Source organism: Pezoporus flaviventris, unplaced genomic scaffold (genome assembly GCF_033815535.1).
Source record: "Pezoporus flaviventris isolate CSIRO_AGI_PZ_B2104156 unplaced genomic scaffold, CSIRO_AGI_Pfla_v1 ptg000066l, whole genome shotgun sequence".
Lineage (NCBI taxonomy): Eukaryota > Metazoa > Chordata > Aves > Psittaciformes > Psittacidae > Pezoporus > Pezoporus flaviventris.
Window position 1 is genome coordinate 14,113,390 of NW_026892614.1, and position 141,722 is coordinate 14,255,111.

Consider the following 141,722-nt stretch of genomic DNA (forward strand, 5'->3'; position numbering starts at 1 on the left):
GAATACTGCCTGCTCTTTCAGGGACAAAATTTCTCTATGCCCTTTATGTAAGGATTTTCTTTACATGTGGAGAGATTGCCACATGGTGGCAATTTACCTCCACTTTACAACTGTATATACAAGCTCCTAAACAAGTCGAGCTTCTTTTCCACAGTCCTGCTTTCTTTCAGCCCATCCTGTGCTCTTAGGAAATGCTGGCACTTCCATGTTAAGCTTACTTGTTCTTCCTTTGTTTTTGTTGCAGGTGTTTGTCCCTTTTCTCTCTTCCCTCCCATCCTGCAATGCTTAGGGTGCCATGATTTTTTCCTGAGTTCTTCCAGCCTTTGTATCAAAAGAAAATCAATTTGGATTTTTGATTTTTGGTTTGGATTTTATATAATCCTTGGTTTAAAAAGCTAGATAAATTTCTTTTCCTTACAGGCATGAATGGGATGACCATGGGGACAGCTGGAGAGGGCAAGGAACCACAGCAGTATGGGTGCAGAAGGTTGAGACAGAACACGAGTCCTTGCTCAGGTCAGCTTCCTATGACCCTCTCCTCCGGTGTGCACAGGGAACAAAGTGAGGAGCATAACCCAGTCTCTGCCATAATACCATTGAAACCAAATCAGTTCTGTGAGACATTTACACACTTACTTTAGAAAAGGGCAGCAAACTGAACAAGAGCTCTCTATTATAATCATACTGTGAAGATGCTGACCACGTGGTGTTCTGAAATGGGTCCAAAGCAGGGCACAATTTCCTGCTTTCCTTTACACGCAGCTGCTCAGGGTCCAGCACTCTCATCCTCCCAAAAAAGAAAGCACCCTTCTGAGGATGCAGCCTCAGGTTGAACTGTAGAAGCAAAGGAGAGGATCTCACTCCACTGCAAGCACAGCAAAAAGAGGGGGCTCCTTGCACAGGAGAAAAGCCAAGATATCCCTGGAGTAATTCCAGAGGCTTGCAGGCTGAGGTAGTTTTACAACATCACAGAAACATGACATCTTATTTTTCAATAGTCCTCACTGTAGGTTAGTGCCTTTTGTTCTTTCTTTTCAACACAAATTTGTTAAGGAGTGTTGAAACCAACCTCTTGTTTGTCTGTGCCAACCTACCACTTTTTTTTTTGTTTAAAGTAGTATTTTCTTCTGTATCGAATTCTGTTCATAGATGGCTAAAATAGATTTAAAAGTGGGAGTATTTGTCAAGCAATGTTTAGGAGCAAGCATCATTTTTTGCCATTTAACCATCATAACAAGCATATATTCGGCAGACAGTCTGAATAAAATTCCATTGTATAGAATTGTCCTCCTTTATGAATTATATTTTTTATGGCAGATTTATGCCTCTGACAGAGAAAATTCAATACGTAGCTGTATTTCTATTATACATACAGTCTTCTGCTAGCCAACAGATAAGCTTTTTATCAGCAGCTATGCTTCTGTGGCACTCTTCTGGGCTCCTGCCAAGCTCTGCCTTCATTCCTTTCATGAACAGATCAATGTGCAAACATCTGAAAACCTTAAATAACATAATAGCTACTTGAATGCATGCCCCAAAAAAGCCCCAGAACCAAACTGATTTCAACACTGCTACACCAACATAATGTACCTAAAGCAAATCTACAAAACCAAGGAAAGAAGGGAAAGCGATTGCACATACCTACCATTTCCAAAGCTGCCCTGCCCCACAGTTTGTATACATCAGCTTTTCCTCTAAGCCACGGTGGGACCCCACCTTCCCGTGCCTCTTTGCCACATCACCGCTCAAACAGAACATGCAACACCAGCATCAGCCAGAGCTGGTAATGTTGGGAAGAAGAGTCTGGGTAAAGAACGTGATGAGGAACAAGTAGAGGGGAGAGATCACAGTGTGGTGTGTTGTTTGTTATGCATAAGAACAAAATTTGGAGGGGGTACATGTATCAAAACACAGAGCCACCGGTTAGTGCTCCAGTCTAAAATTCAGAGATGACCAGCAGCTGCATTGTCCACAGTGGCTGTCAAGGGTAATTGAGCACTATGCATTTATCAGGAAGCAGCAAGAATCTTCACCTTCCACTGCCACACAAACAGATGACATTAGCCCATTTTGTCTTCTCTGCTCTTGTGAACTAGAGAAGTTCACTTTGGTCTCCTTTTTGCAATGGGATAAGCACCTGTGGAGAGAAGACCCTTTTATTCTGTTACCCTTCAAATGGGAGGATGTGTGCTTGGAATGATGCCTGTTAGCAGGAGCGATGCTGGAATACTAGAATCAAAAAGTTCCCCATTGGGAAACAGTGGTCATAAAAGAAGAAAACAGAAGAAAGTGAAGTGACCTTGGTGGACAGCCATTGAAGGAAAAAAATGAGAAAAGAAACAGGGAAAACTGATTGGAAAGTTGCCCATGTGAGGGCAATATGACTTATAAAAGGGTACAAAAAATGGAACATGAAAGCACGCACCTTCCCCCCAAAACCCCAAACAAACATAAGCATACGCAATGAAACAACCGACGTAAAAAGATGAATCAAATCTCTCTCCTTACTGAGGGGTTATACTGCCTTATCTTTTTTTATATGAACTTATAAATATATTTCATTAGCTTTTTTTCCTGTCAGGGGGGATATAAAAGATGCTAATAAGTTCTTACAGAAGGTAAATAGTTTAAGGGGATGATACTAGTGATCCTGAAGTATTAAAATAAAGATCAAAGCCAGGACTGCCAGAATAGGGTTTCTAGGTTATCTATATACCATTACATCTCTAAAAGATTAAAGACTCATTTGAACATAAAAAGATGAAAAATCGTAGGGATCATCTCCATTATAAAAATGGCTTGATTACAAAACACAGTAAAGGCCTGATTCTCTCAGGCTCAGACTGAGCTGGTGTTTTATGAATAGATCTATTAAAATTAGTGGGATTGACTTGGTGTGATCTGTTTCTCAGCAAGAATAAGGGTTTCCAAAGTCAGTCCTGCTCAAGCTCAGGTGCATTTTTCAACACTTCAGTCAGTTTCTGTTCTGGCTTCTGGAGCAGTAAGGATGACAGCAGCTTTTTGGCTGGTCACCTCCGTTGTCATCAGCAGTGCAGTTGTTATACAGATAAATATTTGTCATAAGGAGTGAAATCTGTGCTCTGCAACTTAAACCCATCAGATCATCAAGTATTGTTACAGTAGGTGCTAGCTCCACCTGGTGCCATGGGGATGAAGGTTTCTGCATTCAAACTGTAATTCCTTGGAAACGAGCTGTTCTGGGATGAGTGGGATAAGTAAACAAGTGCTCTAGGCCACGCAGCTCTCCCTTCTCTCAGAGCCACAGCAATCATGGGCATAAACATTTCAGACATACTGCTGAAGTAGGTGAAAAAGACCCTGAATGAAGTAAAAGTCAAACCATAGTACCGAAAAGACCAGATTGCTTTTTTTTTGGTCTCTGTTTCAAATGTCACCTGTTATGGCAATGTACTCTCAGGACAAATGAGGCTTTTGGAGAGGACAAGTAAAGCTCAGTTTGAAAGAGGGTGGTTGTCCTTCAGAGGTGGTGCTTCTCTTCTCATTTCCCTCTGTAGTCAAGCACAAACAGCTGCAGGTCTTTACATAAACTCTAGAGTAGCACTCAAAACAGAAATGTAAAATTCAGTACATTAGAAGTTGTAAGCCCCAGCTAAGAAGTAGGTATAAAGGAGAGCTGGTTTGTTTTGGTGTTCATATCTTTACATTTCCATCACCTTCTGTCTGATACTTCATTTTGCTCAGATGTCTCAGACTTGCTGCTACCGTTACAAATGTTATGATCATTGGCGGCTAACACACAGTCCAGGTAGAGAAAGCAAGCAAAAGTAGAGGAAAAAGCTACAGTGCCTTCCTAATAATTTTTAAGATTATGGCTTCCAACATAGACTTGAAATCTGTGACTTGGATTCACCTATAGGTCTGAAGGAATCCTTAGCATGCATCCATTCCTGCTGCTGACAGATGGCAGAGCAGAGAAGGACGACTATGAAGATAACAGCATTTCACCCACAGCTTTGTCTTGCACTGTAGTAGCATAAGGTTGCTGTGAAATCAATGGTGTTTCAGAACATTTCTTGCACTGCCAAGGTTTCTGTCTGGAGGTAGCCCAAACACACAGTCTAGAAACTCTCCGTCTCGGCACAGAGGTCACACAAAAGAAGATTCCTAGCCAGCAGACAGGCAGGTTTATGTGGGTCAGAGCCGTTTCTTTTTGTGCCACGAGCCCTGCCTGCCCTTCCCACCTTCAACTGGGGAACTACAAAGCTTTAAGCCCCTCAAAACCTTTTTCCCCCTCAGCTTGTCAGGAAGGTGGCTAGGCAAGATACAGGAAGGAAAACCACGGAGAGACTGAAAAAACCTGGAAGTTTTAATATATTCCTACTCTCTGTCCCAATTGCTCCTTTTCCATGCATCAACAGTTTTAATAATCTGGAAAAAGCAAAACCTGAAACTGGAAAATCCTTTCCTACCCAGTGTCACAAAAGGCTCATCATATACTGAGAAACATTATGATGAGAGGCAATGCATTTAATATGTTCTCTCTCTTTCTTTAGTTCTGCATTTGTAAAATAGCTACTCTGAAACAAACAACCTGCATTTTAAAGCAAATAAAAAATTAGGATCTGCTTACGGAACCAAAGTTAATACAGAAGGGGCTTTTAAACAAGATAGATGAAGAAAGAAATAAATAAAGCAGTGAAATCACTCTTACGTGTAATCTCTCTCCACTACAAAAATAAACCACTGCTACATCTACGCTAAGCATATGTAGAGTAAACAAAACAGATGGAGGATTTCCCACTGCTGGTTCCTTTCTTCTAAGGGTGGTTATTTTCAGTTCATAAACTCTCAGCTGTCATCCCTGATTTATCCCCACCACAAATTTCTGCCGGGGTTACCCGGCTCCAAGCTGGGGCGATGAGGCACGTTTCCCAGCTCGCCACTCTTCCCTCCCTTCCAGCCACAACGTTTGTACCCGGGGTTTGTGCTTCTCTTGTAACCCTAGTTCCGTTCTTCCCTCGAAGAGGGCCTGACATTTAGTGCACCCCGTTTGTGCTCCCGCATGGTGAGATGTGTGTGAAGGAGAGGCACGCTCTGAGTCTGTTGGCAAGCATCCTCTTTTCTCCAGGGAGGGAAAAGGCGCTACTAGGGATAAGGAAACCCCGCCTGCATTCAGCCCACTACCCAAACAATGGCTTTATTTAAACATATAAAGACATCGCTGCACAGAGATCCTTTAAAAAATGTTTTCGCCGGAGAGAGAGACCGACCACTTATTTGCTGGAAAGGGCTCTTCCCGCCCCTTCCTACTCCTGCCCTCCCTCCTCCCCCCGCCTCCCTTCCCCGTATATTATTACTCTATGCCACCAACGTTAAAACAGCCCCACCGCGCTCCCTGTCCGCGCCGCGGGTGCGAGGCAGCCCTGCCCTCGCCGCACGCACCCGCCGGGCTGCTCCTCCGGCCCTTTCCCCGACCCGGCCCCGGCCTGGCCGCACGGAGCTGTCTACCCACGGCGGGTGCTGAACTGCCCGACGCGGCAGCGGTGGCCGGAGTCCTCCCGGCCTCTGCCCGGCGACCGGAGCCGAGGTAGGAGGCGGCGGGCGCCGCGGAGGATGGGGGAAGCCGGCGGCGACCCCGCGCCGGCCGCCTGAGCCCGCCCGCGCCCCGCACACAAAGCCTGGCAGCGGCCATGGAAGAGGAACTGAAGTGCCCGGTGTGCGGCTCGCTCTTCCGGGAGCCCATCATCCTGCCCTGCTCGCACAATGTCTGCCTGCCCTGCGCCCGCACCATCGCCGTGCAGACCCCAGAGAGCGAGCAGCACCTCCCGGCCCTGCTTCACCCGCGGAGCCCCGCGCCGGCCGCCGCCGCCGCGCCGGGGCCGGGAGCGGCCGCGGGCTCCGCCGCCTGCCCGGACTCGGAGTGCGCGGCGGGCGGCGGCGGCGGCGGGGACCACGCGGACAAGCTGAGCCTGCACAGCGAGACCGACAGCGGGTACGGCTCCTACACCCCCAGCCTGAAGTCCCCCAACGGTGTGCGGGTGCTGCCACTAGTGCCGGCGCCCCCGGGAGCGGCGGCTGCAGCTCCGCGGGGAGCCGGCCCCGCCAGCTCGTCCCTCACCTGCCCGCAGTGCCACAGGAGCGCCTCCCTGGACCAGCGCGGCCTCCGCGGCTTCCAGCGCAACCGGCTGCTGGAGGCCATCGTGCAGCGCTACCAGCAGGGCCGCGCCGCCGCCGCGGCCGCCGCCAAGTGCCAGCTCTGCGACCGCAGCCCGCCCGAGCCGGCAGCGGTGCTGTGCGAGCAGTGCGAGGTGCTGTACTGCGCTGCCTGCCAGCTCCGCTGCCACCCGGCCCGCGGGCCCTTCGCCAAGCACCGCCTGGTCCCGCCGCCCTCACACCCGGGCGCCCCCGGCGGTGGCGGCGACGGCGGGAAGGGGGCGGGCGGCGGCCGCAAGCTGCCGACGTGCGCCGAGCACGACCTGGAGAACTACAGCATGTACTGCGTGAGCTGCCGCAGCCCCGTGTGCTACCAGTGCCTGGAGGAGGGCAAGCACGGCAAGCACGACGTCAAACCCTTGGGCGCAATGTGGAAGCAACACAAGGTGAGACCCAGCGGTCAGCCCGGAGGAGCCGGGTGATGCTTGGCACTGGGGTTTGTCCCAAAGCCCCGATGTCAGGTTGCGGCTTGTGGGACATAAGGTTACTTCACATCCTTCACCCTCCCTGACTTTTCTTCCCTTGGCATGGTGTTCTTAGGTCTCTGGTCCTCCTTGCCTGCCCGTTGACTCTGCAACCCCTGCTCAGTGTTAGAAAACCCAGAATCCCTCCCATGTTGGCCTCACCGTAGCCAGGAAATTTTAGGCTCATCCAGGACTCAAGCAGAGACCTGGGATTAGCAACTGTTTCACTACCTTGTTTGCCTTCCACAGGGTCCTTAGCCATCCCATCCTCTCACAGGTGGCAGCAGCTGCCTGTGAGGAGATGGAATGGACATTTCTTCTTGCACCACCTCCCTTTCACCCGGGATTCAGCGCAAGCTGCCACAAATATTTTCCACCACATGTCAAGGAAGAAGAGTGGCCCAGAACCACCCAAGGAATTTAGGCAGGAAAGCATGATAAGAAGGATAGTGGGATATTGTGTTGTCTTCTGGGCCTCAAAGAGGTCTTACTTCCCCCTCAGTTTCCAAAGGGGCCAAGACGAGTGGGTGGAGGGACCTTCATGACACAAAGATGAGTAAGGAATCGTGGGGTGGATGGGGTTTGGGAACAAGCAGAGCTTTCTCTGATTCACATAATATCATAGTCTGATTCATGCTTCCCTGAAGCAGTGCACCTTAGCCCACCTGGAGTCCCTGAGGAGACGCCAGAGCCTGCTGCTTCACTACACAGGAGCTTTACCGAGGTCTGGTAGAGCTGCTGGGTCACTTGGCCATGCTCTCCTTGTTAAAAATAAAACTTTGCAACCTGAATGAAGAGCAGAACATGATCTTAGGCGTTGAAAGAGTGGATGAAGTTAACATTCTGGTTAAAAATGGTGGTCTCTGGAAAAATGATTAGTTAATACATGTGAATGTACAGAGGGGACTGTAATACCTGAGTGCTGACAGCAGTCCTCTGGAGCATCCCGCTGCACTGGGACGAAAGGACTTCCCCCACAGCTGGGCAAAGAGCACCTGGCCAGTGCTGCTGCCCACAGGATTACCTTCTTCTCACTTCCTGCTGCAGTTAGGTGTAAAGGAAGCACCAAGAGATCATTTCAGATGCTGCAGGAGAGGATGAAATCAAGAGCAGTCTCACCATCTCTCAGCTTTGGGGTGGTCGGGCACAAGCTAGGCTAAGACATTTGGCAAGGCAGAAAACTGACTTTTGATTTTTAAGATATTAAAAATATGCCCCTTGGGTTATTTGCATAGTTTGTCCATCTGAGAAAGCAAAGTTCTTCAGGACATGTTTCAGTTTGAGTGCTCTGCCAAGGGCTCAGCCATCTCCTCCCTAACATGAGGGGTATTTGTGCAGAGGAGAAGTTCTCTGGGCCCAGAAGAAGCAGGCTGTGAATTTGTAGCTATTGCTGGTTATGCCAATGGCAGAACCCACTTTGGAGCAGAGTTATTTCAATGAACAAGGACTGAGTTCACTGTTCAAGTGTGGCTGATGTTCTGGAGAGTGTGAGAGATCAGCTTGTGTTTATTATGTTCTACCTTGAGCTAAAACTGTTTAACGCTTTTCTGAACAATGTGATAAACTCTGGTGTAATCAGAATCAGTCATTTTCTCTCTTTCCCACTATCAAATATTGTCAAAAGCATGAACAGTCCCCCAGAGGGTACTTTTTTCTGGGACTAAGGTATCATAGAATGTAATTTTCTCCTGATTTACAGACTCAAACAGTGTGAAAAATCTAGTGAAAGAAAAAAATACTCAAAATTAACTAATTTGGGAACTCTGAAATTGTGCTCTTGTGACTATTACTTTTCCCAGAACAATGCACTTGGAAGAAAATAAATATAATGGGACTGTATAACCAGACAGCCTAAATCATCAGCTCACATCCACTCAGATAAACTGGTTTAGAATTACATACTTCTGCTTAGAAATTGTTCTCAAGTACAGCAATTCCTACAAGTTTATTACCTGTAGTTACTTCATCCAAACCGTAAGTTACTTACATTGAGTGGCCTGCCAGATGTAATTCACTTTTTATGTGTTCTCTCCAGATGCTCCAGGTGTAGCTGGTAGAGACAGCTGGAATGGCTTGACCATGAGTGTTCTTAGCTCAGTAGATCTGACAGACTGACAGTTGTTCAACATCAGCTGATAAGCACCTGCTTACCTCCCTTTGAGGCCAGAGACTGGTATTCTTCACATAAGAAGGACTGCCAGAGCCATTTCCCCACTTCTCAGACCACAGTTTCATCCCACAGCCACAAACTTCAAACTTTTTTTTCTATTGACTGTGTGGAACTGCTTTTCCAGAAGCCTTGCTCACCTTCAGCTTCAGGATCCATTTCCATTCCACTTCTCGGTTAGCCTTTTCAAACTGTTTGACAGCTTCTTTGTCTGGGCATTATATAGTGATCTAGTGGCAAATCTCAGAGTGCTTTGCCTTGTCTGTACAGTGCTGCAGACCATGCATTGAAATCATGGTATCATAGAATGGTTTGAGTTGGAAGGAACCTTAAAGATTATCTGGTTCCAGTCCTCTGCCCTCTTTGTAGAGACACCTTCCACTAACAAAGGTTGCTCAAAGCCTCATCCAATCTGGCCTTGAACACTGCCAGGGATGGGGCAGCCACAGCTTTTTGGGGCAACCTGTTCCAGTGTCTCACCATGAAATGGTCATTTACCCTCAGCTTTAGTGCTGGCATGAAAGTTGAACTCGACTGGCTGTCTCCCGTTAATGGCTCGGGTTCCCCATGGCGCTGCTGTATGTAACTCCTCTTACAGAGAAATTAAAAATGATGTAAAATAACAACAGGGTTCCAGTGGCATAAAATTGTGAAAATCCACTAACTCAGCTGGATTCTGTTACATTCATCTGTATTGAAAAGTGCAGCTGGACCACCAGTTTAAGGTTATCAATTAAGACTCTGTAAGTTTTTTTTCCAAAGATAAGTCCTTTTATGTCTTCATGAGCAGGAACAGTGACACCATTGTCAGATTTAAGTTGGTAGGCCTTTTGATCTACCAGTAACAGGAATGATCGTGGACACATTTCACCTTCAGGACAGTGGACACATTTCAGACAGTGGTCACATATTGCCCATTTAGATTGGGCAAAGCTAAAATATATACGTATTTTTTGGTGACAGGGTTTAGTGTGAGGTGTCCCTGCCCATGGCAGGGGCGTTGGAACTAGGTGATCTTAAGGTCCTTTCCAACCCTAACTGTTCTATGATTCTATGATTTTATGATCTATTGAAACACTGAAAAAAGTCATAGCTGGATAGGTCTCTGAAAGGCAGGCAAGCAGGTGACTGAAGGCAAGTGTTGGAGTCCAAATACCTGTTATTATTTGCTGGCCTAAAGAGTTGTGTTCCCCCCAGAATGCGGGCTGTTTCAGAATTCAGCACCAGAGTGAGCTTATCTAATCAATAGTTAATATGCTACTAAAGAGAGACAGAAGGAAAACAAGTTAAATGAGCATGAACTGTTCGGTTGAAAAAGGACATGGGCATTATCTGGTTCATTTTCTAAAATCAAAGGAAGCGTCTGTCTTCCATGCCTACCTGAGTTTAATTACTCACCCTTGTTATCTCTCTCTGTGTTCCTGTATTTGATAGAAGTAGAAACTTGGTACCCATCTCCAGCATTCACATTATTTGTTCCTAGACCAGGTATTCAGGTAAAGATAACACCAGCTAGAATACTGTTTGTCAGGAGTTATTAATTGTCACAGTCAGTGGAGCTAGTAACTTTTCAGTTTGGCTTCCAGTAAATATTTCTGCAGTATGAAAGATTGCTCTGAGGGTACAGGGCATTTTCTGTGGTTTGGTTGGTTTACCGAGGGCTTAGTCATGGAGCTCTATTTGATTTGAATGGGGAGTGCATGATTAAATTCCACTGCTTTGTAAGGTATCCGTTACAAATGCTTGGAAAAACAAGGCTATTATCTCTAAGTGGGTTTCACAAATGGAGATCTGGTCTCCTCCTCAGCTTCACGCTGCAGTTGCATTAATGCAGCCACAGGTTTTAATGAACACGGCTATTCACTCATGAGCCCTTTGCGCAACGACATTGTTGAGTTTCTATTGCAGCAATTTGTGCTGGAAGTGCTGTGAGCGTGCCGGGATCCAGGAATGACTGCATGGATTGCCAACAGTACATATGCCAGTTACAATTTGCCTGTGGTGATCAGTTTTCTATAGCTGCTGTGGGCCTACATACTGCTTTTGGCTCTTCTTGTCTGGTGAAAAGCACTTTGAGATGATTTGAGAGCTAGGGTAGATGTGGAAAAAGTGGAAGTATTACTTTTGTCTGGACCAGCCCTTGGTTTCGATTTGAAAGAAAGGAACCCTTGCCTCCAATTTAGCTGGGCCAGTCAATGGCAGGGCATATCATGCTTTTGCTACCTATTTCTTTCCCGCTTCCTCCCCAGCCATGACTGGAACCCTTTCAAGGACCTGGAGTTTGCTTCCATGATCTCTAGTAGCATTCATACCAAAGATCATAACTTTGTATTTTTGTGCAGTGACAGGAGTTTGTTTAAGAGAATGCAAAATATTCGAATATCAAGAAACAGACACAGTAATGTATCCTCCCGTCGCATGTTACAAATGAGTTGTAGTAGAGCATATTTTGTTTTCAAATTTAGCACAAATGTAATACCTACAACTAGGCTAAAAGGCAAAAGTTTGTGTGAATATGAGGAAAAAACACTAGGATGGCTTCTTTCTAATTCAATCCGAGATCCCATTCAGGGTTTGTACCCACTTGCCAGAGAGGTGTGTGGAGTTAGGCAGTACCTCTGCCTGCGTAAGGCTGCCTGCCTCAGAGCTGGGTGTGAAATGCCCATGAGGAGTTGCCAGGGTCTGCTCTTTCCTGTCCTGCATGAGTAAGTGAGCACAAAGGAAGGATGAGTAGGAGACATTCAAGTGGAAGGTAAGCTCAAACCTTTGGCAGCCTGAAGAAGTGAGCTGTGCCCTTTTCAGGGGTGATTAACTGCCTTCCAGGAGCAAGAGGAAAACAGGGAATGAGTGGTGCCTTACTGAATTTCAATCAGGTCTCCTCTTAGAGGCTCATAACCTTTGTGCCTTCCTACTTAAAAGGCTCTGTCTCAAGGCACACCCTAGTCCTAAGGAAACAAGAGATGGCAACCTCCTGAGAGCCTGATGATAGCAAAGATGCTCCATCTTCCATTTCCAGTTGTCAATTATTGTATCTGTTTGGTGAGGATAATTAAGTAGGTAGGCATTGGCAATCTGGTAGTTGCCAAGTCTGCCTGAGAGGTAGACCCACAGAGTCTAACCAGCAGGGCACTCCCAATGGGACCTATCTGGTCACTTACATTTGCACAGAGAAGTAATGCTGGAGCTGGGCTTGCCATGTGCTGATAAGCAGAGCAGTATGGTTTCTGTAATCCCAGCCAGGCTTCCAGGGAAGTTGCACCAGGGCTGCTCTACTCAGACCATGGTGGTTCTGGGTCTGCCGGGGGACAGAACCACTGTTTACTTCCTGTCTTGGAAGTCCATTGAGAGCCTCCGGTTTGGCTTAGGGATCCCAGGTGCCAGCTGAGAAGAGGGGAGCTTAGGTCTTCAGTGTGTACATACAAAAGTCATATTTCATATGTCTCACCAGTAAAAAGTTAAGAGGAAGGGTTTTTTCCAACTTCTCCGGGAATATTCACCCTTTTATTGGATTGGAGCATAGGAAAATGGAGCCCCAAAGGGACATTACTATGAAGTCTGAAAATGCAGCTTTATGCTTGAAGTCCTATAGTGTATCTCAAATTTGGTAAGGTCTACCACATTTAGAAAGAGTTAACGCTTTGATGAAAAAAAAATTAGTGACGGTTTGGAAAGCATTTGGGGATTTTTTAGCATGACAGATGCTACTGTGTAAGTGTAAGACTATTAGCTCCTTATATACGTGGGTAGCTGTCTTATAAAAAGATATTTTGACTTACCAAGTTACTGCAATAAAATGGAATGTGCAGACACAATACTTGATTGCCCCCACACGCAAATTTCACCTTTATTAAATTTTATTACAATGAAAATCTTAGCTATGCTTTTCTAGCACAAACACGGCACGTTAAGAATACATGCGACAGGAAGTAAGCCTTTTAGCACATTATTAATCATCAAACCCAAGGATTACTAAGAAACACATTTGCATTTTATCTCTAATTTTCCCTTTTTTTTCCTTCCTTGCAGGCACAGCTCTCTCAGGCTTTAAATGGTGTTTCAGATAAAGCAAAGGAAGCAAAAGAATTTCTGGTCCAGCTGAAAAATTTATTGCAGCAGATCCAGGTAACTGCAGAATATTAGCTGTTTTGATAATACCGTAATCAATAGAACTGAGTGAATAATTCATTTGATGACTTTGTCTCCTGTGCTATTCTCATATTTCCTGGAATCATCTAAGCTTTCTTGAATAGATTTTCTAGGCAAATTATTCAACAAATAATGCCTGCAAGCCCTTCTTACCTTCTAAATTGTTTGTTGTTTATTGCAAGAAGCTGATACTCGATACTGGACATTTAAGCTGTGTTGATTAGTATTTGATTGAATCCATCGGTCATGTGTCTGGACTTCTTCCTGACTAAAATTGCTGGAACTGAGCATTTAGGATAAGTTCTCATTTTAACACATTCAAAATTTACTACTTGCTTTCCATCTTGCATTTTCTAAAAAATGTACTAGTTTCTGGACAAAATCCAGTCAACCTGTATATTAGGGTATTTGTAGGAAGTAAAAAACAGAACAAAGAAATGCTGCTAAATCAATGTGGTCATTTACTGAAGTAGAGGTGTTTTCATACCTGTAATTGTCCAGCTTTAATAGTCAGAAAAGGGCTCATGGTGAGTGCAGTAATTGAATGCACAAAACCAAAACGAAACCTGTCCTATTTTCAACCAAATTTAGACTCATCACTGCTGGAGGTCAGATGATCCTCAAGGTCTTTCTTACCCTGCAGAACATGGCTGGGAATGTGCCACCATAGTTTGAGCTATGGGCACAGTGCCCAGGAGAGGACACTTGCTATTCACAGTAGTGGTGCTCTGTGGTGGTGGGTTTTCTGTGGGATATACATCATCTGCTCTATGACATGCTCGCTCTGCTGCTCACTCATCTTCCATCAACAAACAAGTCTTGTGCCTACTAGTAACAGAAAAAATGAAGTAGAAGTTAAAAAATCTGTATTTCGTTTAGAATTTTATCAATAAAATATTCCACTTAATACCCTTGATGATGAATTTGTATCACAAATGCTGCCCAAGCTCTCAGGTTGCCACAGGGCAGCATAGTTACCCACCCTCACAGTTTTCTGTGGACAAATGGGAAAGGGAACAAACCAAGACTGAGAAATTGGTGGGAAAAAAAGCACATCTAACTGAAAGAAACCGACGTGAAGCCATCAGCTGGTACCTGTCACGTGCTATATTTTGGACACAGTGTAAGGTTTCTCTGTACTGACTTATTTAAAAGTTACATAGCTGATCTAACCTAGTCATTTAGACTTCTTTCTTTGCTGAAGGAGAAAGATGGACATCTTTAGAGAGCAGTTCTTCCTATAGGTATGCACAGCTAATTTAGGATGGAATAGCTCATTCAAAAGGGTAGTCTATCACCAATCTTGTCTTGGGTCATCTAGCGCTATTAAAAATCTATTTTTCCCTCCTGAGACCTAAAGGTGGTCTATTATGACTGTTTATGACTTTGCTGTAAAATCCTTTAAAGTGTTCCAATAAAATCATTGCCAAATTGCTCTGCATAAGGGAGCTGCTACAATTAGATCAAAAGAGCAAGCCATTTATTTAATGCTGCTGATTGCTAAAAGAGTAGTCAGAAGAGGCAATATCACCCACTGACATTTAGGCATGTCTGGGCACAAAGCTGAATCTGGCCCTCATATGTTGAACCAGACACCATTGCGAGTCTAGTAAGGACATGGAATTTCAGCAGATGGAAACAGCAGGACTAATCAACTGCATATGTATTTCTAAGTAAAACAAGGCTAGGCAGAGCTCTGAAACCATCAGCCACACACTTTAACCCCTAGTGAGCTCCCTGGCATGGTTTTCTCCCATGGCAAATTGCACTCTTCTCAGGTGATGCTCAAGCAGCATTTGGTGATAGCACATACCAGAGAATGCTGCTGGTAGGCAGGTTCGATACAAGCACACTATTTGAGGGGAAACGGTTAAGACCTGTCCATGAACTAGTTGGTGTCTTCTGGCATCTGGGCAAAAAAACCCAGTTCTTGGACAGTTACTTGTGGAGGAATAGGTTTAGCCTTCATGCATAGATTTATATCCAGAATCACGTATCTCAGAGCAGGTTATTTCTAATAAAAGTCTTATGGTGGTTGCCTAACATTTACCCCTCAGCAAAAATGTCTTTAAAATATATGCTTACACAAAGGAGTAATTTGTACATTTTATTACCCTGTCTCAACGCACAGCAGACCAGACAGCCATCTGCACTCTATTTCGTCTCTAGTTTGCCACAGCTACAAGGAGCTGTGCTTCTGTGTTGCTGGGAGCAGTTTGTAAATTCATTACTTTTCTTTTCCATGCTTTGTAGACCTGTTGTTTCCCCCTCTTTTTTCCTTCCCTTCTTCTTTCTGAGGTCACTTTTAAATGTTTTGACCTCTTCTTTTCAGAAGCTGCCTGTTCCTCGTTGCTCCTGTTGCTTCCTTGCTCCTTGTTGCTGTTATGATCTGATTTTCACATTTTCCCATCTGCTGTAACAATTCCATCTTTTCTCACTTGAAGAGGCGTATTGCCAAATGTTTGATGTGTGAATAGAAAATGAGGAGAGAAATTATGCACTACAGCCATCAACTAATTTGGGCTCTGTACGCAAACCTGCACTTCAAGGGTAGCTGGATGGAAATGGGCTTAAGGGGGAGTTGAGTGTGATATAAGCCAAGGAGGGAGAGATGCAAACAAGAAGAGTCTAAGACAAACCTGTGAACAGTAACTGAGCTGTCTGGTGCCTCTGCACCCACCCATCTTGCTGGCAGGTCTAGGACTGTGATGGTGACCTGTCAAGGAGGAGCAACCCTACATCCCTCAGCTGGAGAATGGCATGCATGGATTGCATGGGAGGTGAATGCAGTGCTGATAGGAAAATGAACATCTCCTCTGAAGAGGAGCTTGAAAGCTTTCTCCTTCTGGTCTCACAAGCAGAGGAAGCGAGGGAGAGACTCCCCGGAATGTGAACTGCAGCATCAGTTCCACGGCCAGAAAAAGGAATCCCTGGGAGGAGGGAAGGCTCAGCACCTTGTAGTACCATCTGGTCAGATTCCTACAGCTGCATGGGATTCTGTGGTAGTATGGTTTGTTCCCTATTGATAGGACAGGGGTTTATGTAGTGATAAGTGATATCCAACTACTCAAAGCTCAGTGTTGTATACCTCAGATGCTGGCCTCTGCCTAGCAGAGAGTTTGACCACAATATGAATAAAAAACTGCCGTGTATTTCCTTTTTTTTTCTTTTTAAAGCTAATGAAATACGTCTCCACTGCCAAGTGCTGGCTATCTTTAAAGAAGTACTTGAAGCAGTACACAAATCTTAGGGCTTTGATTTCCTTGTAATAAACCTGTAGACCAGATTCATAATTCTATTCTAATTGCCATGGTATAGAACCAGTGATTTCAAAGTTCCTACAGTGGGATAATTAAAACAGAATGGGGCAGAATCTTCTTACATATATGCATGCACTGTGTACGTTACATTTAGCTTTTGCATTATATTGTACTATGTCTGTTGTCCATGAAGTGCCAGTAAATCAAGTTTTTGAATAAGCCTATTTGTGGCATAGCATCCTCCTGTTTCATTTTATAGCATGCAGCTATTACTGGTACAGCTGTAATGAAATCAGCAAGGCAACAGAAACGCTGAGGTCTTGAAAGGAAATCTTTTCTGAATAGAAAAACAGGTAAGAATGAGCAAAAGCTTAAGATGTGAAATACGCTTTCTCTGATGAGCATAATAACTCTCACTTCCTTCTAGGAGAATGGGTTGGATTATGAAGCCTGCCTTGTTGCTCAGTGTGATGCCTTGGTTGATGCGTTAACACGACAGAAAGCAAAACTGCTCACAAAGGTGACCAAAGAACGTGAGCACAAGCTGAAGGTGAGCACAAGTCTCACCAGCTGAGCACAGCTGCTGATACCTCTTGTTACTCTGTGTTTTGTCAGGTTCCCAGCCCTTTATACCATGAAAATTCTTAGTGACCAAATCTTAAAGTCCTTTAGCAGGTTCCAGTTCAGCAGTTTAATGGAACATTATAATTTATACACTTAAAATGAGGTGTGTACTTCAGCAGTTCTTTGAATTAGGCCATCAGTCTTTATTTCTTTGATGGTTTGGGGTTATCTTTTGAGAGTGAAACCTGTGTGTGGTTTGCATTCAGGGACCTTCTGCCCAAGTAAAATGTTGGGATTTTGGTGTCTCGTTAAACCTTTGAAATTCAGGCAAGCCCCCTCCAGAAATCCATGTGCCACTCAAAAGATATTAAAGGAATGCATTGAAGAGTGGTGGGGAGAAGAAAGCTATAAATGGTTAAACAAAGTGGCAGCCAAGAAATGTTTAAATCAACACATTTCTTGAAATGTTGAACTGTATATGTGACTTTGAGGTATTATAGTGCCAGAAACATCAATGATGTCTAAGACAAAAGGAGAAATTGAAGTGAAATATCTAACATGTCAAACAATGAATGAAATCTACCTGAGATCAGCATTTGAAAACACCCATGCATAACAAGAACCAACACTTAGGACACACTGATAACAGCACAGCTAATCCTGCAGTTTATTCCTGCCAGGACTTGTGCTGTTGAGTGCAGTGCTATTAGGCCTAGTCTGCAGCCATGTGGCAGCACAATCAGGTCCAATATGTGGAAAAATGAGACGTAGCCTTTTTTATTTCTTAATCCCAGCAATGCGTTCTTAAGCAGAGCAGGATCAATGGTGAATTGTGAAAAGAACAGTAGAGTATAATCTACAAGAAACCACGCCTGCACTTACCCTCTATAATACTTGCCTTGTAAGTAAAGGATTTTTTAAAAGCTCAGATTTCAGTGAAAGTGTGATTGTAAATGTGAATCCTGCAGATGCAGAAACATGTTCTGTGCTCTTTTTGCCCCAAGCAAGCCTGATCTTTGAGCAATTAATCTGCTCTGAAAATCAAGATTCCCTGTGCACGTTTTGCCAAGCTAATTATCAGTATTTACAACACAGAACGAGTGAGTGTAGCTGATGGAGACATGGCAATGGCCATATGGCAGCTAAATTAAGCATAGATTTAACACACTCTTCCATTTGCTGTCTCTTCTGAAATAATCTTATACAATTCTCTGTAAGCTGAGGCAGTATCAGAGCTGTACTGATGCTTCTTTTCCAGGTTGTCTGGGACCAGATAAATCACTGTACTCTGAAGCTACGCCAGTCAACGGGGCTTATGGAGTACTGCCTAGAAGTTATCAAAGAAAATGATCCCTCTGGGTTTTTACAGGTATTTTTCTTTCTGATGTTCTGGGGAGGAAAAAGAAAAGACGCTAAAGTTAGATCTAAAAAGAGGATAGCTTTGCTAATTTGCCTCTTCCACAGCTGAGGCAGGTTCACCTTAACTCCTGTTAGTACTGTCTAATAGCTCTGATAGCCTGGTGGCTGCATGAATGTCCCAGCAAAGGGATGGTTTTGAACAGGCACGCTCTGACCGAGGCGCAGTTAATGACAGCTTTCTCCAGCATATTATCTTATTCTCATCTGAGAAACTCAACACAGGGCCTTACAGAGCTCTCTGATCAATTTGGAAAGATCTGTGACTCAGCAAATAGTATTTCTCCCCTTTTCAGTTCTCCCCTTTTCATTACTCTTTCCCATGAGAAAGAGTCCCTTCAACATCTCCCCTGTGTGGAAAGCCCTTAAGGGCTTGTGTGTAGCTTTGCTTTACTGGGTTTGTTTCACCTCACAGGGCAACAAAACCTGTCTTGTAGCTGGAAGATTCAGGTACCCCCTCTTTGCAAAATATGGCCTAGCCAATAGCTGTCTTAGTTTGCAGGATATTGTTAGGTGCAAGCAGTGAAACTGTCTATTGATGAGAAAACGTAACAGTTTTACTAATCCAATAAATTATTTTGCCTAATTAATACTTATGGTTTTATTAATTATTTTGTTTTGCCCCATTAGTTTTGTTGCCTTATTAATTGCCTAAGAAGGAAGGCACCTCAGACAAAATGATCTGTGGCTGTCAGCTGAACAGGGCACACTGCATACATGAATGCATGAGTGTTGGGGGCTATCACTGCATCCCTAAAAACCACAATGAGAATTAGCCAACTTAAACCGATTAGCACTCCAGATTGATTGTTACTGTCACGTCTGGTCTCAAGCAAGAGTGAGGAATGTGTGGTGTATATTAATCTCAAGTTTACACAGATTTTAGCAGGCTGTTGGTTGGATACTGCAGGGCAAATGAAACCTTTAGGTCTTATCTACGTACTGGCTAGATACATGCTTCTTTTGCACTTCAGCTTATTTTTCCTGTAACCTTTTTGGGTTCATTCTTTGCAGTCACCTTTTATAAAAAAATTTTACCTTCGCCTGGTTTATCTAATGATGCTTTCAAGGCAACAAGCAAACACTGAGGCACTGCATTACTTAAAGCAACCACTCCTGCAGCCAGCATGTTGAACACAGCTAAGGGATCCCTGTAAGTGACTCCAAGGATGTAAGAATGCTATGAGAAGCTCCTTCACTTTTGCAATTAGGAGCTGTTGATGCAGAGGCTCAGACAGGAGTGCCTTCCAGTAACAGTAATAAGAAAACGTATCTGAACTTCTACGATAAACTGTCTCTGACTTAGCCAGAAGAAAATTCTGCTCCCTGTGACTTACACAGAGCTCACTGAGAAGGTCTCCAGATATTCAAAAGGCAGCTTCACTGAATTCAAGGACAGTTGAGCTCCTGATTTCCACAGAGCCAGGATTTCACTTCCAGAAGAGTCCATTGCAATCATCTTAGTCTGATGTTTGGCCTAGTTGTCTGTGGGCTTAGCTAGAGTAAAGCTTTAAAAATGAAATTCAGTTTAGATGTAATCATAGAAAACCCATCATATTCTTTGACAACTTAGCACCCACCCTGTGAAAAATATACGCCTTCCTTCCCGTGTGATTTTTTTAATACCTTTCAGCTTTCATGCACTGAATCACGGGTACTGAATGCAGAGACCCTCTAACATTTAAGCCTCTCTTTGTGCAGCTGTGTTTTAAACAGGAGAGCAAAACTAGACTGTGCAGATCAGAGAACAGAGTGCAGAAGTATATGTGGCATTCAGAGGCATGAAATATAACACAATATTAACAGGCTTTATAAATGTGATTTTTACTTTCCTACCCTAAGATGAGATTTGTTTTGAAAAGATGAGATGAAAGGATGCAACACAAATGGACCTTACACCAAAATAACCAAATCCCATCTCAGCAGTTGTTCTGTGGTATTCCTGCTTTCTTTGTGCTGTATCTCCCAGACATTCTGTCACTTTTAATGTGTGCATCTGCCATTTCATTATAAATAATATAAATACCTAAGCCTGATAACTCTCTTTCAGATTTCAGATGCTTTAATCAAGCGTGTTCAGGTATCTCAGGAACAGTGGGTCAAAGGAGCCTTGGAGCCAAAAGTGTCTGCTGAGTTTGACTTGACTCTGGATAGTGAACCTTTGCTGCAGTCAATTCACCAGCTGGATTTTATTCAGATGAAATGTAGGGGTGAGCTTTTATTGTTTTCTTTTTTCTTGTTTTCATGCATATGTCGAATTGGTGCCGGGAGGGACAGGGGCGCCAAGAGAAGAGAAAGGAGTGACTTGAAATTTCTGGGTGGTTGTAAAAGGTTTTCAAGCAAATTCGGGTTACTGGGTGTTTCCTAAAAAGGTGTGCTCACCTCACTGAACAAGCTCATCAGAGATACCAGGTGCCGTTAAAGATTTGAGAATATCTATAAATTCTTCAGAGAAGGGCTGTTTATCAGCTTTGAAGATTAAAAAGACATCAGCTGCATGAAAGCTTATGCCATTCTACAGCATTCTTTCATTTAACACGGTTAATTCAAAATACCAATTACCCCAATCTTGTTAGAAACAGCTGAAGTAGTAAATAAATATTCCCCACACACACATGCTTGAATAGGGAAAAAAAACCCAACCCTTTGACTTATATCTGGACTGTGCTGTAAACAGTGCCCAGCTTAAAACAAATAATGAGGCAGAGATTCCCAAGGGGAAAGTAACTCCATGGCTAAATCTTTCCTTGATTCCAGGTATCTGAATAATTCCAAGGGACATACTAAGGGGAAAGAAGATTTTCAAAAGCATTTAAAAGCAGAAGCTGATGAACAGTAAATGCCACTGGCAAAGAAAAAAGATACTAACAGCATGCACTTGTAATAAGCTTGGTTTTATATGGAGCAGGATGAGAACTGCATCAGAATTAGATAGATCCATAGACCAGCTAGATTTGAAGACCGTTGTGGTCCCTGGGAATGATGCCATTAGCTTCCCCCAGTGCTGATTCAAGCCTTAATTATACATCGGGTGACAGGGTAGAGGCTGCCAGAAGCCAATGAATGAGTTAAGGATAATAGTGTTGTGATGTCGGATTTCCTTTTTTTTTTTGACTCCAAGCAAGCATAAAGATTTCTGTTCAGTTTATCTGTTCTCCCTGGGCCTAATTCTGAACCTACGGGACCCAAGATGAAGTAATTAGGGTGGATAATTTGAGAGATGAATATGTGGAGAAACAATGGATAAAGCGTTAAGAGCCAAAGTCTGCTCACAGAGAATGGTTTGCATCTTGGCATAAACAGGCTGTGGTAAAGTTACTCAAAAAACACCTGCAGACTTTTCCTTTGAAATGTTGACAGCCAGGAAAGCAGAGTCAAGAGAAAAAGAGTGTCACTGATGAAACTTCTCCAAACACTGTCTGCACTTGTCTTTTTTATTCAGTTTAGATTTCATGTTGACCATATTAATTGTTCAATATATTTAATACTAATCTTCCACCACTCTCCTTCCCGAAAGTATAAAAATGCAGTTAAACTATCCAGTTAGATTGCTAATTAACCAGAGGCCAGTTGAGGTGAGAGCAGCTTAGGTATTTGGCTTTTGGACATTCATCTGTCTTTAAGCTTGAAGACTTATGAGACTTTAATTGAGCCAGATTCACTGGAGCTTTATGAAAGATAGTGCTGTTTGCTACACTCTCATTTATCATATGATCACAGTGAAGCTCTGTTACTAAGCTAGACACAATCTGAAGAGCAGAAGAGAGGACAGGACTGCTTGAACACCATTGGGCTTTGCTCCCCAGAGGCACCTTAACAGCTAGCCCACATGAAGGGCTTTTCCTTGATCTATCTTGGCCTTGACCAGGGACTGCCTGTTGCATGTCCCATCCAGTTGATCAACACAACTGGTGTGACCATGTACACACCATGCAAGTATGGTGGAAATGGCATTAACCTGGCTGCAATTCCTGAAGATGCATAAGGGATGGCATTATTTCCCCTTTCATCTCTGTGTGCCCAAGCAGAACAAGCCACTAACGCGTCCCAAGCTTACATTCACAGGTATTGAGAATTGTTTAGTCTATAAAGGTGTATTTATATTTTTTCAGTTTATGTCATTGAATCTATATGCATTTGCACTACTTAGTCTGGAAATTTGGCACTTTTTTTCCTAAATTTTGCCTCTGTGGCCTCAACTAGCCCTGCATTATCTTCTCATGCGTAGTGGTCTTGCATCTAGAGATACAGGTACAACAGAGAACTCACCATTTCAGCAGTGAGCACCAGACTTACTGGGAGCACCAGTTTGCTGACCGTGAGGAGAAGCTGGTGTTTCAGGTGATGTTTTGCTATTTATTGCCATCAGAATTTGTATATTTCTTAGCCCCCGATTTTAGAAAGAAAAATCTATGTGTCCCTTCACATATGCCCCTCTTTCTCCAATCCTATCTACCCTAGCAGACCAACAGGTCATCAGTCTTTGCCAAATGTTGGGTGTCAAGGGGAGTGATATTAAGTCACTATACTGGTTCATCTGACAAGAGTAAATGCATTAAAGACATACGAGACTATCTGCAAAGGGAGTTTAAGGGAAGCCTAGGAGAATAGGACCAGCATGACCTTTCCATCTGCAAGCTGCTTTGTTCCAAAAGCTTTGCAATATAAGGTCTGTACTATTGTTATCGATGCTTAGTGCATGAGTGAATGTCTCTATTTTTTTCCAAACTTTGGCCTCATTCAACCTCAGTGAGCTTGCATGGGTCATTTAGAGTGAAAGCATGCTTGTAAGTAAACATTGATTCACTGTGGTAGACAAAGAAGAATGAAAATGAGAACAAATCACATTGCATTTGCTTTGATGACTTGTTCATGTACCTTACTGGTGGACTCTATAAGCCCTTATCTAAAGCTTATTTCAATAAATAAAGATCTTTTTTTTATAGAAAGAAAAAGCAATCTAGTAACAAATTAAGTGTGCAGAAATATGATTGATGCAGAAGTAACATTTAAGCAGTTATGTTGACCAAAGGGTCTTACTGATAGCCCTTTGGCAAGAGCCTCATGCTCACCAGGGTAGCTGACATGCTGAGACACATACACAGCTCTAGTAATTGCTGGCATTATAAGCTTTCTCAGATCCCTTTCTTCTGTCCAAGTTTTCTCCTCTATACTGCTTTTTCTGAGTGCCTTGGCACAAAATTCCTGTCCTCTTTGATGGCTGGCTGAATGCATATAGCACAGTTCCTCAGTTCAAACTAGGGGCACAGGCAAATACGTGTTCCAGTTTTGTTTTGTTCAAACAGCTGGAACTGTCATTGTCATACAACCTTCTTTTGATGCAAAACAGAGACTAGGTACAAAGCAGGAAAAAATACAGTTTCTCTCTACTTCTGTATACCACCTCTGAATACTCACTGATATGCTACTTCTCTTTGTCAGGAGTGACTCCTTCTGCAAACCAGTCTATGACACATCTCTTGTTGCAGATCTTTGCATTTCCAGCCATGAGCTGCACAGCCCTGACAATGAAAGAGTAACCGTTCCTTTGTAGGCTTTGTCCCTGGTTCTGTTTGCATTGTGTCATGGACACACATCTTTGCCTGTGGTCTTTCCTTCTCTCTCTGTAACACTATTTGTAGGGTACTTCCTACAGCAGTGACTCATGCTATGTGAGGGTTCATATGGCAGTTTTGGAGGAGGTTTTCACGTTTCTGAGGGTCCCGTCCTTTCACTGCACTTAGTCCTCTAAAAACTAACCTGGAAAAGTGGAGGGCATCCTTGCACAACTTGCTTGTCAAGAGGACAAATAGCAGACAGCATCTTGGAGCAGCCCTACTCTATCCTGAGAGATCAGCTGTGAGACACATTGAGCAATGCGTTTATGAAACTGCTGAGTTGACATGAGACATCAGTATCACATTTTTTAGCTAAGTGCATGCAGCACTTTTAAATAGCAGGATATCATTCAGACTCATTAATAGATCTTGCTGTGCCAATGCAGCATCATTTGTCCCTTTATATTTTTAATCTTTTCCTTCAAAACCTCTCTAGAGGACCTTTAGTTAAACAAGAAGTGGGACAGCACCGTAATTTAACATCTGAGTCTTCTTTTTTTCCTGACACTTAGCCTGTATTTTTCTTTTCTTAGTCCTGTCCCATTGCCCTTCACTATGAAGTATATGCCAGTGTCCAAATTATTCAACTCACTTCACACTTTCCTATGACTTTTACAAGTATTCACCTTTTCTTCTCCCAGAGGGAATCTGAGACCAAAGCAAATCTCTGCCCATCTGCATCCACATGACGAGGCAGAAGGGCAGCCACAGCAAGTGCCATCCAGCAAAGCTGCACAGCTGCCTGGTAGGAGCTTCTTACCTCTCCTTCAGCTACTGCAGGTTGTGCAGTGCCTGCCCAAGGGCAGTAGGAAGCTGATAAATTTAAATGTCCAGTGACACAGTAAAGAAGCCCAGGAACTTCCCTGTAGTAGATGTGACTCTCACATGTAGGGCCAAAATTCAAACTGCCCATGGGAGGTGGGAACAACAGTGCTTTACTGTATGAAAACATAGAATCATAGAATCGTTAGGGTTGGAAAGGACCTTAAGATCATCTAGTTCCAACCCCCCTGCTGTGGGCAGGGACACCTCACACTAAACCATATCACCCAAGGCCTCGTCCAACCTGGTCTTGAACACTGCCAGGGATGGAGCATTCACAACTGCCCTGGGGAACCCATTCCAGTGCCTCACCACCCTAACAGGAAAGAATTTCCTTCTTATATCCAACCTAAACTTCCCCTGTTTAAGTTTTAACCCGTTACCCCTTGTCCTGTCACTACAGTCTCTAATGAAGAGTCCCTTCCCAGCATCCCTATAGGCCCCCTTCAGATACTAGAAGGCTGCTACGAGGTCTCCATGCAGCTTATGTTCATTTTCTCATCGACCAGCACCCCCAAGTCCTTCTCCACAGGGCTGCTCTGAATCTCTTCTCTGCCCAACCTGTAGCTGTGCCTGGGAATGCTCCGACCCAGGTGTAGGACCTTGCACTTGGCATGGTTAAACTTCATGAGGTTGGCATCACCCCACCTCACAAGTATGTCAAGGTCCCTCTGGATGGCATTCCTTCCCTCCAGCGTATCAACTGAACCACACAGCTTGGTGTCATCGGCAAACTTGCTGAGGGCACACTCAATCCCACTGTCCATGTCCTAGATGGCATTCCTGTTTCCATAGTAAAAAGGGACTCCTAAAACATGTACCTACCCTCCCCAAAAAATTCTGATCCTTTTTTTTTGGCATTGTGCTTTGTGTAAATAGTCCCTGAATGCCTCCAGGTAGTATTTCTAGGAGACTTGCAGGGAGTTGGAGAGGTTAGTGGTTTAGTCAGAGGTGATGGGGTGTTTTGTACTTTATAAACTTTGAGAATTAGGTTCTCATCCAGTTTTGCCAGGGGGAGTCTCAAAACAGGGAGGACCCAGTGCATGCCTCCTGGGAGGGTTAACTGGTTAGGTAAAGTGGCAGGAGTGTGGATGGAAGATACAGCCCAATCTTCTCCCATGCTTATCAATCACTGGAAATACTGATGCTAACAAACACAGACAAAACCCTAAACTTACAGTGGTTCACTTAAAAAATCCTATTACCTCTGAACTCCTCCTTTTCAGGTTTTTGACTCTTGTCACATTTCTGTTAACTTCTCCAGACACACGGTCTCCTAGAGAAAAGACTGAACTTTCCATGTGGAAAAGCAAACAGGTTTTTATTTATGGCACCTTCTGAATCATCATCAAATATCAACCATAGGAACAAGGTGGTTTTCTTTTTCCCTTTCCACAGAAAAACTTTCAAGGGCTAATTTATAAAGCTATTTTGGCTTAGACCACAGTTATTCTTCTGTGCTACCAACCATCTGCATTCACTGCAGTGATGGATAATGCTAGCAGAAAGCCACGGTAGCTTCTGCACTGTTTATCACGTGTGATGTTGACTTTTGTGTCACTGCCAAAGTGGGGGTGCAGCTTTAGCCCTGTCACACAGCAGCATCCATTTTCCCACAGACTGCTTGCTACACAAAACGCAAACAGTCCTCTTTTATCCAGAGAGGTAAAATAGGACAAAAGGAACAGCTCAAGGGCTTAGCTCTCACTCAGACAGAGGGAGGAAAATAAACTAGAAGCTCAAAGCAGAGTAGATAAAAGAAGAGCAAACTGACATTGTTAAGAGCTAAGTCAATGAATGCTCAGAGCATTCACTTCCTTGTAAGACATGGTTGAGCTCTGCAGAAATGATCCTGACTGGTAAAATTCAGCCTTGGGCAGAAGATACGGCGGGGTCTATGCATCACTTACATCCCCACTTGACCTGTGCAATTTCAGCCGTGTGTAAGATACATCTCCAGAAGACTGGATTTTCACTGTGTAATGGATGTTTTATTGTGGTTTTTTTTTTGCTTTGTTTTAAAGATGCTGGTCTGGTCAATAGTCTCTTGGTCTTTCTCCTAAGAAAGTCATCCAAAAGGGATGTTGGTAGATAACTTTGCACTTGCAGTTTTCTGGGAGCCACAAGCAGTCTCATTTTTCTACCTGAATCAAGGGATTTAGTTCAGTTTTTTAGTTCAGTAAAATTTGCAAATTGAACCATCTTCTTCAACCATTTTTTTTAAGTACAGCTGCCATAAAGATACCACATCCGAGGTGGTTTTGATTGAAAACTGGGTGAGTGGTGTTAAATTAGATTTAAAACAAACAAACAAACAAACAAAACCAAACCCTATTGTGAAGAACTGTTTTCCTGCTGTCAGTGGAATTCAGGCTCTATCTTGCCACTGTGCTTGGAGGTTGGTTTATAACCCTATTTTTCATTAATGAGCTGGGCTTCCTGGCAGCGCTGCACCCCCCATGCTGCTCCATGGCCCAAGGCAACACCTGCCACCATTGCTCCCTCTTTCCTTTGGGGGACAGCAGAAGCAAAGTGCTCTAGGGTGAGAGAAAGCTTTTCCAGCCAGTGACCCCTGGGAGGGGAACCAGACAGGAGATCCCCAGACTATAGTTCTTATGAGGCACCAAAAGCATGTCCAGATATGTTTCTGTTTACATGTTTCAGCCAAATGATTTGTCTAACCAAGTAATGATGTTTTGTTGTATCATTTATACTGCCTTTTGTTTCAAGGAGGAGAACAGACCCTTTTCCTAATGAATATTGACTCCCCTGCAAGGAGAGGGAGGTGAGCTGTTGCCACACTGCTCAAGGCACAGACTGATGGGGAAGGGCAGAGTTACACTAATCTGTACCCAGTTCCTGTTACAGTGCCACCCGTCCCATTACTGCAGCTGGAGAAGTGTTGCACCAGAAACAACAGTGTGACATTGGCCTGGAGGATGCCACCCTTGACCCACAACCCGGTGGAGGGTTATATCTTGGAACTTGATGATGGAGATGGAGGCCAATTCCGAGTGAGGATTTCTTTCAGCATTTGTGTTTCTTTCTATCTGAGTTTCCCCAGGATATGGATTTGTGTCTGTCTGAGGGTTGGGAGATGGGGTAGGGAAATATGGGTTGTCAAAACATCCCCACTTCCATCACGTGGATGTAGAAAGCAGTGCAGATGCTGCTTATTAGAAGGACACCAAACTTGGGTGGGAAGTTTGGCTGAGGTTATTATCAGGGCTCTGGCAAAGACAGCCTTGAGGTCCCCCTGGGGTGTACCAGAACAGAAAATCCCATACTAGCCTACAAGACTTGGAAGTGGTTTCTTCCACAAAACAGAGATTTCTTTAAAACCCCTACTCTTGTCTGTCCATTTCAATGGCTGAGATTCTCGGTTCAGAAGTGCAACTCAGTTTTTCCTGATTTTATGAATAAAAATGGGATCCTGCATAAAAATACGGTATTTCTAAATCTTTTCTCTGGGAGTGGATGAGACCAGGCTCATAGAAGCTTTCCACAGGCACACCATGATGGTGTTGGTAAATATGGGATGGCATCCTGAGTGCTCTTCTTCCAGACTGCTTGCTCCTGGCTGCAGCTACAGGATACTTATAGGCTCCCATTGCTTTCTCAACATGGCCTAATAAACAAACTACAGAAATAATTCAGTCAGCTTTCTGCCAGCCATGTCCTTCTAGAAGCTGTGTCCCTTCCTTCTCAGGCAGGCTTCATGCTCCTGTTGCTCCAGGACCAGGTTGGCCCAGTGCATTCCCTAGGGGCTAGTGCTTTAAAAGCATCTGGAGATTATTGTGGAGTACAGCTGCTCTCTTCACAAATGGGAAATTGTGCCAAAAACATGTGATGGCATTTCTTTGGGAGCTTCTCACTGGAAACCTAAAGGTTTCTCAAGCTGAAAATGGCCTGGCATGGGTCCACTTAAGGAACTGCCTCCTTGTGCCAAACCACTACACCCATAGCCAGCAAAGGCACCTAATAAGAAGAGACAGCGATATTAGCAGGACATTTTGAAGAGGGCACTGTGTTTCTGGCAGGTCTCTTCAGTTCCCTGGTCCAAGTATCGTTTCACATGGGTTTTGAAGAGGCTGGTCTTCACTACTTTAGGTGGGAAAAGGTGCCTTTTTGAATCTAGGGTGACAGCTTCTTAGGGGAAGGCTTTGCTTGCTGTGGTAGATAGACCCTCAGTTTTACCCACTGAACAATAAACTGCAGGCTTCTTGGCAATGCCATTTCAATAAGAGTTTGCTGAACCTTTTCATGAAGGATTATATATCTAAAAGCAATTACACCAACTGCACTTTATCAGTATTTGATGGGTGGATTTAAAGAATGTTTTTTATCTTCCATTGTAGCAGAGAGCATCTGTCTGAATAAATGCAAGATGTGAACAGTGGTAAAAATATAAAATGGATTAGAAAACGTGAGAGTTCTACAATTTTTTTTTCACGGAGAGCATCAGTTATAACATCAAAAAATAAATTAAGCTATTCTAAATTAAGCTCTTCTTTTCTCGATGAAAGATTATCAGCTAATTCAGGACCCAAGAGTTTCTGTTCTTTGTAGCAGCCGTCATGATAGCAAAGTGGACAAATACATGACCCACTGTAAACTAAGCAATCCCTTTCTTATTCATCACATATTTAATTCACTTCAGGTTCATATCAAAGAGCCTCAGTCAAAAGATCTACTCATAGGCATATACTTTAGAGTCTTAACTGAACTGCAGCCTGTGCAGTCTGCATAGTCACAGCCATAAGCTCTTTAGGGCCTTTGCTACCATAAATCTATGGATTTCACAGAAACAGAGAAATAGGAGTTGGAAAGGAATTGTGGCTTTCAACCTGCTGCCAAGACAGGATTTTTTTCCTTTTCTCTTATTTTCTGTTCAGTCTTCCAACAAACTTTATGTTACTGGGCTCTTTCCCTTCCTTATAGACTGAATAATCTGACTGGTCCTCTTCAGTCATTTGCTTAGATGTTCCTCCTCCTGAAATATTTCATATTAGGCAAGTGCTTGCTGTTTAATAAATCTTTGCAGACCTTGATGATGTCTCTGTTGCCTGGTTGCTGTTTCATCATGTCATGCGTGTGATCCTAATCTTTAGGAGATCAGTTTCTTCTTGGTCTATGTCTGCAGGTTTCGAATTTGTATTTTAACACAGGCATGAGACAACCTTTCCAACAGAATAAAACTGTGCTTACTTATTCTTCCATGCCCCCCTTTTTGGGTGCTACATAAATATAAGAATGGCCACAGTAAGTCAGATGGTGGACAACTATCCAAACCAGTGTTCTGGACTAGATATTCAGGAAAGCAAGATAAAAATTAAGATATTTTCGTGTTTCATAGAATCATAGTGGTTTGGGTTGGAACGGACTTTAAAGCTCATTCAGTTCCACCCCTCCTGCCATGAGCAGGAACACATTCCGCTAAAACAAGTTGCACAAAGCCATGTCCAACCTGGCCTTAAACACTTCTAGCTTCTCTGGGCAACCTCTGTCAGTGTCTCACCACCTTCACAGTAAAGAAATTCTTCCTAATGTCTAATCTAAATCTTCCCTCTTCCAGTTTAAAGCCATTCCCCCTTCCCTATCACTACATGTCCTTGTAAAAAGTCCCTCTCCAGCTTTCTTGTAGGTCCCCTTTTAGGTACTGGAAGGCTGCTATCAGGTCTCTGCTGAGTCTTCTTTCCTCCAGGCTGAACAAGCCCAACTCTCTCAGCCTGTCCTCATAGGAGAGGTGCTTCAGCCCTCTGATCATCTTCATGGCCCTCCTCATTTCTTTTTATTGCTGTACCCTTCCAGCTTCATCTTCACCTTAGTGTCTCCACTGCTAACTATCCTTGACATCTCCGCTGCTGTGGCTGTATTATAACAGCATAACTTCTACATCCTGGGAAGCAATGAGAAGCTGTCCACTTGTGGCTTATATTTAGGAGTCTTAACATATGTTCACAAGGCACAGAGAAACAGTTAAACTATGCCCCTCTTTCTCTCTGTCCCTTTCTTCTTTTCTTTTTTTATTTTTTTTTTTGAATGTTTAGGAAGTATATGTTGGCAAGGAGACTCTCTGCACCATCGATGGCCTTCATTTCAACAGTACCTATAATGCAAGAGTCAAAGCTTTCAACTCATCGGGAGTTGGTCCTTACAGCAAGATGGTTATTTTACAGACGTCAGATGGTGAGTTGGGTTTTGCCAGTTTCTAAGTGAAAAGCTGCAGGTGTCAGTGACAGGACACTTGCATCCCTTTATACCCACTAGTATCTTTGGCACTTACTGGCATGGAGATTTTGGATCATCTGAGCAGAGAGGCCACGACCTGAGGGTGCAAAGAGACTGAGCTCTCTTCCTAGCAATTTGTTATTTTCCATCATCAGTAACACTTTACTTTTCAAATCATGCAATATTATTTGGCTGTAGGAGTCTGGGGTTTAACTAAGATTCCTATTTGTTTTAGCATGCAGAAACAGTTATGGAAGACACGGAATATTTTTATGCCACTCCATCTCCTCTTCTCTATGCATCTTTGGAATTCACCTTTTTCTTCAGTACTCCTTCAATTTCACAGCAGGGTTTGATAATACAGAGATGGGAATTCATGCTTGTTCCTCTGTAATTATACTTGACATCCATGTGGGCATTACAAGAAGTTCATCTTTATTAATGATATCGTAATGAATCGAGAAGTGCATGCTATTATCACTTCCACTTTCATGCTATGTTGCCAAAATAGGCCAGTATAAAATATTTATACTTTAAAAGCATTTTCTGTGGGTTTTTTTTGTTTGGTTTTTGTTTTCTTTTTCTCCCATTGCTAAAGTGAGTCCTAACCAGCATGGACACAGTGGAATTCCATTTCCATTAAAGGCAAGCCTGAACCAATTCATCTATGTGAGCAGTTTCCATACCATAAAGAAGCTTTTGTCTCCTCAACGACTTTCTTGTTACTGTGTCAGAACAGAAAGTCACTGCCCTTGTTCAGAGGAACAAGCACAGATAACATAAAGCAATTCTGAGCTAAAAACCAGCAGGGTAATGGCTCAAAGCAATCTTATGTAGCTGTCTACAGTAACAAGGAAAGATTGTCTTTATTACCTGAAAGTGCAGCAGGGCCTTTAGGAAGGCAGAATCTCATCCTCCTCATTGAAGTGAAGCAGACAACCCTTGAACACAGCCTGTTCTGCTATAATCCTGCCTTTTGTTTTCCCATTTCATAGTGGCATGGTTCACCTTCGACCCCTCCTCAGCTCACAGAGACATAGTGCTGTCGAACGACAACCAGACTGCCACCTGCAACAGCTATGATGACCGGGTTGTTCTTGGCACAGCAGCCTTCTCCAAGGGTGTGCATTACTGGGAACTGCATGTGGATAGGTATGACAACCATCCAGATCCAGCCTTTGGCATTGCCAGGATTAACGTTGTCAAGGACATGATGCTAGGCAAGGACGACAAGGCATGGGCTATGTATGTTGACAACAACCGCAGCTGGTTCATGCATTGCAATTCTCACACCAATAGGTAAGTGCCACTTGCATTCTTTTCTCATTCCTGATCATTTTTTTCTTCTTTGCATCAGAGGAAGGGGTCTTAGCAAGCCACGTGGTCCATCTCCATGCAAAATGTAGTCATTTTATTCCTTCTCTAAAATCACTAGTGACAGCAATTGCACTTCAGCAATCTGTGCTGGTGTTTGTTATCCTCACTGTTAGCAGTTCTTTTCCTGAGATCTAGCTTAAATCCCCCCTGCTGTGATTTAAACTCATTATTGCACATCCCACCCACGGCATCAGCAGACAGGAGTGCAGCACTCTGGGATATGGGATTTCTCTCTCATTGCTGGAGGAGTGCAGGGAGAAAGGTGTTGGATTCCAGGAAAGATGTTGGAGCAACCTAGTCCAGTGGGAGGTGTCCATGCCCATGGCAGAGGGGTTTGAACTAGATGATCTTTAAGGCCCTTTCTAACCCAAACCATCCTATGATTCAATGATTCTGTGATTCTGTTCCTTAGAAGAAATCTTGGCTTCAGGGTTGCAGAATAATTAGGCAAAACACTGGAGATCTCCTGTCCAAAATGCAGGTGTTTATTGCCAGTCCTGAAAGCTTATTAAGGGCAATGATGGGAGATTGATGTACAAATAAAGTGACTGACCAGGGATACGTAGCAGGTCTGTGGCAGAGAGGAAATCAATTTCGATTTAGTTTCCTATTGCCTGTCCCAGCAAATATTCCACACTCACTAGCTCAGGTGTTGTTTGTTATAGCAAATAATTAAAACAAAGGCTTGCAGTGATTTTCAAATGCTCAAATGCAGGTATCATCTCCTTAAAGAGGTAAGTAAGTTTATGCCCACGTGCACTATATCCTAAAGCTGGTTGTAATATCTCCTGTTGAATGGTCATTTATGCTGTAAAGCATTTATACTCTAAAGTATTTTAAATAACTCTACTGCAATTGCTGTGGATTTTTGTTTGAAGCATAGCTTGATTTTGTAGTTCATTACAGATAGGTGGAGGAACCTTGTAGCTGGATCAAAAGCTATCTGCAGTCAATTGGAATGTTTTCAATGACTCCAAAGACCTTAAGATAATACACAATAAAATAACATCAGTATAATAAATATATCAAAAGTTTCTCTGTCGCTTTAATATCTTGATTTGATTTAGGGCAGAAGTAGTGTTAAGCTGTATTAATTTTAATACTCTGTGCAACAGCTTATGTTTCCTGGAAAAAAACTGGCAACCATTCTGTGTACTACTGTCCCAGAAACCTATTTTATGGATTTGGTCCTCAGCATGCTCCTACCAGCAAGCAACACACGAGCTAAGCAAAAGCTGTTTTTTTTTTTCTGGGAAGCACAAATAATGGAAACAGTTTGGATTTCCAATCATCCTCCTAAAACAAGAAAACAAAGTGCTTTCTGTTGATGATAGTTTCCAAGTTAAACACACGATAAAACACAAGGGCTTCACATGCGCATTCAAGGCATGGATAGACCCATGAAATAGCTGTTCAAGTGAAGTACACTCTTACAGGATATGTAGTCTTATGAAATCACATGCGCTTCAATGAAATTAGGTCTAGGCATTATATTTTTAACCGTGACAGTCAACTAGGTCAGGTTTTTAACTCATTAGCTTTAATAGTCTTGTGGAAACTTATTTCTGCCTAGTTGTTTTTCCCCACTGGAGACAAGTGCATGAGAGCACAGTATCACGGTCCAAAGGAAATCTATTGTTAGATTTTAGCCTCTCAGATGTTATTGTGATAGAGGTTATGTCTTAGTCATCATTTCATGCTTCCTGATCTTCATAAGAATAAATTAGGGTGATAAATAAATGACTAGCTTCAAGGGTAAGATGAGGTGGAGCTTGAAAGACCTGTTCATGGGACCTGTCATGTTCAGAGTACTTTCCTTTTCCTTTCGCTCACAGCATGCAAAATTGGACCTGTCTATATTCTTAAAAACTAGCATGACTTCTGTAATACTGGAAGAATATGCAGGAACAGAAGACTCTAATGCTATTAAAAACCTTTGAGAACAGGTTGAGCAAAGTGTTTAAGAAAACAGTTTAGGTCTGTTTAGGTACCTTTCATCCTCATTGTTCCTGCAAATCTGTGCCTTGGAAGATCATGGAACAGATCCTCCTAGAAATTACGCTAAGTCACACAGAGGATAGGGACGTGATTTGAGACACCCATCATGGCTTCCAGAAAGGGCAAGTCTTGCCTCACCAATGTAGTTGCCTTCTATATTGGAGTGACTGTATTAGTGGACAAGAGAAGAGCTATGGATGTTGCCTGTCTATCTGGACTTCTGTAAGGTCTTTGACACAGTCCCTCACAACATCCTTCTCTCTCAGTTGGAGACATATGGATTTGATGGATAGACTGTTCGATAGATGAAGAATTGGCTGGATGCTCACATCCAGAGGGTAGCAGTCAACAACTCCATGTCCAGATGGAAATCAGTGATAAATGGTGTCCCTCAGAGGTCTGTACTGGGACCAGTACTGTTTAACATCTTCATCAATGATATAGACACTGGGATTGAGTACACTCTCAGCAAGTTTGCTGATGACACCAATCTGAGTGGTGTGGTTGATACGCCTGAGGGATGGGATGGGACACGCCAGAGGGACCTGGACAAGCTTGAGAAGTGGGCCTGTGTGAACCGCTTGAAGTTCAGCAAGGCCAAATGTAGGGTCCTGCTCTTGGGTCAGGGCAACCCCTGATACCAACACAGGCTGGGGGATGAAAGGATCAAGAGCAGCCCTGCCAAGAAGGATTTGGGAGTACTGGTGAATGAAGAGCTGGACATGAGCCGGCCTTCACAGAATCACAGAATCCCAAGGGGTTGGAAGGGACCTCAGAAGATCATCTAGTCCAACCCTCCTGCAAGAGCAGGGTAACCTAGAGTACATCACACAGGAACTTGTCCAGGCGGGCCTTGAATATCTCCAACGTAGGAGACTCCACAAACCCCCTGGACAACCTGTTCCAGTGCTCTGTCACTCTCACAGTAAAGAGATTTTTCCTAATGTTCACATGGAACCTCCTATGCTCCAGTTTACACCCATTGCCCCTTGTCCTATCACTGGACATCACTGAAAAAACCCTAGCTCCATCATCCTGACACTCACCCTTTACATATTTGTAAACATTGATGAGGTCACCCCTCAGTATCCTCTTCTCCAAGCTAAAGAGTCCCAGCTCCCTCAGCCTCTCCTCATAAGGGAGTTGTTCCACTCCTTTAATCATCTTAGTTGCCCTGCGCTGGACTCTTTCAAGCAATTCCCTGTTCTTCTTGAACTGTGGGGCCCAGAGCTGGACACAATATTCCAGATGCGGCCTCACCAAGGCAGAGTAGAGGGGGAGGAGAACCTCTCTTGACCTATTAACCACCCCCCTTCTAATGCACCCTAGGATGCCATTGGCCTTCTTGGCCACAAGGGCACATTGCTGGCTCATGGTCATCCTCCTATCCACCAGGTCCCTTTCCCCTTCGCTACTGTCCAGCAGGTCAACCCCCAACCTGTACTGGTACATGGGGTTGTTCTTCCCCAAATGCAAGACTCTACACTTGCCCTTGTTGAATTTCATCAAGTTCCTCTCTGCCCAACTCTCCAGCCTGTCCAGGTCTCGCTGAATGGCAACGCAGCCCTCTGGTGTGTCAGCCACTCCTCCCAGTTTAGTATCATCAGCGAACTTGCTGAGGGTGCATTCAGTTCCCTCATCCAAGTCGTTGATGAAAATATTAAACAGCACTGGTCCCAGCACCGACCCCTGAGGGACTCCACTAGTCACAGACCTCCAGCTAGATTCTGCCCCATTGACCACAACTCTCTGCCTTCTTCCTTCCAACCAGTTCTTGATCCACCTCACTGCCTGATCATCAAGCCCACATTTCCTTAGCTTATCTATGAGGATGCTGTGGGAGACAGTATCAAATGCCTTACTGAAATCAAGAAAAACCACATCTACCGCTCTACCATCATCCATCCATATAGTTACTTGTTCATAGAAGGCTATAAGTTTGGTCAAACATGACTTCCCCTTGGTAAAACCATGTTGGCTGCTCTTAATGACCCCCTCATCCTTGATATGTCTAGAGATGGTGTCAAGAATAAGTTGTTCCATCACCTTTCCAGGGATGGAGGTAAGGCTGACCGGTCTGTAATTACCCGGGTCCTCCTTCTTGCCCGTCTTATAGACCAGTGTGACATTTGCCATCCTCCAATCCTCAGGCACCTCACCTGTTTCCCACGACTTACCAAAGATGATGGAGAGTGGCTCAGCAATGACCCCCGCCAGCTCCCTCAGCACCCGTGGGTGTATTCCATCCGGACCCATCGATTTATAGATGTCCAGATTACTTAACTGATCCCTAACCCAATCCTCATCCACCAAAGCAAACTCCTCCTTTATCCTGACTCCTTCCGGGGCTATAGGAATCTGGGTCCGCCGGGGAGAGTCTGCAGGAGTAAGGACAGAGGCAAAGAAGGCATTCAGCACCTCTGCCTTCTTTATATCCTCTGTCTCCAGGGCACCCACCTCATTCAGCAGTGGGCCTATATTGCCTCTTGTGTTAGTTTTATCCGCTATGTATTTGAAGAAGCCCTTTCTATTGTCCTTTACCCGACTTGCAAGATTCTTAACCCGACTTGCAACCCGGCCTTGTGCACTTGCAGCCCAGAAGGCCAACTGTATCCTGGGCTGCATCAAAAGAAGCATGACTACGAGGTCAAGGGAGGTGATTCTGCTTCTCTACTCTGGTGAGAGCCCACATGGAGTACTACATTCAGCTCTGGGGCTCCCAGCATAAGAAGGACATGGAGCTGTTGGAGCAAATTCAGAGGAGGGGCATGAAAATGATCAAAGGGATAGAACACCTTTCCTGTGAAGAAAGGCTGAGAAATTTGGGGTTCTTCAGCCTGGAGAAGAGAAGGTTCTGGGGAGACGTTATTGCAGCCTTACAGTACTCAAAGGGGGCTTATAAGAAAGCTGGTGACAAACTTTCTATCAGGGCTTGTTGCAACAGGACAAGGGGTGATGTTTTTAAACTAAAACAGGGTATATTTTCACTAGATATAAGGAAGACATTTTTTACAATGAGGATGGGGAAACACTGGGGAAGAGATTGCCCAGAGAGGTGGTGGATGTGCCATCACTAGAAACTCATGGGCAGGCTGGATGAGGCTCTGAGCAACCCGATTTAGTTCAAGATGTCCCTGCTCATTGAAGGGGAGTTGGACTAGGTGACCATGAAAGATACCTTCAATCCAAATGATTCTATAAGTCTATGAAGTAATCAGTTCGCACCAGAGATGTTGTATGCCTGTTGCTAAGAGGCACTGGCATTCATTGCAGTAGATCCCTTCCTTGGCAAAGCTGCCAAGAGCAGGAGTACCTGATGCTGTAGGCGATACTCTAGCCACTACATAGTTATTTAAAGAAAGAGATGGAAATGAAATTTCCACTCGCACTGAAATGTTTTATACTGAAAGACAGTGCGAAGTAGAAGTCTGAAGAACTTGGAGTGTAGTCTTAAAGCACTCTGCTATCAGGAGACTCTCTTCACTGACTTCAGAGTTACCAAGGCCAGGTTTTAATCACACAAAAATGTTATAATTGACTAAAAAATACTGTCTTTGACAACAGACATGGTAAAGTTGTTAAGTTACTGTAAGGCTTATGATTAAAACACTGCTAACAAAGAGTTAAACTAATTGTTCGGTTTGTTAAAGTGTCCATAAACACTTGTTTATTTTTCAGTACTAGTGAAACTTACTACTATCCTTAACTCCTCAAGCTAATCCATGCCATCCTCTTCTGCATATTGTCCAAGATGTTGCTAGCACCTTAGAGTAACAGCCTCCACTGCCACAGGCAATGGTATTTTTCATGGTAGCCAACCTTCCAGGCATTGCACAGCACTTCCACGCTCAAGATGTATGGCTGCACACAGAAACAAGAGTGCAGGACTGTGAGAAAAGAGGCGTGGGAAACTTTGACTCTCCCACCTCTCTTCCTAAAGGAAGTGACTGTGACTGTAGTCCAAAAAGCACTGGAGTCCTCAAAGTACTGTTCCCAAGGAAACCATGGGATGCTCGGGAAGAGCAGCTGTTCAGCCTCAGAAAAAAACCCAGCCTCTTTGGCAGCAGCATGGCAAAGTGCCCCAGGTTGCCTTTGCCCCGACTTCATCCTGACAGAGCTGGTTGCTCACTGTGGGAGTTGGCAACCAAGTAACAGGCAATCTCCCTGCTGAAGGGCTGCAAGACTTGTGGCAGCAAGGAAGGGAGAGGGTCCCCATCCCTCTTCTCTGCCCCCAGTGCCCTGTGGCTCCTGCAGCTGGGTCCTGCCCTAGCCTTGCCTGGGCTCTGCAGGCAGCATCCATCTCCTGTGCAGTGGGCTGTCCCCAGGGGCTGCAGAGGAGTCATTCAATGTCACTGTGCAGCACACAGCTAATTAGCCCACAAGAAGCAAATTAGTTTATCATATAGGAAAGAGCATAATAATCTCAAAAAGGCAAAGTTGCTATTCCTGTTTCCCTAAGAGAATCAATGATGTCACTTAAAAGGATGTCGTAAAATCTATTTTAAAACACTGCAGGATATAACACATGGTGCCCTACAATCAAAGCTGTTCCTAAACAGAGAAAAATAAATCTCTGTGTAAATAGCTCTAGATCATAGTACTGTTGCTTCCCACAACCACATCATGAGTTTTATGATGGAGTGCTTTTAACAGAAACAGTCTAGATACTGAGATACTGAGAGCAAGTAAGCACCTTAACTACTGATGGAAAATAATTTACATTATGGTTTTGGAGAAGAGCTGGAAGAGGACCCTATTAATACATACAGGATCAGAAAACAAATAAAGGGAACCTGAGAACAGTAAAGCTTGACATCTAATGCATCTCAGAGACAGCTCATGATTCTCAGCTATACTATTATTGTTTGAAGCGCTTTAAACGGGGAAGTCAGAATAGTATAATGGTATGCTATACTATTATATCACAGACAAAACTGCCTTTATCTTCGGAGGAAATGCCATGTGCCACATTTGGTCCAAAGGAAACCAGTCTATGACACCTAGTGGACAAGATGAGAATTTCTTAGCCTGCACTCTTTCACTATATTCTTCCTAATCCTATTTTGATCTCCCCGCTCGTTTTTCCGTTTCGTTGGGTTGTTTTTGTTGGGATTTTTGTTTGATTTGTTTGGGGTTTGTGTTTGGTTTTGTTTGGGTTTTTTGTTGTTGTTTGGAGGTTTTTTATGTTTTGCCTACCTATTCGGATAAATGCTATGTTAAAATTGCATTACTCTTATGAATGTTTGTGCCTGATGGGAGGACAAAAGACAGCTGCTTCCTTTCCTACTGCAAATTGTTTGAGATCTGATTTACCCTGAACAAATTGTGTCAGGCTGTAAATCCATCACAGAGCCCCCATGATATTAGCAGAGCAGCAGTGCCTGTGGCCAATCTGCATATCTAGTAGATTTTTTTGCTGAGCACTCTCTAAAGTAATACTGGGTTTGACTGACCCCCAAATCAAAGTGCATTAATGTCAAGTCACTCAAGCATATAATGGCTGGCTGAGTCTGTCCTGGCAAGCCCTGATAGCACGGTATCTCTCAGCAGTTGCTCCTGACACAACCAATTATCACTGGTATTAATAACCATGCCTGCACACTTGAAGCAGTTCCCAGGCCTATAGCTGAGCAACTTCTCAGAGAGTTACATTTATCCTTAACCAGCTCCACATTCCCTGTCTCCCTAAAACCACTGTAAGTTTTGCCTGTGCTGGCTCACTGATCTCTGCAAAGCTGAGTCCTCTTGGGGAATGCCAAGGTGGGTACTTGAACTGCAGCTGTTATCAGGAATAATGATTAGAAATTAACACCTAGAAAACCAGCTTTGTGTGTTTTCATTCTCTGCTGTGCATCACTCACTATAGCAGGGATGCTCTGAGAAGCCGTGTCTCTAGGGCTCCTGTTCCACATGCCTAGAACTGACCTGCTCCTCTCCCCATCTGTTATCAGATGTGGGAACTTGTTAGCTCTAGACCCAATTTGCAGCTTATAGATTGCAGCTGGAGGAGAGGAGATTTCTCTTTAGGATCCCACCGTTAAGTTCCCATGAACGTGGCATATATTTTTCATATGAAGGTGTAGATAAGTCATTGCTAAATGCTGAGGGACAACCACTTAACCATACTGCTCCACTCTCCCTTTCCTTAGTAAGACTGCATCATCCTAGAGAGAGAGCAGCAGCAGTGTAACACTCTGCCTTCGCTAACAGTGTGGTCCCCTTTTACCTTAGGACTGAAGGAGGAGTTTCTAAAGGTGCCACTGTTGGTGTTCTCCTGGATCTGAACAAGCACAACCTGACCTTTTACATAAATGGGCAGCAGCAAGGGCCTCCAGCATTTGAAAACATTGAAGGTGTCTTCATGCCTGCGCTGAGCCTCAATCGAAACGTCCAGGTAAGTCTTCTGCAATTTAGTCCCACTTACCCTTCTCAGCTAAAGGAGAATGTATGCTACCAGCCATTGCTGCTGGGGCTGATCACCTCCTCTGTAGGTAGTCAATATGGGTGGGGGCTCTTCCCTTCTTAGACCGACACCCAGGCTACTCCTGCTTTTTGGAAAACTGCATTTGACCTTCTGCCTTGCCTGGCAGCTGTGAGGAGTAATGCTGTAAAAAAACAAGTCAAAGTGCCTGCACACATTAATCCCTACGCTTTGCTGCAGTGCTCCACTTGGAAAGCAGTAGTGCTAAGGCTTCCTCTGCCAGTTTGGATAAAAGCTATAAGTACCCTCATTCCTCTTAGATCTTATATTTGGAAGTCATTAACATTGTCAAGAGGCAGAAATGTGAGCAGCACAGCAGCGATGAAAGCAAAGACAAGACAGGTCAGAATATTAGTGCAACAGAGAGACATCATTCCTGCTCATTCTGAACTTTGGAGATTGGTCTCTGTTCATAAGATGATCTCCTCCTGGAAGAGTCCTCTTTAAATAAAATGCATTTTTACTTGAAGACCACTGCATATGGCTAGAAATAGGTGCTCTGGTATGTCTGTGTGGGAACTCTGATCTTGTAGAGACATCAGGTTATAGAAGGAGTACACAAACGTCCTGAGCTCTGTCCTACCAAGACAGCAAAGATAAAAGGATATCCTTATATTTAGTACATGGGCTCCACTGTGTGATCCCTGTCCTGAAGTGTTCAGGGGTCCCTCACGCAAAGACTCCATCCACCTTGTGGCATGCAAGCAGCACTGCTGGAGACCTACAGGTGGTGTCTGGATTTTGGAAGAGATACGGACACCTGGCTTCTAGCCCCCAAGGTGTTAAGAAGGGAAGGGGGAAGGAGACTTGTTTATTTCAGGAGCTCAGTATTATCCCCATGAATATTACTGATGACTTAAACCTGGACCTGAAATCCCACAGCCCTTCCCCTGTCATTTACTTGCTCGTAGCCTTCACAAATGCGTTCTGCCGAGGATGTCCCAGTTTTGAATGTACATGTTGTTTCTTCTTTGTCCAGGTGACCCTACACACAGGACTGGAAGTACCACAATGTGTGAAACAGCCCAAGCAGCCCAACAACTAATGAAATCCCTGCCTGACCTTGACCTGGATTCTGTAAGCTTTCTCAGTGTGATTTGGCACTTTTTAGTAAGTCAGTAAAAAAAAGCATTCTCTTCCCTGACTTAAAATACTGTACAGCATGTTGCTCACTGAATAACCCACTGGTTACAGCTAGCCCACTCCATTTTTAATTTAACAGCCATAGCAAGCATACCCACTGAACTGGCACTCGATTGCAGATGGGTACCTGAACATATCTACACTGCATTGCATACATATGTACACATATGTGCACACACACATGTGCATTACAAAGCAAAAGGTTAAATAGGTGTATTTCCTCTCTTATGGCTGTATTTGTGCTTAGAAGATATTAGAGATGCTGGAAAAAATGTGTAAGACTAACCTGAGGGTTGATGGCTGTTGGAGCAATTTGCCAGTAGGTGAACTGGATTCTCTTGCCACCTGAAGTCCTTAAATCAAGAAAGAATATGTTTTGACAGCTGAAGTGGAGGTTGTGTGCTCAAGAATTCCTGGTTGTTCATTACATTCAGGGGCTCAGATGACCATTAATTATTCCTTCTGCCTCTAGACTGCAGTTAGCCATGGGATAACATCCCCCTATGATTCAGTGGCAGAACTTATCGTCTTCAACAAGAATAAGCTTGGTTTCCAAACACTGCCATGTAATAGTAGTGCTCATTTTAGCTAACACCATGATACATGCAGAATTCAGACACAAAAAGTAGAGAGAAAAATATCCTTGATGCATTTTAGTGTTTGATATTTAGGTGTGATAGTGGAGACTATCACATACAGGCGCTCTCATCATGGTTATAAGCACAACTCTCAAAAAACATTGCAGGGTCTTTCAATTGAATTGATAAGAGATGTACTTTAATACAGCATGTGCAAGGTGTCCCATGTAGAGAAATGCTACTTTCTAGCCTTGATAAGCCCTGGGCAACTGTAGTTCTAATGTAGCTTTGAGATCACAAGCCTTAATTTTCTATTAGATTAGTGCGAGCTAATTAATATCTTGCTTAATGAAGCACTTGAGTGAGACAGATTCACAGCATTATTGTGAAATGTGTCCCTAAGAATCTTTTTGCACTGGGGCGTAAATCTTTTGCAAGACTTGCCTGTGTCTGGATCTCCCATGAAAACAAGCAGCCGTTTTAGGTGCTGCCCATGAAAACTGGAGGCTGACTGACAGGAACATTTCCCCCAGCCATGGCATTGTTACCCGCGTGCTGTTGTCAGATAACACACTGATTGTGTGTGTGCTTTTCCTCTAAACCCAGCTAACATATGTAAGCAAAGGAGGAGGGAAGCAGCCCAGAATGAAACAGTCCCAGCCTATTGCACAGGCAAAAAGCAGTCTGCCATCGTGCTGCATGTAGCTAACCAAGCATCCTGTAGCCCACCTCTCCTGCAGAAAGCAGTGTACCTTCAGTGATGTCAAGACTGAAAGAGGAAATATACCCATGATGGGAAAAAATAACATAAGCTTTTAAGTGGGAAAGAAACGGTACTTTCTTCAAAGACTGGAACAGATTGTATTGGTAAACTTGTAGACATTGGAATAACTGTGCTGTGCTCATCTTGGTTTCTTGAAGAATAGCAGAGATTGACTGTGTTGTGATGTTCAGTTTTGTTTAGTACCATATGAACTTGTGCAGGATTTTCTGATTAGTGGGTCTGTTTTAACCTACCTCAGCTAGAACGCTACCAGACCCTGAATTTCCTCAAGTGTGCTCATCTATGAACATAAGAGTTGTAATCATAGCATTGGCTTTGAGTATTGTAAGTCAGAGCGGTATATGGGAATACTGTACATAACTTGCACATAGATTTTTATATTGGGAAACATCCCATGATAATTTTAATGCAAAAGGCACTCCACTTTCACTGGTATTAAAACCAAAAAGACACTGTTAGGTTTGGGACAGAACCTGTGTCTTTACTCCCAACTTCTGTGAAGAAAACTCAAATGAATCTTTCCAATGTTCAACCATTGCCAGATGTTTAAAATTAATTCTGAATGGGTTTCAGAAATATTTGCAGTACTTGGTTTTGGTTTTCATAGTTGCTTTGGTGTCAGTTCCTGGTATGTTATACCTTGGGGAGAACACAGTGAGTCATACAGGTTACTAATTCCTAGTGGAAGTATGGACAGTAGGGAGAGACATGTTTCAGAGCTGTGGAGAAGCTCATTTGTTATCCTGTACATGTTTATAAAAGTAGGGTGCAGACTAGCTACCATGAGTCTTCTTTGAACCTAGGAGAAATGCACTTAAAATAAAAGGAGTGCATTTAGAAGTAGGTAACCTGCATTAGTAAGAATAATTTAGCCCACGTCAAAAACCAAACAAAGTGGTTGTATGTGTTAGTTGTGTGCACATTCAAGGACTTGGGTTTGACGTGGCTCATAGCAATAAGCTAATTATCCCAATAGAGTGTAGTCTCATGACTTCAGCTGGATACATTTTGACAGTTTGCTTAAAAGAAATAATGTTCAAGTAGTTAGAATTATGCTAGGAAACTAATGACTCCACACATGAATATGTATGCAGAGCATCCAGATGGTGTTGGCCATCTGAACATAAGCAGAGTAGGATTTTCTTTTTGTGGAACAGCATCTAGTGGAAGAACTGGTGCACTCCCACCTGTGCTCAGGTTGGAGGTAGTTTGCTTCTCTGCAGGTAACTTCCCAGAGGTGTCTCTCCTTATAAACCCAGCAGTTTGCATGCTCTTCATCTACAGCATCTCTTGCGCCAGTTTTTGTTTCCTCCAAGTCCCTTCTTTAGGAGGGACTCGGCCTTTCACACCATGGTCCTTGCAGGAACTGTGTTGCTGACTGTCGAGGGAGAACCCAGGGGCCTGAAGAGTGGCATAGATCCCCAGGGGGAGCACTTTGGATGTTCTTGCTTGCTTTTGATTCCTTGGAGTATTTGTGCAGCTCTTTGGGACTCCAAGATCTTCTGTCACCTTGTCCTGCACAGAGCTGCCTTTCATGGGACTTCTGCTCCTAAACGCCAGGCTGTTCCTGAGAAGCCGGAGAGCAGAGCCTTTTGCACTGCAGTGATTCCCAACAACTGTGGTACAAAGCCCACATAAGGTAGCTGTAAATTGACTTAATGTTTAAAAACAAAAAACCCAAACCACAAACAAAAAAGTCCTTTTCTAATAAACATAACATTTGACTTCTGCATACACCAATCTGGAATCCCTGCAGAGCTGCTAAATAAATACAGCAGGCAAACTTTCTGTCTGGCAAAGCAACAAGGGACTCTTAGTTTTTATCGACCCCCTGGTCCCCAATCTTAGCCTTCATGAACCTTCTTCCTGGCTCTTTCTGCTGCCAATTTCTCTGCTAATTTTAGTGGGAACAATCAGAAGATGTGTGCCACAGGAGCACTGTCAGATTTCCCAAGGTGTGCAATCCTACACTACTTCTGCTCCCTTCTTTTCCCTCGTCAACTCAGAAAGAGCTCACAAGATGATCTCTTACTACAAGACTTGATGTAAATATGAGCACAAGCCTAGCTGACAGTCCCTTACTACTGCTGTGGAAAGGTATGCGCTGTAAAACAGGTGTCAGTGAGGAGAGTACCACACTGTGATGTATCATGAATTTGGAAAGCAATTTGGCTTCTAAAAACACAGAAAAGGCAGGCAAACAGCATTGTGACCTCTTATACTTGCCTATTCAGTTAAGATACGTAAGGGAAAATATATAGGACTAAAAAAAAAAAAAACCCAAACCCCCAAACAAAAACGTAAGCTTGTGTAGATCAGTTTAAGAGGAAAAGTATTAAATGTAATTTATTATATGCATAATGTTCCATAATGTTCCATCATGTTGTAAATAATGCTATGATAGTGTATTGCCGTAGTTTGTTCTTGGCTGGTGATAGAGTTCTGTCATAGTGCTGTGTTTTATATATATATTTTCTTTCCCCCACCCGAAGTCTAGTTAGTAAGGATGCCAGAGAGCACCCGATACTCTGGTTTCTGAGTTGTTCTAGAGCAAGGAGAAATGTGAGATGCAGCTTTTTGTTTCCTTACATAATAATATTTCTTAAATGAGGTAAGAGAGAGATGAGATCAAGGCTAAGCTGCCACTACTACCGTATGAAAAACATTCTGATTGCAACTGCCAACAAGAGGTGATGCATTTCTGGACCAAAATTCCAATTACTCCTGTGAGAAGGGGTGCAAAGTACCAACAATCTGGTAGCTTTCTGGTGCCATCTAGTACATTCTTTGCTCACAAATGGAAAGATGAGGAAAGAGAGTCATTAGACCTAATTAGACCAGCTTTGCAGCATTCTGCTTTAATAGCAAAGTCAGGGATTCAACTTTGAACCAGGCAAGATAATATGAAAACCCCAAGCATCTTGGCTAGATCAGCTTTGGAAGGGAGATTACAGTTTCAAGTCCAACAGGTTATGGTAACAAGTCAACCACACTGCAGGTGTTAAAGGGCACTTGACACTGAGAATTACCAAGCAAAGATGGAGAGTCTTTCTTTTTTTTTTTTTTCTAATGAAAAACTGAGCTGCTTCTGGTTTTTACTGACAACATTTCTGGTGGTTCCCCTGCCCAGCACTATTGAACACTGCACACACACACACACAACTGGCTGGAGTAACAGCCTGAAGCACAAATCCATCATAACTAAGACACACTTGTTCTTCTTACATGCAGAAGCCCATATGCAAGCCACAGAGACTCGATGCCTGGGGCTTCCGCGTCTTTGCACAATAGAGGGGATAAGTGTGTGTTTTAGTGACAGAGGCACTCAGCAGCATTTTCCCCTTCTGTTAAAAGTGACCTTTTTGTTACATTTGTTATTGCAGACGGATCCAAGCAGAATTCATTACAGAATTATTCTTAATGCTAATTGGAGATTTCTGACATTTTCCTATGAAACAGTAGATAGAAGTATTCCTGGATCCTGATTGCGTTCCTTCATCCTTCAGCTCCCTTAAATGTTGTCAATAAAAACACTAACTTTTCTAGGTAGCATGGTGAGAAGAATTATGTGATGAATATTAAAAATAAATGCATGAGGTAAACCTGCTGTTATTTCTGATTGTTACATGAAGCATGAATAACACTAATTTAAATGTTGGCAACCAAAAATGCGCAAAGGAATAAGATAACGGTGTTTACTTCTGGTTAAACGAAAGATGAGAAGTTGTTCCTGTGTTTTAACCACAACATTTCTTTCTTTATCATCATTTCCCATTGCTTATATGAATTTGGAGCTGGTGAAATATACATCTCTGCTGTATGTGTCTGTCACCAGATCAAGAGGAAAATACAAACTTTTTATAATTTTGTACCTGCAGCAAACGTTTGTATTTTTTGAATTAGAAACAAACTGCTTTTTGTCTTTTGGTCCAACTAAAACTTTGTGTACTGTTATTATTATTATTACCCTTTTGGAAAACCTGACCTATGAGTTTATGCTGTTTTACAGTTTCTAAATAAATTCTTATAACATTGCCAACAAATTCAGCATCAATACCCTTTTTATTATTACAAAATTACTATAAAAGAATATTACGTCGTAATGTAGATGGAGCACTTCTGTGGGATTGTCCTGGGTTCAGCAGTAGCAGTCATTTTTCTCCTTCTTAGTAGCTGGTGCAGCGCTGTGTTTTGACTTTCGGCCTGGGAACAGTGCTGATAACGCCGATGTTTACTCTGACCAAGGACTTTGTGAGCCTCATGCTCTGCCAGGGAGGAGGGGAGGCCAGGAGGAAACAGGGACAGAGCACCTGACCCAAACTGACCAGAGAGCTATTCCATACCACAGCACGTCATGCCCAGGATGTAACTGGGAGTTACCCGAAAGGGCAGGCTCTGCTCGGTCAAGCTCAGTCGGTGGGTGGTATCGTATTCTCTCCCCTTGTTACTTCCCTTACCATCATTATCATTGGTGGTAGCAGAGGCAGCAGTGATCTGTGTTACACCTTACTTACTGGACTGCTCTTATGTCAGCCCGTGGGAGTTGCATTCTTTCGATTCTCCTCCCCATCCCTCCGGGAGCCTGGGGGGAGGGGGTGTGGGGTGGTTGGAGAGTGGGAAGGGAAGAAAGGGGGAGGGGAGTAGAAACTCCACGGCTGACTTGCTGACAGGGCTTAAACCACGACAAGGCTTCAAACATAACTCCTGTTGATACCTGCTTTGCTACCACAGTCAAAAATAACCCGGTACCTGGAGAAAGCCAAGAGTGCTCCCTCTGAGCAACCATCTGTGCCTCAGCTTCAGACACATGGAACACCTCTCTTCCTCAGGACCACTCCATTAAATCTGGCTCATGTCGGTTATAGCATACCTGGGGATGTTATTTAGCTCCAACCCATCTTAGGCACTTCAGGTGATTTCCCAGTCTCCAGAAGTTTCTGATGCTGGAGTAAGCAGAGACTGGAAATAACTGTGACTGATTGGAAAGGCCTTCAGATGAATGTAAAAGTCAGAGTGGACAGAAAGCTTGTCAGGGCAGGAAAGAGAAAACTTTGTGAGATAATTTAACAAGACATTCCATCTTGGAGCTGCATGCCTCTGTCAAGCAGATAGATGCCTCGTGAGGTACTGAGCAATGCTAGACGCAGCACACTCCCCTTTGCAAAAGGCACTCATCAGAGCTTTGCAACCTTCATAAATGTCTGTTAATAAAGCAGAATAAAACATGCCAACGCACTAACAGCAGCACCAGGTAAGAAACAGAAACCTGGCCGAAACCGTCACGAGTAAGTACAGACAAGAACGAGGAGACACCATCCATCATGGCCTTTTTTTTTCTGTCTTCCTACGAGAGACAGCAATTTGGTGTCAACTCCTTCATGGCAAAGGGTTTGACTGTGAGGAAAGATAATCAGAATGATTTTAGAACATGGGGAAACAGGAATAAAACTGTCACAGGAAAAGGCATGTGAAAGACACCAGATATTCTTCCTTTATCCCCCATTCCTCTATTCAGCTCAGATAGAGGGCAAAATAAGATGGTCCCTGCTCTCCCTCACCCGAAATCAGTTACTCTGTCAACACTGGCTTTAATCTATTAGTACATGCTCCAAAAGCAAGACAGCTTGCTGCCTGAACATGCATTTCATACCCTGTTAATTAATAACACACACCAGTCCAAAGAAAGAGGAGGTGCGCAACAGCTTCTCAGCAGTTTTTTGCCAAATGTCTACTGTCCTTGTTTTTGTTAATCCATCTAGTAACAAAACAGGTCTGCTGGTACCAAGTTTACCTGAGCACTCTGGGGACTTGATATAAAAACCCCCAGCCTATCACCCTGTAAGAGAAACCTTTCATATATGTTAAATGAGTGAGAAAATACAAAGTTTGAATAAGCTTTTATTTCCCCCTCTCCCCCAAGCCTCCATGTCCCACTGCCAGCTCTGCATTGCAGTTTTCAACCTTTTATTATAAGAACTGATGTTTTTTCAACTGTTCTTTAACACAGCTTAAAAGCTTGAGACTGCAAAAATGGGACACTTCCTTCTGACCAAGTTTCACACTTAAATAGCCTCTGGGAGCTGTCGAGGTGGAAAGTGAATCCTTTAAGTTACCAAAGCTGACTGAGGACATAAACTCCCACAGCATGTTATGTCCAAAGCCAGCTGAACAAAACTTTATCTAGAAGCGAGCAGTGAAAACACAAGCTCAAGGATTAACCAGGAATTAAAAAATACAGGTTATCCCACAACATCCAAAGCCCATCTGTTGCCTCAACAGGTCTTGATTGTACTCAATTCTACTTAGTGATTATACCTTCACACGCAATTATGATTTAGTGTTTCTCTAAGCTGGTAACCGGATAGGACTGTTAATTCTGGTTTGAATCTGCAACCAGTAATAAATCAAATTATGCAATTATGAAACGTGATAACAGTATTTAGCAACCAAACTCTGTACAGCCCTCTTCCCATATGGCTCCAGAAACACTCCCTTCCATTTTTTGCCCAGCTGTTATTCTCCCTGGGCTGTCTCCCTCCTCTTAATCCTCTCTGTACTGGCAAGGCACTTCTCAGGATCTGAAAGTAAGGTAGAAGGTGCGCAGGAAGGAGTGTACCAGAAAACATCCCTTTCTGTGGTGTGGCTCTCCCTACCCCAGAATACATCCCTATCCTGTGAAGGGGGCAGCCTCCAATACTGTTGTTGGGGGGAGAGGGCCATGCTGCTGTTCTTGCTGCAAGCTAGCACAGACCTTGCTGCTCACACAGGGTTAGAGTCTATCTTACTCGGGCTCCCAGGTGGCAGTCAGGAAGCATCCCTTGCTTCCCCAGACTGCAGGGTACACCAAAATTCACCAATGTACCTAGAAGATGTTTCTCCAGTAAGGGCTGTTTCCCTTCTCATATACACCTGCTTCAGAGTGCTGGAGCACCTCTCCTATGAGGACAGGCTGAAAGTTGGGTTTGTGCAGCCTGGAGAAGGCCCAGGGGAGACCTTACAGCAGCCTTACAGTACCTAGAGGAGGTCTACAAGAAACCTGGAGAGGGATGTTTTACAAGGGCATGGAGTGATAGAGCAAGGGATAATTGCTTTAAACTGGAAGAGGGTAGATTTACATTAGATACTAGAAAGAAATTCTTTACTATGAGGGTGGTTAAGAGGACATTTTGGAAGGCTACTAACCACTGCCATTTCTAATGGAAACATGACATTGAAAACAAAGAAACAAAAAATAGCTACTGAGGACAAAATAGTTCTTTCAGAAATACCACATCTGAAATCCAAACTTGAGTTTTGACAAAGATTTCATAGAAAAGCCTTACGAGGCATGGGAACACTGATCAAAACAAACATGAGCCAAGCATGAACAACCAGAAACTATCGAGTGTCTATGCCTCATTTGGTTCAGTCTTGCATGATCTCGTTTTCAAAACCAAACCAACCAAGCCACCACACCACCATTTGAAACAGTGCTTATTTAGAGATCTCTGCAGAGATGTACAAGTTGAGTCTGGAACTCTACCTGGGACAAAACTTCAGAAAAAAATATCTCATTTTCATTCTAAAGCAGAAAACTTGGAAACCGTAAGAGGTTTTGCTGGACAAGAAGAATGTTGAGCAGTTCCACTAGTCACTAACAGCCTGTAAAGATACAGACACAGATACATGCCTGATAAATGCTTGACAATACCCACTTGAGGTTCAGAGCAAGTAAGGTATTGATTTTTTCATACTTTTTCCAGAAGAAAGCAAAGAGCTATATATTTCAATCCATTAAATAATGGATGAATATTTTACTTATAGTCAATACAGCGATTCTAGAAAGTGAAATGCTTTCTTTAGCATGTATTGACTAATAAAAATAGTCTGTGTTACATTCTTAATAAAGTCTTATTTTTATTTATAAAATGGTTCATTCTCATATTCTTCCCAAGGCAGAATGGAATATAGAAAACCCTGCAACAACAAATAAGGTAAAAAATAGTGGGAAGGTGAGAGGCTTAATAAGTCTGTGATGGTAGCAACGTGAATTCTCTCTTATGCATATTGTCCATTTTACTCTGTATTGTAAGTTCATTTGATAACTTTAGATGACTTAATCTTCTTTATATCACGGCTTTGCAAAATCAAGGTCCCATCTCTGAATTTTCCGACTTGTCCTGCAGGCCAAATGCTAGGCACTGATTTCTTCCTTTTGGCCTTCCTGAAATAGGAGAACAACAACACAAAAGTAGTAAGAGAAACAACAGAAACTCATGAAAACTCTTAGTATGGTGAAAAATATTCACGCAATCAGTGTCTGGTATTATGGAATATCACATCAAAGCAAGTAATGACCCAGAACGTTTACTGCCTGCATAGACATTCAAAATTTGCAGCGCATTACCAAGTGATTTATATTTTAAAGGGTTTAGAAACACAAAGACTTTTGGAAAGAGCAAGAAAAGTGCATTTCAGTGAACCTGCTACACTACGATTAAGAATGTCACTTCACCTTTCAAGCCTCTGTATACTGTAGCTTGTGTTTTGCACAAATTAATTCTCAGAGTGAATGCTCGGTGTAAGTGGTATACCCTGGGTCTGCACTCAAGGATTTCCATCCATCTCACCTCTGACTGCAGTCTTAGACATGTTGGCACAGAAGTGATGTATTTTCAGTTAAGCTGCATAACTAAAGCCTCTGAAACTGTGAAGACACAGAGCAACATCACCATTTTGTGACTGAGTCCTTCTGCAGTTGGAGAAGTTCCTTCCACTGTGATCTGCATGACTTCTGGTATAAGACTGTGCATACTTACATTAGGAAAATACACTGGGGAGGCTATACAAAAGCAAGTTATTTTTAACCATGTTAAAAATGGCTCACCTCTCCTTCTGTTCTTTCTTCTTCTTAAGAGTATCACCTTTACGTTCCTGCTTTTAAAGATACATATTTTAATGGAAAACGAACAGAGCATATTGGCTAAATAACCACCTGCACAGACAACGTATAGTTGGTAGCCTTTGCATCATGGAGCAGCAGACATTTAAAGCAGGTTGGGAGACCTTCTGATAGGCCAAGTGATGCAACACGTTACAAAGACACTGCTAGGAGTGCCCAGAGGCCTTCCTGTCACCTTATGGAAAGTACAGCCCTCTCATGACTAACATGCTGCCCCTGCTATGTGAGGAAAGAGGCTTGCTTCTTGGGCATGTGACAGATCGTTGGGTCAAAAGATGGACTTGCTCCCTGGCAGGTGTGTCTTGTCACCTGACTGAGCATACCTGTCAAATAATAGGGTTCAACCATGTCTGGTCATGAACTGGATGCACTTTGAGCCACATGAGAGAGGAGAAGCAGGTCCCCTAGGTGGCATGGAACAGGCTGGTTGAGCAATTACCCACCCCACATTCTGCTCCCACCTACATGAGAAGGCTCCACGGAGAGGCAGGGAGTAGGCTCAGAGCCAGATGGGCTATATTAGAGGACAGATGCAATAGAAACCTCACCCTTGCTTTAAACAATGAGCAAGATCCTAGATGGAATTGTGCTGACATAAAAGCAGCTGAAGATCTGTCTCTCTGTGATCAGACAACATGCAACAAACTTTCATTGAAGGGCACTTTTTCCCCCTTAAGAGGCAAGAGAAAAAAACAACAACAAATCAACAACTGGTGATTTTGTGTCATCAGTCTATCAGCCTCAAAGGATTAAGCAGTGAAACCCACCACAACACAAGCCTAACTCCATGGCCTTCACACTGCATAGAGGCAGCTTTTACTAATGAGATTAGTCTTGCTGGAGCCAAGAACCCACTCCATGGGGAGCAGGCAGTGTCAAGCTGGGGCACTCCTCCTGCGCCTGAGGCGTTATCTGTCAGGGTCTTGGACTAGCTCTTACATGCTGCCTTTTTACATAGAAAACGTAACACGAACCTTTCCCTTATCATCATCCTTTGCTGCTTTTTCCTCTTTCATTTTCTTTTGGTAAGTCTTGTAGTTCCAATGTTCCTTTTTTGGGGGCTGCAATAAAGAGCGGGAGGGATACCACTGATGAAATTTTCAAAAAGTATTCACACACTTGCACGGACAATATTCTTCACATGGTGGTGGCAGAACATTCGAAATGGTTTATTTCCTTTTGAGTGAGAAGAAGGGACTAAGGGATGCAAGGTAGACACATAGAGACAGTAAAGAGGGATGTTTATGCTTTGTATCAGTCCTACAAGGCTTCCACATAACACACTGAACTAGAAAGAAAACCCACACCCGCCAACCCCCCAAAACTCTACAATTTTATTTTCTTTTACACCACTGATGATAAATAAAATTGTAAAGTTCTCCCATCTTTAACTCAACAGAAGAGTGAAGCTTTAAAGCGCAATCCCCTCTCTCCAACAATTTAATTCTGAATGATCTGATTAAAAAAAATAAAAAAAAATAGTAAGTGTTGGTTTCTGCCCCATCAGTCATATTTCATCTATACAACATCTCTGATAACACAGCCACACTCATTTTCTGAGCAGCTACATAAAACGGACAAGACAGAATAGAAAATACAAAAGTAAGGATGGAGTGGAAGAAGGGTCAGGGCAGGGGATCTTCTGTTTCAAACAAATAGTGGCAAAGCTCTCCAGTGCTTTTACTGCTTTCCTGCACTCTAACAGCTGGGTGACAGCACAAACCAAGTGACAATTACCTTAGCTCCCAGCATGATAGCACGCTCCTGTTCCCATATGCGTTGGTCCTGCTTCTTGTAGCCAGTTATTCCAAACTTGTGCACTTCCAGACGAGCCTAAAACATTACAGAAAATTGCAAGCACTTCACAATCCGTCCAACTTGTTGTAAAATAACTCTTGACAGACCACAACAAGGTCATACTCCCAAAGAAACTCTGGCTAATACCTGAAATCAATGTGCTATAAAATACAACTGAATTTAAATTTAAAGCTGTCCTGCAGAACAGTTAACCACTGTCTATCTAATCTCTGGGTGGTGAGGACTGTCAGGACAATTTTCCATTCTCATTTCACATAAAATAACATGGAATGGATCTCCTTCATATAAAAATAAATTATATTGTGCTGCACAAAGAACAATGAAATGCTCTACCCACAGCACCCACCATTTAAACAATGTCCTCATTCCTTGGCTGCAGAGCACTTAACCAGTGAGAAACATAGATGGGCAGAGGGTGAAGTGGTTTAACTATGCACATACATATACCTGACATTGCACAAGAATACCCTTGCAAAACCAGTGTTGAATTCATCATCTTTTTAAAGTCAGTGGTTAAATCCCTGCTGTTCTTAGCAGTACAGAGCTCCATACAGAATCTCCAGTGAGAGATTTCACTGGATCACAGCACATCCCTGCAGAGATCAGGTATATAAAACAACTTGCACAGATCTGCAAACAAATCACTAAGAAGGACAATGCTAGTTGAACAGATGAGACTAAAAAGACAAATGGAAAAAAAGTCATCTGCTGTTTCACAAAGAGATGCAAATACACTTTTGCCCCCTCTCACATGAGAATAGAAATCCAGGATTAACACCATGGCCTGAAAGAGCTCTGCTAAACATGTGGGTACTTGCACAGCTTTTCACATCTAACATACAATGATCCTCCGCAAATTCTCATAGAAAGATGAGAAAGAAAGGACACAAAGTTGTAACATGCCTCTTTTCAAACAGAGCAGTTGACAATAGCCAGCATGCACCCTTTGGCATGGCATGCATCCAAAATTACCTATAAGGAAATCCTCACCTACAAGACATAACCTTTTCTGGAAGCGTTTCCCATCAGTACCACCATAGCTTCTCCAAGGATACAAATACATATACCTGCACACTAAAATAGAGAGATTAGATAGGCCCTGCTGACTTACTTTTTCAAAGTTAAATTCTTGTTTGTCTGCATTTTTCTCTTCATCCACTGGTTTGGTCTATAAACAAAATAAATAATTTTGAATTAACACAACTATTAACACCAGTTTAAATGCTGATTGTAAATGTCTTCTGGAAAGTAGTGAAATGTTAAATGATTTGTAGGGAAAAGTATACAGCTTTCCAGCAGTACCTTCTTTTGGGTTCACTACCTGGATTTACCAAAAGACACAGTCTCAATGGCATTTTTAATATATAGATATTATAGGGTCTTACTGAAACCAACTTGCACAATTTATAGGGTGTTATTATAGCACAGTGCATATAGCTTTGTCCTGCATTTTCTCGCCTGGATCATGTGCTAACACTTACAAAGCATTTCATAATTCAGAAAGATACTAACGGCTATAATTAACTTTTATACTTTCAATTACAAATTACATTTTATGAGAGAAAAACTGACATATATGAGGTAAGCATCACACGTATTTCCATTTCCAAATCCATACCAAACTGGTAACGCAAGTCAGGGCATGAATTTTAAGTCATTCTCTTTGAGATGGAGAGCACAGGGGTAATAGCACATGTACTGATAGCTAGCAGTGACATGCAGAACAAGCTTAGTTTGTAACTGCAAGGACAGATATCCAGATATATCCATCTCAACTAATGCAAGAGAAACAGCTCCAAATGATGCACTGTCAGCAAATGGTGAACTCCACTTAATGCTGTTTAAAGGAACTACTTGCTCAAAATGAGATCAGTGAAAATTACATCTTTTCTACTCCCTGATTTAAAAAGAGACCTTCCATCAGCAGTACTTGGTTTGGAGAGGAACTCTCCAGGGAGGACAGACCTTATCCTAGAAAGAAAAAGAAGTGCAAAATCCCCAGGGATAGCTCCACACCTGCTTGGTACAAGAACATCCCACATGGGACACTTCAGAGCAGTAGCAAATCAACCAGGGTTATTTTGGATTGTGCCCAGCTCCTGATTTCAAGGAGGATGTGCTGAACCACCTCTCTGAACAGATGCTCTGCCTGCTCCCAAGCAGGCTGGGCCAGGTGGAGAAACAGTGGTCTGTTCAAAAGTAGCATGTACTTGTCTTTCCCTGCTTGCTCTCAAGGGCACTATCCTCTCTAAGGAAGCAGGAGTATTAAATATGTGTTAAAACTGAACCTAAAGGCTTTTAATGCATTCCCTTTTCACTCTCCAGGACACTGAGTCACATATTCAGATCCCAGGCTTGTATCAGCTCTTCCCTCTGCATCCACCAGAGCCAAACCCAAACTTCTCTCCACTCTGCAAAAGTTTCCACATAAAATTGTCCATTTCAATCACACACACACAAAAAAGCTATTTTGAAAACATTTTATTAACAAGCCTAACACCAGTCTTTTCAGGGAGAAAAAATTAAGTTGTAAAAATTGTTAATAAAAATAACAATCTAGGCCAATTTTGAGAGAAAAGCATGCCAGAAAAAAAAACAAAAACAAACAAAAAACCACAAAGGTGTATGGATTCAGCCAACTGCTTGGTCAGTCTCTCAAACTTCCCAATTCCAAGGGTCAAACCCCAGACATCAGGAAGTCTCCCTGAATTCAAAACAGCTGTGTTGGCCCTTCAGAGCTTATTTTAGAATTAGGCTTCTGATGTTATGGCCATAAGCTATGAAATCTGGTGGCCAATCAACCAGCAAGGTACCCTCTGCTCTGCATGAAAGGCAGCTCAGCTTCCAGCAAAGCCTCTCCAGGCCTCCTGCTGTTGAAGAAACTCAGCCACAGGTTTTGGTAGCACAATGGGAATTTAGCATCAGCAAACCAAACCAGAGGAGTGAGATCTAATGCCTTCTCACATTGACCAGCCAAATGTGATCACAGAATCATAGAATAGTTAGGGTTGGAAAGGACCTTAAGATCATCAAGTTCCAACCCCCCTGCCGTGGGCAGGGATGCCTCATGCTAAACCATGTCACTCAAGGCTCTGAATAACACGGCCTTGAACACTGCCAGGGATGGAGCATTCACAACTTCCATGGGCAACCCATTCCAGTGCCTCACCACCCTTACAGTAAAGAACTTCCTCCTTAAATCCAACCTAAACTTCCCCTGTTTCAGTTTTAAGCCGTTACCCCTTGTCCTGTCACTACAGTCCCTAATGAAGAGTCCTTCTCTGTTATCCTTGAAGGCCCCCTTCAGATACTGGAAGGCTGCTATGAGGTCTCCACGCAGTCTTCTCCAGGCTGAACAGTCCCAACTTTCTCAGCCTATCTTCATATGGGAGGTGCTCCAGCCCCTGATCATCCTCGTGGCCCTTCTCTGGCCTTGTTCCAACAGTTCCATGTCCCTTTTATGTTGAGGGCACCAGAACTGCACACAATACTCTAAGTGAGGTCTCACAAGAGCAGAGTAGAGGAGCAGGATCACCTCCTTCACCCTGCTGGTCACGCTCCTTTTCATGCAGCCCAGCATACGGTTGGCTTTCTGGGCTGCAAGCACACACTGAAGCTGGCTCATGTTCATTTTCTCATCAACCAACACCCCCAAGTCCTCCTCCACAGGGCTGCTCTGAATCTCTTCTCTGCCCAACCTGTAGCTGTGCCTGGGATTGCTCCGACCCAGGTGTAGGGCCTTGCACTTGGGCCTCCAAGATGCATGTTCCTTGTGAACAGCCAAGTGGTGGTGTGATACTAGAGAAGAAAAGAATGCTTTGGCAGATCACATCCACACCTACTGACAAGAACAGAGCAGCACACAAAGGGCTTAGGCTTGGCTACAGAAGTAGCCAAGAGCCTTTGCTTCCTGTTCACTGATTTCTCGCTGTAGACAGGACTCTTATTAAGAGTCTATCTGCAGATTGATTTATTTTGTTGGGATAAATCTATTTCAAATATAGGACACTTATTCCAAGATCTTCTAAAATTGGAAGGAAAAAAAAAAAGTGTTCAAGTCCTGCCCCTTCTTCAGATGACCCCTATCAGCAGCACTACTGCAAATCTCAGGATTGGATGCTGTCAAGCCTTGCACACACATTGCCAAAGGATCTCGGATTTCCAGCTAGCTGTACTAGCAGGAGGGAAGAAACTCGGCATGGGAGTGGGAATTATGGAAAGTATCTCACAGTTTACAGTGCCAGACCGGGGAAACAGAAAAACTAAATCACAAACATACAGAAACGCTTGTCTCCTTTCAATTGTCACGAGGAAAGGGCATCCCAGTCCAGCTCCTGCTCAGGGTCAAGGCTCCGGTGTGGCTCAAAAAGAAATACCCCGCCCGCCCTCTGCCCGGCCCTACCTGGGTACCGCCGATGGGGGGCGCCGGGGGCCCCTTCTTCTTCCTGCCCCGAAACACCACGACCTCCACAGCCGGCGGCGCGGCAGAGGGCGGCGGGACGGCGGCGGCATCACCCAGCTCCGCCCGCAGCTCCCCGAAGAAGTCGCGGGCCCGGCGCCGCCCGCCCACCGCCAGCTGCGGTTCCCGGCTCTCCTCCGCGGCCGCCGCCCCTGCGCTCACGCCGCTGTCCTCCGCGGCACGCCGAGCACCGGTCTCCTCACCTGCGGGCGGAACACATGCTCCGGGTCAGCTGTGCGCGGCCGCCGTCACCCCGCTCCAGAGTGAGAACGCGCGACCCCGCTTCACCTCCCTGCCCAGCCTCCAGGGAGGGCTCCGCGCCCGCCCGCTCACCCACCCACCCAGGTCATAGAGGGCACCGAGCACCGCCTCCAACCGGCGGCACGGCTCCCGCGACCCCATGGCAGCGGCGGGCGGAAGCGCATTTGATCCCAAGCGGCTCCCGTCGCCCCCAAGATGGCGCCGCCCATCGCGCTGTGCCCCCGCCCTCCTCCGCGCCTGCCGCAGCGCTCCGGGCAGCCGAGCCGGGGCGGTGCGAGGCGATGGGTACCGCGGGAGGTGGCCGCGGCCGGGAGGCCACTGCGACGGGGTAGGGCGGCTGAGCGGGGCGCGGGGCGGCGCGGAGGAGCGCCCAGGACCATGGCAGCGGCGACAGCGGCAGCGGCACCCGGGCGGGGGCGACGAGGGGCACCCATGTACTCGGTAGGCAGCGTCGAGGAGCGAGGTGCGGTGCCGTCGGGGAAGGGGCTGCCCGCTCGCCCCCGTGCCGGTGCCGTTCACTCTGAAGCGGAGTAACGGTGGGTGGCGCAACCCCTCTTGCCCCCGGCTTGGGGGCCGCGCTCCGGAGGAAGGCTTGCGGGTGTGTCGCGCACGACTTCCCCGGCCTTACCCCCGGTGAGGGGAGGGGGCAAGCGGCGGCGCGGCCTCGGTGAGAGGACTCCGCTTTTCGGGATTTGGGCGGTCGAAGCTTCTGCTGGGCCCCATCTGGGGCAGGTCGTGGCTAGACAGGAACCGGACATTTCCCCTCGCAAGTTCACCTTCACTAGGCGGCCTGCTTCTCCTCTCTGGCTGCTTCCCCAGTACCTATAGTGTCAGTCGCGACAGTCGAAGCCCGACGCCGAGCGCTGCTTCTCCCCATATATATGCTGTGAAACGGCAACCGGTTTAAAGAAGGTCGGGCTGGTGGTGGCTTGGGCTCTTCTTGGGAGCAGCAGTGTCCAGCAGCACTGCAGCCAGACCTGGAGGAAGAGGAAGGGCTGGTCGGGGCTGTGGGGGTTCCCTGTGGGAACCAAAGCTGCCAGAAGCCATGAGTTCAGTGCTACAAAATTGCAGTAGAGATGGAGTGGCGGAAGCATGTTTTCCCGTGTTACATGATGGAAATGACTATTGACCTTGCTGTTTCACCACAGCTCCTGTGCTAGCCTCAGAGAAGGAGGTATGGGTGCGTGCATTTGGAGGAGGGGACTGGGAAGAGAGGGAAACAGCTCCTGATTTAACCAAAGATTCCTAAACTTGTGTCTCTTGTCTGTATGCTTGTATCCCAAGTGCATCATGAACACCCTTGTTTTGTTGCTTTCAAAGCTTCTTCAGAAGCAGAGGAGTGCCAGGCTTCTGCTGTTTGTCTTTTGTACTTAACCGGTGTTGCAATAACAGTAGACATAACTGGATTTTCTGATGTTAAGGCTTCCAGCAGCCTATTTTCTCAGTGTGCTCTCTCTACCAGTCAGCACCTGAAGCTGGAACAGCAACTTGGCTGTAATGTGTGAAAAGTCTAGTTCTTCCGTTGTGGTTGATAAAGTGTGTGTTTTGGCTCCCTCAGCCCTACTTCAGGACAGAGCGTGAAAATAGCTATTGCCATGGAGAGAAATCAGTTGCACATAAAACCTGTAAACATCGAGTGAAGAGCAGTGATAGCTAGGTGACCTTTCAGTTGGTCATGGCCTTGTCAAACCTCCACTCACCAGAGCTGCGTTAGGGAACGGCTACAGCAGCACGGTGATGGCTGATTGGGTGCTGAATGCTGGGCTGAGTGCTGGGTTTTGTGTAGTTGTATATTGCAGGATTTAAACTTTGGTAATTGACCCAAATGGTGTGTAGATTTTCTGAGCAATGACTTGTCACATACTGACCTAAGTAGGTATGTTCTTAGAGCCAGCTAATGTTTTCTGGTGCTCTTCTGAGATGCTTTTTTTGCTATTACAGAGCACAAGGGATTTTTTTTGTTGTTCTGTTTTGTTTTTAATCAAGGTGGTTGATACAAGGTGTCCATGCCAACAGATGGCTAATACAAACTATTTCCAGTTTTCTTAACAGTTCTTAGCATGCCTGGCCCTTGCAAAGCCAACTAGTTGAAAGCTGTGGAAGAAGAAGGATATAAAACTGATACTAAACCATACAGGTGGAAAAAAAAAACAAACCTTAAAGTTTTGAATTAATATTGGCCTGGGCTTAATACCTTTTATAGGACTGTTTTAAAAGTCCCTGGGGAGTTTGTTCTGCTGCTACTGTGGGACGATTCTCTAAGCTACAGTAGTGCAAAGAAACGTTAGATGATCTACCAAATGCTACTGGAGAATAAGGATGGTATCCAAATTTACTATACTGTGTGTGAAAAATAATATGAGAAGGTCAAACACTATGTTAGGATGTATGCTCTCTGATAAAATGAAATTGGCTTTCAATGCAGTTGAGGCTTTGAAGGACTTTTTGTGGTTCTTGAGTGGAGATACTCCTGCTTTTGAGGCTTTGTTTTGCCAAATTATCTTGTCCTGATGAATGGCCAGGGACTGAATGTTGCTCTCTACTTTAAATGTCAGCTGCACTGACCTGCTGACAGTGAAACCTGATTCCCTCTCCCAAGGCTGAAAACACTGCTGGGCTCTTTGCTTCTCTGTTCCCGGTGTTCTCCCTGGTGTTTGCAGGCCAGGCTTTCCTCTCGGCATCAGAAAAGGTCAGAGCCCGTGGAACAGCAGGGTTTATCCTTCATTGTCAGACTGGTTCTGCACAGGTTGTATACAGCGAGGGGAGGCAAGGCAGAATGAATGAAAGGGATGCATGTAACTACCCCTTCAGGTGGTGCTGCAGAAGACATCAGCATTCTTAGTTTTAGTGTGTTCTTCTAATGAGTATGCTTGATCATAACCAATACTGACTGATACCTGCAGCAGGACAGATCTACAATTAATTCTTGATGTACCATTTGATCATTTGACCATTAATTTCCTGCTTAGTGGTGTTGGTTACTCAGAGGCCGTGCTCTGTTTTTACCTAAGTGTGCACCATGTTGCATTTTGATCTTCAAGTGGCTGATAATGCTCTTTTATTTGTTCCTGACTGGCTGTGTTTTATATACCTTGCTGAAAGCCAGCACAAATCACCGAGATCTGAGATATAACTTAAAGTAGCGGGGATTATTTTTTTGTGTTGATGATTATGTTTTTATAAGGTCATTTGTGGCACTGTATTCATGAAGTTGTGAAAGCTGGAATCAAAGGTGGTTCAGTTAATACCTATTAATCATGGAGATGCTGGAGGCAAGGCACTTTAGCTTTCCAAGCCCAGGTATTTTCTCAACTTCCTGCTCTTGGGCAGAATTAAGAAGCATGATGTGGGGTGTTGCGAATATCTGCAGTTGAAAAGGGCTAGGGGTTTTGTTTGGCGGTTTTGTTTTTTGGTGGGTTTTTTAGTTTTTGTCTGCATCATTGTTCCAAGCAGGTAATACTTGTTATGCGCTCTGAGTGTGGAATGCAGACACTTATAGAAAACTAAAAAAAAAAACAAACCCCAAACATTGCAAAAGTATTGCATGTTGGAGCACCTCTCCTGTGAAGACCGGCTGAAAGAGCTGGGTTTGTTCAGCCTGGAGAAGGCTCAGGGGAGATCTCATAGCAGCCTTCCAGTACCTAAAGGGGGCCTACAAGAAATCTGGAGAAGGACTTTTTACAGGGACACGTAGGGATAGGATAAGGGGGAATGGTTTTAAACTGAAAGAGGGGAGATTTAGATTAGATATTAGGAAAAAATTTCTTACTATGAGGATGATGAGGCACAGGAATAGGTTGCCCAGAGAAGTTGTGGATGCCCCATCACTGCAGATGTTGAAGGCCAGGTTGGATGGGGCTTTGAGCAACCTGGTCTAGTGAGAAGTGCCCCTGCCTGTGGCAGAGGGGTTGGAACTCGGTGATCTTCAAGGTTCCTTCCAACCTAAACCATTCTATTATTCTGTGATCATTTTGGTACTGCAGCCAAGCAGACCACTGAATGGATTGAGACAGTGTCTCATTATTTGTTTGTATGTCCCCAGCAGAAAGAGCTCACATCAAAGAAAAGAGATGAGTTTGAAGATATCTTGGAGGAAAGACGATTGTCCAGTGACTTGAGATACGCAATGAAATGTTATACTCCTGTGATCTACAAGGGGCTTTCACCTTGCAAGCCAAATGCTATTAAAAGTGCTGTTCTCCAGTCAGAGCAAGTTCAATATGTTATCAAGCAGGTGAGTCTGGACACTGAGCTGCAAGATGTGGTGGATTTAACATAGCCAAGTTTTGTGTGCCAGCAGGGAAAAAGATTATGGCTGACCTTGTCAAGCATGATTGCTGTACTTCGAAAGACGGTCCAATAAATCAGTAACTTGAGAGCTGTGCTCTTTTGGCAGGAAAAACAAATGTTCATTTACCATGGAGTTGCCACTAAAGCTGTTAGATAGCTGATTTATGAAATAGTGTTTTGATTTTGCAACACTTCACCATCTAATTTATCCCATGTGCTTGACTGGTATTTTTCCTTCTCCGTTGTCTTTGCACAGATCAGCATTATGAAAGACATAAGCACTCTCCGTCTTAGTAGATGCTTTTGTACTTTGAGGATGTCTTGGAGGAATTTTATAGGCTAATGATGCATTTATGAATCAGTCATGAATGCACCTTCCCCAAAAAAATGAGAGTTAGATTTCATAGAGAATTCTTTAAGTTAGAAACACTAAGGTGTAAATATAGCTTCATTTTAATATGAAAGGCAGCTACTACTTTGTAATTAATAAAATATTTTATAGTCAAACAGGCGTATATTTTACATTGTGTTGAAGTGGCTGCAAGAACTCTGTTAGTTAGCAGGGTAATTATTTCCAATATTAATGAAAAATAATTCCAGGCCACTAGAGGTATGTAACATATTGTGGGGAGTCCTGAGTGGCTACCATAACATTTTTCTTTTTCCTTTTTTTTTATTTAAATGGTCAGTGTTACTTATGCTCTATCAAAGCCTGTTACAATGTGACAAACTGGACCATGTTCTACAAAGTAGTCCTGTTGCCATCATGAATGGCTAAGTTGCATGAGATCAAAAAACCCGAATCTTTCAACTTTAGAAATACTAAAACATTTACTGAAAGAACATGTTTTACAGAGGTGTTGACAGAAAGACATCTGTGTGACTTTTTTTCTTCTGAAGTGCTGCTTTTTTGATGAAAAATGATTTTGATGGGTACTTTCCTGGCTGGCATCAAGTGGTTGAAGGGAGTTTAGCAGACCTGCCATTGCAACCTAGTTACCAGCTTTGCACTAGGGATTACTGGAAGTACCTAACTGAGAGGATCTTGGGCAGTATGCCTAACTCTGCAATTAAGTGTGCCTCCTGCCTGGGCAAGGTTTAAAAAGGCATACTAGAATTTGTTCTTGTGACAAATTGCTGGGGTTACTAATGTTCAGTATGGGAAATAAAGTGAATTTGGTTTAGTTTGCTGTATGTGACTGGCCTGTTATTTTGGGTTTTTTTTTTGATTTCTGATTTGGGGGAGTAAATGCTTAGCTCTCTAGTGGATGTGCACTTAATTCACGCAGGATCGACTATGTGGTAAGCCTTTTACTGTGTGGTAATCCTGTTACTGGTGAATGAGAACAATGTCTCCCTACTGAACAACGAGAATAAGGTTTTTTTGCTTCCTAAGAGAGAGTGGTTATTTTAACCACTTTAAGAAGAAAAAAAAACATGTCCACTTGAGCCTTAGAAACTCAGTTATAGCTCTGCAGGATGAAGGATAACACATTTATTAAAACACAATTAAACCACTAGATATGATACTAGGGTAGCATATAAAGGTAGATTGGAGGAGATGGATTTTCTCCTGTGCTCACAAAACAGAAATAATATCTAGGCACTGCTGGCCTCTAAACAGAGCTGTGATTTTTGGAAGTTTTTTTCCTTCTGCCATTCCTTCACTTTCTTCCTCTGTGTTTGGTAAAAGGCATGTTCCTCATTCTGTAACAGTAAAAGACTAACTTTTCCGTTAAATATTTCTAGATTCAAAGCATCAAATAGGAGGGATGACCACTGTCTAAGTCTGTTTTCAGAAACTTCAAAAGGGAATGTGCATAGCAACAGAAAAAACATCATTGATATGCAAACTTTGTAGAGACAGTGCTTTGTATGCTTCAGTTAGCCATTGCCAAAGTAATACATTACAAAGAAGCTGAAGTGTGATAGGGCTGAGGTTTTTCAGCCAAGTAGTAAAATCTAATGCACTTAAACCCAAGTGCACTTCAGAGATTTACTTGTGAATACCTCTGCAAACACAGCTTTCATTTTACGAGTCAAAGAAAATGGCACACAGCCTTCTTCAGGCAGGAAATATTCCTCCAACTTAAATCTCCTCTGAAGATGCTAGAGGTTAAAACATCCAAGTGGTGTGTTTAGGGGAGGGAAATTGTTGCACACACATACCACCACCACCCCTGCCCCGCCGCTGACATCTAAGCTCATTCTCTATTTTAAATAGCTGTAAATTAGTGCTCTGTTGTTGGCTGACACTAAACGGGTTCTGTATGATATATTATCCATGCCTGTCATATAAAATAAAATCTTGCTGACTGTTGCAGTAGTTCTGTAATTGTTGTGGCACATAGAATGGTGTGCAGGGGCAATTAAGAGGGATCAACATCTCACTGCTGTTTTGTTTGGTTTGTTTCTCTTTAGTTAGCAAAAGAGACGGGAGAATCACCCGATATCATTCAAGAAGAAGCCATGGAAATCCTGGATGAGATGGGCCACAACATGCAATTAGGAGCTGTCAGATTTTTTGCATTTACTCTGAGCAAAATATTCAAACAACTTTTCCAGAGAGTTTGTGTGAATGAAGAAGGAATGCAGAGAGTGAGTACTCATGGAGGGGGGAGGAAATAACACTCTAGTTGTAATATTTTCATACCAGTCACTTGGACAAAGACTTTAACTTTTGTTCCAAGTAACAAACATGAAAAGCATCGTTTGGAAAAAAAAGACTGCACTTGTGTTTGTTACTGTATTTCTTAATAAGGGGGGGGGGGGGGGAAGACAGATGATATATAAGTATTTTAAAGGCAAACAGCAAGACTTTTTGTATGTTTTCCAAATGCTTCTTATGGTAATGAATACCATGTGTCAGGGATTCTGTTAGACACTGAGAGAGCTTTTCTCTCTGATATTATATATTTAATAATGTATTTTGCTGAATTGAGAGTGAAAACCTCATGCTATGTGGCTGAGTGGGTTGGCTGTTCTGCAAAACCTTCATACAGCTAAGAGTGGTGAAACATTGTGTGGCTCTGAGGCAGGAAGTGCCTTAAGTTTCCATCAGTTTCCTGTGGAGCTGTTGTCATTGCAGAATGCTGCTGTTCTGGAAGGTGCAATGCATTCCCTGGAAGACAGCAGTGTCAGCCTTGACAGTCCCTATTTGCTTTCCCATTCCCATCAAAATGGGTTTGAATTAGACTATCACGTAATGAGGTGGCCCTGGCATTTGAGTCCTTTGATGTTTGTGAACCACAGATTGCTAGTCTGGAAGCTACTGCTCCAAGCTTCCTATGGTTCCATTCTGAAACAGGTAGAAGGTATGTGGACAGAGAAACTACCCTCAAACATGTTAATTTCTATTTGTCTTAAGCTCTGTGAAGTTCTGTATTTGCAAATTCCAACAGTCAGTAAATATTGAAACAATATTGTTCTGTTTTTTTTTGGTTGTGGTTTTAGTTGCAACACGCCATTCAGGAGCATCCGGTTGTACTGCTGCCCAGTCATCGAAGCTACGTAGACTTTTTGATGCTGTCTTATTTGCTATATACGTATGACTTGGCTTTGCCTGTCATTGCTGCAGGAATAGGCAAGTATGTTCTTTCAATAATGTTTTCAGGATTCAGACAATTGGTAGCAAGGGGCCTGGTAGCTGCTATAGGTATTTGTGTTTAACTTCTGTTCCAAATATGTCATCTTAAGATCTCCTTGGATGAGATTTCTGCAGTGTCTGAAAGCTTCTCATTGGTGCTGAGTCCAATCAAGATGAGGTTTTTTTATAGCAAGTTTGCCCAGAAGTACCCTATCTGTAGACCCAAGGCTTGGGCAAAGACAGGTGTTATGAAGAATGTCTGCATAGCTTTTTTGGCCTGCGAGCAGGCAAAAACTTGCCCAAAAGCTATCATGTATGCAAACCTTTTGTGATCCTTTATACACTTGTAAGTGCATTCATAGTAGCCAGATATGAAGTGCCAGCACCTTGTGCTTGTTGCTGTTGCAATTGATTCCCTTGAATTATTGGCAAAACTCTGTTACATGAAGTGCTGAGCGCAGATCTGGCTGGGAAATGAAATTTCACATCAGAGGTCACAAGTTTGAACGTACTTAATTGTAAAGCAGATGAAACCAGAATATTTGCGGGAAACAACTTGTGAAGACTTAAAGAGTAAATATATTCTGAGTTAATGTGCTTTTCGCAAATCCAGACTCTGGCAGCACTTAACTGAGATAACTGAGCACTTCCTGATCTTGGAATTCCTGGGTATCAAACCAGGTCTTTTAAGCAGGCAGATAACAAGCTCAGGTCTGGTGTAGCACTGTAACGTGCACAGGCATACTAGCAAAGATCTGGGAACCCGTTACTCTACTACTGTGTCTCTTGGTTGGTTAGGATAGGTTAGGAAGAGGAATCAAGAGGTTAGGAAGACCAGTAGAAAATCAGCGGAAGCTGGGAGAATGTGCTTTCTAGGGGAGACAAGATTCTGCCAGTCTTTGACTCAGCAATGTCTTTCCTGTGTGATGAAGGTTAGATTCTGGTGAATTCAGAAGCTGATGTCATACAGCTTCCTCAGTCAATGTGTCACAGCTGCTTACCTGTCACATGTTGTTCACAATCTGCTCACATGCTGTCATAGGTATCGGTGTAATCTTTTGCTAAATTTTGGATTAGAGTCGTTTTGAGTTTTGGGCCTCAAAACAGTCTCTTAAGATACTGTTAGTTTAGCTGAGAGGGATTTTTTTAGTGATTAACATTTTTCTAAGTGTTTTGGGGTCAGAGTTCTTCAGAATTAGGGACTTGCAGCTTGATTATACTGCTGCATGTGTGTATTTTAAATTCATCTGGAGAAAACATGCTTTTCTGTTGTTGTAGTTGCATTTGCTGCATGTTGTGTTACAGGTTCATAAGATGCATTTTACAAACTAACTCTCAAAGTGGTACTTGTGCTGAGTGGAGAAATGCTCTCCTAATATCAGTGGTAGGTGCCTCTGCTTTGTTAGTTATCACTTGGCTTCAAGTAGCGTATGGATAGATCTATGAGGATTAGCTAAGGGAAGGTAAACAGTTGTCAGTTACACCAAAGTACATGCTTATATAGTACATTAGCAGGAATCTAGTTGATGCTGTGATTGTGTTTATGTCTCAGGAGCAAATCAGATTAGAGGCACAGATGTGGTGTAGGCTTGAGGTCTGTGATAGGATGTGTTTCAGTTCCTGTTTGTGGGGTGGTGATGGGAAGCACTGGACATGCAGCCACCATCCTGGCTGGGAGGTTGAGTATGCAGCAGGAGGGTGTAAGTAAGGGAGGGGCTAGAGTCTATGTTGTGGTGAGTGAGGGAGCTTAGGAGAGTAAGGAAAAAAAGGTTTATTCTGGTAACTGAATCAGTGTGTTAGAGAAAGTGGTTGATTCTGCTGGTTGATATTAATCAGTAAGTTTTGTGTGTGTGATTTTGGTTTTTGTTTGATTGTTTTTCAGATTTCCTAGGAATGAAAATAGTTGGTGAGCTGCTACGGAGGGCAGGTGCCTTTTTTATGCGACGTTCCTTTGGTGGAAACAGACTCTACTGGGCAGTGTTTTCTGAATATGTTAAAATGATGTTAAGGGTAAATAAATTACTGAACTCTCAAAATGTGTTCTTGAGAAATACTCTGTTGGAATGATGCATGTGAAATATGCAAATGGTATAGCTGTGTGATTGAAATTCTTCACTGTGATCTGATTAAATGTATTTTACCTCAGAACTGCTGAGGATGAAGCGTATGCGTGCACTCTATTGGTATGGTTCAGCAGTAGGCAGTAAATAAATTGCTGCTCATCAGTTGCTTTGGATCATGTGCTTATATCATGACAGACACAATATTTTTTTAACTGTATGTGGCAAATACAATGACTGAATATAGGCTTTGAGATGACTGGAGTTAGACAGGCATGGCTTCCATAAAAAAAAACAACCCTTGCTTGCATTTTAAGTACTTAAAACTATTTGAGGGAAGTAAAGAAGACATGGTTGTTTTTTTTCTGACCACCTCTTTTGTTTCGTTTTATTTTTGAAGAATGGCTATGCGCCAGTTGAATTTTTCCTTGAAGGGACTAGAAGCCGCACCGCCAAGACTTTGACTCCAAAGTTTGGTACGTTTGTTGAAAACTCAGAACTTTCTATGATTATTAGTGTTTTCATCAGTGGCTATGTGCTTCATAAGTCCTTCAGACAGGAAGGGATGTTAAAGTGGTGGGAAATTGGTGAGGTCTGTCAGGGTAGTGGAAAATGCTGTGATTGGAGTTCCAAGGCCATACAGGGAAAGGCAATACACTCTACTCTCTTACACTCTACTGCTTTCTCCCCCTTTGCTCCATTGTGTAGTTAACTGCATAACTGTTCACCCTTTTCTTTATGGAAAATAGGTGTCCCCTGAGAAGCAGAGAAATGTTGTAAGCTAACTGTAAAAGCAATGGGGAATCATTAGAAGGAAGATGCTGAGAGAGCACAGAGCAGTGCTGCTGACAAGAGCATAAATGGCTGTCCAGATATATGGCTTACATTTACCTTCTGGTTTAAAGTTTGGGCAGTGTCTTGTGTTTCTGCTTGCTTGGAGAACAGGCACAGTGCACACCCATTAGCAGTTTTAGAATTTGAAGATAATCTTTTTCAAAGTTGAATTGCATTTGCTTTTCCCTCCTTGAAAAAGACGAGTGACTTCTTTCCAATTTGCAGGTCTTCTCAGCATTGTGATGGAACCATTTTTTAAACGTGAAGTCTTTGATACGTACCTTGTTCCCATCAGCATCAGCTATGAGAGGATATTAGAAGAATCCCTCTATGCATATGAACTCCTAGGAGTCCCAAAGCCCAAAGAATCTACATCTGTATGTAAATTCCTTAAGAATGGCACATAGGTGAATGTATACACACCCTGTAGCACCAAAATTTGAATTTTGCTCTTCCCATTTTCATAGGGGTTGTTAAAAGCCAGAAGAATCCTCAGTGACAATTTTGGTACCATACATATCTACATTGGCCAGCCAGTATCACTTAGAACCTTGGCATCTGGGAGAATAAATCGGTGCCCATACAATTTGGTTCCCAGGTACCACATCTTTCTGTAGTGTATACACATGAAAAGCATTTGTTTAGTCCTCACCTATGTAAAATAATTAAGGTGTTCTCTTGTACTTTGTTTTTAACTACTGTCACCTCCCCTCCATCTGACTATTTAGACCGCCAAACCTGTTTTGTCTGGGCAGAGGTTTATCGTGATTGTAATTGAGTGTTTCTGAAACAGGTTGTTACTGACATAGCTTTGTACTGTGTTGAGGAGATGCCATTTTTAAATTTAATGATGATGCATGAGCCAACCAAAACTCCATTTTCTGAGATTTCAGTGGTTTTGCTACTTAAAAGTTCCGTCTTTCTCTCCCTTATTGCTTTATTTCTGCAAACAGTTAGGTGTTCGTGTGCCAGGGAGCTGTAACTATGACTGGATTGGGTGCTTTTTGCAATTTGTTGCATAAAACATTAAGCTTTTGAATTTTATTTGACAATAGCAAGTGTACAGTTATCAATAGAGATCTATTTCAAATACTGTCTGAAAGCTACTGATGTTTTTCTCTGTGCTTCTCAGTAGTATAGATGCTGGGTGCTATGAAGTAGTTATGGGTATGGGAGCAATACAAGAGAAAGAAGGATGGGTGTGATTTATATTTAGTTTTTTTGAGCTCTTTACCTTGAACTGCATTGTTCTTTCCAGGCATCTTCCCCAAAAGCCATCTGAGGATATCCAAGAATTTGTCAGTGACGTAGCTTACAAAATGGAGCTTCTGCAAATAGAAAACATGGTTTTGAGCCCATGGGTGTTAGTTGCTGCTGTCCTGCTCCAGAATTTGCCAGCCATGGATTTTGAGCTTCTAATAGAAAAGACCGTGTGGCTTAAAGGCTTAACACAGACTTTTGGAGGATTCATTGAATGGCCTGGTATGCAAAATATGTGTTATTTCTATTGCTTTTGTTGCTCATGAAGGATAAACTGTATTTCTGTGGAGGCAGTGTATGGTGACAACTTTACAGAACATTTTCTTGGAATTGTAAATGGATTTTATGAAATGCTAAAAATGATGCTAAAACATGGAAGGTTTGACTTAGTTTGTAGAAGATCATACTTTAAAAACCAGCTTGGTGGAAGCAGAACAGATGTTTTATTGTTATATCCCAAAGAGTGGAATGAGGAAGAAATTAAAAGGTACTTGTATTAGAGTATGAGGTTTGCCTAGTGTTTGTCTTTTTGAACCTTACGTCAGCCCAGGCAATTCCATGATCTGCAGCAGTTAACTTAGTGGAACACTATAGTTATTGCTTGATATTGACTGTGGTAAAAATTGTTACTGTGGCGAAGAACTAGCAGAAACAAATGGGTGAGAGAAAATCAAAACTGTAAGTTATCTGTTTATTTTTACATTTTTACTTTATCCCCAGAAACAGTGGTGAAGTAGATCTTCTTCAAAGAAGTAGGCTTCTTTGGTGGTTTTATTTATACATTTATACACACATACACTCTTTTTAATATACACAATGTATACATGCATATTGGCTACTGAAGGGTTGAGTCTCCTTCCAAACTTTCTTAACAGTTGTTTTAAACTTCCCTGTGTGAGCCAAGGTGACACAGATAGTTAATTTTAGAGCCTCAGGACATAAGTAGTAAAGACAGCAAAGTAAAAATACTGCGTAGTGCAAGTACATTTATCTTATCAGCGCAGGTAGACTTAATCCATGGATCTTTGCTTCTGTAGTTGTGTATAATCAAGGCTCTCTCTCACTACTGCAGTAAAGAAATAGGAGCAAGCTAGAGTTACAACAAAATTCTGTTGTTTCTGGAAGAAAACCACTTCTCCTTTCAGGGATTTGCACTGCACTAAATGCAGACAAGGTCTGCTTCTGCCAGACTGGTAAAAGGAAGAATTTAATGGCCACATTTGAACATCATTTTGAATCTTATTGCACAGTAAACTGAAAAACATACTACATTTGGGTTTGCTTATATATTGTGTTTATTTTCTTAGCAACAATGAATAAGCTTTTGTTTTAGTAGAATTGTGCTATAGTCATGGAATAGCAAACAGGCATGGTAACAAAATAGAGGAATGACAACTACTGAGCAGATTTTGTTGGAGTGTGCTGGCCCCGCTCTAGGTATCAGTTGCATAGAAACAGGGTTCATTGTTTTGTTTTGTATTGACAATAACTTGAAAGAATAAATACATTTTAAAGGCTAATTTGGCGATATCACCAAGTCAGCAACTACATGTACCCTGTCCATTCTTGTCTCCAAACAGCTTGTTGTTTCTGCCTTTGTCATGCTGCTTGGTGTTTACAGGCAGAACATCTGCTTGGCTGTTAGAAATTTTATATTAAAAACAGGAACTGCAAAATCATTTGCTCAAAATTCTGCTTCTTATTGCACTGAGAAACTTGGGAGCTTTAGCAAAACTGGAACGAAGTAGGCTGAAGGAGCAAAGAAAATTCAAGGTGATTGTATGTGAAATCTGTGTTAGCAAGCGAAAGAATTTAAAGTGATTTAATTACAGAAATGTCTGAAATTTGTTCTCTCCACCTCATACTACACATAGGCTGCAAATTCCTGGTGTGGGTTATTTTAGAACATCTCTCTAACTGAACATGTTTGATGTAATAATTACTCTTCGATCATAAAATTTGATGAAATACTGGTGCATTTTAGATTCCTTCAATAGAGTTATGTCCCCTTTTGCATCTTCCCAAGTATTGTGTTTTCCTGCTAGATAACCTGTGTGCCAAAAAAGCAGTCATGTCTGGCCTCACCCTGCATTCCAACATTGCTCGCCTTGTCGATGGCCATGTGGTCCTAAATGACAAAGGAGTGGAAGATGGAGCTGTAGGGGAGATCGTCTTCAAGCATGCCCTGGCCATCCTCATGTGTGCCACCTACAGAAACCAGCTGCTGAATGTGTTTGTGCGTCCCTCTCTGGTGGCAATTGCCTTGCAGATGACACGCAGCTTCAGAAAAGGTATGTTTTGGGTAGGTAGCCCTGACAGTCTGTGGGCTGTGCTCCATGTACTGTCAGCTGTCAGAGAAGCACGAGGTTCCTGCAGCTGCTAGTGGCAGCTACCTAGGATCCTGGATAAGGTCCCATGGCACCAGGTGGATATGTTGGGAAGGGACAGAGGTATTTTGTTTGGCTTTTCTGTTTGTTTACCCTCTGGTATTTTTGAAAGTACCCTGAGAAGGTAGGGTTAAGATGAGCAGGTCCCAGTTCCCAAGTGTCTAATTTTGTTGGTGTTCAGCAGGCTAGCTTTCTGGGTTACAAATTACACTTGCATAGTGCAGCTAGTTCTCAGTCTTCTTTTCCCATTACTGCTTCTGAAGTATTTCAGTGTTTTCCAATACTTGGCTCTTAAAGAAACTTTCAGAACACATACCTTAGTTCTGTGCAACATCTGATTATGTGGTATTTAATGCATGTTTTGAGAAGGTACAACCCCCAGTTTTTTCCGCTTGGTAACAATTGAATCAAGTGCTTAGGGGACTTCCTGTTGTGTTGTAGTAGTTTCTGCTGTATATGTATGTATGCTTTTAATATCAAGTCCATTTTATTTGAAATAGGTACTAAAATAAGGACTAAGTGGCTTTTCACTTGTGTGTTTTAAATTAGATTTTTAAACAATAGTACTTTACAATATTTTTTTCAGAGGAAGTCTATAACTACTTCAGCTTCTTGAGAGATGTTTTTTCTGATGAGTTCATCTTCTTTCCTGGCATTTCATTGAAGGTAAAAGCATCCTTTATACAAAAACAGTGATAGTAACACAGCCAACTAAAATAGTATCTGATTGCAGGGCTCTGCCAAACAAGTGCTTTGTGATAAACACCTAAAGTGATATCAGCTTGATCTGTAAGTGGGAGGGAGAGCTTAAAGGGGGATCATTTGGTTAGTTGTGAAACATTGACTGAATCCACAAGGTTGCATATGCAATCTTCCCATCCCTTCCATTAAAACCCTAAAAATCCTGAAACTGCCCAATTCTGAACTATTAAAATTAACTGTAGCAGAAGTTTGGTTTTTTTTCATAAAGCTATCAGTCTTCGGGCACAAATTTTAAAATATATGAAAAGCAGTCTTTTAAATGAAGTTTAAACACTGTCCTCCTGCTCTGCAGTTATGAAAGAGACCTTAGGCTGTGAAGAAAAAAAAGCGATTTAATTGAATTCTGTCACAGTGTGGACATGTTCTGTCAATGCAGAAACAAAACAGGGAAAATGGGAATTCTCATTGAGTGTACACCAGGATTTTTCCTAAAAGCTCTTGCAGACCGTGTAGCAGAGGGGCACTGCTGCTCTTTCAGAAAGTTAAACTGTAGGTATTATACCAGTTAATGATCAACTATTGTGTGCCCTTGTTATCTTTGACAGACAGAGTATGCAATTTGAAATTTAAGTACCTATTGTCCTCTGGTTTATTATACTCCTCCTAGTGCAGCTGTGATCAGTTGTTTTGTGTAGCTCCATGTGTGTGGCCTTGATGGTAGGGATACCAGAGGACTCTGCCAACACCCAGTGCCCCATCTGTTAAAGTGTGCCTCCATACCCACTTCTTGACTACTCAGCATGGCAGTATCCACTCTGTGGCTAACATTCCTCTGATACCTTGAACTCTGAAGGTTTTGATGTTCATGGTGTTGAGCCCTTGTAGCTTTTTATTGCTGGCATTTATCTTGTGTAGATGTATATAGTACTTTGTAAGCCCTATGAGGGAAGTGCTTATAGTAAAGGCTGATTTAAATTTCTGCAGCCACAATCTTCTACAGAGTTGTGGTGGTGCACCTTGTGAAGGTTTTTGAAGTGAGAACTTTCCTAATGGCATAACTGTGTTCCTTATGAGAGTCTTATGGAAGCTTCAGTTGTATCTTATTTGCTTGAAAAGAGTTTCCCCTCTTTTCACCCCACACCCCATACAACCATTACTCAGACAAAGCCAGTATTGTTCCTGCATACTGCCTTATTATAGGGCACAGTAGAACTTGCTATGTTGGTTTGTACACATCCTGCTGGGTTGGAGCTGGCTCTAGTCCAGACAGAGGGAACTGCAGGTGAGCACAAGTTTATCAGTAAAAACCCTGTTTCAATGTCATACCCAATATCAACTGGTATGTCCATGTGTAGTTTTTATTTGGATTTAAAACTGATTAAATGTGACTTTTATCAATGCAAAGGCCAAATATCTGATGGTAAGGTTTGTGATCTTTCCTGCACTAAGAAAGAGACAAGTATAATTTTCACAGGAATATTCAAGACTTGCAACTATATTAAAATCTTGTAGATTTTTGTTTTATATTGAAGAGAATGGGGCCTTTTTCAAAAGGCTTACTGGCACCATTAGTTGCCTTTTGCACCTTTTCTTAAGTACCAAAACCAAGCAGGGAACAGGAAGGTGACTGGCTATGACTGACTTTACTGCATTCAAGTGAAAGAGTTGCTATTATATTAAGGGATCTCTTAGCAATCTCTGAGCAGTCTACTCCTCTAGTCATCCATGTGTCTGTCATGTCTGCATTCAAACTCCTTGTGTTCTCTGCCATGTCTATGTCCTATCCCCTCATGTTCTCTGCATGTGTGTCCTGTGCCTCCACCCCCTTATGCCAATGCTGGCAGTAAAATGATTCTGTCATTGATGTTTCTGTAATTTTTAACTTTTGGCCATTGCATTGCCTCTCTTGTAGAAGGCAGGTCAGTGAACTATGTTACCATCTATTGCAAACAGCGGACATGAGATAAGGGCAAACCTGACTTGAAAAATAAATAAAAAACACTCACAGAAAAAAAAACCAAAACCAACAAACCAAAAACCCTTAAGCCAGAGAACCTGACCCTATTCTGACAAAATCATGTGGGAGCTTAGTGTGGCTGTTAAAATAGCAGCCACAGGCACTTTCTCTGCTCGTAGGCTTGTTGAGCATCAAGATAGAGCTGTATTTAAGAAGACATTTCCACTGCCTTTTTGTAAGGGTATTTCTGGTATATAGGAAAACTTTGGTTCAAGTCTCTTGAGAACCGAGTTCAGAAATGGAAGTGGTGTCCTGTTGTATAGTTTTTGTGGTTTGATTTCATGCGAAAAGGCAACTGCACTTATTGTAGATATTAAAATTTCAGTTATGCTTCTCTTCCCCAGGATTTTGAGGAAGGATGTTTTCTACTTACAAAATGTGATGCCATTCAAACAAATCAGCAGGAAATCTACCCAACGAACAAAGGAAGTGTTATAGTATCTTTCTTGTCAACTATGTTCAGACCTTTTGTGGAAGGTTATCAGGTATGCTGTTCTTTGGAAATTTTCTTTTTTCTCTCCTGTGTTTTATAGGGAAAGCAGGAGAGCTGTGATACTTCTGGAGTATAAATAGTGACTGTTTGCATGGCTGGGGAGTGCAAGAGTTGAGAAATAGCAGTGATAAATATCTTAAACACAACCCTCTCCCCAGGATCCTGATTTCAGCTTTTGGCTTAAACTTTACCAGTTACAGTAACTGCTTTGTTATGTGCTGGCCCACTGTGGGTTTATAAGCTTCATGGGGAGTGTGCTGCTAATAGGTTCATTGTGCTTTCTTAGGACGAGCTCTTGCTTAATTCATTTTGTGTGGGCTGTCCTATTGGGTGTGGAAATGAGTTTGCATCTCATTATCTAATAGCTTTTTGAGGACTCATTAATTGCATCCATATCTTTTAATTGTTTTGGTTTTCCAAGGTTTTTAATAAGACTAAACACTTACATTGCATACTTGCATATTGCTTATTAATTAACAGGAGGCTAAAACCTCAGGTATGTCCATGTAAGACTGGTGAGACTGTAGACTATTTGAACCTAGTGGAAACTGTTAATGATCTGGTATAAGACTTGGGCTGAACTGTAGTGATTTGCCCATTTTTTTTTTCCCATCTGTAAAACAGGTATTGCTTTAAAAAAAAACCAGACAACAACACAGTTTTGGTTGTGAGAACAGGGATGGTAAATTAATGTCTAAGGTAACTATTACAGTAATACGGAACCTTATTTTAATGTTAGGATTCTCATGCTCTGTGCAATAATACCTTTTGAGTTCCTTTCCTACACTTTTCAAAGTGTAATTATTACTTACCAATGAAGACACATCTGTGTGTAATTCATAACAAGCTGATAATCAAAAGGAAAGAAGTGCTAATTTTTTTTTTAAATGTTAGTTAATTTTCAGATACCTCACAAAGGAAGCAAAAGAAGCCTTTACGGAGAAGCAGTTTATACCTGGAGTCCGCAACTTTGTTTTTCAACTTCTTGAAAAGGGTGTGTACAGCTGTTCTGCAATAGGGTATTACAAGTGTAGCCTGTTAATGGTCAGTGATAAGACTTTTAATTATGCTTCTGCTTTCTCTGTAGGGAATACACAGTGTTATGAAGCATTGTCTTCTGACATGCAGAAAAATGCCTTAGCAGCTCTTGTACAACTAGGTGCAGCAAAGAAGAAGAAAATGTAAGTAACATTGTTTTTTCGGTGTATAAAAGTCAGTGGGTGGTCTTACTGGCAATTCTTGATGGCTGAGCAATTAGTGTGAAGTGCCTGCCTGAGCACCAGTCAGCTGAAGGTTTATTGGATTCACATGAGTCACGATGAAGACCCAGGTCCTTACTTTCTGTAAGTGCTGTAGAAGCAGAATGGCATCCCCTCATTGTGAAAAGACTCCCATGGGACCCATCTAACTCACTAGTAGGTTTCTTCTGACTCCCTTTATCTTTTGGTTTTCAAAGGTTTTCCCAAGGCTTCGATAAGCAAAGAGAACAGTCCTGCTTATTTTAAATAGAAGAGTTACTCTGTGTTACAATAAGCCTCATCAGAAAATATAGGCAATAATCAGGAATACTAATTTGGGGGGGGGGGGGGGGGTGTGTCAGCACTGACATCTCAAAGCAATTTGACAGCTTAGTCATTAAAGTCTTTTAACACAGTTCATAGTTTATAGGCCTAAGATTAAAAACCAACTGTTACACAAAAGTACAGTGACACAATTTCCTGTTATCAAATTAATGTGTCATAGAGCTTCTTACTGTATTTAAAAGTAGGACCATGAAAGCTCCTCATACAAGTCCACAGTCTTGAGTGTTTCACAGAATGTAGTTGGCAGCTGATGACCCCAAGCTATTTGCTTGTGCCTCTATTATGGAAATGAATTGGTTAAGGTTTGTAGTGCTCTTGAAAAGTACACAAAGTGCTGTTGTTGTTATGTCCCCAGCCGCCTGACTGTGCTAAATACATGTCTGTAGCTAAATTCCCCTTTCAAGTAAAAGGAATAAATCAAGTGCAACAGAATTTGTCATCATCTGAAGATTTGGTTCAATTTCACAGATAGTCTTGAAAATTATATGATTGAAAACAAACAAAAGATTCTCTTCCTGCACTTGTCCCTAATAAAAATCAAGAGGAGAGAGAGACATGAGCACTGTGAGCAAGAGGAAGGATAAAAAAAACTGTAACTGTCCTTAAGTACAATCTACTTAGGAGTCTGCCATGTCATTAAAATTAATATGTATGCTGGTAGGATGAAAAATTATGATGGAATTATGAAAATGTGTAATTCAGATTATTTGCGTAGAAACGACAGGAATAAGAAATGCCAATTGAGGAAACTTTTTTCTCCTTTTAACTGTAGGTCCAGTGGGTTCACTTACAATGTAAATCAAGAAGCTGTTAATAAAATCCTGGATATGTTTGGTAAGTGTTCTCTGTTCAATTTGAAGAGAGCTCCTCAAGTTATAAATTAGTTTGGACAATACACACAGATTAGATGCAGTGTTTTGTCCCTACTAGTTCCTTAGATTTATCTGTATAAAAATCCTCATGATTTTTTTCTGTTATTGTTTTACAATACTTTTTCTGGTGTCATTGACTGCAGCTTTGAATCTCCCTTCTTTATTTGGAACACTGTGCAACCCAGTGATCAAGGAAAATAAGGGAAAAAGTAGTTTAATGGGGTGGTATTTACACCATTTTGCTGAGTGTTAACTCTTTTCATTAGATGCCAGGATACCTGTACAGAAGCCTGTGGCTGCACGACTCTGAGTGGTTCCTGATGCTGTGAGTAGATGGGAGCACCTGCTGGAGCAGGGACCAGGCATGGGAGCAAGGAAGTGAGGCTGCCTCCTGCCCGGCGGCCTGCGAGTGTCAGGGGTCTGGAGGTGTTCTTCAGCACCGTTGTCATTTAGAAACTGTTGCCATGAGGCTTAGATTGTATTTGTATCCTCACCGTGTTTTGGTTTTTAAAACGGATTAAACATTGCTGGTTTGTTTTTTTTCTTTTTTTGTTGGTATTTTTCTTTCATTTTGATAAATATTTATGAAGAAATGTGCACAGTAATGGGTACTTCAATACAGTTTTCTAGACTTGTAACAAAAAGTGTGATTGGTTTCAAGTATTTAATGGATATGAAAATGTAATGGGGAATTAAAAGACTTGCTATTAAAATTAATATTTAGAAAAATATGTTGCTGGCTGGCTAAATGTAATGTGAAGCCCTTATGAACAGAGCAAATCAAACCTTTGGCAATAACCAGAATGGCTAATTGGGTTTTGCTGTTTGGGATGGATCTGGTTGAGGTTCTGTTGTTTTATTTGTAGGCAATTGGGCATTGTTTTAATTACTTCATGACTGTTACATGTAAAACCTGACTAAATCCGTGCCGCCCCTCCCGCCTCGCTCCCTGACGCACCTCAGGGGCCCGCAGCGGGTAGCGCGCTCAATGCCGTTGCCCCGCCCGCCGCGGCCGGTCGGGGCGGTATGAGGAGGGCGGTACGGGGCGGCCGCTTCCGGAGCGAGGGGAAGCCGGCCGGCGGCACTTCCCGCGACAGCATGGCGGCCGGCGTGGAGCTGGGTTTCGCGGCGGCGGTGGGGCCGGCCGAGGCCTGGCGGCTGCGCAGCGCCTACTTCCCCAGTAAGGTCGGGGGGCGGCCGGCGTGGCTGGGCGAGGCAGGGCTGCCGGGCCCCGCCGCCCTGCGCTGCGGCCGCTGCCAGCAGCCTTGCGCCTTCCTCCTTCAGCTGTACGCGCCGCTGCGCGACCGCCCTGACGCCTTCCACCGCACTCTCTTCGTCTTCGCCTGCCGTGGAGCCGCTTGCTACCGTCTGGCGGGCCCGCAGGGGCCCCTCTGCGGTGAGGCGGGGGGCGGTGGGTGAGGACGGGGCGAGGCCCCTCGGCCGCCGCTGACCGCCGCCTGTCGCCCGCAGTGTTCCGGAACCAGCTGCCGCGGCGGAACAGCACCTACCCCGAGGAGCCGCCCCCCGAGGAGCCGCCGCCGGAGCTTGCTGCCGCCGGTCCTCCCCGCAGGCTCCGCGGCGGCGCCGCTCTCTGTCGCGTCTGCGGCTGCCTGGGGCCGCACGCATGCGGGCGCTGCCGCCGTGTCAGCTACTGCGGCCCAGAGCACCAGGCGCTGGACTGGCGGCGGGGGCACCGGCGCTCCTGCGAGCAGCACGCCGCCAGCGGAGGTGGGTCTCCGGCGGTAGAGCGAGCGGGGGGGCTCGCTCACAGCTTGCCTGGGCGGGCTGTGGTGGCCCGCGGTCTGGCCGCAGGGTGCCCGCCGAGAAGCGCTGCCGGTACCCTACCTTGTTACTGGGGTATGAGCCTGCAGCGGATACAGGAAAGGTGGCTGTGTCTTCTGTGGTGTTTGATGAGCTGCGAGGAAGCTCTTAGCAATTCTTTCAGATGCTTTTCTTTCTCTTAGATGTTTAGTTAGCATCTAACTTAAGAACGTGTTGTTCCTGGAAGGCTGATAAATGTAAGATGGACTTTTATTCTCTTCCAAAGATCTTTTTCCGTTTGCCTTAAAATGCTGAGAGGATGTAGACCAGTCTTTTTGCTTTGCAGGCTACTTTTAAGACTTGGAAATTGTGAAGGAATGTAGAAAGGTGCTGCCTTCACAGGATACCATTAATAGGAGAAAAGAGAGGTTTCCACGAGGATGCTCTTCTAGAGACACTTTTCGTACACTATCCCCTCTGCTGCTCTCATGTCTCATTCATACACCTGTTTGAATGCTGGTTGCTAAGAGGACAAGTACAGGATCTTTAAAGTGTTTTTTTAGTCTTCAGAAGTATCGTATGATTAGCGGGGCAGTGAAACTTGGTGTGTGCAGTGTAGCCCCTGTCCTGCATTGTTAAGGATGCTAGTCTTGAAGACTCTGTAGGAAATGGAAATAAGGAGAACATAAGAAGTTGACTCGTGCAAATCAAGTTATGGGGCAGACAGTCGAAACATTTCATTGAAACAGTGGAAACTTGAAGCACATACCAGCACATAGTTAACACTGCTGTCACAGAAGGAACACTTGATGTGTCTGTGGAAGCATTGCCTACTTGGGGTATACAGATGAAAAGCACTAAACCAGTGTGGCTTGGGGGCACCTGTTGCACACTTGACTAGTGTGCATATGCTGGTTAGAGTGAGTGATACACAGAGTTGTTGAACTGCAGGGTTTGTTTTTTAAAATGTGTCTGCTGACACTGTTTAGTCTGACTTCTCTGTCTCCTGGATTTACAGATTCAGAGCAATGTGCCACCTGTTGTGGTTTTCTACTTTTCTTAATGTAAAATCTTTCCTGTCAGGGATGTAAACCTCTCATGGTTTAAGCCCAGTCAGTAACTCAGAACCACACAGCCGCTTGCTCACTCCCCCCCCTTATGCCTCCCCCAGCTCCCGGAGGGATGGGGAGGAGAATCAAAAGAATGTAACTCCCACGGGCTAATATAAGAACAGTCCATTAACTAAGGTATAACACAAATCACTACTGCTACTGCCAATAATAATAATGATAAGGGAAATAACAAAGGAAGAGAATACAACTGCTCACCACCTGCTGACTGATAACCAGCCTGACCCGAGCAGTGGTCTAGCCCTTCTGGGTAACTGTCCCCAGTTTATATAGTGGGCATGATGTGCTGTAGTATTGAATACCTCTTTGGTCAGTTTGGGTCAGGTGTCCTGTCTCTGCTTCCTCCTGGCTTCTCCTCCCTGGCAGAGCATGAGACTCACAAAGTCCTTGGTCAGAGTAAACATTTGAGCAGTAACTAAAAACATCGGTGTTATCAGCGCTGTTCCCGGGCTGAAAGTCAAGAACACAGCACTGCAGCAGCTACTAAGAAGGAGAAAAATGACTGCTACTGCTGAACCCAGGACAAAACCACACTTGCTTGTGCAGCGTTTGCACTGTTGTTTTTGCTGCGTAGTTTGCTATGTAGTTTTGGGGGAGAAGGACGTGAAATCTGAGATAACAAATGGTATCTGTTTTCTGTTTTGTAGATGGCTCAGCAGATGCAATTCCAGAGCATAATGAATTCCTTTTTCCAGAATATGAAATTTTGATAGAACCTGAGGAACCAGAATTGATTGCTGACAGCACTGTAAATCCCAATGATGAACAAGTAGCTGTAGAGACATCAAAGGACCTGAAAGAGCAAGAGGAATTCTGTGTCACAAGCAGTGCAGGTAAGAAGATATAATTCTAATGAAGCCTGCATCACGTCTTTAAAATACAAAATACTGTAATTTTTAAGTGTACGTTGTAAATTAGTGGCTCCCCAAAAGGCTAAATCTACAGTCATCTGTAATTTACGTTTTTTGTAGACATCCCATAATATAAGTTGTTTTTAGGGGAGAGACTTACTAAGCCCCAACCCCAAGAGCTGTTGAAGTGGCTGTTGCTGCAGTGAAGCTGCAGGTAGCTGGGAGTTACACTGTGTCCCTTTGTGCTTCCTGCAGGTAAGAAACAACACAAGTGAGAAATACGGGACCCTGAGCACGGGCTGCCGGACACTCTTGGAATCAGGAGACTGAGTTACATGGCTTGACATGACAAGTTACATGGCTTGACTTAGTTCAGTTTGTCTGAATTTATGGAAAATGTGTAACAAACCTGCTTGTCTGCGCTAAAGAAAGCTGTTCTGAGGCTATTTTAATTGATCTTCAATTAAGCAGCTGAAGTGCAGGCACTTTCCCCTTTTCCCCAAAAATGCATGATGTGTTTGCAGCTCACCATGCAGTTTTGAACACACCCAGGCAGAGTGTTTGTGGTGGTACTGGGAAGGCTGCTGGGCTCCCAAACGTCCATCTCGAGACTGCTCAGTACACCATGTTGATGTGAATGTTGGACTGTAACAGACATGCTCTTCAGTTCTAGAAACTGAAGCCTGGCACACACACAGCACAGATGGCCTTTCCAGATGTCACGTTCTGAAGGTTCAGCATTCTCTGTGATACCCACTAGGAGCCACAAACTGCTGTAGATTAACTCCTTCCCTTTCAGGCATTCAAGTGTGGACATTTATGTTTAAAAATGCACCTAACACTAGTAAATGGATCTGTGTGTGACTGTCACAAAAAGCGGACTGGAGGGGAGTCTTGGAATGATTTTGGTCTTAGAATACTGGAAATGATTCTTGAGAGGAAAATGCACTCACAGGTGCAGTATTGTTTTTAGTTTCTGGCTGTCTCGCATTAGCCTGTAACCTTTGGGTTTTTTTTCTTTAGGTGAAGCATGTCAGTCTTTAGATGAAGAAACACTGGAAGCTATGGCAAAACACGAGACTGAAGATGACAAGATTTTCCAGATGTTTAAAGAACGAATAGCTGTTGAACCAGAGCAGGTCAGAAGATGGGGCAGCTGTAGAGCTTAAGAGTTTCTGGCCCAGCATCGTGCTGCACCTGGACAATGTTTCACTGCCTTCTGTACCTACCGTTAGATACGGCAACAGGGATGCCCCCTCATCCTTCCCACACCTTAACCCTCATGAAGCATTCCCTCATCTTCCTTGTGGGTAGAACTTGATTCATGCTGAAGTAAGAGTTTAGCACCTACTCACTTGTCTAAAACAGAAGTTGGTCAGGATGAGAAGGCACGGGGGGGTGAAGCCAATGTTGGCAGGATTGGGACCTGCCATCCTGTGAGGCGGTTTAACCAAAGGAGGTAGTGAGCCACTGCACCCTTCCCCAGCCTTTGGCCCTGTTGGCTTCCCTTCTCAGCTGAAGCAAAACTGCAGGGAAGAGCTCTGTCACTGTCACCAGCTGCATGGAGGGGTGGTTTGGATTTTTTTTTAAGGTTGAAGAAATTAGTGATGGCTCTAAAATGTCAACTGTTTGAACCAGAAATCTTCCCCCATGCTATTGCTTGCTAACACAAGAGGCTGAAAAAAAGCCTCATTGTCAAATAGAAACATGTCTCTCTTCCATTCAGAGGAAACAGGCCTAAATCCATGAACATGGTGGAGAAGGAAGATATTATCTCTGTGTTTTACCTGGGGTTAGCTGAGGGGTTAAGGTGTACACCCAGAAAGTAGGAGACTTTGTTCCCTCCTCTACTTGGAGTAGATGCATCACTCCTACCATCCCCATCTTGACTGATCTTTGATAATGCCTGATTTCCTGTATAAATCCTTAGATAGTAACAGAACAACAAAGGATATGAATGTCTGAAAGTACCTTCTCCTTGGACATCAGGAGAGTCCCCTTCATTTAGGTGCAGAATTGCTAACAGGAAGAGCTGGGTTGCATTCCTGACTTTTCTGCACACTTGTGTATGCTAATTATCAATCTGCTCTTCCTTTGTCCCAAGACTATAATATACATGACCTCACACTTCTGCGTCCCTTAATGGGAATCATAAGAGCAGTACAAATCATTGCAGTTTATCTCTGGTTCATTGAAAAAAAAGCTGTATGAATACTTCCATCATTCAGTTTGTTAAGAAAATTTATATAAAGGGCCTGTCTTATTTAAAGTACCACATTTACAACTGATAGACTTTGCCATGGGTATTACTTAAAGGAAATGACCATCTTACAGCTTTGTCATTAAGTACCACTTCTATATCAAGATGAAAAGACAGCCTCAAGAGCTTAACTTCTGCTCTATTTCAGATTATTAGATACTGCAGAGAAGGAGAAGGCCCAATCTGGGTAGCAGGTGAAAATATACCTAAAGAAAAAGATATCCCAAATTGCTTATGTGGTGCCAAAAGGATTTTTGAATTCCAGGTATGTAGATTCATTTACAGATAATTAGACAACATAGTTGAGACTTAACAGAATCTAATTGTATAGGTGTTGACTTGTAGTTAGAGTGGGGTGGTTGCAGTTGCTACAAGCTAATTACGTTAAATGGTACAGAGCCCTCATTTACTACTGTAACTGCTTTTTCGTTGAAAACTTCCACATACAGTAGGTAGGTTCCCATCTGATAATTTGCACCATCTATAAAATGGACCACTGGTGAATATGGAGCCATCTCTTAAGTCATAGGAGTCTGGTATTGTGTATTAAAAAAGAAAAAAGCTTTCCTGACGTGACTTAGAAATACATCTGGCTGGAAACACTCAGCTGTATAGTTCTGAATGCTGAACGTGTATATTTGGTGAATACACTTAATGTAGTGCAAAGAGAAAACAATTATGAAGGTAATTTCAAATGGAAGGAGGCTTGCAAGTCAGGCAGCACTTAGATAAAACTTCTGTATCTCAAGTAAGTAGGGCCATGCCTTTGTTTCCCTGTGTATCTACTATACTGTGTTGGGAATTCCAAATTTATTGTATTTGAGCTGCTCTGTTATCAAGTAGCTTTGATTGGGAATTTAGTGTAGGAGAACGTAAATAAAGGCAGGACTGGCTCTGAGAAGACATGCAGGGAGAGGCTAGAGACCTGTGGTCTACCTCTAAACCTTTGTTTTTCCTTTATAAAAGATTATGCCACAGCTCCTGAACCACCTTCAGGTTGACAGCCTTGGAGAGAGCATTGACTGGGGAACACTGGTGGTGTATACCTGTGCTAACAACTGCGGTGAGGAAAATAAATACATGGAGGAGTTCATATGGAAACAAGACTTCTCTGCAGCTTCTGTTTGCCTTCCCTCAGGTTACAAAGCCAAATCTTCTAAATAGAATACTTGCCTTGTTTCAGTGCATCTGTGCTTTGCAGACAGATTGAACTACAGTTGCTGATGGCTGTGGATCTTTTGACTGATAGAAACTAAAAGTAATACCTTGACAGCCTCTCTCTTGCACTCCATGGGAGCTTTTACTTCAAGCTGGTAATGAAGCCAGATGCATTTGTTCGGCGAGTTTAAGTAAGTTCAAATCTCAGTTCTGAACGTTTAAATAAAGATGAAATATTTTTGGATTGGTCAAAGTATCTTTTATTCTGACTGGATTTCAAGAACTTAGGTTGTTGTCTGCCAGGATTTTCTTTGTGCTACTCAAAAATTAACATTCATTCACAGAGAGACGCAGACTACTGTAAGATCCCTGGCATGCTTATGCTCAGGAGGAGTATGGAAGTCATTAACTAAGACAAAGATGTGTAGCCTTTCACTACATGATGTAAATGTGCTTCTCTTTCTCAGAAAGTACACAGAATGTAACTTGGCAGTTATTACATGTTGTGATTGAGTGCTTATTCAAGGTAAAATGCACAAAAATTAAGTGTTTTATCAGTCTTAAAACTATTAACTGAGCTAAACTATTTCTGTATGGGACTGTCTGATGCAGAAGCAGTTTAAACACAGCCAGCCTTATCAGAATGTGTCCGTGTTGTTACTTATTGCCTGTAGCAGCAGATTTTCAAGCGGAATGGTACCTTAAGTCTGCCATCTTTGGTGAAGATTAAAAGTAAGTGTCCTCTGCAGGGATTCTTTTGCTCCTTGACTGCAATATAGCTGAGGCAAGAAAAAATGAAATTATAATACTGAAATTACTGTGGCAGCAGCTTTATGCCTTTGGCTATAGCTATAGTTGCAGAAAAGATGGGCTGGGGCAGGGGGAGAGGGTGGAGGGTAGAGTTGGGGGGTGGGGTGGTTTTTCTATAGAATTTACTGCATTTAGGTATTCCCTCATCCTGCCCAAACCATTCCTGCAAAAGCATGGACAGCTATGTTCAAGAGCACTTAGTAACATTCACTAGCTCACAACAGTGTGGCACTAGAGGTGATACAGGGTTTGGCTATTTTGAACTTACCCTGGCAAAGCTACATTATTAAACAGCACCTTTCTGGTAAGATCTGTGAAACCAATTATTAAAACACCTGGAGAAACAGTTGTGTACACTGCTGTGGGGGGAGTAGTTCTAGAAGACTATGGATTATGGTCCACTAGGATTTGCAAGCAGCAGTAGCAAAGCCAACCAAAACTTCATTTTGTCTGGAATATAACACCAACTTAGTAAACAAAGAGACCATGGTTACATTTGGGTTAGTTTTAGGTAAAAGCTGTTGAAAGAATGTGCAAGTCATAGAAAGGAGGTTACTATTACTGGAAATTTACTGGAGAAAAAGTTTATTTTTAGTTCTCAGCCTATAAGCTTCAAGCACAGTTCAGAGAGAAGATCATGTACATACTGACTAGTCTTTGACATTGTACAGGAACACTAATATAGTGAGGCTGTCATAGTTGGTAAAATACAAAAGTATTTTAAAGAAATTCTGGAAGCTAAGCAGGCATTTTTGTTCAATTCAGTCAAGTGTAGCTATTTAAGACTTGCATAAATCCCATGTGTTGAAGATAAGGCAACACATACTGGAACACACACTTCTTCAATCAGTCATCTCTTGCTTTAGCATATTAGAAATATTCAAGCTAGACCTTGCCAAGGATGTAACTGCTGGTAAGCAAGCCAGAGCATTGTGAAGACTCTCTCAAAATGACAGGTCACTTGGAGTAGTGTATGTGCTAGTGAAAGATCCAGGTTAAATTAAATAAAAAAAATCCCCCGAAACAGTTTGCAATGTATTTCACTCTACCAGCTGGGTAATTTTAAAATTCATTAAGACAGTTCCCATAGTTGTATAAACAGGGTTTATTGTACATGTGGAGCTGAAGGAGGAAAGAGAAGGAAGGTATATATTATATAATATGTACAGTGAGCCATTTTCATTAATAAATTTATTCTGTCTTGCTTAATACTGGATAAAGGGAATGTGTCTGGCACCAAAGAAATTTAAAATTGGAAGAAATTTAAAAGCTTATGTTCTTAAAATTATAAAAACCATGTCTTATGGAAGGAAGTTAGAACATATATACATGGCAATTTAAGTGGTTTACACGCTGAGTGACACAGTCGTATTTGTCTTTAAACCAACTTATGGATTTCCTATTAATAGAACTGGCATTAAAACTATTTAAAAGCTAGAATATAAATAAACTTGGAGGGACTGCCCCAGGAACAGCCCAGTAAAGCAACTCACAGTAACTCAGTAGACATAATCAAGAATACAGTTCCCCTTGAGCATCAGGGAAAGTAGGCACTAACTGGGAAATAGTCCAAGTCCTGGTGTTGCAGCTTCAGTGGAAGTCCATCTCTTGTTACTGCCGTGCCATACACAATACCTTGTAAAATATACCCCTGATTTCTCCGAAAGATGCAGAAACTGTTACGTTGTCTTTCTGAATCCCTTTAAAATAGGATAGATGTTTTCAAATGCTTCATAGATTTCTGCTCGTACTTTAGCACCTAGAAAGAGAGGGGGAACCAAGTTAGCTTGTATCTTTCACCAAATAATTTTAGCTTTGAGAATGTTTATTTGTACACAACTCTATATAAAACTGATGCATATCCATAAGTCCCTGGTTTTACTAGATCTTTCTTTGTAACACACATTACATATAGAGCATGTAATACCATCCTTCTCACTGTTTATGCTGATAAATGGCAAAGCTTTCATTAGCATCTCTGTGCGCATCCTACATTTGCAAACAGGATTCTTCCATGCACAACTTCCACAGGAGACCCAACTACAAAGCACAGCCCACAGGACATTGCTGCAAAAAGACTCCACTGGTGGAACTTTTTTTTTTTTTTTTTAGAGTGTGAAACTTCTTCTCAGTGAGGGTGACGGAACACTGGAACAGGCTGCCCAGGGAGGTTGTGGAGTCTCCTTCCCTGGAGACATTCAAAACCCGCCTGGACGCATTCCTGTGTAACATTATCTAGGTGTTCCTGCTCCGGCAGGGGGATTGGACTAGATGATCTTTCGAGGTCCCTTCCAATCTCTAACATACTGTGATACTGTGAAACCTGGGGAAGCAAGATCTGGCTGTGAAGACCACTGCAGAGGCCTGCCACTGGCCACACTGCAGGGACATGCTCCTTTTTCCTGAGAGTCTTGTGGGTTTTCTTCCTCCATTGTGAGATTCAGAATGAGGGGAAAAGGAAGGGTGGAGGTGGAGTGCTTGAGGTTGAGGTGGCCCTACAGCATGGCTATCTTTCCTTCTTTGGCTGCCATATCAAAGGAGAATGGCAGCAGACTCCAGCCAAGCTGTCAAAGAACACTGAGTGCCATCATAAACATCCAACCTAGAGAAATGGATTTTCAGATTTGCCAGAAACACTATGTGCACTCTTAACAGTTTTTTGGGCACTTGAATGCTTAATGAGGATTCATGACTGCTGTTTATATGAATTTAGCCAAACGCATCTTTTGGTTTGTGCATTCTCATCCACAGAATGCTGTACTATCTGTTCTTTCTCAGTACTGTCACCTCAAAAGGAAATAACCTATATATCTCTCGGTATCGTGTGTTCTCTGTAATACAGTCTAACCTACTGGAGTAAGATAATGTCTTCTCTTACCAGTTAAAACCACTTTTCCAGAAACAAAAATAAGCAGAACAATTCTTGGCTTGATCATTCTGTAGATTAAGCCAGGAAACAATTCTGGCTCGTAGCTGTAAGAGAAAAGAGTGACAGTGTTCAGACATGCTTGCACACACATGTTCCAGTCTGTCATCTGCAGGAATGGGCAGAGCAGATGGGGACTTCACTGAAACCTGGGAGAACACAGCAGGGATCATGTTGATGAGTTCCTACTGGGCAACCTCAGTTAAACCTGAGGCAGAGCAGTGACAGAAACAAAGATGCAGGTTTCCCTCTGGTGTAAAGGAATAATCTGAGCAGGTGCCACTCTCAAACAGTCAATATGCAACAAGAATGAAAGATAAGCCTTTTTTTTTTACCTGCTGAACTGCTGGTGTGTGAGTACCAATCCTTCTAATCTGATGGGGAATTTCACATCACAGCTACCCACCATGTTCTGAATCTTAAAATCCAAAAATTTTGCAGGAAAACCCAGTTTCTGAACAACTCTTGCATACTTCCTTGCTGCCAGTCTGGATTGCTCCTCACTGAAGTGAGAAAAGGATAACCATATTATTTCCTCAGTTAAGTATTACTCAAAGCAAATACCATTAAACCACAAATATGTAACTGGGAAAAAAACCAATCTGTGTTGAGGGGGAGGGGAGCATCACATGCAAAATTTTTACATCCAAAATTAACAACTGGCACTGGTTTGCATGCTGATTTTCGTATTAGGGTCCAGACAGTCAATGTTCATTGAGGCAGAAAACAGCATTATAAATCCACACATTTCACACTCTTAAAATACTGATCCAGTCTTCTAATGGGATTTGAAAACTGTTACTTAAATATTCAAAGTAGAACAACTTTGAACTACTACTGCTAGAAAATATGCGTTTCCAGAAGAATCTGTGAACTGCCAAAACACTCCTCTTCATTTATCCCAGGCTTTCAAATATGCGTTTAACACAGTGTGTTATTGCAGAACTCAGTTTGCTTCAGTTTTGTAAACAGCTCAGGATATAGTTGTTTCTAACACAGAATAAGATAACTTGAAATTCAAGTATCACCAGGCAGAGAAAGTGTTTCCTGTACAGCTCTATTAATTCATCTCTGCTCATTAGCTTATTGTTTCTGCATTCCTAACGGATTTCTTCAGAGCAGTATTTCTGTTCCGCCCACTGGAGTTAAGCTTATGTTTAGTTTTCAATTCTTATGCTTCAGTGGTAATGTTAAGAGATCAGACTACATGGAGCAGAGACTTGGAGCTGTTGGTCTGTGATGAATTAAACAATTCAAATACAAAAATCACTCTTCTGCCACCAGCCCTACAGCTGACGCAGTTCCACTGCAGAATCACTGCAATTTTTAAACTAGAAAAATTTGATAACTGCAAAGCCAAAGAAGTGAATGCAACAACCTCCACAAACCAGTTCATCAGACTGTATGAAAGAGCCTCAGAAATGGAACTACCATTTCCCCCTTCATGAAGCCCTTTCAGCCATGAAAGGACATTTTGTTTGGCAATGTGTATGAGTCTATTTGAAATAGCTAGGAAGCAAGCTCAGTCACACCTGCACAACTTTGTTGTATATATACAAGTACTTATACAAATGATAGTATTTCTAAAGCACCATGGTACAAGAGAAAAGACAGCCTAAATTAGTTTACTTGTAATGCCTAAACATACCTTTTTGCTCCTGTGCAAACCATTTTTCCAGAGCTGAATATAAGTGCAGTAGTACGTGGCTCTCTTATTCTCATAATAACAGCAGCAAAACGCTGAAATGCGAGTGTTGAGACTATTAGTGATACACTGATGTGACCATTATATTAAAGCTAAATTTGCATAATCTAAGTAGCACGTTACACTGCATTGCCAAGAAATACTAAGTTCAAACATACTTATGGATCACTCAAAATTTACTTGAAATGCTTAAATCATAAGTAGCTTCAAACACACACGAGAGGTAGAGTCAGACACAAAGAATATTTACTATTGCATTCCTATTTTACTAAGCTCATCTCTCATTAAGGTATATGCAACATATAAATAATGTTAACATTTGCAACAGAGCAATAGAGACAATCTTAAAAATAAATCAAAATTTCCTCCACATCTCCTGAAATCAGATCTGTTATAAGCAGGATGGAAGACTATCTGCAAATATTTTATGATCTATTTTGTTTCTGTGTCTTAAAAAAAAGGCCAGTGTGAAATACCAGCAAACAGAACAAGCTGGAGATCAAAGTTCTGTGTAAACAGAAGCCACCTCAGCCACCACAGGAGAACACAGCAGCCTGGTTAGCTCTAGCTGTTTATTCCGAGTGCTGTAATATCTCTGCCTGCATTTCCAAACATTCTTAAACTCTTTGAAGCAAGAGATACTGGAAACTGATGTGGACACACCCCTGTTTGTCTGTTATATTTAACTTGGACCAGCTCACCATGCAGCCCCGTAAGCTGTTCTGCTGACACAACCAAGGTGGTAGCGTGGGTTACCTACCAGCACATTTGTCAAAATATGGCTGAAATAATACAGCCAAGCAACATCTTCTTTGATAGATGAATGTACTGACTGAATGTCAAGAGCATGTTACATAACCCTTCTGTCTCTCTGCTGTGGAAAACAGCATTTTGTATTGGTTATTCTAGCCTACAAGTTTTATAGCCACCTACCCCTACCTTAAATTACCATGGCATGTTCAGATTTTTTGCTGTGCTAATATCTTACATGCAATTATCCAACAGTATTGCTGATACAAACTTACAGTAACAGTTAATTTACCACATATGCCTGCCCACATGCTTTAATCTTTCAGAGTTGAGTTTAGATAAACTGCAGCAAAATCCAAAATACTAAAACAAAGCCATCCACCCACAGCTGAGGAAAACCAAAGCCTTCCCAAGAAGAGTCAATTCAATTCCATACACAGCATCTAAACTTTTATCAGAAATAGTGTCCAACTACCATGGTTGCAAAGAGGAGCCACCCAAAAGAAAAATTAAGTGACTTAATTTTCTTGAATCAACACTCCAGGTCCTCTGCTGTTGCTCAGTTTTCAAAGACAGAAAAATCCCTCTGTTTAACAAACTACTCTTTAGAATCAGCAGGCAACTTAGTAGTCAGCAAACAAAAAAACCCCAACAACTGAATTTTGCCGTTCCACCAAACCTAGCCATCAGAAGTAAGGAGGTGCCATGAGTACAGGGGGAAAACACAAAGGCACAGAGCTCAGAGGGGAAGTGAGACTGTAAAACATAAGCGAGCGTGTTGGGACCACAGAAATTCCAGGGGAGCAGCTCAGTGGAAGAAGCCACAACCATGGCCCTGACAGGAGCCCAGGAGCTGAATTCTTCCTTCCTTTCTCCTTGCTGGGAGACAGGAAACAAGACTTCATCATCAGACATTTTACAGTAATATGAAAAAGGAATCTTCTGAGCACCACAAAACAAACATGTCCAGATGAACAGTGGCAGAGGCCAGCTCAACAAGCAATCTGGCCAGTGTATGACACTGTTGGTTAGGTTCTTCCGAAATGTGTGCTGTGTTCTGTCTAAATCTACCAAATTACAACGTGGTGTAACACACAGCCACACCAGTATTAAAATGTTTTTTACCAGTTTGACAGAATATTGTAAGTCTGTGACAGATTTCTTTTTTAACTATAGTACAAAAATGCACCTACAGCAGGAAGGTTCTTCCATCTATTACAGCAAAGTACACCCACAACCTGTACCTTTGACATAGGTTTTATAAGATAAATACCTTTCTCTTACCTTGGGATTATATTCAGCATTTCGGGCACGAAGAGCAATAGTTTTTAGGTCAAGTTTGCAACCAAGATTCACTGTGGACACAATATTCCTGAAGACAGTTCAGAGAAATACATTAAAAATACAGTAAAGAATTAATGTGTCTTCTTCATTTTTAACCAAGCTTGATTCTTACAGATAGATATCTATTTTTTATTTGTTTCTCCAAGTGGGTCTGAATGACATCCTTCCTACTGACAGCAGTACTGAACAGTGTTTTGGCTCAGGAACCTTCTTTTGTAGGGCAGTAGCTCCTAAGGCATGACTGCTGATTCCTCATAATCTGCCAGCTATTATGAAGAGTGTCTCATGAGAAGAATCTCTATTTGAGTTTAGCAGGAAGAATTCTTGATGTTAAGGGCCCCCACCACAATCAGGGAAGTGACTGGAGACAGGAGAAGGTAAGGTAGCAATAGTACAGTCTGGAACTTTCCTTGGTATGGGAAGAAGGGTTGCATGACTAAGTGGTAACAACCTGGGAAGTATGCCCATTGCTAGGCAATAGGGTAGGAGGTCTCTAGAAAGTTTAACAGAAGCTCCTAGATGCAAAATTTAACTGGGAACTTGTTTTCTAGGAAAACCCTAAGATATAAAGGTCTTTAATGGGGAAAAAATAAATATGAGGAACTATTCTTTCAGTGACAAATTCACATTATCAACCACTTCTCTTTGGGCCTTGCATAAATAACTGTAGAAGTCTCTTTAAACTAAAGTCCAGTAAAAGTACTTTCACACTTAAACCCAGAATTAGTTCTAGCTTTTTCCCCTCTCATTACAAGCTCAGCTATAGCCATGAACTAGAAAAGGGGACATAGAGCATTAAGTACAACTCAGCTCTAGCTCCTAGACTAGTGACTGGTTTATTCCCCTCTACCCTTCCAATTACTTTCAGCTGTGACAGTTCCTGTCTTCTGCTTCAATATTTCACTAACAAAGTTCTATGCACAGTGAAGTGGAACTATTTGCTTTTCTGTGAACATGTTGCAAGTATCCAGTAAAGTACAAATGAGAATGTTTCCAAGTATGAATATTTTGAAATACCAGATTATCAACCCAGACTATTTCATAGCTAAAGCATAATGAACTCCTAAGGTGCACAGAGGAGTTGAAAGCTACAATTGTGCTAAATGAAGACACAGACAACATCCTCCACTGATATGCTTAAAAGATGCATGTTGACAAATCACTAAGAAACGGTTTATATTACTAAGTGGTTTAGTAATAAAGCTAAGCTAAAAAAAAAGCAAAAAATTACTCATATTGATAGAGGAGTCACATAAATTCTCAGGACTCCCTTCCCACCGAGATGCAGCACCCAGTTCCTGATGTGGCTTTGGTCCCAAGCCTTTAAAGGGCTATCTGAGAAAGAACATGCTGCACTAACACACAGGGCACTCACTGTAGTTGTGGCACTATTCCAGAGCTCTCAGATGCTGGTGTTGCAGGAGTTATTGGAGTCATTGGAGTCATTGGAGAGGGGTAGAGAGGTGTGGTTCCCGGCAAAGGGGCTGTGGTAAGAGTCTGTGAGTGGAAGAGCTGAGGAGTTTGACCAGATGTTCCCTGTGTTGCTTGCTGTGATGTAGATTGCTGCGCTGCCTGTTGCTGCTGCTGCTGCTGCTGCCGCTGCTGTTCCTCTAGAATAGACAGACTATTGGTGCTCTGGACAGGCTGTGGTGTCAGTCCTGTGCCATATGGCATCATTGGGCTAAAAATTGGAAGTCCTGGAGTCATTGCACCCTACAGAAGCACGAAACAAAAACAACAGATCCTGTTGACACCATGTTGGTTTTAAGAAAAAAAAAAGTTTTCAGGAGGAGTCTAAAAATAAACCAATGCAAGTTACTCACATCAAACCTGAGGCATGTAGTAGTAACTAGCTAAAACCAGAAAGTTCCTGAAATGCAGTTCTTTTATAGAATAACGTTATTTCTAGGGATCTGTCAGTTCTAGCATTGTTCATCTCAAGTTAGTGATGCAACATGCTTCTCACACTACCTTGCCATCATGCTTCAACTCTGACCCACAATTTAACTCACGATTATTACAACAAAGACTGTGCCCATCCTATCAAATGCATTCATAGCACAGTGTCACTCCATTATGTATGTTAATTTAAAGAACAACCACCAAAATTAAATTATTCTTTCCAACTTGTCAGTCATGTTTCAACTCAAAAGAACCCTATATACTTCACGTTACTTACACCTCTGGACATACAAACCGATGGGTTCAAAATTCTGCTTTATACTAATATTACTCAATACCTGGTACAACTTTTCAGATGTGCAAACAAAAAAAATGTGAAATTACATGCAAGAAACAGAAAACACTTTCACAAAGAAATTCAGATGATAGTTATGTATTAAATCACTCGTTTTTACCTGAGGGGAGGCTAAGCCTTGAGCGTAGGGTGGCAAGCTGTTATTCTGATCCATTATTCCAGTTATTCTTTGGTATGTCCAGAAGTATCTTCTTCAATTAGTTTAAATTAACTTCAAATCCTAGAGGGTTTTTAGCCCTTTAAAACATTCCAGCAAAGTAGCTTTTTAGGCCAAGCTGAAAATGTTAGGAAGACATGAGCTCCAGAGAAATGTGTGTTATGAGTCTAGGATACCAATTAAAGCCTGAAAAGGGAAAAAGTAGTATTTTGAGTATAATGTCTAAACACAAAACCAAAGAAACTATCAGCTGCCAAGTTACAAAAGAGACACCCACGTACAAATACGTATAAGAACATTTACACATGCACACGCACAAGCACGATCCATAAATATAACGTTTTTCGGGCACATTCTATAGCAACTTTGCAGTGTGCTTCTGCTGAAATCCCTGACACATGAGCAGGCCTCTGTCTAACTGAACCCTCCTCCGCAAACAACTCAAGCTGTTAATGCCCGTTCTTGTCCAAGATTTGCTTTAGCCAGAAAAGCACTGATGTTTTTAGAATTTAGTTCCCCCGACTATGAACCAACAAGCTTACTGACACATTGCTTGGAAGTCTCTTCCCAGCAATTTTAAGGCTCGGGCTTACAAAACAGAAATATGTTTTCTTCCATAGGAAAAGCATCACAGATCAAATCCAAACTAGGAAACCCTCTTCCATCCACTTCCATAAGATAAAGCACTAACAGCTTTCAAACAATAATGACATGCACTTTATGAAGAAAAAATATGTGAAAGCCAATTTCAGGCACACAAGTGAAATGTACACGATTTTTTTATCACTTTTTAACTATACCTCTATTGCTGTGTTACAGAAATGAACAACACAAGTGAAGAATTTAAATGCTACACCTTGAAATAAAATATTTTTCCATCAATTTACAGTTTTCTTAACTAGACCTATTGCCCAGAAATAGTCATGGTCATTATTAGGCCAGAGATAGACCACCTCAAAATTTGAAGAAAGCCTACACTTTCTCTTTTTTTGGTGAGGTGTGAGAGCTCAGAACTACATTAATATACTGCAGCTGAAAACCGTGCTTTCTACCCCATCATAACATGATATTATCATCTTTACCCTCACCAAAGGTATCAAACAGAGCATCCAGATTTTATAACCTAGAGCAGGAGTAAACAGAAGCCTGAACATCACCCTGTTAAAATAAACTCCTCGACAACCCGGCTGTTTAGTAGTAAGTCTAGATACCAGGCATGCCAGAACCCGCAGCCAGGACACTACCTACAAAGAGCTCCATCTTGTAACCATCTAACCGCGCCTCGCTCACAGATCCACTACAAGAGCTGGAGGTGGTGTTTGTCAGGGGAACAGAGTCCAGGGGCAAGAGACCCCAGAGAAGGCCCGGCCCCTACCTCCGACCCCGTTTCCAGGAGCTCTCCCGTAACACCCAGCAGCGCTCGGCAAGAGCCAATTTCGGGGTGAGGTCACCCTTCCCGCCTCTCTGCGCCGTCCAGGTCCCCGCCCGCCCTCACACCGGCCCCAGCAGCGCGCAGACCCCCGCCAGCAGAGCCGCGCCACCGCCACGACCCCCGGCCTGCCTGCACACCCTCACACGGGGCAGCGGTGACCGTTGCAGTTGCGTAGACGCCCGCGGCCACCCAGCACCCGGCACCAACGGCCGCCGTTGACCCCGAGACGCGCCGGAGTCCCGCGAGCGGGAGCAGGTCCCTCACCGCTTCCCGCGCCGCCCCTCGCGGCGCAGGCCGGCGGGGAGGGGCGCAGGCCGGCGGGGAGGGCCGCGGCGCCGGCGGGGAGATGCAGACCAAGCCCGGCCCGGCGCAGCGGCCCCCACCCTCCAGGCCCGGCCCAGTGGCCCTGGCACCCGTCGTCTTCTACCCCCGCCAGCGGGACGAGCGGCGGCCAAGGGAGAGGCAGGCGCGCCGCGGTCTAGTACCTGCCGCTCCCGGCGCCACCCTGTCGCCGCCGCCGCACAGCGCCCGCGGGACACGAGCTGCCGTCGGCGCGTGTCGAGCGCGTCACTTCCTCCGAGCGCCACCACCGCCTTACCCGCCGCCATCTTCAGTGAGGGAGAGGGGGGGGGCATGTGCTGGGGACGGGGGAGCGGGGCTGGCTGGCGCCTTTCCTTGGCCGGGCAGGGGAGGGCAGGGCTGGGCTGTCGTTCCCCCTCGCGGCTCCGGTACCAGGCCTGACCACAGGCTCCTGCGCTGGAAGGGTGTGCCCCATTTTCTAGCTGTACAGATCGCTGCCCCTTGCTCTCTGCCGCAGTCGCGCACCTTGCGGCGCCACTGCTCGCTGTGCACTGCTGCCATGGAGACTTCAGCAACAGCAGCTCTTCCTCCCGGGCAGGGGGATACGCTTCTCCTCCAGAGGAGGACCGCACGCATCTCTCTCTGCTCCCTCGGCACCATTTGGAGCTTTTAAGCCCTTCCTGCTTGTTTCCGTCGGTGTCATGGTGCCTGGCACCGCGCCCATAGGCCTCCTCACGGACCTCCTGTGCTTTCTGACCCTTGTTCTCCACAGTGTTTCTCAAGGCGCTCCCCTGCTTCCAGCACAGGAGCCACGCTGCTCCTCATCTGCCCAAACACACGAGGCTCCTTGAACACCTCACCACAACTGTTGTCACCTCCGTGACTAGGCACTCGAAAGACGAGGGCTGACAGCGCTTGGACCAGGCGATAACCCTACCCAGGAGAGGCTGTGTGGGACCCGGCCCACGCGGCCCCCTTAAGCCGCCCGGCGGCAGGGAGCCCCCCTGCTCCCTCTGTGTGTCCTCCAGAGCAGACGAGAGGTGGCCGCCGCTGCTAACCTAGAGCGGTGTGTCACCACTTCCGCTTCCGGTGCCGCCATTTTGCCGTGAGACAGCAGCGAGCGGCGGCGGGATGTTGTCTACTGTTGGTTATGAGGACTTCAGACCTGAGAGGGCTTACGAGCTCGGCGCGCCCGTGCAGCATCGCTTTTCGCCCTACACCTTTAACGGAGGGTGAGGAGCCGCAGGCGGGGGGTGAAGCGGGCTGGGGCACTTTTTTTTCCCGGGGGAAGGGGCCCTGAGGAGGGTGGCGGTAGACCTGGTCTTCCTTGTCTTGCTCTTGCTTCTCTCCTGCGTCTTTTGTCTCCCCTTACGAGCGCCTCTTGGTAGAGAAGGAGGGGTAGTGCCGGGGAGAGCTGGTCTCGCCCTTGCCCTGGGGAGACCGTCCTGCGAGTTTTTGCAGCTCTTGGGCACGTTCGAGCCCTATGGCTTCCTGAACTTCTGTGGGCTAAAATAAGCACCTTCCGTTCCCCATAGGGTTGTTTGTAAGTGGCTCAGGAAACACATGCACTGGTGGTATTACCAGCCTTTAAACCTGCAACTGGGTTGAAAACTACCTTGTTGTAGCTGTTAAAGGTAGGTGATGTTTTACAGGCACTTGCAATGAGTTGGTGACAGGATCTGGCCAGGATAGTGTTATTTAGATTTTTTTAATTTCTTTTTTTTTCTAATGCCTAATTGTCCTTTAGAGCATCTGTGTTACTTAATGGTAGCACACATGTGGCAATAGCAAAATGAGTTATTTGGAAATAAATAACATCAGATTTAAAAAGTGATGATAAATGTAATGATATTGATGTTCACTACTTGATTAGAGTGTTTTTGCTTGGAGAGGCAAACTGTTTTAGAAGGGTACATCTTTCACTAGCAAGCATCTAAAATTACTCGTCCACAGAGTCTGTTTCTTGCACTGTATAGAAAACTCTCTTTTATCAAGTTTCCATGCATTTAGTTCAAGTAGAGAATCACATACATATATTTTTTCAGTGTCTAGTATTTTCTTTCTCCAGTCTTGAGTCATGTGTGGGGATGTGCTTAGTGGGAAACAAGCAAGGAATTTAAGATGTATGACGAAATGTGAGTCTGTGTATGGAACTACTATATAGTATATTCCTCTGGTGACTAAGAAAATATTTGTGCTAAAAGTCATGATTATATGAATATCCTTCTTCAAGGACTGTGCTGGCGATTGCTGGAGAAGACTTTTCTATAGTTGCCTCTGACACACGACTGAGTGAAGGTTATGCAATTCACTGCCGGGACAGTCCAAAATGCTACAGACTGTAAGTCCACATCTTGTAAGAATTGAAACATGGAGAAAGAGCTGTAGTGTTGAGCATGTCACCTGCCGGGAATGATCTGTTGCTTTCTTTAAGCAGAATTTTCAGGAAAAAAATGGTAGGAAATTGATTTTGGAGTTATGGGTGCTCTTGCTGTAATGCAAGATGTGATGTTGTAAACACAGCCAGATTTCTTGTTTCATGCTGTTGAAGTTAGTTGATAACACAATATTTTTAGCATGATACACGGTATTTAGCACGATGCTAAGCACATAAGCTTAGTAGGTTTCTTGTTTGGTTGGTATTTATTTGTCTATTCGCTCTGGTTATACAGAAGTACTTTTGTCTTAACTGTAGCAAAACTTCATACTGTGGTAACTCATTCTGCTTCATCAGGACAGCTGGTGTTGGTACACAAATGTGCCCACTGCTGCCAGTTGTGCTGTGCCTCTAGTCAACCATCTGGCACTTTGAAGAGGTGTTTGTTTTAGGAGAGGTAAACCTGTCAGTAGTTCCATTGTTGAACTTTTTATGCTCATTCTGTGTTTATCTCAGCCCACCTAGATAGCATCCACATAGTTAAAAATAATGTTGTTTACATTCTTTTGACTGTAGCAGGTGCTTACCTAGGCTGCCATCAGCTGTGTAAATACTTTTTGGTTATGTTTGTATTTTGTTTTTTATTGATGATACAAGATCATGTGAACTTATATTTCTCCTGGCTAACTCCTTACTGTATCTTTGCCTCTGATTCTGTCCAGATGGACATTACTGCAGTACAGTCTGTATACTGCACATGATGGCTTTGTGTAATTCTAGTGACAGACTGAGAGAACATTTCAATTTAAACTGTTTTTGAATAACTGCTTTGTGTTAGTCTACAAGTGTGTGAATGTTTGTAGACTCACCAATTTACTAGAAATTAAATTACAAACATGCACTCCTGTAGTTAACATTCATGCAACATTTGGAAACTGAGCAATGAACTGACCTTCTGTAATGCAGCCGCAATCAGGTAACTTCTGTTTGGTGTCACAAAAAAAATACCTACAGCATCCATAGACATCGGTGAAGTCCTGCACTTAACAAATCCTGTCCAAGATGTAGGTTGCAGTTACCTTTCATAAACAAAGTATTTGTTACTACTACATTTTAGACAACTGCTTTTGATAGCATTAGAGAACCTGAAAGTACATTTGATGTATTCATAGCAATCTACTGTGTAAGTAAGTGGCATGGTTCATACTAAATCTAAAATCACAACAAAATTTTGCCTTTTATAGAACAGACAAAACGGTCATTGGATGCACTGGTTTCCATGGTGACTGCCTTACCCTCACTAAAATCATTGAAGCAAGATTAAAGGTAGGTAACTATCTATCTTACTGGTTTTAGAATTTACATTGTTATTATCACATTTGAGACCAATAGTATGGTATGTTTTAAAGTACAAGTTTTGTTGATTTTCTTCAAGTGTCTGTGTCACAACTGTGTTCTGGTGAAAGATCAGGCAGGGAAAGTAGATGCTGTATTCTTCCCAAGTGTAACATCACAAATCGAAAGACTGGGAGATGTGGAGAGGAAAGTGTTAATGAGGCAACATATATTCTTTGCAAAACTTTGGAGAAATGTTAATTTGGGGCTTGTAAGAAAGCCGGTGTGTTTTCAGTCATCATGCTAGTTAATAATCTTGCGTAGCATAAGACTTTTCTGTAGTGAGGTTGCAGAAATGTGATTTTGATTTAATGTTTGACTTTCTTCTTGAACATGCCATCCCACTTGCAGATGTACAAGCATTCCAATAACAAGACTATGACTACTGGAGCTATTGCAGCAATGCTGTCTACAATTCTGTATTCTCGGCGTTTCTTCCCTTACTATGTTTACAACATAATTGGTGGACTTGATGAAGAAGGTAGGACTTTAATTACAAAACAAGAAAAAGGGGCTAAATTCCTGTGGGTGAATAGCTATTCTTTTACATCTTGGGTGGTGTACTGATGGAATAACAAAGTTTATGGTCCTATTCCTAACACCTGCCTTTAGGCATTACAGTACTTGGGTCAAATCCAAGTTATGCATGTGACTTGTTACCTGATTTCTGCTGCTAACTGGATCTTCCCTTTCTGAAGGTCTGAAAGTCTAAAAATTATGTTATTATTTGATAACAGTTGAAGTTTGTTAATCTCTCATACTTTACTGTAGACTGGAACAGTATAGCAGCTTCTGGATTTCTTAATTATGTCTTCAAAGGAGATGCTAGTAGTAAAATTGTATATATCTTACTCAGGCCTCTGAGTGTGGTAGAAGCTACTAAATATGAAGATTTACTCCAGAGATGTGTTTCTACAAAGATGTCTTTAAATGTTAACTAACCTTTAATGAAATCATGACTTTTATGTGGAAGCTGTAGTTTAACATACAGATATTGTGGGGCTTACTGGGCTCTTGGCCAATGATTTGTTTGAATTGCTAAAATACTCTGGTCTCTGGATTTGAGCAGGAGCTCAGAGGTGGTCTTGTTTGCACAATTTCTGCCATTCCCCACAGTTTGTTGTTGCTACTAAGTTGCACTGCTTTCCTAGTCTTGCTAAGACATGTCTATGATATGTAGTCTGGAAAGGGATTAGTCTGTACTGTGTAATGGTAAATTTCAGATCATGAGGGTGCTGGAGCAATTGATAAGAATCAGAGTGCAGATTTGCGTGCATGGGCTTAATTTGGGTCTAGCAAAACTGTTTTGATTTAGTTACGTTCTGGATCTCTGCTAGCTTTCTCAGGGCTGTGCAGCCACCTGTGCTGTGCTGCCAAGTGCACTGGCCAGTTTATTAGATAGGGTGCAGCTCATCTGAATAGAAAAGCTGAGCTTGGCCAGGTACTGTATTTTGACTAGCATGTCCTCATCAAACCCTAATGCTTCAGAGCTGCAGTGCATCTGCATCTCTCATGTCAGCACAAGCTAATAAACTTTGTACAACTTGGCCTGACTCCAGAGGTGAGTGTATAAGAGACCAAAGCATCATCCCGGGTTCTGGGAAGGCAGTGCAGAGGTATCCGAGCGTGCTCTCTGGAGGTAATTCAAGACATGTATAGTTAAATGGCTAAATAGTATAGATGGCTAAACTGCCTCTGTGTTCGCTTTAGAACCAGCAGAGCCCTTTTTGCAGCCCTGTGCTCTAGCATATTTTCCTGCTTTGATTATTCAGCACTTTTTCTGTAGTAAGTACTGTAGAAAACGTCTGTTAGAGCATGGCTGTGATTTAAATGTTGAAAATAACCTTGCATGTAGTACCAGGCCAAAACCATAGTGAGCCTACTATAGAAAGCAGTCTGGACATACTGTAGTGTTCTTTGGTTGAAGGTCGATGAGATCTGCAGTACTCGAGAAACTGCTTATGGAGAACATGTTTGGATTGTGATTAATTTTTTTTTTTCCAGGGAAGGGAGCAGTATATAGCTTTGATCCAGTGGGCTCATATGAGAGAGATTCTTTCAAAGCAGCTGGATCAGCAAGTGCAATGCTGCAACCCTTGCTGGATAACCAGGTAAAATAGTTCTCTTGCCCCCCACCCCTTTCATTATTTCAGTAAGCAGTTGTGACACTCAAATGTAGCTTTAATTCTGGGGGATATTACTTTTGGGAAAAGCTTTAAATGTGTTGCAGGTAGGACCTGTTAATCTCCATACATTTATAAATTTTGGGGCTTCACCTTCTCAGCAGAAATCGAAGTTTTGCTTTAGAATCTGTTCAGGTTTCTAATAGGTTGCAAACAGTGGGCTGTGTGTTTAACATACAGGTAAATATTTTAATTGGGGATTTATGTTTCCCATAGAAGCTGTTCAAGCTGTTCAGTTTTTTTTCTGTTTGTTTTTGTTTGTTTGTTTGTTTGGGTTTTTGTTGTTTGGGTTTGTTTTGGGAGGTGGTGTGTGTTTGATTTGGTTGTTGTTTTGTTTTTTTCCTATCTTACAGTATAAGTATGCCTGTTACTTAGCATGAAATAATACTGATTTATGAAGATAGAATTCATAGGTGTATATAACAGATTTTATCACTTAACATACACTTATTTAGAAGTCTTAAGTTTTGTACAACTTGGACACAGTTATCTAAGTATGTTCTTACACAAAACTGATGATAGAAAGTTCTGTCTAAAATACTTGAATATTTTAACAGTTAATTGCAGCTGGTAATTGTTGAGTGAGAGAAATACCAAAGCTTGTTTTACTTATTTTACTTGCTGACATTGGTGTTGGTACTTAGTTGAGCCTGATACCAACACAAATTTAGTGTTCTTATAGTTCTTATTAGCTGAGAAAGGATGATTATTATTATTATTAATTGTTATTATTTAAAGAACTCCAGATTCTCAGCTTTGAATTAGTTTTGAATTTCATTGACTGAGAAAAATTAAGTATCTTCTGTGGAATTAAAGTTGTCATAGTAACTTTTTCTTACTTAACGAGTTTGAGGCAAAGTAAGTGACTCTTCCCTTTCTTTTCCTGTTCTGGTGCTTAAGTTGGACACTTGAGTTTGTCAGCTAGGATACGCAGTTTAATAGGACCGGTTATCCTCCAGTCTGTTATTTTTGAACTTTAGGTATGTTGATGAATATTTGCTTTTAAGAAATGTTCCCAGCTATCAATGACCAGATAAAAGGCTTGGGTGCAGTTCTGATACTGCTAACCCAGTGAGCAGTGTCTGAAGAATTAGGTGGGTTCAGTTCTGAATGTTCATTGTGATCTTGTAGATGCTGAATGGGCGGGAGGAGCAATACTGGCTGTATGCTTAATCTGCCTCTAGTTACTTTTGTAAGAGTATCAGGAGTGGCAGAGTTCTGATGCTGATCATGCAGCTGTGAACTGTGTTGAGGGATACGTTTACCAGCTTTGGGTTTCTAAAACAGACCAACCATTTCTACTTTTGAAGTTGTCTAAATCTGCTCAGTCTAGTGGAGACTGAAGCAGCTTTCATGCTAGATGGATCATACTTCCCTTAAAACGCATTTTCATCTTTTCTTAGATTGGCTTCAAGAACATGCAAAATGTGGAACACCTACCCCTGACCCTGGAAAAGGCTTTGCAGCTGGTTAAAGATGTCTTTATTTCTGCTGCTGAGAGAGATGTGTACACTGGGGATGCGCTTAAGATTTGCATTGTCACAAAAGATGGAATTAAAGAGGAAATTGTCCAGTTACGAAAAGACTAATTCAGCTTGCTTATAAACATGTAATCTGTGATGTACTATTTACCTGTATTATGGAGACATCTGTCTTATTAAAATTTTTCAAGAAGCTTGACTGCTGTAGTGGTGAATATTTTCTTTGTTAGAAGGGATAGTGGTTTTAGAAACCAGAGCAGTTCATGATAGGGAAGCGGCTAAGAGTTACAAGTCAGTTTCGTTCATCTCATCTTCATCTATTGATCAATATAATCCCAGTCTCGGTTTAATCCCCATCTCACAGTCCCTTATGCTACAATATGGCGGAGTTTAATTTACTAAAATTTAGGTTCACAGACTTTCCTGATAATGCTTTTGGCTCAGCCTTGGTTTAGTGAGGAAAGCATTGTTCTGTTTGTGCTGCCTTCTTTGCGCTTTGTAACTTGCTTTTCCTATCTTCTTCTTTCCCTCCCTGACATGCTGTCCTGACATTTGACCTCCCTGTACTTGCAGAGACTATAAATATGAGTCGCCTGAAACCAAGTTCTCCTGTGTAAGAGGGAAGAATGCTAAATGGAGTCTTCCAGAATTTAGTCCTGGCTCACCTCTACATGTTTCTGTTGGTTAATGCCAAAAACTCTGGAGCATTGCATTTTTCTGGCTACTGATGGAAAATAATTTAGTATAGGGATTTCTGAATGCCTTTAATATCTGGGGGCTTTGTTAGCCTTACGACTGCTTTTAGTTCTTGGGAAATCACATCAAGTGTAGATTTTGTCTAATGTGCTCTGGAAATTGGCTTGAGTACTGGGACCTTTAGAAAACCAGAGCTGTATCAGGACATATAAAATATCTTATTGCTTGAGGTGGCATACTTGGTTTTTAAAAGAACAATTCTGCTGATATGTTTGACTATATAGTAACTTTGGCTTTGGTTTGGGCATGGCTGGCTGCCATCTGTGCATTGTTTCAGGTGCTGTGCATTTTTCCTAGCTCTGGCTGCTCTTCACCGACAAAGATAGGTTTTCTGGACAGTTTAAATAGTGGGTAGTATTTGGAACCTTAGTAATCAAACACCTAGTGCATTTAAACTGACTCTAGCTGTGTTAAGGAAATCCAGTGAGTGGGAACTTGGAAGAGCAGCGATTTCCCAAAATGTTTATGGAAACACTTGACCACTGGGTGCCACTGTTGGGCAGAGTAAAGAGAGAACACCTCATCTCCTGGGTATTCAGACAGTCTGAGGAGTGGAGCTTAGTGGAGCTGAATTCACTTGGTCACACAAGTCAGAACTTCCAGACGTGTTCAGGTAATTGTAAAAGTCATCTTAAATAGACATGGTTAGTTGTATAAATGACTATGCAGCTATGTGCTGTTCTGTACTGAGCAAACTGCACATGTTGCAATAATCGTAAGAACGGAAAGCTATCATCTACCTAAAGTACAAATGAAATGTGTGCTTTCACTTCTATAAAATGCAATTAAAGCACTTTGACCCCAGCTATCTTTGATTCCATATTTGTGTTGAATTGCTCAAGTGTTTCACAGCAGCTTGTTACAGCTTCATGCAAAGTTGGTGAAGTCTACTGAAACTAAATACTATTTAAGTGGTAAAGAAAAGCAGCTGGAGGCAACAAATTGACATGTCTGCCTTTGGGCTCTATCTGTTTGCAGTATGCAAGATCTAAACTGCGAAGAGAACAGCAGCAAACAAAGGGAACTATCTAATTTGTACCTGAATTAATTTAATGTTCATACAGGATGCCAAACGTGTAGGAGAGTTGCAGTGATTCAGTAAAAAAAACAAACAAAACACACACGAAAAAGAATTTTGGATGCCTTTATATTTAAGGGTAACATTTACATCCAAAACAAATGTATGTTCAACAGATTTTAGGAGTTACTTGTTCCAGTTTGAGGCATCTAGGCTTTTCTCTGTAAGATGTTTTGGGAGAAATACAAGGTGATTAAAGCGTTAGGTCTCAGAAATACAAGGTGATTAAAGTGTTAGGTCTCAGAAATACAAGGTGATTAAAGCATTAGGTCTCAGAAATACAAGGTGATTAAAGTGTTAGGTCTCATTTTCAATCTCAGAAGAGATACAGCCGCTGGTATGGGGAATGCAAGTTTTCCTGCTGCCGTGTGTCAGTGCTGCTGTCTTGTTGGAGTACTTGCAGTGGATGAGATGGCCGTTTTGTACCCTTTTCAGTTTCCTATTTCCCTGCAGAGTCCATCTGGCTGAAGGACCAGCAGGGGGTGAAAGGTTTTTCACAGGCCCATTGGACTGAAAGTACCAGATTTCTTTTACAGAAGCAGGTAGCACTGCATTTGTTCACTCTGTGAATGGGTTTGGAACCAGTGATATAGGAAGCTTTGGTCATCAATTTGTTTTTTAACTTCCCAGTTACGGCCTGCCCTTGTAGCATCGTCACAGTTCATGCTCAGTTGGGAATTGCTTGAGTGGCAGAAGATGGGTGAGTACCAAAATGTTCAGGGGTTGCTCGGCTAGAAGTTAGGGCTTGTTCAATAGTATTAGAACACATTTTTAAATTACAAATGTCAAATGTGTCTTACAATAAAAGGCATAAGAAGGAGGGGTTTTTTAAATCCACCAAGTTACTTCGTGACTGTCATCGCCAAGGGCTGGAAGGTAGGAATGCCCTGACTGTAACTCAGTGCTGTACCTGTACTTCCTATGTATAAATCAGGCCAGTAGTTGTCTCACACCATGGCTACAATATAAATTAATAGTTTATGAATCACTTTGAGTGCTATCTAGTTACAGAACTGTCTAGGCAGGTGCGCTGTAGAGGTACAGCTAGGCAGGACAAATGCAACAATACCACTTAGGCAGCATCACTAGAAGCAGAGATCTGGGTTTGGCAGATCTACTTGGCAGGGATCAGATGTCTTTAATACAATTTCATGTAAGAGAGGAAGAAGGGAGAAAATGTGTATCTTGCAGTACCTTTTCTTAATATTAATGATGTGTGTTTTCAAAGGAGAACTGTGCTGCAGGACTTGAGTAACCTTGGAGCGAGCACTTCTAACCATCTTATTCAAGAACTTGCAAGTGACAGGGTGGGTAATGAGAAGCGTGTGCAGTAGCAGCATCAGCTAGCTCAGCTTCATCTGCAGCAATAGTAAGGGCCACCTTAAGATGGCAATAGTTAGTTGCTGTTACAGGCTTCAATGCAATTACACACTGTGTGGGTAAAACCAGTCATACATACTTTACCAGTTTCCCACTATAATGTGCTTTGCAGTACTGTTTATTGAGGAGATGGGAGCCTTTATTTTGATCTCAGCCAAATGGCAGCACACTGTTGCTTATATAAGGGACTGTACAAGGTCAGAATCAGCCTTAAAAACTAGGTTTGTATTGAAGTAGATCTAGGTTTGATTTTGAATGTTTTCAGCCCTATTGTTTATGCATCAAATCCATTTTGTGTACAAGAGAGAGGGCTTGTTACTATGGAAAGTGAAAGTGCTTGATAGGACATAAATATTGCATATGTGCTTCTAAAAGTTTAGTTAGCTATATCAGTTAAGGACAAGTTTAATTTTCCTTCAGTTAACCCCAAAACGTTATTAACTCTGAATCATAAAATGGTTGCTTTATAATCCAAATACTGAGGCTGCTCACTCTAAGATGACATTTTCCTTTCACAGTGAGTTATGCATGTAATACTACATATGCCTCAGTGTGATGGGAGTCAGGAGCAGTTTGCTTCTATTTAATTGCCATTTCCAAGAGAAAACCATTTAAATGGAAATCATAAAACACTATTTGAGGTACAGCAGTTTGAAGTGGCCCTGCTGCAACTTATTCTTTTACATTATTTATTTACTTAGAGGACAAAGTTGTATTTTCCCACACTGGAAAAATGTTCTTGATACCCCAGAATCATTCATCCTGCAAAGCAAGAGAAAGCTGCCCTGGCAAGTGAGCTCAGTTTAGTAATTCAGGATTTTACAAACCTGTGCTTGGGGAGAGGCAGCAGGAGCAAGTGGGGGGATGATTAAAGCAGTGTTCATGTGATTCTGAGCAAAATAAAGTAGTCCTGTTTCTCCCCAGCCTACTAGAAGATAGTTTTAGGAGCATAAAGTAATTGCTGCATTGGTCAGGGTTCTTGATCAGAGTTGAGCCAGCTTTTGAGTAGAAGGGATTTGGAAATGACAGTTTTCAAATTCCTCTTTCTTTCAGCTATTGCTTTTGTTCAGTGTGAATGTCCTTTGTTTTTAGGCCATTTGGGGCAGTCATAAACCAGACAATATGGCACATGGGCCTGAAGCTAACTACGATTTGTCTCCAGATCTGCCTTCTCAAGCCAAATTCCTTTTGAAGAAGAGGTTTTGCCTGTGTGAGTGCAACAGTGAGACCAGCCTTACATACTTTCAACTGTAATATGTAGTTAGTTTAATTGTATGGACCATTTTATGTGCACTTCCTTTTGTAAGCAATTTCAACAAAGTATTCATAATTACAAAAACATGGTTTAGCAGAAAAACAAACAAAAATCTTCAGTATCTTTCCTGTTAGGCTGTTCTTGGCCCTTTTCCTAATAGTTGCTGGCAAAGTTCAACTTCACTGTTCATTTTAGTAGGCTCAAGTGGGGGTAGGGATGGACTTCACTGTAGTTTATGATAATTAATATTCTTTGGCACAAGACACACAATAAAGGGGTACTAGTAAGAGAGTAGTACCAGAAATTCAACCAGTCCTCTGCATTTTATATCAAAGAAGCATAAAAGGAAAGTTAAAAAGCAGTGTTGCCATTTTTGCTGAGGAAGAGGAACAAGAAGTGGAAGATTGCAAGTTGTACTGCAGTGTTATAGATATTTCATGGCTGGAGTAAAATGCTTTAGGCTTACCTGAGACCTGACTTCTCTGAAATTGAGACACTAGTTCGGTGATCTCCTTGGTGGTTCTACGAGAAGACACTGATGTGCTGGTTTACCTGGGTGCCCACCCAAGTGTAGATATGTGACATCTGCAGTGCCTGGCCCACTGAAGTGGCTTAGTTGAACAGGATTACAGCCCCTCTGGACCAATGCTCTATATAACCAGGCTTAGTTGAAAACCAGCTGTAACTAGCTTGGCAATCAGGCCTGGTGGATGATCAAGCTGTTTATTGATCTTCCAATACTGTGTTCTCCTACTGGACACCCTGGGTGACTCAGCTGAATGCTGTTCCCTTCTCTACATCCAACTGGGCTACTGATGGAGCTGTACCCAGCTGAGGGGACCTAGGAGGTGAGAGGTATTGTAGAGTGCCTCAGGAGTCTGTCTTCTAACAGGAGCCCAGTGTTCCAGTAGAAAACGTACTGCTATTTGTAACTTGCTTATGCAGCCCTTGCAAAGAACCTCATGCACTGAGATGCCAAAAAGTTAAAAGGCCTGATGGAGGGAGAAAAAGGAAAAGAAGAGAAGGGGATGTCTTTTTCCCAGGTTTTATATAAGCAACCTCTTTGGAGAAAACTGCATTCCAGTGTCGCTGCCTTATGCTTGATCGGAACTTTTCTTGACATATACCCTTGAATGCAGAATGGTTAACACAATCTCCATTAAGTCCCATGGCAAACAAACATTTTGGTGAGGCTGGTATTTGTTTGCTAGTTGCAGACAAGTCTATCTCATTAGAACTGCATTTACAACTTTTGCCAAGTATTTTGAAACCGGTTGACATGCACAACAGCTGCCTGAGCCGGAATGGCATTCCGTTCTCTGCCTCCATCTTATTAGCGCAGGGGATGGGTTGATTAATGACAATTAGATGGGATTTTTAAAAACGAGAGATAATTTGTCTTTGGAAGAGCCATGCAGTGTGTTTCCATTCTCTGATGTTCAATAAACCACAAAGTCTGGGGTTTTATGGCTGCTTACAAAAGCCAAGAGAAGTGCTCACCCTGAGCAAACCCACAAAATCTGAAGTAAAAACTCTTTAAAGGGTGATGTGAAGTGTTTTCAGCTGGTACTTAGTGGGGCTTTCACATTAAGCTGCTCTTTAAAAAACCCAACCAAACAAGAACATTTCAATGGTGACACTCAAATTTGTCTCATACAATTCCAACACGAGGATAGGGGAAGGAAAACCTTGCTTTCCACATTGTAAGGCATGTTAAGTGATCCTGATGGACAGGAGTCACACAAACTTACATGAAGACCAGTGTGATGTGGCTCAGATTGGGCTACATGATCATTAGACTGGTGTATAACAGAGTTTATCTGCATTCCTTAAATCTCTGAAGATGTCACCTGGGTGCCCAGTGTCTCCTGTCACGTTTCACCCAGAGCATGTACTTGATCAGAGCTGAAAGCATTTCCACAGGTCTGCAAAGCCCCTGTTTCCCATCTTTTTTCTCCAGGCCCTCAGTGCAGAGCTGTGGAGCTCACAGCCTTGAATAGACAGGTGGCTCTTGATTCAGTGAAGGTTATTGCATACAAACCATCAAATGTATTTTGTTTGGCTCTAAAGCCTTTAAAATCAGGGACTGCAATGCCCTTCTCTCTTAAGATGCTTCTCTATCAAAGGGATGCTCTCCATCAAACTCAGTAAAGCACCAAGATGCACTTCTCTGAGCATCTGGGGAGTCACAGTGGCTAAATCAGCGTATATATACTGGCATTCACATGCCTTATTTAACCCATAAAATGCCTCAGAAACATTTGAGAGGTTTCTGGCGGTTTAGATTAAACCCTGTGTTTAGTTTAAACCTGGTGTTGACAGAAAGCTGCGCTCATTTTTACTCTGTGCACAAACCTGGAGCTCAGAGCTCCAATTCGTCCTCCCAGATAAATTTAACTACGGTGCTAGAAGTTACCATTGCAGTTACAGTGAAAAGAGGAGAGTGAATCAGACTCCTGAAATAAGTGAGGTCCTTTTGCCTAGTTTGTTCAGATTAAAACAAAATAAAAAGTAGACTTCTGATAGGAGAATGCACTTGCAGGGATTTAACATTTAACATTTTCACTTGCACAGGTAGAGGGTTTTTTCATAAACTCTTTCCATTTAAAGCATTTTGGAGCTACTCCAAGAATTTAGTTTCTATTAGAGACCTCACAAATCTGCCCTTTTCTTGCACCATTTCCTCCTCACACCCTTGGTAACAAAAAGAACATCGAGGCCAAGCTACCTATAGAGACTAGTGGATCTTGAACTGGACAACTTGAGTGTCCAGTTGGAGATCCCAGAAGTAATCTTGAGTCTGAACTGGAGACTAAAACTAAAGCTTATTTTAACTGCATTGCTCCAGTTCATCTCATTACAGAGAAGGTAAAGGCAGAGGTGGTCTCATACATTCAAGCTTCACCCTAGAAGCTGTAGAATTAGTTCACAAGAGATGCAGCTTCCCTCTGTATTCACATCCCACCCCACGTGCAGGCGCTTGGTCAGCCAGTGTGGCTCTAGCTACAGTGTTGGACTACAGGATTGCTGCCTTGTAAGCGCTGATTGTAAGCTTTAATGAGACAACCCAATTAGATGGCTTGACAGACCATCACAACAGTGACGCAACCGCGCTCAAACCCCATTACACAAGCAGCAGCATTTCAAAGAACTGCTTTAAAAGAAAAGTCACAGAATAGCTCGCACACAGCCCTGAAAACAACAACATCACCCACAGGCTGTGCAGAGCAAGGGAAGGGCTGTAAGAGTAAAGGCAGAAACAAGTCAAAGGAAGTAGTCCAAATACTGGTTTTCCCTTTCTAACACTCAGCATGGGCACAGCTTATGTTTCAGGTACCATCCCTGAAATATAACCGCTTCCATAACTCCCACAATATTGGCCTAACAGTGCCTCCAGAGAATTAGAATGTGGCCTTCGCAAAACCATGTGAGCACAAAATCACTTGTTCCAGGCGGTGCGTTACCCTGTCCTACAGGTACTGACTGATTCACAGGGCTGTATTCACTGATCCTCCCATACCCACAAGGCATTTCCTACCCGAAAGCCAGAATAAGTTTTTATCATCTCAACCCCTGACTTCAGAGAATCAATGGACCTGGAGTTTGGAATTTTCACTCCTCTTCGTCCTCCAGTCAGGAATTATTCATACATACCTGCTGTCCTTCCTCGTATGAACTAGGAGACTGGCCAACCCCACAACTTGCTACAGGCAAGCTCTGTGAGTGCTTAGCCCCAGACCACTTGTATTTAGCAGGTTGAGCCCAACACCTTAAATGCCACAGAGCCACTAAGCCAGAAGCCAGCTAATAAAGGACAAAGTTCCCGATGCAGAGTGTGCAGTTACAGTCCTCTCCTCCAAAAGAGAGGCCAAATAGAAGGTCCAGCAGGCTTGGCAAGGCCCCACTTGTCAAACCAGAGAGCCTTTTACAAAACTCCTTTCCTTTCCAAATGATCCCCTTTTCCTTATTTTTACATATGTGTCAAGGAAGATCCAAGACTAACAAAGAGAGTAAATGAAAGTTGCTGGCTACTGATACTGCTGTGGCTTGTCAGTGTTATTTTCCCCAAATTAAAGACTCATACACACCCCCTGCTTGAGCTGCATGCCATGCACATCAGAGAAGGAAAGACTTGAGCTGATGCTGAGAGGAGCATCTGTTCACCTTACCCACGAGAGTGAAGGACACCCCTATGGTGCTGCTGTAATACACTGAGATAGATACAGGCAGTGGGGGCTCAAGCAGCTGTGTGGAACATCTGCTCTACCCTACAGATGCTGTCCAAAGTTCTCTTCCTAGCCTACTGCTAGTCATTATTCAAAGTATGACACAGAGACACCTCCTTTGCCATCGACACTGACTGAGCCCTGTCCCAGTAAGTTGTCAGTGGGAAGCATCCACTGAGCACTGGGAGGCACCATACTGTGGTTTCAGCCTCAGATCCAGTAACTGTAACATAGCTGGAGGTGCAATGCAGGCCACCACAGGCTGCAAACTCCCTGCCTGCTTTCCATGTTAGCATAAATCACTTTGACACCACGTGAAGCATCGCTGCCAGCTCCGGCAGCCTCTCAGGAAGATCCAACAGACTACAACATGTCAGTGGGAATTTTGCCTTAACAAGTCCAAACCAAGCTACCCCAACCCTTGCAAACAAAGAGCAACATTTCAGGAGAAGAACAGATGAACTCTGTAGCACTGCAAACTGTGTCCTCATTTGTTTCTGCGGGGTAGAATACCTTGCCAAGCAACAGGTCATTAACACGGAGATATAGCCAGTTTTCAATAAACTGGTGCCCAACTACTGTGGTATTAAATGACAACCTAGTGCCTAAGAGCATCAGTGAAATCAAAGGATGTCCCATTCCTTGCCACAGAGCAGTCAAAGCTCTGGAGGCTCTGACATGCACAGCAATACAAGATATGCTTTAGGGAGAGAGGAGATAAGGAGGGAGACAGGAGATAAGGCAGGGCAGCACGGCACAGAGCAGAAAAGCTGGTCTGCAGACAGCGAGCTCACTGTAGGTGCAAGGTGTGTAGTGGGTTGGCAGCGTGGGACACATGCACCCTGCAGCTGCCCCTCTATAGCCCCTCTAAGGGTACACCTTGAGAGTGCATCTGCTCCATGTGTGTTAGTGACACCAGTGAAAGAGCTGCTATCACAGGGACTTTTGTGGGCAGTGCCCATGATGACTGCTTTCTAGGGGCATGCAGAGGAGACAACTGAGTGTGGCCAAACAACTGCCTCATTTTCCACACTCCATCTAAAGAACTAGTGCCGGTGGTGGGTCAGACCTCTGCAGACATATGTCAGGGGTTAAACAAAAGCCAAACTGCTGTCAACAGCAAAGTGACCCTACAACTGTATATCCCAAAATGTGGATGCAGGTCTGCAGCGTGCCCTCCTCACAGAGCACCCTGACATCTTCCTGCACCCTGACCTTGTGCCACTACTCAGGAGGCAGAAAGTCAAGCCAAAACTAAAAGCTCAAGATGGAAGAAAAGCATTGCAAGTGTCTTACAAGGCTGTTAACTGCAAGGTGAAAATCTCAGATATGGCGACTGTGTGGTTAAGCCAGTCAGTGAAACTCAGAGCAGCGGAGCCATGGAGAAGAAGCAGGGCAATAGCAAGTGCTATAGGTTACAAGGCTTTCCCTGTCAACAGCTTTGATCCCTACGTCCATCAGTCAAGCCACTGAAATATGAACTTAAAATAACACACAGGCACGGTGCATGGCTCCAAGGCCTTTCTGCCCACAGCCTCTTCCTTCCCATTGCATTGGGCACCTGTGCGATAGTGTGTCATGACATGTCAAAGCACATCTCGGTGCTTGACACGCATCTCCCCTCTGCCCCCCAAAACCCGCCTGAATTTGTCACAATGGCTCAAGAGGGAGCGGGGCCGGCTCTCGCCCCTCACAATAGAGGATTGCCCTATTTGTGTGCAAAGGAGAGGGGCTGCGGCCCGGGCTGCAGCCCTCGCATCTGTAAGGGCTGGAGACAAGCCGCACAGATAGGCAGAAATCAATAAGCTGGCGGATCAGAGGGCCCGGCGGAGGAGCCGCTCCGTGCACACGCACAGGGGCCGAACATCTGTCAGGCAAACAAAAAGCAACCCAAGCGGAACAAAAGAGAGGATTATTTTAACTCAAGTTCTTCTTCAGTCTCAGCAGGCAACGTTCAAGCCGTCCTCGTATTCAGACACTGAGGCCTTATGGAGTATGGGCTGTCCGGGAAATGCCAAACGCTGTTACCAGAAGACAAAAGAAGGGGGGAAAGAAAGGAAAGAAAAAGTAGATACGGAAAATCCTGACTGTGTTGTTAAGTGCAATGGAGCAAGGGGAAGGTGGAGGACGGGAGGGGAGGACAGCACAACGCTGCAACGAAGAAGTTGATGACAAATATCCACAGCAGTACTTGGAAACAAAGCTGGTCGTATCAGAACGGCCACAGAAGAAAGAAATAGATGGTGCACAGCTATGGATTCACAAGCACTGAGGCTGCACCCCCCAGCTCCCTTCCTTTCATGGAAGGGTAGAGTCGCTGCAGACCTTGCACTTATGAAGGCAAACACACCCTGATGCCCTCCTCACCTGGTGGGAGCCCAGCGCTGCCCACAACCCCAGCACTTCTGGGGAGTGAAGGATTTAGGATAGCCTCAGCAACAAATTGCCATGCCTCTCCCTTCTGCTTGGCGTTAGACAGTGGGCACGGTTACTTTGCTGCTTGGTTTCTCCAGCACAGCTGTTCTTCTAATCAGCATGTCATATACATGCTACAAAGAGGTGCAAAAAAGTGAATTTGTGATGAAACAGATTAAATAAAATCAGATTTCCATTTAATATATCAGAAAACTTCATCTTTCTGAAAGAAAAGACTTCCATCTTCTGAATCATTTCACATTTCCCTGCATTGCGTTCATGCGCTGGTGCTCTGTGCCCTTATGCCACTGCTGGTGCATTTTCAAACCTAAATTTTACTAGGGAAAAAAAAACTCTAGGTTTGGGTTTTATTCACATACTCACAGTATTTTACCTGCCTTCAGTGCAGGAGCTGTTCTGGGTAAAGGTGAACTGGCCTAGTTGAAGATTCACACTCTGACCTGGCAGCTCCATACCCAAGGATATCCCACCAGTCAAATGCTAGCCCACAACATCCTGGAAAATAGATATATGTCTCAGCATTGCAAGTGACTTACCATAGAAGACATGGGGCCTTAGGAGGCAGTTTATGGAACAACACACAGTTATTTTGAGACAGCTTCATTTTATTACATGATGCTTGGGTTGGGGGAGGAATGTGAATGGGAAGAGCTTTTGACTTAAGGCAGACAGGCTTTATCCAGGTGGACCATAGAATCATAGAATAGTTAGGGTTGGAAAGGACCTTAAGATCATCTAGTTCCAACTCCCCTGCCATGGGCAGGGACACCTCACATTAAACCATGTCACCCAAGGCTCTGTCCAACCTGGCCTTGAACACCACCAGGGATGGAGCATTCACAACCTCCTTGGGCAACCCATTCCAGTGCCTCACCACCCTCACAGTAAAGAACTTCCTCCTTATATCCAATCTAAACTTCCCCTGTTTAGGTTTTAACCCGTTACCCCTTATCCTATCACTACAGTCCCTAATGAAGAGTCCTTCTCTGTTATTCTTATAGGCCCCCTTCAGATACTGGAAGGCTGCTATGAGGTCTCCATGCAGCCTTCTCTTCTCCAGGCTGAACAGACCCAACTTTCTCAGCCTCTCTTCATATGGGAGGTGCTGCAGTCCCCTGATCATCCTCGTGGCCCTTCTCTGGACTTGTTCCAACAATTCCATGTCCTTTTTATGCTGAGGACACCAGAACTGCACACAATACTCCAGGTGAGGTCTCACAAGAGCAGAGTAGAGGGGCAGGATCACCTCCTTCGACCTGCTGTTCACGCTCCTTTTGATGCAGCCCAGGATACGGTTGGCTTTCTGGGCTGCGAGCACACACTGAAGCCGGCTCATGTTCATTTTCTCATCAACCAACACCCCCAAGTCCTTCTCCACAGGGCTGCTCTGAATCTCTTCTCTGCCCAACCTGTAGCTGTGCCTGGGATTGCTCCAACCCAGGTGTAGGACCTTGCACTTGGCATGGTTAAACTTCATGAGGTTGGCATCACCCCACCTCACAAGTGTGTCAAGGTCCCTCTGGATGGCATTCCTTCCCTCCAGGGTATCAACTGAACCACACAGCTTGGTGTCATCGGCAAACTTTCTGAGGGCGCACTCAATCCCACTGTCCATGTCAGCGACGAAGATGTTAAACAAGACCGGTCCCAACACCGATCCCTGAGGGACACCACTCGTTACTGGTCTCCAGCAGGACATTGAGCCATTGACCACAACTCTTTGCATGTGGCCATCCAGCCAGGTCTTTATCCATTGAGTGGTCCATGAGTATTTCATTGCTCATAGACAGGACAGGAACCTCCATCAGTCACTGCAGATGCTGCAGACCTGAGTACCTTCACTACAGCCACCCCTGGATACTCCCCAGCACTCGTGGAGAAGACAGAGGTTCAAGTAGCAACAGACACAGTCTGAACACTACACCACAGGTCTGTGCATGGAGAACATATCCAGCCCCCTGCACATGTCCTATACAGATCACACATGCATACCTGGACTACCTCTCTGAATACTGAAGAACTCATGAGGCCAGAAAGATCAAACTCTCTTCCTAAACCAAAGTAACTCACATGCCAACCTTTGACATCTCCTTATCCAAGCTTCACTGGTCCCAGATTGTTATCTCTTCTGCAGGGCTAAACAGCGTTTAGCCCAGCTTCCCCCTGGGAAGAGACCCAAACCCAGGAGCAGATTTTGCTTTCCACTGCTGCTGTTGACCTGCCAGCATTGTTGTTGACCTTCCTTAGTCAGCAGTTACTTAGCTCACCTGGAGCCCTTCCTGGGTGCCTCTGCTTGGCCTGGGCTGCAGTGTTTTGCAAAGAGTACTTCTAACTGACTGCTTGCTCATGTCTCAGGAATTTCAGGGATCCCTTATTTGCGTTTTGCAAGCAGTTCTTATATGGACCATCAATAGCAAACCAATACCTTCTTATCTCATGGTTAGGATATTACTAAAAATTGTCCATAGTCAAAGTTTTTCCTTAAAGCCAAAGCACTTGAGTTTCTTTCTTTTGCTCTTTTTGGTTATTTTTTTGCAAGTCTTGAACCACATGCAGGTACTATCCTAAGCCATACAAGCAAATAAAGCTGGAAGGAGGGATGGGTGTTTAAACAAGGGGTTTGATGTCATGTTGTAAACAAATTTTAAAAAATAATGTAAAGCTGATCATTTACAGGAGAGAAAACTGTTTCCTGTGAGGAACAGTGTCCTTATAAAAGGATTACCATAAGGAAACAGTATTGTGCAATAAAACGGGGGAGACTTCATCCTTTACTTTCTACCATAGAAATCTGCTCTTTATTCTCCTTGTACAATGGCTCCTCCAGAAAGTGGGTAAGGACCAAAAGAAAAGATATGAAAGGTAAGTAGTAAAAGTAATGGATAAATGTACATCTTTTGTGTGACATTTTGCAACTTTGCCTTTGGAAACTAAGCATGTTTGATGTGTTTAATTTTGTCCTTGTCTACCAGCAATGAAAGAAGAGCCATATCATCAATAGGAACTTTTCTGGAGGGGATTTGTTTTGAGTCAGTTTGGCTGTGAGAGGCTCTTGGATTAGGAGCCTTTGGAGGAGTCTTTTTTTTTGTCTGAGATGGCCAGTTACTTAGATAAACAGGTTTTGGGGTTGCCTTGGTGCCTGTGAGGTTACTCCACAGGCAAAGGATGGATCTGAAGGATGCAAGCCAGGGACAGACCAGCAGAAGGCACTGGTCACCTGGGAGTGGAGACCGGCAGAGATGTGTTCTGAGAGCAAACCTGACCTGTCAGTTTGATGGTCCATTTCCTCTGGAGCCACAGAGTAACCTGGTGTTTCCTGCAGACTGTTGCACCTCAAAGCACTTTGAAATATCACAGAGACAATACCAGTGTGCAATGTTAGCAGGGCTTTGCAGACTACATGACTTGGTGCATTACACTGCAGCTTGGGAACTCCTGCTCCCAGTGCCCAAAAGGGAGACAGGGCTAAACAGTGGCTCTCGGACGAGCAGCTGTGACACGTGCCATCAAAGTAAATTAATGGTGGCCAAAGTTTTGACAGCTTAAGTCAAAATAGAACTGAACAATCAGAGCAAATTTTTGTCTTGTGACTGCAATGAATTCCCTGGTGGCTGCATGTGGCCACTGTTATTGTCTCTGAGAGCCTCCACCCTAAGAGATGAGTTCTTTAACAAGTGAACAAATAACTCTATTAGAAATTAAAACAGTACATTCCTGAAAGGAGCTCGGGAGCCTCTTCTCCCATTAGCAACAGTGAGAGTTGCCATGCTCTGTGCTTTGCCCAGCAAGAGCTATTCTCCCTCCTTTCAAGCAGATGACTTTGCTGTAACCGATTGCTTCACAACGTCATTCCAGTTTGCCTCTTTTGGGTACCAGCTGCTGATATGTGGGAATGCACTGATTTTTGGTCAAGTTTCAGCCTAGGAAAAAAGAAAAAATCCAATTACACAGAACAAAATGGGATGGGCAGGGGAGAGGAGTCCAGATTTTTAGTTAATGACTGGACTTCTAGTTGAAAAGTAATTATAGAGTACTTACTTGCTGGATGAGCTTGCTCTATCAAGGAGAAAGGAAGATCAGTCACTCTAGGATCTAAAACCAGCCAGGAAATCAAACTCAGGCAATTTGAGGATGACGGATTGTCCAATCTGAATTACATGAGGAGTACAAATCTAGTAACTTTCCTCCAAGGTAGGAAAGAGAGAAAAGTATTTTTATTACATTTATTGAGTAGGCATGGGAAGCCTCCTGTGAGGAAGAAAATGTCCTTTAAGTCTATGTCATGGTAGTGTGATACTGAAAACCAGAAGGGGTGAAGGAACTGTGAACAGCTGGTGAGTGGCAGCCTTATGCCAAAAGAATGAAGTGTGGAGGAGGGGAAAAAGCAATTAAAACAAACAACAGAAAAACCCCAACAAAAAATCCCCAAAGCCAACCCAACAAGAAAGAACTGGTGTCTTAACTTCAACAGTAAAGTAACAACAGAAACAGAAAAACAAAACAGAAGTGTTGGGAGACTACTGTTGAACACCAGCTTCCCATGGACTAAGAGCAACAGAAGCCATTGTCCTCTATTGGGGATGGGAACCATAAAGAATAACAGGCTGGGCTGGGAACATAGCTGTTGTCTGCTCTTACTCGCATTTCTCAACTAAGCCCAACTCACTCTCTGTACCGAACATGAGGGATGCATCACAGAGGATGAGTCCGACTGGGGAGATGATCTGTGAACACTCACCTTCCTTAAAATAAGAAAATCCCAGCAGTTAGAACGTGGTTAGTTCATCCAGGCTCTCAGGTGAGGAGTAAATAAGGGCCCCATGGGAGGGTGATGGGCATGTGGGACAGGGACCTGCAGCCAAACACCCTGGGCAGGCTGCTGGCTGGGGCCAGTGCTGGGGGAAAAGTTTGGGCTGGGGTGATTGCAGGTGGCAGCACGCTCTGCTCCTGGGCATGCAGCTGGCACAGAGCAATCCTTCCGGGTTCCTGTCCTCTCACTGCGGTGCTCCTGCCAGGAGGGAGAGGGTGGTTTATGCTCAGCCTCAGGTGAGGCACGCTGACTTCCCTGGCAAGCTGCCCCCATGGCACACCATTCTGCAGTGCTCCTCCCCGCCTGCCTTCACCTGGCATGGCTGTTTCAGAGGTTTGAGCATTCCTGTACCAGGGGCCAGGAGGAGCTGCTGCTCCCCTGCAGATACCAGGGACCTGCCTGTGGCGAAGGTGAGCTCAGCATGTGCTGGAGGACGAGGGCACAGCACAATGCTCCATGCATCCTCCCTTGGCCACCCTGGAAGCTGGGAGAAATACTGCACAGAGAGGCTTAAAAGCAGGAGATGATTTTTGAGGAAGGAGACATTAAGCAGTCAAAGATTCTAACTGAGCAACAACAGTGACATGTATCATAGTGACAGATTTGAGAGGCAACAAGGGAAGAGTTATTCACCATTTCTCACAATACAAATATTAACTGGTGTCACCTGAAATGATGTGATGGCAAGGTCAAAACAGGAAGTACGTCTTCCTATAATGTGTCAGTTATGAAACTTTGGATGGACTAACAACAACCACAAAAGGACAGATATGTAGATAAGAATAGTCCATAAATGCAATTCAACACAAAGACATGGATACAACCTCAACTTGAAAGTCCTCGAATCACAGATTGCCACTACTGTTCATGTACATAATACTGACCACTGTTAGAGGCTGGAAAGATCTTTACTGACCCTAAAAGTATAGTCTTGTTTTCTTCTGGTTTTCATTTGTCCTTTGAAACTTGGTACACTCAGTGATTAAAATGAACCTGACTTTGAAACAAATACATCCAAATCACAGGTATCCAAAGCGCTGTGTTAACCTTCCTGCAGTGTGTTTTGACCCTCGGAATATTTAAACTTTTACAAAAGATTCTGCTCGTGGACAGGCTCATCTTTTTCAGGGCATGATTGACAGGGGTCTATTACAAAATACCTCCCATTAGGGAAAAAAAAAAGAAGAAAAGAAAACTACCTTAATGGTGAAGCAGGGGATGACAGCAGCAGACAAAAGGTTGATGCTTCTTTGTTCTTCAAATCTGAAGAAAATACACAGAACTCCATTGTATGACTTTTTCATGCACAACATTGTCTCCCTTGACCTCATGCACATCTGCAGCCTGAAGTCCTCTGTTATCTCTGGATAACAGCTGTTCCATCACTGATTATTCATCAGCTTCACTTTAGTCTGCCTTAAGGTGCTGTGAAAAGCTCCCAGGTTGCTGAGTTTGCTAACAGGAATTCAAGATAAAGACTAAAATTGCTGAACAAAAAAAAGAAAAAAAGGATAAATATCAGCATTACTGAACATTTCGTTTGGTTATCTGTAGCACGTAGACCTATAGTTTAACATATTGAAATTGCAGGGTCTTTTGAAAATCTCCCTTAGTTCTCTCATTTAATTGGCTTTATGCTTTTTATTTGGCTTTGGACAGCAAAATGTGAAGGCAAAGAACACATGCAGTCAGCAGTGGAAAAACAAGCAAGCCCTTCAGACACATGATGTGCAGGAGCAGAATTTGCAGAACAATTCATTAGTGAGGATTTCCAGTTAAAAGAAGGTGACTGAAAAGATATGTGCAAAACCCAACCCCTTTGAATGCAAATGCTCCTTGATCTTTATTTGGGGCAGAAGGAAGTAATTTCTCTTCTGTCTTCTCACTCTTGCTATGGAGACCACAATTCAGTATGCACCTCCTCCTCAGACAATTCATCTTCTGCACTCTTCCACCACCACCTCCCCCAATCATTTTCCACCTCTCCCACTCCCCAGTTACCAATGGTCATACTCCCACATGGGTGCTAAATCCCATCAGTCTCTCTGTCCGAAGGATAAGGATGGAAGAGGATTACTTTGATCTCCAAGTCTCTTCCATGGGTCATTTGAGAGGTGAGGATGGAAGAAGGTGAAGATTTCCAGTTTATCGGCAAGGTGTTGATGGCCACCAGATTGCTGGGAACATAATAGAGGACATTCTTGGGGAAAAAAAAAACAAAGAAGAAAAAAGAGGGGGAAAAAGAAGTGCTTTTCAGCTCAGCACTAAGTTGTTAATGAGCTCCTGGTGTAAATTCATAGGGTGCAGGGGCTGTACCTAAGCAGGTGGCTCTGCAGTGACAAGCAGCCTCCAGTTACCTCCTTAGAAGTAAGCTCCTGCGCATCTCCTGTCCCTGACACACCTTCATGTGTGTCCCATGACACACCACCCAGTATGTGGATTTAGATCAGTATGACAGAGCCCACAGTGTGCTAGGCATGTTTCCAGAAACATGAGACCACTTACAGACTGTAAACCAGAGAAAACAGTTCCTGCAGGAGCCCCAGAGGAGCTACAGGTTATTTCACGGGGCGTCCCTGAGTTCTGGTACCTGTGGCTTGTTTGCTTTGTGGCCATGTGTAAAACAGTCTGCTCAGAAGTCACCACTCTTTGATCTCTCCAAATGTGAAGGTGCTATGAAACAAGCACAAGCGTTGCAGGTAGCTGCAGTTTGCCTGTCGTAGTTATGAGTACCATAGCTCAGGTACAGGATGCCAACACCTCAGTCTACTGAAATGACACAGAGGGACACAGTTAAAGGCTTGCTCAACCTTTGTTCTAAATTTCCCGATTTGATTGCAAACCTAAATTTTCTTCATGCTCCCAACTTGCCTTTTATCTCTTCCAGTCCATCTACATCACATCCCTTGCAATTGTATCACGCTTTCTTTGTCTGTATGCCAAGAATTTGCCAAGAACTTGCAAAATCCTCATTCCTAGTTCTTTACCTGTTTTGCACAGCATTTCTGCCTTCCTTCAGAAAGCAATTCTGCTATGGCTTCCTTCTGTTAGACAAAATTATGCAAACTGCATAGATTAAATTGCTGTATAATGGTTGATCAGCTTTTCCTTATTGTTTGCCATTTGTTACACAGGATTTGTGTGCCTTTAAGAGTTTTATGTGTTTAATAGTTATTTAAGAGGCTTAGCATAGCTAATACCTTCAAGCAGTTCTGTCCCTGCAGACTACAGAGAAGTAAAGGCTACCTCTGTCACCAGTGGGGTTGATTAAGGTGTTTTGAAAAGTTTTGAAAGCCTGAGTGTCAAAGGAGCTGGGGAGAAGGTGCAGAGACTGCTGACACTGTTGGGAGAGTGTGCTGATGTTTGCCAAAATGATCCCTGTCCCTCTTATAAAAAGAGCTACAAAGCAGACCCAGCTCCCACTGGTGGAATGGGCTCAGCAGGATGTAGGTCTCCAAATTTCACGTTGTTCTATTACAGCCCGTTTCCGTTCATGTACATGCAAAAGCTTGGAATGACTTTGGCATGAGTGTCGGCTCCTCTTCCAATTTGAGGATGGTTATAAGCGAACACATAGGCATTTCCTCTCTGTTGCCAGATCCTGTTTTCATTAACATGCTGCCAAAGCATTAATCATATCTCAAATCCCTTGTGCCCCTGAGCAGACTTTCTCTCCCAGCTGCCTCATCCCCATTCCTTGACAGACAGACTTTCATCTCTCTCCTACTCCTTACACATCCTTGATCTTTTCCAAGAGCTGCCGCCCCACCAGACCAAGCAGGCCAGGAACAATGGGCGGTTTGCTGCCACCAAGTTGGCTTTTCTGCTTCCTCGCTAGTTGTGTAGTGAAGGCGACTCCAGTGCACTCAGAAAAGCACACAGAATCCATGCAATACCTACAGCTTTTGGTAAGCAATTAACTGAAGAAGTCAGGTTTGGTTTTCTTAAACAAATTAGCCTTTTAGTATTGAGTTATACACACCGTTGAGAAAACAGAGAGTAAAGTAAATACGTTCTTGAAAAGCAACACTTCTCCCATGCAGCCCCAGAGAGTAGTACTCACACATTTGCCCACTGCAAACAGATGGGCCATTTTCTTGTGTCTCTATTAGGTAATAGGCTCAAGCTGTGAACAAATAAAGCAGAAAACACCCAATATGCCAATGTGTTAGTTTTGTCTTCCTGTAGGTGTCCCTGTCGATTGCAAAAACGAGTCAGGACCTACTTTTTCATTTCTTATTTTTTGCTAGCAGAGAAAAAGATAAGTTGGAACCTTTTGCCTGGGCAAAATAAACTCTGGCCATTTTTCACAGTAACAGTTATATAAAAGGTGCTGATTAAGCCACATTTGAGAAACAACAATATTAGCCCTAACAGCTTGGAATTCTGTTTCGATATGTGTTATCTTTTTAGATAGCTGGGTTCTCCTTTAAAGCATACATCTCTATACATATTCCTGCCAACCCTAAGTTTTAATGATATGCCCAGAACAACTCTCCCTAATGTGCATATGAATACACATAGTATATATAACTATTCATCATTTGCATGGCCTTTGATGTGCTTCACTGGTGTATAGCTGAGGACAGAATATAGCTGAGGCTTCACAGACCTTACAAACCAGTAACATGTTCAAGAAACATGTTCATCATTGCTTTTGTACACAAGACTGTTTCCATGATTGCATTGGAACTGACAGGAGGTTTCCACAGGGAACAAAACGGAAGGTAAAAACCTCTAAAGAAGTCTAGATATTGACTAAACCCAACAATAATTCAGTATTATTTTTCCAAGGTACTCAGTCCAAATTCCTAGTTTTACTTATTTTGCCTAGAAAGTCTTTGTCCTTGCATGGCTGAATTCATCAGCCCCGAGGAGAAGCAAGTGCTGAATGACACAGGCATTTGTGTACTTACCAACAGAAACCCAACAATTCTTAACGTACTCAGGCCTATATCCAAGAGATATAAAGGTGCTTTGCTTTAAAGTCTATCCTGATTAGAGTCACTCCTATGACTCTTAATTTACCACTATCAAACTACCTCTCCTATTGTTATAACCTTTCTTTCTTTCATGAAAGTCCTTCGAAAGCTTTTCACGTACTTGTTAAATGCTCTTGGTCACAAAGCCTGCTCAAAGTTCCCTTGATCATGTCATTGCTATGGTGTAAAATTGAATTACTTTTACAATGCATGCTGTACCCTGGCAAAGTGAAGCCTTTTCCCACAGTTAACAGAGGTTGAAAGCCTCAAAAATAAGTGAATAAAGAAGGACAAAAAAATAGTTAATTTTCATTAAAGAAGGAAAAAACTTTTTCTTGATATGTGGGGAAGGCAAGCTCAAAGAGTTCTCTAGTTAAGTGTTAGCCCGGCATGCTATCTCACTGTTTCAAAAGAGAAATGGATTGACTTGCTGAGGAGGCTTTAGTAATAGTGAAAAATAAGGCATTTGGAATTTGCCTGATTTTTTTGTTGGTAGTTATAGGCGTCTTGTCTCCCACAAAGAACCAAGAACACGAACAGTTTCTTTATTGCCGAAAATGGCTGTGGGATATTCTGGGTTTGCAGATCATGAAGTTAGTCCTCATCTTATTTGTGTCCTTTTTATAGGCTTGGACATCAAATAAATAAGGTTATCCACACCAAAAACAAGTATTTAAACTAGACAAACATATACTCAGAGCATACTCCCTTTACCCCCCCCCCCCCCCCCAAACCCCTCCCACACATCCCTTCTTGGAAAATAAACCAGGCTTTGTTAATCCTATTGTATAATCTAAATAAAGGACTTTGATTAGCCCTGCTTATTCCAGATTCTCATTGCACATTTGCAACACAGTACAATATCAAGGCTGCAGTGGCAATCCATTGCTCCATGCTGGAGACAGAAGCCCAACCCTTTCCTTGAGGGAGCTCAGGGGTGCTACATCATCTACAGGGTATGAAATGCATGCATGCAGCAGAGCATGTGGACATGCCTAACATTTTTCTTGAGTTCAGCATGGTCCTGCAGTGACCCTGTTGATCAACTATTTTACCTGGTGTCAAAATCTTGGGTTAATTTTCCTTTCCCCTCAGTTTCTGGTGCATGACTTGTCTGTGAAGTTCCTGCTTCCTTCAGGTCTTCATGTGTTTCACAGCACATTCAGCCCTTGAGCCAATGAGCCTGGACCAGCAGGAGCTCATGGCCAGGGGTGCAGTAGTCATTCCCAGGGTCCCAGCTGGGGAAGGTCTAGGTGCACCATTCTTGTCTTTGATAACTCAGACCCACTCCCAGGTGCCCATAAAGTCCTAGTTTGGTTCAAGACAGTCCAGGGTGGTTTCAGTCCTGCCTATACTGTCAAAGGGGCTATGCTGCCATGTCACAGGGTAATCATCTTCTAGTGGTACTTGTGCTTGCAGGTATATATTCTGCTAAAAGTATGCTTTCATGGTGACAACTTGTGTCCTGCCTAGCAGAGTGATATAATTGTACTGTTATCATTAGAGTTGTTTGCGGGGAGCTGCTTCCCCAGTGGCAGTGCAGCCCTGCCCTAGGGTGTGGGCAGAGATGTGACCTCTGTTGCTCAAAGGGATTTCCAGTTAGCCGAGCAGCAGGATGAACAATAGGAGCAGCACCCTTTTGATTTGCATGGTTTTCATCTTTCTTTTGCTTCCCTTGGATTTTCTAAGGCAGGCTGTGAATGCTGAAGTGTCACCACTTGCACTTAAAGACTTTGCAGGTGATAGTGCGATGCTTGTTCACACCAATATGCCAGGAACCCCTCAGCAGGAAGTCAGCTCTTTCAGACCTCTTTAGAAATGTGTGATAATCTTATAGTGCACCAACACTTTCTCCCTCCCCTCTCTCCCTGCCTCTAATCTCTCTTAAACAAGGCCAGGTTTTGATGCTGCTGCTGACATAGCTCTTTCTCTAAATTTGCTCTGTTTCACACCTCACTATCCCTTACCACTGCACTATTCAGAGCTCTGGGGACAGGTTTATGGATTCAGTCTACACCTAGCCTGCTGTGTTGCGCCCTTCATGATGCTTTTTTCCACATGCTTTGGAAAAGACACATTTGGTGATAGATATGCAGGCCTTTTCATATTCTCTTTCTCATTTTCTTCACTTCTTCCCTCTTGTGCCTTGCCTTCTCTAAAAGGATTCCTCCATATTTAAATTTTGCACTTATTGGTCACATTCCTCCTGTTCTATGTTAGAGCAGGTCAGATTTTTAATTAATTTATTCTTTTTTCAACAAAACAGCTTTTTATTAACCAAGCACCCCTGTTCTGAACAGTTTTCAATGAGAGGAAAGCTCCAGGTTCAAGTACCTCTATGAAGTAAGTTAATGGTAATTTGAATGTGGATCTATAGCCCATAGGAACACGCTTACCACCAAAATGATGTTTGCTCTATGTATGTTTGTTTCAGTCACCAATCTGCCCACCAATTTTTGAAAGATTGTTTTATCTTGATGTGCAATAAAGTTGAAGGATTTAAGAAGTTTCCTGGCCAGCTCTCTATATATCAATGTAGTATTTGAGTGTCTCTCAGAGGCTGACTAATTTGCTCCTGCAATCCTTCAAACAAGGCAGTAACATATGGACTCAGGTTTAGAGTTTGGCAATAAAGACACACAGGACAGGTTAAGCAATTTTCCCAAGGTCACAGTCAAAATATGAGTGCGCTTGTCCACAAGACTCCCTCCTCATGCCAGACTTTTTCTCCAAACTCCTCTTTTTCAGTTAAGTACCTATCAATATTTAGTTTATGCCATCACCTGATATCAGAGCCACTGAGACTTGCAAAATCCTTAATTAAAACTGTGTACAAACACTGATTCCCCACAGTGTGCATCTGGAGTAGTGGTTACTGTTTTGTCTCCTCTGCAGGTTGTGACACTGCAGGACATACGGGAAAGATGACTTGACCAATACTGTGCTGTGAATCATGAGGGAAAGTCCTGTCATTGTCCCTGTCCCTTCACGTGCACAGACTGTAGAAGACACCAGATTCCCAGGCTGCTTTTAATTTGGTTTAAACATTAATATTTTTCTGTACCTTATTAATCCCGATGAAGACCAGCATTTCATTCTTTAGCGCAACTGAGGTGTGTTAAAACTCGCCAGGATTTACACACCACATTTGGGTCTCTCTTAAGAAGCTCAGCTGTAAAAATAATTCTCATCACACATTACAAAGCTGACTGTGGTGTTAAACACAGCAGACATTTGGTGAAGTATACTCCTGGACAAGACCAAGTAGCTGTTAAGCATGCTAAGAAACAGTTCTCATTCAAACAGAGGCCACCAAAACGGTTTTTGAATGAGAACTCACTGGGTTTTCTTCATCCTTTCATCTTGTCAGGAAATCTCTGTGAACTTCCCTCCTCTCCATTTGCTTTCCTTCCCCTTTCTCTGCTGTCATTTACCATCCAGGCTATTTTCTTCAAAGTACCCTCTAAATGTCACAACCACCAAACAACCACAGCAAATAATGGAAATGCCCTCGTAACCCTTTCCAAAGCACTTATATACCAACGCTGAATAATGATGTGACCCGCTCTCATTCTTGGGAGCATATTTCACAGTAGTGGTAGAGGAAAGAGAATGGTTTTAAGATTTTGTTCCCTTTTCTCTAGGTTCTCTTTTGATGTAAGACAGCTCTACAAACACAATGTAGAAAAACCCTACAGCCCAAACCAGATGCCCGTTGGAGGGATCGTGCCAGCTGATACAGAAAGAGGAACATTCCTATTTCAAGTGCTGCTGCACATGCTTCACTGTGTCCCCTAAGAAAATTACTCAAAAGCCCTCAGGGACCTCTAAAACAAACAAACCATAACAGGGCTTGGGTACAGCAAAGATGTACGCATATTTGAACACAGGGTTTCACCTGGAAGAGACAGTCCATAACACAGGATTTCAGGCAGAAATCCAACTATTACTTCAGTTTTTAAAACCCACAAGTTTTTCAAAGAGCCAAGAGAACTGTTCTTTTGCTGATTCTTTCTAATGTATCAAAAGACACTTGTTCAAAAGGCCCACACTAATAGGCATTTAACTATGTTAAAGTAAGTTGTAGGTTAAGATACCCTACTTGATTAATATCAGGAGTTCTGCATAATTTCATTCAGTGTTGGTTGAAGTTCTCTCCTCCCAAACAACTTATTTCTCTCTGTTTCTTCGATCACTGATAAATATGAACTTCATGGTATTTTGTATTCAAGATGTGCCTGAAGCAATATCCTCAAACCAACTCCTACTCAAGATTAGAAAAGAAATATTTAAGTCAGTGCTTAAGCTTTGAAGATGATCTTATTGCAGTCCCAACAAGACCTCTGGATCTAATCTAGATCAGGGCTTTGGTCACTGCCCCCTTTCTCTTTTACAGAGACAGAACAATACTGAATGCATGGTCTGTCTCACAACAGCTTTCCCTCTTTCCCTTCAGGTCTTTCACTGTACCTAATTTGCCTTACCCTAAACAAGCAACATTGGCCTTATCATCAGGCACTAAGAGACACTTCAAAAGTAACCACTGGCTTACGGGTCAGGAGGGAACAGAAGCATTCAGTTCAGCTCTCAGAGGTGTGGGTTTAGGAACATGCTTATCTGTTCACACATAAGCTCCTTCTGAGCTGCTTTGCATCTATGGAGAAGAAAACAGTGGTACTGGTGGTGCAACCAAACCAAAGACTAGGTGCTTCCCTGAACATGGCTGGCATACACAAGGGAAGGAAATTCAAAAGATACATCCCCTTCACAAATAAAGCTACCTATATAATTAGGTAATGAAGAGAAAAATTGTGCCTGGGTCCCAGCTGTGAAACTTGAGGACTGACAGAACCTTCTTCCTGCCTGCAGACTCATTTCCAGGTCTGCACTGGAAACTCCTCCTAGACCAGCTATGGAAGTCAGTAGACAGAATATTCCTTCTCTTACCACTGTGATTTTGCTAGAAAAATCCCCTGTTTAGGTATAAGTAAATGAACAGGAGGATTCATTGCTAATTCTGCTCAGAAAATGAGCAGGGTCGATACTGGACAGAGTATGTGATGCCCAGTAGCTGGAGGGCTTTCCAACATGATTCAGGGCATAACTACCTCAGGATCCCCTCTGAAGCGCAGACAAGGCCTTTTCCTTGTTGCTGTGCAGTCACCAGAGCTATCTGCCTCCGCAACACCACATGGCAGTATGTTCCTCTGGTTAGTTAGAAGCGGCATAAGCAGGAGATGTTTGCACAACCAGGAAGCACCCTGTGTGTCTTACACAACTACTAAGGAGACAAGCTGGTCTTGTGGTTGATGCCAGAAATGTGTTGCTGCAATACCCACTCTACTCCTGTGCTGTAGCCCTTCATCTCTTGTCTGTCAAGTTTGTGGCAAGGACAATCTGGGCATGTGCCTGGTACAACATGGCTCCCTATCAGTTGCTTCTGAACCCTTACACAAACAATTGCTAATGATAGGAGAGCCTTTGCCCTCAGTGTATGTAAACAAGCAAACAGTTAAAAGTTTCAAACGCTCATCTGTGGCTTTTGCTGAAATAGTGGCAAAATGGTCAGTGGAAGGAGGCCCAAGCCCTTCAGCAGTGCTATCAACCCTGGCTCCTCCATTTTCATTGCAGCCTCTTTGGGGTGCACAGAGCTCTTCAGTGAACCATTAGTATACTGAAGGTCATAATTTCCTAACCTGCCCTGTTGACTTCCCAGGGGGGATTTACAAGCTTACTCCTTCTGGTGATCTGATTTCCATGTGTATGAGATGAGGTGAGAGCATGGCCATTTCAAAGCCTCGGAAGTGGACCTCCAGCACTGGGATGCTGAAGGAGGGCAGGGGAATCAGCATGAGAATGTTATCCTAACACCTTGGCAAGAATGGGAACCCTGACACAAATGTTTATTCAGAGGCAGAGGGATGGCCTAGCTGGGCAGTATTTTATTTTTCACTCCTAAGAGTGTGAAAAGAGGACATGTAAAGAAATTTACAATCTGTGATTCCCCTCCTGAGACCTGAAAGATGCAACAAAGTCATGGGAAACCAAAAGGCTTTTAAGATGAGGGAGGGAATTTGCTGCCCACTGTGAGCTTAAACCTGCAGCTTGTCCTTCTGGCTGCGTTTGGACAAATTCAGACAAAAAGTTTATGTCAGGAGAAGATGGATCAGAAAAGAGCAATGGGATTTTACCCAGGCTGTGGCTTTCAAAATCAGAGTCCTTCTTGTTTGTTGGTGGGAATGCTTAGCAGCCTGCTACGATATGGCCACAGAGCTGTGCAAGGGGTGAGATATCTAAGAGGTCAGCAAATCTGGTCAAGTAATGGAAGTTACCGTCTGCCTAGCAAAAGCTGTGAGTACTTATCTGGTGCTCTTGAAAGAGCACATGGCATATTAATTAGTGTCAGACACTAATGAAAGGCTAGCCCAGTAATTACTGCTGAACCAAAGCAGAGGCTGTTCCTGCTACCACTCAGTGTGTAGTGTAAGAGAATGTAGAGAAGGGTCTTGTGTTTGGGTCCAGCCTGACCTGGTCTCAGCTGTGCCCCAGGAGCTAGGAGCTACCTTCAGACCATCCCATGAGTGTATTTGACATATGCAGAATGAAAGCCAAATATAATCTGTACAAACTGTATCTAGACAGGTATATTTCAAACCCAGAAAGCCCATTAGATTTTTCTGACCTGAACACTTGTGTATCCTTAGCATCCCTGGCCATGGGACTTCAGACCATTCCTCTGTTTTGAGCAAGGTTTTCACTTAGGCAAGACGATAAATTGCTGTGCCCTGGTGGAGATTAAAAGCAGGTAAACAGACAGCATGGCCTTAACCTATTTCTCACACATTTCACACAGGTGAACTCAACTCAGTTTCCAAAGTTTACCTACCTGTCAATGATAAGCTTACATGAGTTTCCTGTTTTAACCACCAGCCTCTGGATACCTTGTGTTACAGCATTATGCTTCTCTACTCCAGATTGATGAGTCCATTCCATGAGCATGCTTCTGACCAAAGCTGGACCAGCTGAGGAAGAACAGGCCTAGCACAGCAGCTCAATCTTATTGCCCAACCTTTTAGGACGACTGAATGACATGAACACATTCATTTGTACATCAGAAGATGGTGGCACATACTTCTAACTTGTGTTAATGTGACTAGGACTAAAATAAGCAAGGCCACTTCTACGGAGAAATATGTTGGCAACTGACAAGATATTATTACATTTAGTTTTCATAATGAAAGCAGCCCACTTTGTTAAGTCTCCAGCCAAGAGTGTCTGTGTTCAGATGTCACAGTAGACTATTTCCTAATCAATATAGCATATATTTTCACATCATGAAGAAAACAGCTTGGTAAGTCAAAAGCCTTTTGGTAAGGCATTTGTGTCCCATAGATGGTAACACTTACAGTCTTCCTTATTTGGGAGAGATTAATACCCAGTGAACCGGCAGAGCTCTGGGGCTCTGAAACAAGTGCTCTCTTCTTCTCCAGAATAAGACTGTAGGAAGACAATCTGGTTCCATCCTAACACTCTCTCTGAGCTGTCCATTTCTAATAGTCAAAGGAAAAACAGCACTTCCCAAGGGCAGATTCAGATCTCAGCTGAGCTGACTAACCCTCAGAAAGGCACTGTCTTTCCTCTCTCTTGAGCAGAAGTGAAGGAACAATGAGGCTGACTGGAGTAACACTCACCTCAGGTAACCAAGCCACCAAAAATCAGGCTTCTAGCTCATGTCACCACTTTAGGCTCCCTTTACAGTCAGAGATAAAACGGGCAACTGCAGGAGACAATTTTCCCACCCATTTCAGGAGGGGCTCAACTACCCTCTGAAAATGCCTGTTGTGTCCTGACTGTCAAGTGAAGGAAGACAGACTATCAGTTTGGATCTGGGGCAGCCCAGCTTTCAGAGAGCTAATGCTGGGTGAGGGCCCTTAGGCATCGCAGGTTAGATGCCTCCAGGTTAGATGCCTCCAGTTAGTTGATGGGAATCTGGGCCAAATACCTTTGTCATCTTCAGAGAGGAGTTTCACATTTTCACCATTGAAACCCTTTGAAAAAGAATCAGAAGAAAAAACAAAACAGCAGAAGTGATTAGATCATATTGCAGGCTATTTGTTGGACATTTATATGTTAAAATTGAACCATCATCAGCTATGTGATAACAAAACAAGAGCAGTCAGAAGAAGCTGCAATGATTTTAGTCAAAGGACTAAACCTTCCAGCCTGGACTAAGCTCTTGCATACATGCTGGTCACTCTGGCTAGTGCTCTACTTACCAGCATCTTGGAAGATCAGATGATAAGCTTGCACATCCACATGGAATTTTCCACAACAGCCACAGGCAAAACTTATTTCAGTGATGCAACCTCAAACTTCCTATCAAGGCATTTCAGATCCTGTATTACTGAAGACAGAGCACAGCTGGATAACTGCTTTTGGGGGCAGTAAAACTGCATGGAAAATTCAGGCTGTAGATTTGAAATACTCAAGACCTTCTGAGTTCCATGCCTGACTAGGAAGAATCATGTGCAAATAACTAATAGTGAATATGAGAAGCCTTATACATTCTTTTCAGTGTTATAAAGAAGCATTTATGATTTCTTTATAAATTATGACAAGCTCAGCCCACATCTGAAGATAATGTCACAACCTGAAGGGATAGTCTGATCTGATGCAGCAAATCCCACTTTGTTTTGATTTCAGCCTCTTTTTTTCCACCACCAATAGTTAATGTTCGATATGAAGGGCACTGGGATAATTATCACTGCATCTGTTTTCTCTATCACAGACTGCATTTTTAGCCATCAAATCACTTACAATTGGATGGAGGATTCTGAGAGTGTGTTTACCAAGAAGTGTATTGAGAGGCATCTGTTTCATTTAGTCTGGAATGAAAAAAAAGTAAAAATGGAATACTTACCCTGGAGCAATGCTGAAATTATGTTACATGCTAAAGTCCAGGCTACTGCTCTATTAAATCAGTTTTTAATGCCTCCTTGTTAAATCTACTAACCTTTCCTGCACTAGACATGCCCAGATTTCATGAGCATCCTTGCCAATGCTAGGAAGCAACTGATGCTAACCAGGAATAGAATGCAGCAGAACTCAATTCCCAGAGCAAAACCAGCTTGTATTTTGCACTGTTATAATAAGTAAACTCAAAGTAAGCGTACTAAGCAAAGCCCTAGCTTGCAGAAGCGCTGCACAAACTGCAAGAGTTCTGAAGGGCAAGAGATGTTTTATTTGACAGGTTCTGCTAAGGAAAATAAAAATAAATACTTATGTAGAACATTCACATAACCCCTTGCTCATTTCAGAGTCTGTGGTTTGCAGATCACTGCAGACAAACTCAAATTGCATTACTTGGCTAAGTGAATTCCCACATATCTGTCTCGAGGTCTTGTTGTTCTTTGAAGACGGAGGAAGTTTCAAGTATTAAAACCATCTTCAAAATCTTTATGAGACAGAGTGACAAGGTACTTTGTGCTTCTAGGGAGGTGGAAAACCAAAGATCTGTAATTTTTCCCAGATTTTCTTATGCTACTAGTAAAACACCCTGGTATATGGAGGTACAATCCCCTCACCTACCTATCCTCCTCCCACCACTCATCTCTCTCTCAGTTCCTGGCAGAGCAGCTGGTAGTGAAGGACCTTGGGCTGCAGAGCAGAGACATATATTATTTGAGGGATGACAGTGCACAGGTTTTGAGCATGTCTCAGCCATGACCCACACTACCCTATTTAGCCTGGTTGTAGAGGTGTAGGTGTCCCTCCTAAGGGAGCCAAACCCTTACATACCTGCGTATGTCATGTTGCACTTCTTCACTACTGTGATAAACTACTTCTTTCCGTACCTGCCTCCCAGAAGCAAACTACCAAACAGGTTTCTGATTGCAAAGATTTAATATCCAATGCAGAAGTGGCTTTGCATAGGTTTTGTATTTTCATTAAAGCTCTGGGATGCACTGTGACTTCCAACAGGACCTGGAGATGACTGACTGACTGACTGATTGTCTATCTATCTATCTATCTATCTATCTCTCTCTCTCTCTCTCTCTCTCTCTCTCTCTCCCTCTCTCTCTATCTATCCAGAGCTACCAGTATTAACTGGTGCTAATAAAACTGCATAATATTTAAACATATAGAAAGCCCAAGAGCATGAGATGAGATTTAAATAAAAACACATTTCAAAGTCATACAAATGACCATCAAAGACTGATTTCTTGTTACTCTCTCAGCTGGCTGCTGTCAGGCAAAGAACTGAGCAATTCCGTTTTTTAATGCCATGTAAATTATACTTCTGTGTTGTGATACACCAATTAAGTTCTTTGAATAAATTAATCAGAAAATTCTGTAAGGATGCTTCTTTGCTTTCTAAAAGGAAAAAATAATAAACCCAAACACAAACCCAGGCTTTGTGTTTATCTGGTGGTTTGTTTTCCTCTGGAGTTAATTCATGGGTTGAAATCTCCATGCATATATATTCACACATGTAAATAAGGACTGAAAAGCTTCACATTCTGTGTGAAAAGCCTCAAAACACTTCTCATAATTTAACTTAATAGATGTTAGAAACATGCCAACTAAATAAAGTGCCTTACACACATTTAGATGAAGCATCACTTTTGCAGCTGACTGACTACTGCTCCATTATTTCTACTAATTACATATTTATCTGCCTTAAGGAGCAGTTTTACTATTGATTCAACTAGAAAACAGCTTGCACAAAGCCAAAAATAAAGCAGCATTATGAAGTCAGACTTTTACATGCAAATATAGGACCCAGCTAGCGGAGTCTAAAGCAGCAGTCACGTAACTTCACGAAGAGTTGTACCACCTCATCACACAAACAAAATTGTTTCAGGTTTTAACATGAAAGTAGAAAAGTCGGATAAATCAGATGAGCTTATGAGCATGTCCGCTGCTTAATGTAAAGATATCAGTGATACAGAAGTGAATAAAAGGAAGACTCACAAATGCTGAGCACCATCAAAGCTCTCATCATGGCATGAAGAGTCTGCGTCCTTTGTAAAGGAGTAACGCTGTGTTTTGAACAGGATCTAATTTCTCAAAACCTAATAGACTCTTCTCTCTGCTTTAGTACACACAGACTGAGCTGAGATCAAACCTTGGTTATGTCTGAGTTTTGCTGTAGTGTGACCTATGTTAAAACGTTCTAAAAGCCAACGCCTTTCTCACCTAAACCTTGATTGCTGCATCAAATTTCAATCCTGATTTTTGATTTAAGCCCTACATTTTATTTATTTAAACTAAATCATGATTTGTAATGCTTCCAGTTTCTCAGGAGTGGCTCTGGCTATCTGAGGAAATGAGTGCAACCTATGGCACTGAACTGTGAGATGCTGGCTTTGCTCAGCCATCTCCAGGTGTAATGTGATTTCATTAACCAATAAATGGCGCATCCTAACCCCCTCTATCCACCAAACAACCCCACAAAACAAAAGAAGAAAATTGAAAACTGGAAGCATCATCAAATGCCATGGATCAAAATCTCATCTGGCATAAACCAAAACACTGATGCTGAAAGTCTATGGAGTTGCACTGATTTATGCAAACAATAACCCTAGATGCTGAACTGCTGCAATGGCATGCCCATTCTCAAAACTGAAGGCCCATAAAGGAACATAACAGCCAGGTCAGGCAGTAAAAGGCAAGGTCTTGCTGCTGATAAGAGAGTGGGAGGCTGCCTTATAGGCTGGTTTCTTTCTTCCTTTCTTCCTTCCTCCCTTCCTTCCTTTCTCTTTTCCTTATTAATTTATGTGTTTAGAGATTTTGACATCTAGCATATGAAAGGTAGCCATGTGATTACTCTACACAAAGGCAAAAAAGATATATATTGTATGGAGGTGCTGAAAGTGTATACATGCACGCATGAGTAAATGTTACGTATTTTCAAGGGAACACAGGAGTGTTTCTGTTGGAATAATGAACAGAGCAGTAGTTGATGGGGGGATGACAGAAAAGTCTCCCCACCCCCTTGCAAAACCAAGCATCGTCTGTACTCATTCTGTCAAATAATAAGCATTAATGCTTTTAAACAATGTATGCTTGAAGAAAAAGGACGGATGGATTGAGGGAGGGGAGGTTTGTAAATATTGCCCACAAATCATTCAGCACTTCTTTCACAGTGCAGTATTAAAGCCAGACTAAATTAGCAGTCCACTTCCCCCGCTCTCCTTCCCACTCAAGTCATGTCTGTTTACCCTCTGTAATGACAAAACGTAGACAACTGTCTGCTAGGACTGCGGTGACATTGGCACACACATACCAGACAAGCAGAATGTTGTGGGAAACAGAGATTGAAGCATCTTGATATACGAGAAACAATTATCATGGGAATTGTTGTTTCTCAATGCAACAGCTATAATAAATAGTTGCCATATGCTAAGCACAGATGCCTCCTTGAAAAGCAGCCCTGTGATGGCACAGCCCATGTTCTGTAGAGTCTGGGGCTTTGATGAAATGATTGGCTTTTGCAAGCAGAACTGCTGCCCCAAGGAAAGGTATCTCAGGCCACTGAAGAGCTCAGAGGGGAAAAAAAAGACTCTGGAACAGCTTTGCATTTTGCTAGTGGGTTTTGCAAGGGAATCTGAAGCCGATCACTTCAATCAGGTGAGAGAAACTGGGATGCCTCTTGGTAGCATGGATTTCACCTCTGCTTGCTTTTCAAAAAACAGATAGAGAGAGAGGCATAGGAAACCTTTTGGGGAAGAAGTACTAGTTGCCTGCATTACTCACGTATCAGAACTGCAAGAGGATCTGGTGCACTGCAGGGGTCTCAGGCTTTGTTTGATTTCAGGAGTTTGGGTGGAACACTTCATATATGCTCACACACACACATATGTCATGCATCTTCACCTGTCTATCACAAGAATTTTCTGTCGATCTAGATAGGAAAAAGTTTTTTGTAGCAGTGGAAGATAAAGAAGCAAGCGGAAGGCTCTTCCACTTACTCAGTAACACATCACAGGAGGCTTGTGCTGTTCAACACAGAAAGCAAAACAAAACAAAAACCTAACAGGTCAAAATAAACCAGGCAGACCGACTCACACAGCATCCTGCTGAGGCTGGCAGGACCACTCTTGGTTTTACATATGTCTAGATTCCAAGTTCTTTAGAACCCTGTCTTCCTTGCATTCACAAAACCCTACAGGCACATCTCCAGCCTTTTCTGAAGGCAAGGGCTACATTGTCAAAGTGCCTAAAAAGGCAGTAAGAGCCCAAACCCTAGACCATTAAACGCACCTAACTACCAGATTTCAGTGAGAGTTAGGTGGGTAGATTCTTTGGGGGCAGGGTGAGTAAAAAAATCAATTTTAATCTGTATTATTAGGCATCAAAAGCTTCTTAAATAATGCCTGCTTCTGTATTCTTGAAGGCTTTGCAGCACTCGGCAGTCTCAGCCCTTGCACTATGCTACAAGCAACTATTAAAAATTTCTACTTCTTCACTTGTACTAAAATGAGATCACAGTCTCAATCTGTGCATCCAGGTGTTATTGTAACAGAAACATCTACTTAACACTCAGGTCTTCACTGCAAGCGTGCATGAGAACTGACACCACAGCAGGCTTTGCTAAGTGAGAAAACTGGATTAAAATCTAAACTGCCAACCATCTCTCTCTCTCTGTGTCACTTTAAGAACATGGCAGGGCATATATTTGGAAAGCCAGCTGTAAGCCCCTTAGGTAGGCTTTGGAAAAAGCCAACCCATCATGCACAGCAGATGCTGGCTTCAAAAATGGCACAGAAGGCAATGATGTAACCTGCTGTACTGTTTGGCTGACATTATTTATGTGTGCTATCATACAGAATGCTAATAGTTTTAAACATAATTCCTTTAAAAGTGCTAACTGAATCAATAAACCTGTTAGAGATCTTGGCTGGCTTTTGATTTCTGATATGATTAACATATGACAGCAATTAACAGCTAGGAAAGATTTCCAATAACTTTTCAAACTTTTCATTCATACAGTCCCTTTTAATCAGAAACTTTCTTTTATCTGAATTCAGTTGCGTGCTTTGTTAGAAACTGTAACATCAACAATACCAGGAACTTCCTTATTATTATCCTATTTATGCCAAGGATTCTGATTGCTACCCCCCACTCCCATCCTAAATTTAAAGGAAAATGGAAAACTGTTAAAGAAAATTAAACCCTGCCGAGTGGTTGCTATGCATTTTGAATAGCCCTTTTGTGCATGTATTATACATACATACATACTACATGAACCCTTTATTGGCTAAATTTGTATCTCGGGGATGTTTATTAAACAGCCAAAAGAAAAAAAAGCCACTGTTAAGAGGCTGCCTGTTTTCAGCTCTTGCTGCATTTGCAGCAACACTTCCAAGATAGCTGAATAAAGGACAAATGCTCAAGTGTTAAAGAATCCTTTTTTAGCATATGGGACTTTACAGCTTCACACTTGGAGTTCTCAGAAGTGCTCCTGTCCCCAGGATCTTTGGGGGCTCTCACCGAAACCTTTGAAACTATCTTTCTTTAAATGTGACCCATTGGTCATTAAAAAAAAAAACACAGGAGTTTTCTGACCAGCCTTACTATTAGTATATTAAAGATACTGTATGACATTGACAATATCAATAAACAAGATATTTTAACTCTGAATTCCACAGTACCATTTTACCCAAGGGAAATATAGACTCAGACCCCACTGCTGTACTTGGCTGCTGATAGAGAAGCCTTTTCAGTGTCTCAGAGCTGAAGAGAAGGAATGAAATTCAATACTGCCACTGCAGCCTACTTTAGTTTAGACCTACGATTGGAGGCCATTTGCAGTCCTTAACCTTCTCCTCACAACATTTGTACTGAATTCAAGGGAAGCGCCAGCAGGAGTAAGGACCCCTTTGAATTCAGTCTGTAGGTAACACCATGCAAAACTAACTCATTTCAGCAACGAGCTGGTGTGGCACAAGGAAGCAATTTAGCCTAACAACAACTTAGGTCAATACATACAGGGAAGAGCTGAAACCTCATGAGGAAGACAGAGAAGTCCAGTTACTCTGAACTGGAATTCAGCTGCAATGTGCAAGTTGGCATTTGGCAGAGGTGAAAAGTACCAGGAGACATTCAGTAAGAAGAGAGTCAGAACCCTGGCTTTACAGTGTTTTTGAAGGAGAAGTTCAGGCACATCAAACAGTATCCGTGATGGACCTGAGCTGTGCTCACAGAAGGCAGGAAGCTTTCCTCCTCTTTTAGCCCATGCTCATTAAAGGAGGGTAATTTCCTTCTGCATCCTCTCGATGAGAAGGCTTGTTCTGGAGATATTTGCAAGTGAAAAATCTGACACTAGGGTGAAGGGAAGGGTTAGAAAACCAGTAGCTGATGAAGTTAATGACAAGAAGAATAGGCTCCTGAATGTTAAATTACGGTGTGTTTAAAAGGAGTGACACACAGAATGGATCAAACTGAGCAGAATGCATTCATCTCTTGAGTTACACATTTTGCCAACCCCTTCTACCAGAAACCCTGCCCTAACCTACCCATACAGTTCCTGCCAGATGAACACACTGCTGAACTACCAATACACCAATACTGAAGAGCCAAAAAAAAACCAAGTGTAAAATTACCAGGGATGTTACGCTCCACAGTTGCCATACTGCTTCCCTACAGCCAAACAATTTTGATATTTATTCCACCATCTGTAAGCACCTCAGACTGATTATTTCAGGTGTAG

The 141,722-nt window shown here is 43.0% G+C and overlaps 6 protein-coding genes and 1 long non-coding RNA gene across 15 annotated transcripts; 5 read left to right on the top strand and 2 right to left on the bottom strand.

Annotated features, from left to right (window-relative positions):
- The first annotated feature begins 5,352 nt into the window (after positions 1–5,352).
- On the top strand, positions 5,353–47,287 carry TRIM67 (tripartite motif containing 67). 4 transcript variants are annotated; one of them, XM_061471323.1, is made up of 10 exons: positions 5,353–6,581; positions 12,853–12,948; positions 16,660–16,782; positions 18,055–18,165; positions 20,263–20,422; positions 27,509–27,666; positions 30,703–30,841; positions 31,879–32,182; positions 40,490–40,652; positions 41,719–47,287. In XM_061471323.1, exons 1-10 carry the CDS (start codon positions 5,673–5,675, stop codon positions 41,782–41,784), a joined length of 2,229 nt encoding a protein of 742 aa, XP_061327307.1. In that variant the 5' UTR covers positions 5,353–5,672; the 3' UTR covers positions 41,785–47,287. The 4 variants fall into 4 exon arrangements, with proteins under 4 accessions (XP_061327307.1, XP_061327309.1, XP_061327308.1 ...); XM_061471325.1 differs by having other exon boundaries at positions 27,521–27,666; XM_061471324.1 differs by having other exon boundaries at positions 20,263–20,416.
- Positions 47,288–51,128: 3,841 nt separating this feature from the next.
- Positions 51,129–58,937, bottom strand: CUNH1orf131 (chromosome unknown C1orf131 homolog). 2 transcript variants are annotated; one of them, XM_061471348.1, is made up of 7 exons: positions 58,804–58,937; positions 58,406–58,665; positions 55,115–55,171; positions 53,923–54,018; positions 53,160–53,246; positions 52,111–52,157; positions 51,129–51,447 (listed from the first exon to the last, which is right to left on the bottom strand). In XM_061471348.1, exons 1-7 carry the CDS (start codon positions 58,862–58,864, stop codon positions 51,318–51,320), a joined length of 738 nt encoding a protein of 245 aa, XP_061327332.1. In that variant the 5' UTR covers positions 58,865–58,937; the 3' UTR covers positions 51,129–51,317. The 2 variants fall into 2 exon arrangements, with proteins under 2 accessions (XP_061327332.1, XP_061327333.1); XM_061471349.1 differs by having other exon boundaries at positions 52,111–52,160.
- On the top strand, positions 58,904–79,156 carry GNPAT (glyceronephosphate O-acyltransferase). 2 transcript variants are annotated; one of them, XM_061471337.1, is made up of 16 exons: positions 58,904–59,164; positions 62,766–62,957; positions 65,435–65,611; positions 66,467–66,596; positions 68,482–68,609; positions 69,060–69,135; positions 69,719–69,870; positions 69,961–70,091; positions 70,752–70,975; positions 72,799–73,044; positions 73,727–73,806; positions 76,204–76,344; positions 77,247–77,346; positions 77,440–77,533; positions 78,708–78,769; positions 79,074–79,156. In XM_061471337.1, exons 1-16 carry the CDS (start codon positions 58,919–58,921, stop codon positions 79,115–79,117), a joined length of 2,223 nt encoding a protein of 740 aa, XP_061327321.1. In that variant the 5' UTR covers positions 58,904–58,918; the 3' UTR covers positions 79,118–79,156. The 2 variants fall into 2 exon arrangements, with proteins under 2 accessions (XP_061327321.1, XP_061327322.1); XM_061471338.1 differs by having other exon boundaries at positions 62,769–62,957; positions 79,074–79,150.
- Positions 79,157–79,893: 737 nt separating this feature from the next.
- Positions 79,894–86,213, top strand: PDCD2 (programmed cell death 2). The gene is made up of 6 exons (XM_061471342.1): positions 79,894–80,203; positions 80,278–80,535; positions 82,346–82,531; positions 83,573–83,688; positions 84,958–85,074; positions 85,776–86,213. Exons 1-6 carry the CDS (start codon positions 79,906–79,908, stop codon positions 85,971–85,973), a joined length of 1,173 nt encoding a protein of 390 aa, XP_061327326.1. The 5' UTR covers positions 79,894–79,905; the 3' UTR covers positions 85,974–86,213.
- Positions 86,214–87,345: 1,132 nt separating this feature from the next.
- On the bottom strand, positions 87,346–97,880 carry TBP (TATA-box binding protein). Of its 4 annotated transcripts, none has more exons than XM_061471343.1 (8): positions 97,834–97,880; positions 95,860–96,102; positions 94,878–95,215; positions 93,443–93,530; positions 91,352–91,443; positions 90,039–90,206; positions 89,656–89,750; positions 87,346–88,536 (listed from the first exon to the last, which is right to left on the bottom strand). In XM_061471343.1, the coding sequence occupies exons 2-8, from the start codon at positions 95,911–95,913 to the stop codon at positions 88,457–88,459; spliced, it is 915 nt and encodes a 304-aa protein (XP_061327327.1). In that variant the 5' UTR covers positions 95,914–96,102; positions 97,834–97,880; the 3' UTR covers positions 87,346–88,456. The 4 variants fall into 4 exon arrangements, with proteins under 4 accessions (XP_061327327.1, XP_061327329.1, XP_061327330.1 ...); XM_061471345.1 differs by lacking the exon at positions 97,834–97,880 and adding an exon at positions 97,292–97,409; XM_061471346.1 differs by lacking the exon at positions 97,834–97,880 and adding an exon at positions 97,165–97,287.
- Positions 97,881–98,707: 827 nt separating this feature from the next.
- PSMB1 (proteasome 20S subunit beta 1) lies at positions 98,708–105,283 on the top strand. Its single transcript, XM_061471328.1, has 6 exons — positions 98,708–98,880; positions 99,882–99,989; positions 101,270–101,351; positions 101,772–101,901; positions 103,425–103,531; positions 105,007–105,283. The coding sequence occupies exons 1-6, from the start codon at positions 98,780–98,782 to the stop codon at positions 105,190–105,192; spliced, it is 714 nt and encodes a 237-aa protein (XP_061327312.1). The 5' UTR covers positions 98,708–98,779; the 3' UTR covers positions 105,193–105,283.
- Positions 105,284–132,067: 26,784 nt separating this feature from the next.
- On the top strand, positions 132,068–133,272 carry LOC133278686 (uncharacterized). Its single transcript, XR_009746650.1, has 2 exons — positions 132,068–132,358; positions 132,712–133,272. It is a non-coding gene; the product is annotated as an uncharacterized LOC133278686 (long non-coding RNA).
- The last annotated feature ends 8,450 nt before the right edge of the window (positions 133,273–141,722 follow it).

Bases quoted from the DNA above. Each gene is read 5' to 3' on its own strand.
- PSMB1 (XM_061471328.1), top strand. From the start codon at position 98,780: ATGTTGTCTACTGTTGGTTATGAGGACTTCAGACCTGAGAGGGCTTAC. The intron at 98,881-99,881 runs GTGAGGAGCCGC...TCCTTCTTCAAG, and splicing joins CCCTACACCTTTAACGGAGG to GACTGTGCTGGCGATTGCTG. The intron at 99,990-101,269 runs GTAAGTCCACAT...TGCCTTTTATAG, and splicing joins AGTCCAAAATGCTACAGACT to AACAGACAAAACGGTCATTG.
- CUNH1orf131 (XM_061471349.1), bottom strand. From the start codon at position 58,864: ATGGGGTCGCGGGAGCCGTGCCGCCGGTTGGAGGCGGTGCTCGGTGCC. The intron at 52,161-53,159 runs GTTCGTGTTACG...TATCTTTAAAAG, and splicing joins AGGATGATGATAAGGGAAAG to CAGGAACGTAAAGGTGATAC. The intron at 51,448-52,110 runs GTGAGCCATTTT...CTCCTATTTCAG, and splicing joins AAGAAAGAACAGAAGGAGAG to GAAGGCCAAAAGGAAGAAAT.
- PDCD2 (XM_061471342.1), top strand. From the start codon at position 79,906: ATGGCGGCCGGCGTGGAGCTGGGTTTCGCGGCGGCGGTGGGGCCGGCC. The intron at 80,204-80,277 runs GTGAGGCGGGGG...TGTCGCCCGCAG, and splicing joins CCCGCAGGGGCCCCTCTGCG to TGTTCCGGAACCAGCTGCCG. The intron at 83,689-84,957 runs GTCAGAAGATGG...GCTCTATTTCAG, and splicing joins TAGCTGTTGAACCAGAGCAG to ATTATTAGATACTGCAGAGA.
- TBP (XM_061471343.1), bottom strand. From the start codon at position 95,913: ATGGATCAGAATAACAGCTTGCCACCCTACGCTCAAGGCTTAGCCTCC. The intron at 95,216-95,859 runs GTAAAAACGAGT...GTGCTTCTGTAG, and splicing joins AAGGCTTAGCCTCCCCTCAG to GGTGCAATGACTCCAGGACT. The intron at 90,207-91,351 runs GTATGTTTAGGC...TTCTCACTTCAG, and splicing joins GTTTGCACAGGAGCAAAAAG to TGAGGAGCAATCCAGACTGG.
- GNPAT (XM_061471337.1), top strand. From the start codon at position 58,919: ATGGCGCCGCCCATCGCGCTGTGCCCCCGCCCTCCTCCGCGCCTGCCG. The intron at 65,612-66,466 runs GTGAGTACTCAT...TTGTGGTTTTAG, and splicing joins ATGAAGAAGGAATGCAGAGA to TTGCAACACGCCATTCAGGA. The intron at 77,534-78,707 runs GTAAGTAACATT...TTTTAACTGTAG, and splicing joins GCAGCAAAGAAGAAGAAAAT to GTCCAGTGGGTTCACTTACA.
- TRIM67 (XM_061471323.1), top strand. From the start codon at position 5,673: ATGGAAGAGGAACTGAAGTGCCCGGTGTGCGGCTCGCTCTTCCGGGAG. The intron at 12,949-16,659 runs GTAACTGCAGAA...ACTTCCTTCTAG, and splicing joins ATTTATTGCAGCAGATCCAG to GAGAATGGGTTGGATTATGA. The intron at 27,667-30,702 runs GTGAGGATTTCT...TTGAATGTTTAG, and splicing joins GAGATGGAGGCCAATTCCGA to GAAGTATATGTTGGCAAGGA.